The sequence below is a fragment of the Pseudophryne corroboree genome (assembly GCF_028390025.1).
Source record: "Pseudophryne corroboree isolate aPseCor3 chromosome 3 unlocalized genomic scaffold, aPseCor3.hap2 SUPER_3_unloc_22, whole genome shotgun sequence".
NCBI classification, from domain to species: Eukaryota; Metazoa; Chordata; class Amphibia; order Anura; family Myobatrachidae; genus Pseudophryne; species Pseudophryne corroboree.
The window spans coordinates 436,311-577,283 of NW_026967511.1; the positions used below are offsets into that span (position 1 = coordinate 436,311).

General features: G+C 51.0%; 1 protein-coding gene across 1 annotated transcript; it reads right to left on the reverse strand.

Moving 5' to 3' along the window:
- Nucleotides 1-16,406: 16,406 nt before the first annotated feature.
- On the reverse strand, nt 16,407-100,808 carry LOC134983728 (oocyte zinc finger protein XlCOF6-like). The gene is made up of 5 exons (XM_063949375.1): nt 100,696-100,808; nt 42,005-42,083; nt 41,785-41,886; nt 41,185-41,628; nt 16,407-19,839 (listed from the first exon to the last, which is right to left on the reverse strand). Exons 2-5 carry the CDS (start codon nt 42,036-42,038, stop codon nt 17,873-17,875), a joined length of 2,547 nt encoding a protein of 848 aa, XP_063805445.1. The 5' UTR covers nt 42,039-42,083; nt 100,696-100,808; the 3' UTR covers nt 16,407-17,872.
- Between the last annotated feature and the right edge of the window lie 40,165 nt (nt 100,809-140,973).

A 140,973-nucleotide genomic window follows, 5' to 3' on the forward strand; every position in this document is an offset into this window, starting at 1 on the left:
TATATATATATTTTTTAAAGCACATGGTGTGGACGCAATTTTATAATGACTTCCTGCAGGAATTTGGTGTTGGCCCAACAACACACGGGCACTGGAGGGGGCAGGGGTGTTAAGTTTGTGCTTCACTGCAAAAAAAAACCTAACAGAACTTAATGTGTACCAGGGTGCGGTGCACTTGGTCTTATACACACAAGTCGTGAGGACTTTTGTTTCACTGTATTACTGTCTGTCTGTGTGCATGATAACTGGAAAAGCAAACGCAAAATCAAGAAAGCAGCTTGTCAGCAATAACTGTGATAATGTGTTACGTGATGGAACTTCCATTTGCACAATGTGTCTTGCAAATTCTGGTCCAAATAAGGACCTCTGCCATTATGCTCCTTGGGCGATGATGGCAGGTGTGATGGCTGACTTGGCATCAGAACTGTTCGCTGCATGGAAAGACCGTGAGTCGGCAAAGTCTGATCCAAGGTCAATGCCGTCTGAGCAGCCAGAGTGGGCTCAGGATATTTTGAGACCTTTGCAGGGTTTACAAAAGTCCATGAATAGTTCTAATCCTGAGAGTAGTCATCATTTGTCTCATGAGCTGACTGACAGCTACAGTAAAACGGCCACACCAATTTCCTTGATTTTATAATCTGACAATTCAATGACAGACCTTGTATCTCAGGTAGAAGAGGAGGAAGGTGAATTGCTCCAGGAGTCATAGATTTCACTGAGACTGAGGATACTCTGTCAAAAGATGAGGTTTTATTTACTAAAAGACAAAGGGTGACTGTGTGTTTTCCTTGTTCAGATTCTCTTAATAAGCAGTTGACGGAAGCATGGCAAAATCCAGATAAACGGTTCAAAGCGATTTCTGTCTAACTACCCTGTCCCACAGTCTATGACAACTAAATGGGATAAGTCGCCACCAGTGGATTCTTCAGTTTCAAAACTTTCAAAGAAGTTAACCCTTCCAGTTCCAGCTGCAACAACGCTTAAAGATTCGTCAGAGCATAAGCTAGAGTCCATGCTAAAGTCCATTTATACAGCAGCATGGGTGTTGCTTAGACCTGATTTAGTTGAAGTTTGGGTTAACAAGGCTGTAGCAGCATGGGCGAAACAGCTCAGGTTAGGCCTACAAGGTCTTACCTCAGACCAGCTTATACTTCGATCACATTTGTGAGTCGGCTTAGTATTTGGCTATGGCATCTATGGATGTTGGACAAGTCAGTTCTCAGATTTCAGCCCCTATTATTGAGGCCCGTTGGGCTCTTTGGTTGCGGTCTTGGCAGGCTGAGTCAAAACAAGGAATAGAGGTGTTGCCTTATACTGGCTATATGTTACTTGGTCCTGAATTGGACAAATATATTTCTCAGGATACTGGAGGAAAATCTGTGTTTCTACCATTGCCCGCACCAGTACCTAAAAGGAAGTACTCTGGACCAGTGTTTAGATCTTTTAGACCTCAGTCCTTTCAAGACCATGCTCAAGGAACAACCATACACAGTAGACGTGGTAGAGGACGTGGTTTTCAACAAACCACTAACAAACCAGTGGCATGACGGGCTTTCAGCACATCTCAGATCTTCAGTTGTGGGAGCACACCTTCAAACATTTCATTTTGCATGTTTTCAGACAATCACAGATGGGTGGATCCACAATTTAGTGTGCAAGGATTACATAATAGAGTCCGATTGTCTGCCATCAATGCGGTTTTTCAAGACAGATCTGCCTGTGTCAGGAGACAAGAAGACCGTTCTGCAGACAGCTATTCAGTCTCTCGTAGATTCAGCAGTTTTGATTCAGTTACCAGTACACCAACAAGGTCAAGGGTTTTATTCCAATCTTTTTGTAGTACCAAAGCCAGACAGCTCGGCCAGACAGATATTGAACCTAAAGGGGCTCAATCAGTACATCACGACAGATTCAAGATGGAATCGCTGCGGTCAGTGATTGCAGGTTTTGAACCACAGGAATCCATGATTTTGCTGGATCTCAAGGATGCGTACTTACACATTCCAATTTGGCCACCGCATCAGGTGTATTTAAGGTTTGCAGTACAGCAAAACCATTATCAATTTCAGGGTCTACCGTTTGGCCTCTCATCAGTGCCTCGGGCATTCACCAAAGTGATGTCTGTGATGATAGCTCATCTCAGATCTCTGGGAGTGATAATAGTTCTGTACTTAGATGGCAATTCAGACCTGATGGGTAGGGTGCATTTTTAGCATCTTTGCGATCAGGTAGTCGCCGCCTACAAGAGGAGGGTGTTGTGTGTGTGCTGGTGTGCGATCGCATGTGTAGCAGAACTACACAAACATAAGTTTGTGCAGTTTCTGCTCAGCCCAGGACTTACTCAGCTGCTGTGATTATCGGGGCCAGAACTGGCGTCAGAAATCCTCCCTCAAAACCCCGGGTCCCTCCTGCGTTTATCCGGACACTCCCTAGAAATGGTCAGTCGCCACCCACAAATACCCTCTTCCCGTCACTCTCCTTGCGATCGCCGGTGCATTCAGAAATTTTGCACCATCCCGTCGCTGCCCGGTGATCACCGTTGCTGCGGTCCGTCGCGCCCGCGCATTTGCAGTTCAGACCTGATCGTAGCCTGTGAGAAAATGCACAGCAGCAATCAGGTCTGAATAGGCCCCTTAGACGACCTACTCATCAAGGTTTCGTCTCAACAAATACTCCTTCAAAATGCCTCACTGACGTACAATGTACTAGTTCAGCATGGTTGGATTGTCAACTTCAAAAGATCAAACCTTGGGGCAGATTTATTAACCTGGAGAAGGCATAAGGAAGTGATAAATCAGTGATAAGTGCAAGGTGAGAAACGCACCAGCCAATCAGCTCCAATATGTAAATTAGCAGTTAGGAGGTGATTGGCTGGTGCGTGTATCACCTTGCATTTATCACTAGTTTATCACTTCCTTATACCATCTCCAGGTTAATACATCTGCCCCCTTGTCCCGTCTCAACAAATTCAATTTCTGGGAATGATTCTGTATACAGCAGATCAACTAATTCACCTTCCTGAGGTGAAAGCACAAAGTATTCTTCACCTGGTACAGTTAGTGCTCAAAGCACGGACAGTCTCGGTGCACTTGTGCATTCAACTGTTAGGAAAGATGGTGGCGTCTTTCAAAGCACTCCAGTTCGGAAGATTTCACTCACGTCCTTTTCAGCTAGATCGTCTCGCACAGTGGTCATGGTCTCATCTACAGATTCATCACATGGTGCGTTTGTCTCCAAGGGCCAGAGTTTTGCTGCTTTGGTGGCTCCAAATAGGAAGTCCCACAGCGGGAAAAAGGTTCAGAGTCTGGAATTGGATAATTCTGATGACGGACGCAAGTTTCAGAGGTTGGGGAGCAGTGGTCCTACATTGTCAGTTTCAGGGTCTATGGTCAGACCGAGAAAGATTACTGTCAATAAATGTCCTGGAACTCAGAGCAATTTTCAATGCTTTGCAACAGGGAGTTCACATGCTCCAGTCTCAGACTGTCCAGGTTCAATCAGACAACACGACGGCAGTTGCATACATCGACAAACAAGGAGGAACTCGAAGTCGCATGGCCTGAATTGGGCCGAGCATCACCAAGTGATATTATCAGCAGTTTTCATTCCAGGCGTGGACAACTGGGAAGCAGATTATCTCAGTTGTCAGTTTTTTCATCCAGGAGAATGGGCTTTACATCCAGAAGTGTTCCAGATGTTAGTCCAGCGGTGGGGTAACCCACAGGTGGATTTAATGGCATCTTGCCAAAATCACCAGACACCCAAGCATGTGTCCAGAACAAGAGATCCAAGGGCAGTGTCTGTGTATGCTCTCACGATAGCGTGGCCGTAGAGCCCTATATATCTATTTCCGCCATTTCCACTGATTCCTCGGTTGCTAAAGTGCATCAAAAGAGAGTCCACAACTGTCATACTAGTGGCGCCTCATTGGCCTCGGAGAGCTTGGTTCTCAGATCTCTGCGGTCTACTCGAAGATGATCTGTGGCCGCTTCCGCTACGTTCAGACCTTCTGCAAGAGGGACTATTTCTTTATCCCGATTTAGCGTGGCTGCATTTACGGGGTGGCTGTTGAAACCACTCTCTTAAGACGCGAGGGCATTCCAGAGTCTGTTATACAACTATGTTACGTGCTAGGAAGCCAGTTACAGCAGCCCATTATCACAGGATTGGGCGAGCTTATATTGGTTGGTGTGAATCTCTGAAGTTTCTGATGTCTTCTTTCAAGTTATCCCATCTTTTACTATTTTTACAGACGAGGTTAGATGGAGGACGTTTAGCGATACTAAAGGTGCAGGTCTCTGCCTTGTCACTTTTCTTTCAACAGCGTTTGGCTCTTCTGCCAACAGTGCAAACTTTCCTGCAAGGTGTCCTTAGAGTTTAACCTCCGTTTATACCACCTACAGCTCCATGGGACTTGACTCTAGTTTTAGATTTTTTGCAGTCCTCAATTTTTGAACCCTTACAACAAGTGGATTTTAGGTTTCTGACTTGGAAAACTGTTTTTCTCCTAGCCTTAGCTTTGGCTTACTTTCTTGCAGACCATGGCTTGCTTTTATGCTAATCTAACACCTGCATCAATTTCAGCACATTCCACGTGTTCCGTGGGAACGTTTTGAGCAGTAGGTCATGGGGCTTCCATGACGCAACTTTGCTGTGCAGCTACATGGTCATCCGCGCTTTTACGAGTTTGATTCTTTCGCGGCATCAGCATCTAGCTATAGCCGTCTAGTGTTACAGGTGCCACACAGCTCTCCCGTCCCAAGGGGGGGAACTGGTACGTCCCAAGAGTACTCCAGTGACCCCTAGTGGATGAAAAAGAAAATTGGATTTTGGTACTTACCAGATAAATTCTTTTCTTTGAATTCATAGGAGGCACTTGACGCCCACCCAGAGCAGTTTTACCTGTGTTATGATAAGTTCAGTTTATCTTATGGAAACACATTATCATCTGCTTGTTTGAATGTTAAGGTGATTATTATCGGTTGTTTCAATTTTCTAGTTGTTATGTTATAATGTTATATGTAATTCTCCATTGTTCATCCTCTCTTTTTTGCTCCTGTTCGGTTCAGCAAAAAACACTGACGCATCTTGGGAGAATGGAGGAGGGTTACTAATTTAAATATTTAAATGTGGCTTTCCCTGCTAACACCCCGTCCATACCCTAGGAGTACTCCAGTGACCACTATGGATTCAAAGAAAATGATTTATCTGGTAAGTCAAAATAAAACATAAAATTAAATCCTGGGGCTGCTTAAAAGGTGCAGCTCCTGCCAACACCAAAAATAGGATTTTAAATACCCACCGGTAAATCCTTTTCTTGAAGTCCATAAGGGATATTGGGGACAGATTAGTACGATGGGGTATAGATGGGTCCAAAGGAGCCAGTGCACTTTAAATTTCTTCAACTGGGTGTGCTGGCTCCTCCGCTCTATGCAGCCTCCTACAGGTCAGTTATAGGTAAAACAGTGCCCGAAGGAGAATAACATACTTGAGAGAAGGAACACAACAATAAGTGTAGTGCGATTTACACACCAGCACACCAAACCTAACCAGTCCAGCAACAGCTGGCAACATTAACAGCAACAGCTGAACAGGTAACACCTAACAGAGAACCTGCAGAAAGTCACCGCACAGAGGCGGGCGCCCAATATCCCTTATGGACTACGAGAAAAGGATTTACCGGTAGGTATTTAAAATCCTATTTTCTCTAGCATCCATAAGGGATATTGGGGACAGATTAGTACGATGTGGATGTCCCAAAGCTTCCAGAACGGGCGGAGACATCTGCAGCACCACCTGCCCAAACTGGGTATCCTCTTTGGCCAGGGTATCAAACTTGTAGAACTTCACAGGGGTATTCTTCCCCGACCAGGTAGCAGCTCGGCATAATTGGAGGGCCGAGACTCCACGGGCAGCCACCCAGGAAGTCCCCACCAATCTCGTAGAGTGGGCCTTCAGATACTGTGAAACAGGTAGGGCTGCCAACACCTAGGCCTGTTGGATAGTAAGACGAATCCAACGAGCAATAGACTGCTTTGAAGCAGGGCAACCCTTCTTCTGTGCATCATACAGCACGAACAAGGAATCTGTCTTCCTGATCCGAGCCGTCCTCATGACATAGATTTTCAAGGATCGCACTGCATCAAATGCCTCCGAAGGGGCAAAAGTGCCAGATCTGAACGGAATCACAATAGGTTGATTCAAGTGAAACGTGGAGACCACCTTCGGCAGGAACTGCTGTTTAGTCCTGAGTTCCGCCCTGTTCTCGTAAAAGAACAAGTAGGGACTTTTACACGATAAGGACCCCAATTCTGAGACATGCCTAGCAGAAGCCAGGGCCAGTAACATCACTGTCTTCCACGTGAGGTACTTGTCTTCTACCGTCATCAGAGGTTCAAACCAGGAGGACTGTAGAAAGCATAACACCACATCCAAATCCCAAGGTGCCATAGACGGCACAAACAGAGGTTGTATGTGAAGCACCCCTTGCAAGAAGCTCTGAACTTCTGGCAGGAGAGCCAACTTCTTCTGGACGAAGACGGAAAGAGCTGAAATCGGAACCTTAATGGATCCAAGACGTATGCCTTTATCCATTCCAGTCTGCAGGAAATGAAGGAATCTTCCCAAGTGGAATTCTGCAGATACATATCTCTGCCAGTTATGATGATAGTGTTTTGACACAGGTTTTCTGGCTTGTACTATAGTGGCAATGAGCTTTTTGGAAAGCCCTTTGTGAGCTTCCATGCCATCAAACGAAGCCGCCGTAAGTCTAGGCATACAAACGGTCCTTGCTGAAGATCCCTTCTTAGTGGCAGAGGTCAAGGATCCTCTACGGGCATGTCCAGAAGAGCCGCGTACCATGCTTTTCGGGGCCAATCCAGGGCAAGCAAGATTGCCTGCACCCCTTTGATGCTTGATCCTCTTAAGCACCCTGGGGATCAACGGAATCAGAGGAAATAGGTAAAACAGCTGGTAAGACCAAGGCGACGTCAGCGCATCCACTGCGCTCACCTGAGGGTCTCTGGTTTGCGAGCAATAGCAGTGAAGCTTCTTGTTGAGGCGAGAGGCCATCATGTCGATCTGTGGGCAGCCCCACCTGTCGATGTGTTGAAACACCTGAGGGTGTAGTCCCCACTCCCCAGGGTGGAGATCGTGGTGACACAGGAAATCCGCTACCCAGTTGTCCACTCCCGGAATGAAGATTGCAAACAGTGCTATTACATTTCTTTCTGCCCAGAGGAGTATCCTTGACACTTCTCTCATGAGGCTCTGCTTTTTGTGCCTCCTTGTCGATTGATGTATGCCACGGCCATGGTCTTGTCCAACTGAACCTGGATCGCCCGATCCCGGAGAAGAGGGGAGGCCTGAATCAAAGCAGTGTAGATGGACGGAAGTTCCAGGATGTTGATCGGAAGGAGGACCTCTTGAGCAGACCACCTGCCCTGGAACTGCGCCCCCTGGGTGACAGCTCCCCATCCTCTTAGGTTCGCATCCGTCGTGAGGAGGATTCAATCTTGAATCCCAAAGCATCGACCTTCCAGTAGTTTGGAAGATTGTAAACACCACAGGAGTGAAATCCTGGCCTGGGGTGATAGCCAAATTATCTGGTGCATCTGAAGATGGGTACCGGACCACTTGTTCAGTATGTCCAATTGGAACAGTCTGGCATGAAACCTTTCCGAACTGTATCACCCAGTACAAGGCCACCATCTTTCCCAATAATTTTTTGCAAAGATGAATGGATACTAAAGCAGGTCGGAGCACCATGCGAACTATTTCTTGAAGTGTTCTCACTTTTTCCTATGGGAGGAACACTTTCTGTGCTACCATATCCAGTAGCATCCCAGAAACCGGAGCCACTGAGATGGCTCCAGGTGGGACTTCTGCAGATTGAGGACCCACCCGTGGTGAGACAGAAGTTGGATAGTGAGATCTATATGGAGCAATAGAAGCTCCCTGGAACTCGCTTTTATCAGGAGATCATCCAGGTATAGAATTACATTTACCCCCTGGACCCTGAGCTGAAACAGAATTTTCACCATCACCTTCGTGAACACCCAAGGAGCTGTAGACCGGCCAAATGTAACACCTGAAACTGGTAGTGATTGTTCAGTAGGGCGAACCGCAGATAGGCCTGATGAGGAAGCCAAATTGGGATATGGACATAAGTGTCCTTGATATCCAGGGACACTAGGAATTCCTGTTGTTCCAGGCCTGCGAACACCACTCTCAAAGATTCCATCTTGAATTTGAAAACCTTCAGGTAAGGATTTAAGGACTTTAGGTTCAGAATGGGTCTCACAGACCCGTCTGGTTTTGGTACCACGAACAGACTGGAATAGTAACCCTGTCCTCGTTGTTGTAGGGGTACTGGAACAATGACCTGGGACTGGATCAACTTGTTTATGGCCAGTAGTAGCGTACCACACAGTTTACAAAGCTGGTAAGCCTGATTTTAAAAGGAGATAAGGTTCCTCACCCAAGCATCTTGGCAGGAACCATCCCAGATGTGGCTGTAGTGATGTAACTGAGCTCCCGCCGCAAGATCGCCTCAGGGTGGGTGGGCACTGTCATGTTGAAGTCTTTGTGGAAGCAGAGCTGGTGCTCTGGTCCTGAGATCCAGCAATGGCTGGTTTCTTAGGTTTACCTCTGGAGCCTCTAGCTGCGTTGGAGGCCCCACTGGCCCTGGATCGAAATCTGGAGGACCAAAAGGACTGGGTAGGTACGTCTAGCAGGCGGAGCCCCCGAAGGGAGAAATGTGGATTTCCCAATAGTAGCTTTGGAAATCCATGCGTCCAGTTCACCTTCAAAGAGCCATTTACCTGTGAAGGGAAGAGATTCCACATTACGTTTGGAGTCAGCATCTGCAATCCACTGATGCAACCATATGGCTCTGCGCTCAGACACAGCCATAGCCGTGGTCCTAGCATTAATATTGCCAATCTCTTTAAGGGAATCACAGAGGACTCTTGCCATGTCTGGAATGTTTTAGGAAAGTTACAGTAGTAACTAAGGCCATATCACCCGAAAGACCTTCCTGAATTTGAGTAGCCCAGGAATTAATTGCATGTGTCATCCAGCAACCTGCAATGATCGGTCTTGGAGCTACACCTGCAGCAGTGTAGATAGATTTCAGAGTGGTCTAAATTTTTTTATCTGCCGGGTGCTTTACCGTAAAGGAGCCCATTGCAGGAAGTACCGCCTTTTTAGAAAGGCGGGAGACTGAGACGTCTACTGCTGGAGATTCTTCCCAGAATTTCCTGCCTTTAGAGGGAAAGGGGAATGTATGCAAAAACCGTTTGGACACCTGATATTTTTTATCTGGATTTTTCCAGGCTATTTTAAATATATCATCCAATTCCTTGGAGTCAGGAAATGTGACTGATTAGTAGCATCCTCCAGGGAGGAGCTTTAACACATCCCGAATAGCCAATATGAGGGATTCAATACCCTGTGTAGGGGTGGAGTCCAAACTTATGGGGTACACATTCTCCCCATCATCATCAGTATCTGACAGTAGCGCAGGTAGAGCACGTTTTTGTGCACCTGTAATGGACAGGGGGGATGTTTAGCAGCTACATTTGCCACTGCTTGATGGAGTTCCTGAGTCTTATTGGCATTTGCAGTGAGTTGAGATGACATATCAGACATCATAGTTTTGATAGCCCCCAGCCAGAAGGGCTCTGGACTCTCCCCCACATTGTTATCAGCATTTTGTGATGACTGACTATACTGCTCACATGATATTGAGCCAGATGAACTAGGGGAGAACCTGGCATTACATGCACTGCATAACTTGTTTTACCATTGTGAAAAGAAAAACAGGTACAATACACATACAACACAGCCAGAAATACATGCAAGAGGAGACACAGGAGAGAGGACACCAGCGAACCCAATGCTGCACAGCCCCAGTGAGGCTGTCTTATGAAAATTCCACCTCTACACAGTGTACCAGTAATCCCACGTGTGACCGCTATGGATGAGCTGTGTGACGCTGCTGCTGCAGAGGATGGAGCCAAAATGTCGCTGACCCCTCTTATGTAGCTTTGCCCCCCGCCCAAATTGGCGCCGGAGCTACTGTATAATATTTATACTTGCCATTTCTTCCTATGTGTTTGTAGCCTCACATAAATGCTTGGTACAAGAATAGTTAGCCAGTCTCACGCAAGGGCTACAGTGGGTCCCCCGCAGGAGGGACCTGTATGCCAAACCCATGCTTCTGCCGCACAGCGAACCGGGGGACCCCTAGCAGGTTCCCCGGTGTGTACTCAACACGGATGATCACCTTCAAGCAGCATTACAGGTGTACGGCATGCTGTGGATGTGACAGCCAAGGCGCCATGCCCCGCTGAACAAACAGCCCCTCAGGACGGTGGGCCTGCAGTGGGGAAGCATCTCTGCACCTCAAGAGGCTGGTGACCGTCCACCCCCCCAACTACCATGGCACGGGTATGCTGTTGCCCAAACAGCATACCAAAAGAAATGTTTAAAATAAACTGAGTGAAAACTCTGAGCTGTAGGAGGGGCATAGAGGGGAGGAGCCAGCACACCCAGTGGAAGAAATGTAAAGTGCACTGGCTCCTTTGGACCCATCTATACCCTATCATACTAATCTGTCCCCAATATCGCTTATGGATGCTAGAAAAATTAATCGGAGGATGCCTGACCATGGAGGCGAAGTATAGTGGGGAAGGACTGGGGCATCTTGGAATACCAAAAGCTTAACTGTTTGGTGCCCGGTCCTTTCACCATCACCTCATGGTATTCCCTGTGGACTCCCTATGGATCCCGAGGAAAATAAGAATTTACTTACCGATAATTCTATTTCTCGTAGTCCGTAGTGGATGCTGGGAACTCCGTAAGGACCATGGGGAATAGCGGCTCCGCAGGAGACAGGGCACATCTAAAGAAAGCTTTAGGATCACCTGGTGTGCACTGGCTCCTCCCCCTATGACCCTCCTCCAAGCCTCAGTTAGGATACTGTGCCCGGACGAGCGTACACAATAAGGAAGGATTTTGAATCCCGGGTAAGACTCATACCAGCCACACCAATCACACTGTACAACTTGTGATCTGAACCCAGTTAACAGCATGATAATAGAGAAGCCTCTATAAAAGATGGCTCACTACAACAATAACCCGAATTTTTTTGGTAACAATAATTATGTACCAGTATTGCAGACAATCCGCACTTGGGATGGGCGCCCAGCATCCACTACGGACTACGAGAAATAGAATTATCGGTAAGTAAATTCTTATTTTCTCTGACGTCCTAGTGGATGCTGGGAACTCCGTAAGGACCATGGGGATTATACCAAAGCTCCCAAACGGGCGGGAGAGTGCGGATGACTCTGCAGCACCGAATGAGAGAACTCCAGGTCCTCCTCAGCCAGAGTATCAAATTTGTAGAATTTTACAAACGTATTTGCTCCTGACCAAGTAACTGCTCGGCAAAGTTGTAAAGCCGAGACCCCTCGGGCAGCTGCCCAAGATGAGCCCACCTTCCTTGTGGAGTGGGCATTTTAAGATTTTTGGCTGTGGCAGGCCTGCCACAGAAATGTGCAAGCTGAATTGTACTACAAATCCAACGAGCAATCGTCTGCTTAGAAGCAGGAGCACCCAGTTTGTTGGGTGCATACAGGATAAACAGCGAGTCAGATTTTCTGACTCCAGCCGTCCTGGAAACATATATTTACAGGGCCCTGACCATGTCAAGCAACTTGGAATCCTCCAAGTCCTTAGTAGCCGCAGGTACCACAATAGGTTGCTTCATGTGAAATGCAGAAACCACCTTAGGTAGAAATTGAGAACAAGTCCTCAATTCTGCCCTGTCAGAATGAAATATTAAATAAGGGCTTTTATATGATAAAGCCGCCAATTCTGACACACGCCTGGCTGAAGCCAGGGCTAACAGCATCGTCACCTTCCATGTGAGATATTTTAAGTCCACAGTGGTGAGTGGTTCAAACCAATGTGACTTTAGGAAACTCAACACAACATTGAGATCCCAAGGTGCCACTGGAGGCACAAAGGGAGGCTGTATATGCAGTACCCCTTTTACAAATGTCTGAACTTCAGGCACTGAAGCCAGTTCCTTTTGGAAGAAAATCGACAGGGCCGAAAATTGAACCTTAATGGACCCTAATTTTAGGCCCATAGACAGTCCTGTTTGCAGGAAATGGAGGAAACGACCCAGTTGAAATTCCTCTGTAGGGGCCTTCCTGGCCTCCCACCACGCAACATATTTTCGCCAAATGCGGTGATAATGTTTTGCGGTTACGTCCTTCCTGGCCTTGACCAGGGTAGGGATGACTTCATCTGGAATGCCTTTTTCCTTCAGGATCCGGCGTTCAACCACCAAGCCGTCAAACGCAGCCGCGGTAAGTCTTGGAACAAACAAGGCCCCTGCTGGAGCAGGTCCTTTCTTAGAGGTAGAGGCCACGGTTCGTCCGTGAGCATCTCTTGAAGTTCCGGATACCAAGTTCTTCTTGGCCAATCCGGAGCCACGAGTATCGTTCTTACTCCCCTTTGCCGTATAATTCTCAGTACTTTTGGTATGAGAGGCAGAGGAGGGAACACATACACTGACTGGAACACCCACGGTGTTACCAGAGCATCCACAGCTATTGCCTGAGGGTCTCTTGACCTGGCGCAATACCTGTCCAGTTTTTTGTTGAGGCGGGACGCCATCATATCCACCTTTGGTTTTTCCCAACGGTTCACAATCATGTGGAAGACTTCTGGATGAAGTCCCCACTCTCCCGGGTGTAGATCGTGTCTGCTGAGGAAGTCTGCTTCCCAGTTGTCCACTCCCGGAATGAACACTGCTGACAGTGCTATCACATGATCTTCCGCCCAGCGAAGAATCCTTGCAGCTTCTGCCATTGCCCCCCTGCTTCCCGTGCCGCCCTGTCTGTTTACGTGGGCGACTGACGTGATGTTGTCCGATTGGATCAATACCGCCTGACCCTGAAGCAGGGGTTTCGCTTGACTTAGGGCATTGTAAATGGCCCTTAGTTCCAGAATGTTTATATGAAGAGATGTCTCCAGGCTTGACCATAAGCCCTGGAAATTCCTTCCCTGTGTGACTGCTCCCCAGCCTCGCAGGCTGGCATCCGTGGCCACCAGGACCCAGTCCCGAATGCCGAATCTGCGGCCCTCTAGAAGATGAGCACTCTGCAACCACCACAGGAGGGATACCCTTGTCCCCGGTGACAGGGTTATCCGCTGAAGCATCTGAAGATGCGACCCTGACCATTTGTCCAGTAGGTTCCACTGGAAAGTCTTGCGTGGAATCTGCCGAATGGGATTGCTTCGTAGGAAGCCACCATTTTTACCCAGAACCCTTGTGCATTGATGCACTGAGACTTGGTTCGGTTTTAGGAGGTTCCTGACTAGCTCGGATAACTCCCTGGCTTTCTCCTCCGGGAGAAACACCTTCTTTCTGGACTGTGTCCAGGATCATCCCTAGGAACAGAAGACAAGTCGTCGGAACCAGCTGCGATTTTGGAATATTGAGAATCCAATCGTGCTGCCGCAACACTACCTGAGATAGTGCTACACCGACTTCCAAGTGTTCCCTGGATCTTACCCTTATCAGGGAATCGTCCAAGTAAGGGATAACTAAAATGTCCTTCCTTCGAAGGGATATCATTTCGGCCATTACCTTGGTAAAGACCCGGGGTGCCGTGGACCATCCCTACGGCAGCGTCCGAACTGATAGTGACAGTTCTGTACCATAACCTGAAATACCCTTGGTGAGAAGGGTAAATTTTGACATGAAGGTAAGCATCCTTGATGTCCCGAGACATCATGTAGTCCCCTTCTTCCAGGTTTGCAATCACTGCTCTGAGTGACTCAATTTTGAATTTGAACCTCTGTATGCAAGTGTTCAAAGATTTTAGATTTTAAAATCGGTCTCACCGAGCCGTCTGGCTTCGGTACCACAATAGTGTGGAATAATACCCCGTTCCCTGTTGCAGGAGGGGTATCTTGATTATCACCTGCTGGGAATACAGCTTGTGAATGGTTTCCAAAACTGCCTCCCTGTCAGCGGGAGACGTCGGTAAAACAGACCTTTGGAAACGGCGAGGGGGATACGTCTCGAATTCCAATTTGTACCCCTGAAATATTACCTGAAGGATCCAGGGGTCTACTTGCGAGTGAGCCCACTGCGCACTGAAATTCATTGAGAACGGGACCCCACCGTGCCTGAACTTGTAAAGCCCTAGCGTCATACTGAGGGCTTGGCAGAGGCGGAAAAGAGTTTCTGTTCCTTGGAACTGGCTGATCTCTGCAGCCATTTTCCTCTCCCTCTGTCACGAGCAGAAAAGAGGAACCCTTTTGTCCGCTTGCCAACCAGGACTGCGCCTGATAATACGGCGTCTTATTTTGAGAGGCGACCTGGGGTACATCCCCTTTTTTGTTAAGGCAATACTTCCAAATGCCGTTTGGAATCCGCATCACCTGACCACTTTACTGGTATAATTGGACAACGCACTTATACTTGATGCCAGTCGGCAAATATTCCGCTGTGCATCATGCATATATAGAAATGCATCTTTTAATTGCTCTATAGGCAATAATATACTGTCCTTATCTAGGATATCAAATTTCCAGTCAGGGAATCCGACCACACCAACCCAGCACTGCACATCCAGGCTGAGGCGATTGCTGGTCGCAGTATAACACCAGTATGTGTGTAAATACATTTTAGGATACCCTCCTGCTTTCTATCAGCAGGATCCCTAAGGGCGGCCATCTCCAGAGAGGGTAGAGCCCTTGTTCTTACAAGCGTGTGAGCGCCTTATCCCCCCTAGGGGGTGTTTCCCAACGCACCCTAACCTCTGGCGGGAAAAGGTATACTGCCAATAACTTTTTAGAAATTATCAATTGTTATCGGGGGGAAACCCACGCATCATCACACACCTCATTTTATTTCTCAGATTCAGGAAAACTACAGGAAGTTTTTCCTCACCAAACATAATACCCCTTTTTTTTTTTGGTGGTATTTATATTATCAGAAGAGTGTAAACTTTTTCCATTGCCTCAATCATGCAATGTGTGGCCCTATTGGAAATCACGGTTGTCTCTTCACCGTCGACACAGGAGTCAGTATCCATGTCGGCGTCTGTATCTGAGGTAACGGGCGCTTTAGAGCCCCTGTATGAGACGTCTGGACATGCACAAGCTGAGTAGCCGGCTGTCTCATGTCAACCACTATCTTTTATACAAAGCTGACACTGTCACGCAATTTCAACAGTACATCCACTCAGGTGTCGACCCCCCAGGGGGTGACAACACTATTACAGACACTCTACTCCGTCTCCTCATCATTTTTCTCCTCATACATGTCGACACAAACGTACCGACACACAGCACACACACAGGGAATGCTCTGATAGAGGACAGGACCCCACTAGCCCTTTGGGGAGACAGAGGGAGAGTTTGCCAGCACACACCAGAGCGCTATATATATACAGGGATAACCTTATATAAGTGTTTTTCCCTTTATAGCTGCTGTATTGTTTATACTGCGCCTAATTTGTGCCCCCCTCTCTTTTTTAACCCCTTTCTGTAGTGTAGTGACTGCAGGGGAGAGCCAGGGAGCTTCCCTCCAACTGAGCTGTGAGGGAAAATGGCGCCAGTGTGCTGAGGAGATAGGCTCCGCCCCTTTCTCGGCGTCCTCATCATCCGTTTTCTTGTATGTTTTGGCAGGGGTTAAATGCATCCATATAGCCCAGGAGTTATATGTGATGCATTTATTTTAGCCATAAAAGGTTTTCTATCGATTTATTGCGTCTCAGGGCGCTGCCCCCCCAGCGCCCTGCACCCTCAGTGACCGGAGTGTGAAGTGTGCTGAGAGCAATGGCGCACAGCTGCGGTGCTGTGCGCCTACCTTTATCTGAAGACAGGAAAGTCTTCTGCCGCCGATTTTTCCGGACCTCTTCGCTCTTCTGGCTCTGTAAGGGGGCCGGCGGCGCGGCTCCGGTGACCCATCCAGGCTGAACCTGTGATCGTCCCTCTGGAGCTAATGTCCAGTAGCCTAAGAAGCCCAATCCACTCTGCACGCAGGTGAGTTCGCTTCTTCTCCCCTTAGTCCCTCGATGCAGTGAGCCTGTTGCCAGCAGGTCTCACTGAAAATAATAAACCTAAACTAAAACTTTCACAAAGAGCTCAGGAGAGCCCCTAGTGTGCACCCTTCTCGTCGGGCACAGAAAATCTAACTGAGGCTTGGAGGAGGGTCATAGGGGGAGGAGCCAGTGCACACCAGGTGATCCTAAAGCTTTCTTTAGATGTGCCCTGTCTCCTGCGGAGCCGCTATTCCCCATGGTCCTTACGGAGTTCCCAGCATCCACTAGGACGTCAGAGAAATAAAAGCTATAAAGTAATAATTAGTTGCAACCTAAATCTTTTATTATGAAAATATGCAAGGGAGTATTCAAACCATATAGATGTAATACAACAAACCACTGCAGATGAAACTTGAGTAGTCAAATGGTGATCAATATATGGACAGGATCTTGTATCCCACAATGCTCATTATCAAGATCAGTATCTGCCATGAAAACACGTTCCTATGGCCGCCATATTGTCATGCAGCAATACAGATAGTCCAAACTGGCATTAGACATTTACACAAGACTCGAGGTGCATAGTAAACAGCAGAATAAAGACCTAAGCATTTGGGTTGTATTATACTCGAACTAAATGGCCATTAAAGAAATATGTAACAGGTTAATCCAGAGGTTTTCAAATGCGGCCCTCAAGGCACCCAACAGTCCAGGTTTTAGGTATATCCATGGTTCAGCACAGATAGTTAAATCAAATTGACTGATGTGCTAATTAAGTCATCTGTAGCCAAGTATGGAGAAACTTAAATCCTGGACCACCGGGGTTCCTTGAGGACCACATTTGAGAACCTCTGGATTAGTCATCAGCCTGCTTATGAAAAGGGGAAGTCTCTTGGTCTGTGCGAGGCAGCAAGTTCCATGGTGAGGGCTGCAAAGCTAAAAGTATGACCCCCAAATGAATTACAGGAGATTTTGGCACTGCTGCTAACAGTCCTTCATCTGCAGATGGAAGTAAACAAGCAGGGCAGTAAGAAATCAGAAGCTACTTCTTGTACAATGGACCATGTCATGTAGGGCTGGGAGAGTCAGTAAGCAGATTATGAAGCATTTACCCTCTTACAGGTAGCTGGTGAAGGCAGTAGAGAATGGGTGCTATGTGCCAGGAACAAGGGCGATTGGGTAACAGCCTGGCTGCTGCACTCTGTACAAGGTGCAAACGTTGCAATTCTTTTGATGGGAGGCCCAGGTAGAGGACATTGCTGTAGTCTACATGAGATGATGCAAATGTATGTATGACTGTAGGTAGATCTTCCTAGGGAATCAAGTGCTTGGTTCTGGCTATGGTCCACAGCCATAATCCAGGACAACACAGATTCCACACAGTCAGCATTTTTTAACCCTGAACCCCAAAGCATAAATTCAATTGGTTGGCAAAGCTGTAGTCTTGACCTTTGTTGGGGAGCTTCTATCATTTTTTACTAGGACTGAGTCACAGACAACTGGCATCAACCACACCTGGAGCTCAGCTAGACAATTAGGATTGGTATTAGGTTCTCCACAGCAAAAGCCAGGTTATCTGCATAGCAGTGGTAGACCAGCCCATTGTGATTATTTCACAAAATAGTAGCATGTATATTCCAAAAAGCATTGGAGACAGGATTGACCCTTGAGGAACAATGCATGGCAATGATGACGAGCATACTGCAGAAGATTAAATGGTTCCTTACCTGGGTAATGTCTATTGTGTGCAACAAGAGCAGACTTATTTCTCATACTCAGAACATGGAAATGGCTTCTCACCTGTGACTTTTCTGGTGTCTAACAAGACTTGATTTCTGTACAAAACATTTCCCACACTCAGAACATGGAAATGGTTTCTTACCGGTGTGACTTCTCTCATGTGTAATTAGATTGGATTTACTTAAAAAGCATTTCCCACACTCAGAACATGAAAATGGCTTCTCACCTGTGTGTCTGCTCTGATGTCTAACAAGTTGTGATTTACGTAAAAAACGTTTCCCACACTCAGAACAGGAAAACGGTTTCTCACCTGTGTGACTTTTCTGATGTGTAACAAGATTTGATTTACTTAAAAAACATTTCCCACACTCAGAACAGGAAAATGGCTTCTCACCTGTGTGACTTCCCTGATGTCTAAAAAGATGTGATTTACTTAAAAAACATTTCCCACACTCAGAACATGAAAATGGCCTCTCACCTGCGTGTCTTCTCTGATGCGTAAGAAGATATGCTTTATTAAAAAAACATTTCCCACACTCAGAACATGTAAATGGCCTCTCACCTGTGTGATTTCTCTGATGTGTAACAAGATATGATTTCAGCTTAAAACATTTCCCACACTCTGAACAGGAAAATGGCTTCTCACCTGTGTGAGTTCTCTGATGTCTAACAAATTCTGATTTCTGTGTAAAACATTTCCCACATTCAGAACATGAAAATGGTTTGTCACCTGTGTGATTTCTCTGATGTGTAATAAGATCTGATTTCAGTTTAAAACATTTCCCACACTCCGAGCATGGAAATGGCCTCTCACCTGTGTGACTTCTCTGGTGTGTAACAAGATGGAATTTACGTATAAAACATTTGCCACATTCAGAACAGGAAAATGGTTTCTCACCTGTGTGAGTTTTCTGATGATCAATCAGATTTGATATCTGTGTAAAACATTTCCCACACTCAGAACATGGAAATGGCCTCTCACCCGTATGACTTCTTTGATGTGTAACAAGTTGTAATTTCCGTGCAAAATACTTGCCACACTCAGAACAGGAAAATGGTGATGCACCTGTGTGACTTCTCTCATGTGCATCAAGAGTTGATTTGTATGTAAAACGTTCCCCACACTCTGAACAGGAATATGGTTTCTCACCTGTATGTATTCTCTTATGTATTACAAGATTTGATTTCTCTGTAAAACATTTCCCACACTCAGAACATGGATATGGCCTCTCATCTGTGTGAGTTCTCCGATGTGTAGTAAGATGTGATTTACATAAAAAACATTTCCCACACTCAGAACAGGAAAATGGCTTCTCACCTGTGTGACTTCTCTGATGCACAAGAAGATCTGATTTCTTTAAAAAACATTTCCCACACCAAGAGCATGAAACATGCCCCTCACCTGTATGTATTCGCTCATGCATAACAAGATTTGATTTCTCTATAAAACATTTACCACACTCAGAACATGAAAATGGTTTCTCACCTGTGTGAAGTTTCTTATGTCTAATAAGATGTGATTTATGTCTAAAACATTTCCCACACTCAGAACATGAATATGGTTTGCTAAGTGTGTGACATCTCTGATGTGTAACAAGATTTGATTTCCGTGTAAAACATTTCCCACACTCAGAACATGGAAATGGCTTCTCACCTGTGTGAGTTAGCTGATGTGTAACAAGATGTGATTTCTGGAAAAAACATTTCTCACACTCAGAACACGGAAATGGCCTTTCACCTGCCATACCTGTCTGTGGCTTTGTGTTCTGTGTAAAACATTTGGCATCTGTAGAACAGGGAAACACTGTATCTACTCTCAGAGCTGTAACAGATGCACCAATATCGGAGTGATCAGGAGAACATTTCCCAGGATCAGAGGGACCAGCTGATAGAGCTGTATGTATCATTGGGGTAATGGGGTTATCTCCTGGAGAATCCTGTCTACTGTCATTATCTTTTATGTCACAATCCGGGGATAACATTAGATGTCCTTCTGAGATATTCCTGCTTGTGTGTCCACCTCCTAGAAATAAATTATAGAAATATACATTTTAAATTTAACATTTTAATATTGTAAAGATTAAGATCAAAAATAGCAAACAACTTTAAAACGAATAGACAAGACCCAGGATGTTATAAGGTACAATTATAGTCATTTAAAAAAAAATAAGATTTTACTCACCGGTAAATCTATTTCTCGTAGTCCGTAGTGGATGCTGGGAACTCCGTAAGGACCATGGGGAATAGCGGCTCCGCAGGAGACTGGGCACAAAAGTAAAGCTTTAGGACTACCTGGTGTGCACTGGCTCCTCCCCCTATGACCCTCCTCCAAGCCTCAGTTAGGATACTGTGCCCGGACGAGCGTACACAATAAGGAAGGATTTATGAATCCCGGGTAAGACTCATACCAGCCACACCAATCACACCGTACAACTTGTGATCTGAACCCAGTTAACAGCATGATAACAGAGGAGCCTCTGAATAGATGGCTCACCCAACAATAACCCGATTTAGTTAACAATAACTATGTACAAGTATTGCAGATAAACCGCACTTGGGATGGGCGCCCAGCATCCACTACGGACTACGAGAAATAGATTTACCGGTGAGTAAAATCTTATTTTCTCTGACGTCCTAGTGGATGCTGGGAACTCCGTAAGGACCATGGGGATTATACCAAAGCTCCCAAACGGGCGGGAGAGTGCGGATGACTCTGCAGCACCGAATGAGAGAACTCCAGGTCCTCCTCAGCCAGGGTATCAAATTTGTAGAATTTTGCAAACGTATTTGCTCCTGACCAAGTAGCTGCTCGGCAAAGTTGTAAAGCCGAGACCCCTCGGGCAGCCGCCCAAGATGAGCCCACCTTCCTTGTGGAGTGGGCATTTACAGATTTTGGCTGTGGCAGGCCTGCCACAGAATGTGCAAGCTGAATTGTATTACAAATCCAACGAGCAATAGTCTGCTTAGAAGCAGGAGCACCCAGCTTGTTGGGTGCATACAGGATAAACAGCGAGTCAGATTTTCTGACTCCAGCCGTCCTGGAAATATATATATATTTTCAGGGCCCTGACAACGTCTAGCAACTTGGAGTCCTCCAAGTCCCCAGTAGCCGCAGGCACCACAATAGGTTGGTTCAGGTGAAACGCTGAAACCACCTTAGGGAGAAACTGAGGATGAGTCCTCAATTCCGCCCTGTCCGAATTGAAAATCAGATAAGGGCTTTTCCAGGATAAAGCCGCCAACTCTGACACGCGCCTGGCCGAGGCCAGGGCCAATAGCATGACCACTTTCCATGTGAGATATTTTAACCCCACGGATTTAAGTGGTTCAAACCAATGTGATTTCAGGAACCCCAAAACTACATTGAGATCCCAAGGTGCCACTGGAGGCACAAAAGGAGGCTTTATATGCAGTACCCCTTTTACAAACGTCTGAACTTCAGGGACTGAAGCCAGTTCTTTCTGGAAGAAAATTGACAGGGCCGAAATTTGAACCTTAATGGACCCTAATTTCAGGCCCATAGACACTCCTGTTTGCAGGAAATGTAGGAATCGACCCAGTTGAAATTCCTTCGTCGGGGCCTTACTGGCCTCGCACCACGCAACATATTTTCGCCAAATACGGTGATGATGTTTTGCGGTTACATCCTTCCTGGCTTTGATCAGGGTAGGAATGACTTCATCCGGAATGCCTTTCTCCTTCAGGATCCGGCGTTCAACCGCCATGCTGTCAAACGCAGCCGCGGTAAGTCTTGGAACAGACAGAGTCCTTGCTGGAGCAGGTCCCTTCTTAGAGGTAGAGGCCACGGATCCTGCGTGAGCATCTCTTGAAGTTCCGGGTACCAAGTCCTTCTTGGCCAATCCGGAGCCACGAATATAGTGCTTACTCCTCTCCGTCTTATAATTCTCAGTACCTTGGGTATGAGAGGCAGAGGAGGGAACACATACACTGACTGGTACACCCACGGTGTTACCAGAGCATCTACAGCTATTGCCTGAGGGTCCCTTGACCTGGCGCAATACCTGTCGAGTTTTTTGTTGAGGCGGGACGCCATCATGTCCACCTTTGGTTTTTCCCAACGGTTTATAATCATGTGGAAGACTTCTGGGTGAAGTCCCCACTCTCCCGGGTGGAGGTCGTCCACTCCAGGAATGAATACTGCTGACAGTGCTATCACATGATTTTCCGCCCAGCGAAGAATCCTTGCAGCTTCTGCCATTGCCCTCCTGCTTCTTGTGCCGCCTTGTCTGTTTACGTGGGCGACTGCCGTGATGTTGTCCGACTGGATCAACACCGGCTGACCTTGAAGCAGAGGTCTTGCTAAGCTTAGAGCATTGTAAATAGCCCTTAGCTCCAGGATATTTATGTGAAGTGATGTCTCCAGGCTTGACCATAAGCCCTGGAAATTCCTTCCCTGTGTGACTGCTCCCCAGCCTCGCAGGCTGGCATCCGTGCTCACCAGGACTCAGTCCTGAATGTCGAATCTGCGGCCTTCTAGAAGATGAGCACTCTGCAACCACCACAGGAGAGACACCCTTGTCCTTGGTGACAGGGTTATCCGCTGATGCATCTGAAGATGCGACCCGGACCATTTGTCCAGCAGGTCCCACCGGAAAGTTCTTGCGTGGAATCTGCCGAATGGGATTGCTTCGTAGGAAGCCACCATTTTTCCCAGAACCCTTGTGCATTGATGCACCGAGACTTGGCTCGGTTTTAGGAGGTTCCTGACTAGCTCGGATAACTCCCTGGCTTTCTTCTCCGGGAGAAACACCTTTTTCTGGACTGTGTCCAGGATCATCCCTAGTAACAGGAGACGAGTCGTCGGAATCAGCTGCGATTTTGGAATATTGAGAATCCAACCGTGCTGCCGCAACACTACCTGAGATAGTGCTACACCGACCTCCAACTGTTCCCTGGATCTTACTCTTATCAGGAGATCGTCCAAGTAAGGGATAACTAAAACTCCCTTCCTTCGAAGGAGTATCATCATTTCGGCCATTACCTTGGTAAAGACCCGGGGTGCCGTGGACCATCCAAACGGCAGCGTCTGAAACTGATAGTGACAGTTCTGTACCACAAACCTGAGGTACCCTTGGTGAGAAGGGTAAATTTGGACATGAAGGTAAGCATCCTTGATGTCCAGAGACACCATGTAGTCCCCTTCTTCCAGGTTCGCAATTACTGCTCTGAGTGACTCCATCTTGAATTTGAACCTCTGTATGTAAGTGTTCAAAGATTTTAGATTTAAAATCTGTCTCACCGAGCCATCCGGCTTCGGTACCACAACAGTGTGGAATAATACCCCTTTCCCTGTTGCAGGAGGGGTACCTTGATTATCACCTGCTGGGAATACAGCTTGTGAATGGCTTCCAAAACTGCCTCCCTGTCGGAGGGAGACGTCGGTAAAGCCGACTTTAGGAAACGGCGAGGGGGAGACGTCTCAAATTCCAATTTGTACCCCTGAGATACCACCTGAAGGATCCAGGGTCTACTTGCGAGTGAGCCCACTGCGCGCTGAAAGAGACGGGCCCCCACCGTGCCTGAGTCCGCTTGTAAAGCCCCAGCGTCATGCAGAGGCGGGAGAGGCTTCTGTTCCTGGGAACTGGCTGATTTCTGCAGCCTTTTTCCTCTCCCTCTGTCACGGGGCAGAAATGAGGAACCTTTTGCCCGCTTGCCCTTATGGGAACGAAAGGACTGCGCCTGATAATAAGGCGTCTTCTTATGTTGAGAGGCGACCTGGGGTAAAAACGTGGATTTCCCAGCTGTTGCCGTGGCCACCAGGTCTGAAAGACCGACCCCAAATAACTCCTCCCCTTTATAAGGCAATACTTCCATATGCCATTTGGAATCCGCATCACCTGACCACTGCCTCGTCCATAACCCTCTTCTGGCAGAAATGGACAGCGCACTTACTCTTGATGCCAGTCGGCAAATATCCCGCTGTGCATCACGCATATATAGAAATGCATCTTTTAAATGCTCTACAGGCAATAATATACTGTCCCTATCTAGGGTATCAATATTTTCAGTCAGGGAATCCGACCACGCCAACCCAGCACTGCCCATCCAGGCTGAGGCGATTGCTGGTCGCAGTATAACACCATTATGTGTGTAAATACATTTTAGGATACCCTCCTGCTTTCTATCAGCAGGATCCTTAAGGGAGGCCATCTCAGGAGAGGGTAGAGCCCTTGTTCTTACAAGCGTGTGAGCGCCTTATCCCCCCTAGGGGGTGTTTCCCAACGTACCCTAACCTCTGGCGGGAAAGGATATAATGCCAATAACTTTTTAGAAATGATCAGTTTTTTATCGGGGGAAACCCACGCTTCATCACACACCTCATTTAATTTCTCAGATTCAGGAAAACTACAGGTAGTTTTTCCTCACCGAATATAATACCCCTTTTGGTGGTACTCGTAGTATCAGAAATGTGTAAAACATTTTTCATTGCCTCAATCATGTAACGTGTGGCCCTACTGGAAGTCACATTTGTCTCTTCACCGTCGACAGTGGAGTCAGTATCCGTGTCGGCGTCTGTATCTGCCATCTGAGGTAACGGGCGCTTTAGAGCCCCTGACGGCCTATGAGACGTCTGGACAGGCACAAGCTGAGTAGCCGGCTGTCTCATGTCAACCACTGTCTTTTGTAAAGTGCTGACACTGTCACGTAATTCCTTCCAACAGTTTATCCACTCAGGTGTCGACCCCCTAGGGGGTGACATCACTATTATAGGCAATTTGCTCCGCCTCCACATCATTTTCCTCCTCATACATGTCGACACAAACGTACCGACACACAGCACACACACAGGGATTGCTCTGATAGAGGACAGAGGGAGAGTTTGCCAGCACACACCAGAGCGCTATATATATACAGGGATAACCTTATATAAGTGTTTTTCCCCTTATAGCTGCTGTATTGTTAATACTGCGCCTAATTAGTGCCCCCCTCTCTTTTTTAACCCTTTCTGTAGTGTTGTGACTGCAGGGGAGAGCCAGGGAGCTTCCCTCCAACGGAGCTGTGAGGGAAAATGGCGCCAGTGTGCTGAGGAGATAGGCTCCGCCCCTTCTCGGCGGCCTTTTCTCACGCTTTTCAGTGTAATCTGGCAGGGGTTAAAATTCATCCATATAGCCCTGGGGGCTATATGTGATGTATTTTCGCCAGCCAAGGTGTTTTTATTGCTGCTCAGGGCGCCCCCCCCTAGCGCCCAGCACCCTCAGTGACCGAAGTGTGAAGTGTGCTGAGGAGCAATGGCGCACAGCTGCAGTGCTGTGCGCTACCTTGGTGAAGACAGGATGTCTTCTGCCGCCGATTTTCCGGACCTCTTCTTGCTTCTGGCTCTGTAAGGGGGCCGGCGGCGCGGCTCTGGGACCGGACTCCACGGCTGGTCCTGTGTTCGATCCCTCTGGAGCTAATGGTGTCCAGTAGCCTAAGAAGCCCAATCCACTCTGCACGCAGGTGAGTTCGCTTCTTCTCCCCTTAGTCCCTCGATGCAGTGAGCCTGTTGCCAGCAGGTCTCACTGAAAATAAAAAACCTAAAACTAAACTTTCACTAAGAGCTCAGGAGAGCCCCGTAGTGTGCACCCTTCTCGTTCGTGTTATGATTCCTGTACTCCAGACCGGAGGAGATCTTATGGCAGGGATCTGAGTACAGGAAAATAAGCTGGTTGTGGGAGCTGGATAGCCTAGTAACCCCTGGCGCCCTAACTCCGTTGTCTCGCCCGTGTTATCAGAAATCCCCTGCGAGACTATGGTTGCTTGAGCCCATGGCAGCCGCGTTCGAAGGGCGGATTATGTCTGCCCAACCCCGATGCCCCCGCAGGTCTTAATGGGAGACAAGGGGAAGTCCGAGACAGGGTGATAACAAGGGGCCCTCTGACTAAGCAACCAGGCCAGGGGTTACAAGCTAACTAACTAAATCAAAAGGTATGCGCGGACTAGCTGCCAGGAAAAAGGACAACCAAGGATCCACTGATCCGACACTCCTATCCGGCACCGCCGGACACCAGAGTGGATCTGTGGAAGCGGAATCCTCCGCAAAGCTCCAGAACACAATTAAACAAAATAATAAACAGAAGCGGACAAGCCGCAACACACGGCTGCGCCGCGACTCACGAACACCACCAGATGTTAAAGGTGCTCGGTCAGACTCCAGGAACAGATGGTAACTTCCGAGTACAGGATCTCTGAGGACAGGAACAACCGAAAAGACCGGGACTGGGAACTCTCTGCAGCAGACACAGGCAAACAGGAAGCTATCACCGGCGTCTGTAAGAAGTCCTGAGGGTGCCTTTATTCAGGCACCCTCCAATCAGGATCCAGACAGGACAATCAAATAGAAATGCCGTGCAGCTTGCATGCTGCACGGCCAGCACATAATCAGGGTAATGAGAATAGACCCAGCAACGGGGAACGCGGCTGAACGTGGCGTCCCCGTTGCTAAGGTCAGAGCGGCTCCGTGCGCCCGGCGTCTTAGCGTTGCCAGGGAGCCGGCGGCTGAACGCGCACGGCGTCCCTGGTTGCTAGGCGCCGGGCCGCACGGCCGAGCGGACCCCGGCGCCTAACAGTACCCCCCCCTTGAGGAGGGGTCAAGGAACCCCTAAAGCCAGGTTTCCGAGGAAATTCACGAAAAAATGCCCTTTTGAGCTTTGGGGCATGAAGGTCTTCATCCAGGACCCACGACCTTTCCTCTGGCCCATAACCTCTCCAATGCACCAAAAAATAAAGCCGACCCCGGGACAACTTGGAATCGAGAACCTTCTCAACCAAGAACTCTTGCTGACCCTGTACATTAACTGGTGATCTCCCCTGAGATTTTTTACGAGGAAATCTGCTGGACGAAACATATGGTTTAAGCAATGAGCAATGGAAGGTATTTCCGATCCGTAAAGTTTTTGGTAAACGTAACCGGAAAGCAACTGGATTGACTTTTTTGATAATGAGAAATGGTCCAATATATCTAGGACCCAATCTGGCTGAGGTTTGTCGAAGTTTGATGTTGCGAGTCGACAACCACACCCTGTCTCCTACTTTAAAAGTGCACGGCCGCCGGAGCCTGTCAGAAAATTTTTTTTCCCGGAAAGCTGCTTTTCTGAGAGCCAGGTGCACTTTTTTCCAAATAAGTTTAAGATGAGAGGTCAGGGCCAGAGAGGAGACAGAGGAATGTTGAAAAATGAATTAGCTCTGGGGTGGAAACCAAAAACTGCAAAAAATGGAGACACATTGGTGGAGGAATGACAGGCATTATTATAAGCAAACTCCGCCAATGGAAGAAACTCAGACCAGTCATTTTGGAGTTTGGCCGAGTATAAACGCAAATATTGTTTTAGAGATTGGTTAACTCGCTCAGTCTGTCCATTGGATTGTGGATGATAGCCGGAGGTTAATGATAATTTCATCTTTAATGAAGCACAAAAAGACTTCCAAAATTGCGCAATGAATTGTGGACCCCTGTCAGAAACAATATCAGTGGGTAACCCATGGAGTCTGAAAACATGACGGAGGAACAAGACTGCCAATCCCTGGGCAGATGGCAATCGGGGAAGAGCAATAAAATGGGCCATCTTGCTAAAACGGTCCACTACCACCCATATGACTCGGCATCCGGCTGACAGAGGGAGATCCACCACAAAATCCATGGAGATATGCGACCATGGCCTAAGAGGAACTTTCAAGGGCATAAGTTGACCAATAGGCAAAGAACGGGGAACTTTATGCTGTGCACAGACCTGACACGAAAAAACAAACTCTTTAATGTCTTTGGAAAGACCAGGCCACCATACTGAGCGGGATACTAATTCCAAAGTCTTAGCGATTTCCGGATGCCCTGCAACTTTGCTATCATGAAATTCCGCCAAAACAGTTGCTCTCAAAAACTCAGGAACAAAAAGACGACTAGCAGGAGTATTTCCCGGAGCTTGATGTTGAAGCAGCTTTAATTGGGAAAATACATCCTGTGTGAGACCTGCCTGAATGACTGAAGGCGGAAGTATGGGAGTAACAGGACTGTTGTCTTGAACCGGAAGGAAACTGCGTGACAGGGCATCTGCCTTGGTATTCTTGGAACCTGGTCTGAAGGTGATAATGAATTTGAAACGAGTAAAAAATAAAGCCCAACGAGCCTGTCGGGCATTCAGTCGTTTAGCCGATTCAATGTATTGAAGATTTTTGTGATCAGTCAAAACTGAAATGGTGTGGGTAGCTCCTTCAAGCCAATGTCTCCACTCCTCGAAAGCCCATTTAATAGCCAGCAATTCCCGGTTACCAACATCGTAGTTGGATTCTGCAGATGAGAATTTCCTGGACATAAAGGCACAAGGATGTAACTCAAGGGAATCTGGATCCTTCTGAGAAAGGATAGCCCCTACTCCAACCTCCGAGGCATCCACCTCAATAATGAAAGGTAATTCTGGGTTGGGATGTCTAAGGACAGGGGCTGAGACAAAGGCTTGTTTTAAGGCCTGAAAAGATAACTCCGCTTCACATGACCAATTGGTAGGATCTGCTCCCTTCTTAGTAAGTGCCACAATGGGAGCAACTAGGTCAGAGAAAGAGTGAATAAATCTTCTATAGTAGTTTGCAAACCCTAAAAAGCGCTGAATTGCTTTTAAATTGGTGGGTTGCGCCCAACTAAGGATGGCTTGGAGCTTTTTTGGTTCCATTCGGAATCCCCGAGGGGAAATAATGTACCCTAAAAAGGATACTTCCGTGACATGAAATTCACACTTCTCCAGCTTGGCATATAAGTGATTTTCACGTAATCTCTTTAGCACCTGACGCACCTGGGTAACATGTTGTTCCACGGAGTCAGAATATATCAAAATATCGTCTAAATAGACCACGACGAATCTTCCCAGAAACTCACGGAGCACATCATTAATGAGATCCTGGAAAACTGCCGGAGCGTTAGATAGGCCGAATGGCATGACCAGATACTCATAGTGGCCCGACTGAGTACTAAATGCCGTTTTCCACTCATCCCCTGACCTGATTCTGATGAGGTTATATGCTCCTCTAAGATCAATCTTAGAAAAAATAACAGCCGAACGTAGCTGATCAAAGAGGACAGAGATCAGCGGCAGAGGGTAAGTATTCTTTACTGAGATTTTATTCAAAGCTCTAAAGTCAATGCAGGGTCTGAGTGAACCATCCTTCTTCTCTACGAAGAAGAAACCTGCACTTAAAGGGGATTTAGATGGCCTGATAAACCCTTTCCCAAGGCTTTCTTTCACATACTCATTCATGGCCACAGTTTCAGGACCAGACAATGCATATAACCTTCCTTTAGGCAACGTGGCACCAGGAATTAACTCAATGGCACAATCATAAGGCCTATGGGGAGGCAAAATATCCGCATTGCCCTTGGAAAACACATCAACAAAATCCTGGTATTCCCCAGGAATATGTGCGGAACTGGCGGCAGCTACTCGGATAGGAAGCGTAATACATTCTTTATCACAGATGGTACCCCATTGTAGGATCTCCCCAGACTGCCAATCAATGACGGGATTATGAAAGGCCAGCCAAGGATGACCCAGAACCACAGGAACTGCTGGACAATGGGTAAGGAAAAACTCAATTTTTTCAGAATGCAGAGCTCCCACCGAGAGCAAAACAGGAGGTGTACATAGAGAAATAACCCCATTGGATAAAGGACTCCCATCTAAACCATGCATGGTGATACACCTACCTAAGGTTAGCTGAGGAATACCTAAGGCCTTGGCCCATGTTAAATCCATAAAGTTTCCTGCAGCTCCACTGTCCACAAAAGCAGAGACCGAGGAACAGAGGCTGCCATAGGAAACTTTAGCAGGAACCAACAGTGAATTATTTGAGGAGATGAGCTGCAGACCAAAGTGAACCCCCTCACAATTCACTTGGTCAGGAAGTTTCCCAACTTGTTTGGACAACTACGGGCAAAATGTCCCTTACCTCCGCAGTATAAACACAGACCATAATTTTGCCTCCTGGTTCTTTCTTCCGGAGACAATTTGGAGAGACCAATCTGCATAGGCTCCTCTATGTCTACAGGAATGGAAGGAACCCAGGGAGAGGACCCGACAGATGCCCCTTTTTCAGCCCTCCGCTCTCTGAGCCGACGATCTATTTTAATAGATAGCTCCATGAGGTTATCGAGGGTCTCAGGAGCGGGATACTGGAGGAGACTGTCTTTTATAGATTCCGATAAGCCGAGGTGAAACTGACTGCGCAGGGCTGGGTCATTCCAGCCACAGTCGTTCGACCAACGGCGAAACTCCGTACAATAATTCTCTGCGGGATTCCTACCCTGTCTAAGAGCACGCAACTGACTTTCTGCGGACGCCTCTCTATCAGGGTCGTCATACAATAGCCCTAAAGATTTTAAAAAGGCGTCTACAGACGATAAGGCCGGATCGTCTGTCTTTAAACCAAAAGCCCAGGTCTGAGGATCCCCCTGAAGTAGAGAAATAATAATCCCAACCCGCTGAGCCTCTGTACCTGAGGTAACTGGTCTTAAACGAAAATACAGTTTGCAAGATTCTTTAAAATGAAAAAACTGTTTTCTATCCCCAGAAAAACGGTCAGGCAGATGCATTTTTGGTTCAGGGATGACCCTCGGGGAAGTCCGTAACAGATCTTCCTGTGACCTCACCCGGAGGGACAGATCCTGAACCATCTGAGTAAGTTCCTGAATCTGACTAACAAGAAGCTGGCCAGGGTTTGGCCCAACACCGGTGGGATTCATAAGGCCGACAAAAATCTCCCAACTAAAAAGTGAAAAAATTTACTGTAAGTTAAATCTTTTCTTTTGTAGGCCGGTGATAATGTTATGATTCCTGTACTCCAGACCGGAGGAGATCTTATGGCAGGGATCTGAGTACAGGAAAATAAGCTGGTTGTGGGAGCTGGATAGCCTAGTAACCCCTGGCGCCCTAACTCCGTTGTCTCGCCCGTGTTATCAGAAATCCCCTGCGAGACTATGGTTGCTTGAGCCCATGGCAGCCGCGTTCGAAGGGCGGATTATGTCTGCCCAACCCCGATGCCCCCGCAGGTCTTAATGGGAGACAAGGGGAAGTCCGAGACAGGGTGATAACAAGGGGCCCTCTGACTAAGCAACCAGGCCAGGGGTTACAAGCTAACTAACTAAATCAAAAGGTATGCGCGGACTAGCCGCCAGGAAAAAGGACAACCAAGGATCCACTGATCCGACACTCCTATCCGGCACCGCCGGACACCAGAGTGGATCTGTGGAAGCGGAATCCTCCGCAAAGCTCCAGAACACAATTAAACAAAATAATAAACAGAAGCGGACAAGCCGCAACACACGGCTGCGCCGCGACTCACGAACACCACCAGATGTTAAAGGTGCTCGGTCAGACTCCAGGAACAGATGGTAACTTCCGAGTACAGGATCTCTGAGGACAGGAACAACCGAAAAGACCGGGACTGGGAACTCTCTGCAGCAGACACAGGCAAACAGGAAGCTATCACCGGCGTCTGTAAGAAGTCCTGAGGGTGCCTTTATTCAGGCACCCTCCAATCAGGATCCAGACAGGACAATCAAATAGAAATGCCGTGCAGCTTGCATGCTGCACGGCCAGCACATAATCAGGGTAATGAGAATAGACCCAGCAACGGGGAACGCGGCTGAACGTGGCGTCCCCGTTGCTAAGGTCAGAGCGGCTCCGTGCGCCCGGCGTCTTAGCGTTGCCAGGGAGCCGGCGGCTGAACGCGCACGGCGTCCCTGGTTGCTAGGCGCCGGGCCGCACGGCCGAGCGGACCCCGGCGCCTAACAGTTCGGGCACAAAAATCTAACTGAGGCTTGGAGGAGGGTCATAGGGGGAGGAGCCAGTGCACACCAGGTAGTCCTAAAGCTTTACTTTTGTGCTCAGTCTCCTGCGGAGCCGCTATTCCCCATGGTCCTTACGGAGTTCCCAGCATCCACTAGGACGTCAGAGAAAAAAAGCTAGGATGTTTAGACTGGAGTAGGGAGGCCAATCCCGGTCCGTTTTTTCAATCCCGGGATTCGGGATTGAAAAACAATCAATCCCGGGATGCAGTAGGGATCAGTGAAGAAGGGTGTAGGGAGCAGCGCTGGAGGGTAGGTAGCGGTGTGGGAGGGTGTAGGTAGCGGCGGGGAAGGGAGGGAGGCTGTAGGTAGCAGTGCAGGAAGGTGTAGGTAGCTGGGCGGGAGGGTGTAAGTAGCGGTGCAGAGGTTGTAGGTAGCTGGGCGGGAGGGTGTAGTTAGCGTGCGGAGGTTGTAGGTAGCTGGGTGGGAGGGTGTACAGTAGGTAGCGGGGAGGGTTGGTAGCGGCGCGGGAGGGAGGCTGGGTGTAAGTAATAACACTTACTATTAGGTGGGCGCCAGCCATGGACACACTGAACACGGCGGCATTTCAAATGGAGCGCCGGCCGCCAGCCAACCAGAGCTGGCGGACCAGCAGCCAATCAGGGAAGCGGCCGTAGCAGTCGCTCCTGATTGGCTGCCGCGGCAGCTTCCCTGATTGGCTGCCGGTCCGCCAGCTCTGTTTGGCTGGCGGCCGACGCCACATTTGACGTGTCGCCGCGTTCAGCATTCGTCTATGGCTGCCGCCCGCCTGAGTGTAAGTAGTATTACTTACACACACTCCCTCCCGCACATGCGCAGTGCAATCCCGTGAATCCCCGGATTGGATGCTCCAATCCCGGGATTCAAATCCCGGCATTTTTGGGCCCAAATCCCGGGATCCCGCCGATCCCGATCCCGGGATTACTAGAGGTAACATGGACGCTCATGTGGGATTACTAGAGGTGACATGGACGCTCATGTGGGATTACTAGAGGTGACATGGACACTCATGTGGGATTACTATAGGTGACACGGACGCTCATGTGGGATTACTAGAGGTAACATGGACGCTCATGTGGGATTACTAGAGGTAACATGGACGCTCATGTGGGATTACTATAGGTGACACGGACGCTCATGTGGGATTAGTAGAGGTAACATGGACGCTCATGTGGGATTACTAGAGGTGACATGGACGCTCATGTGGGATTACTAGAGGTGACATGGACGCTCATGTGGGATTACTAGAGGTGACATGGACGCTCATGTGGGATTACTAGAGGTGACATGGACGCTCATGTGGGATTACTAGAGGTGACATGGACGCTCATGTGGGATTACTAGAGGTGACATGGACGCTCATGTGGGATTACTAGAGGTGACATGGACGCTCATGTGGGATTACTAGAGGTGACATGGGCGCTCATGTGGGATTACTAGAGGTGACATGGACGCTCATGTGGGATTACTAGAGGTGACATGGGCGCTCATGTGGGATTACTAGAGGTGACATGGGCGCTCATGTGGGACTAGAGGTAACATGGACGCTCATGTGGGATTACTAGAGGTGACATGGACGCTCATGTGGGATTACTAGAGGTGACATGGACGCTCATGTGGGATTACTAGAGGTGACATGGATGCTCATGTGGGATTACTAGAGGTGACATGGATGCTCATGTGGGATTACTAGAGGTGACATGGATGCTCATGTGGGATTACTAGAGGTGACATGGACGCTCATGTGGGATTACTAGAGGTGACATGGACGCTCATGTGTGATTACTAGAGGTGACGTGGACGCTCATGTGGGATTACTAGAGGTGACATGGACGCTCATGTGGGATTACTAGAGGTGACATGGGCGCTCATGTGGGATTACTAGAGGTAACAAGGACGCTCATGTGGGATTACTAGAGGTAACAAGGACGCTCATGTGGGATTACTAGAGGTGACATGGACGCTCATGTGGGATTACTAGAGGTGACATGGACGCTCATGTGGGATTACTAGAGGTGACGTGGACGCTCATGTGTGATTACTAGAGGTGACGTGGACGCTCATGTGGGATTACTAGAGGTGACATGGACGCTCATGTGGGATTACTAGAGGTGACACGGGCGCTCATGTGGGATTACTAGAGGTGACATGGACGCTCATGTGGGATTACTAGAGGTGACATGGGCGCTCATGTGGGATTACTAGAGGTAACATGGACGCTCATGTGGGATTACTAGAGGTGACACGGACGCTCATGTGAGATTAGTAGAGGTGACACGGACGCTCATGTGGGATTACTAGAGGTGACACGGCCGCTCATGTGGGATTTCTAGAGGTGACATGGACGCTCATGTGGGATTACTAGAGGTGACATGGACGCTCATGTGTGATTACTAGAGGTGACGTGGACGCTCATGTGGGATTACTAGAGGTGACATGGACGCTCATGTGGGATTACTAGAGGTGACATGGGCGCTCATGTGGTATTACTAGAGGTAACATGGACGCTCATGTGGGATTACTAGAGGTAACATGGACACCCATGTGGGAATACTAGAGGTAACATGGACGCTCATGTGGGATTACTAGAGGTGACATGGACGCTCATGTGGGATTACTAGAGGTGACATGGACGCTCATGTGGGATTACTAGAGGTGACATGGACGCTCATGTGTGATTACTAGAGGTGACGTGGGCGCTCATGTGGGATTACTAGAGGTAACATGGACGCTCATGTGGGATTACTAGAGGTGACATGGACGCTCATGTGGGATTACTAGAGGTGACATGAGCTGTGCAATAATAAAAAAAACAATAAAACACCAAAGAACAGAAAGTGCTGTCCTGTGTGCGCACTAATAAATAATATATAACCTTTAAGTACAGGAAAGTAGGTAAGATAAATCAGTGATATATTAAAAGCAAAGGTAAATGTATAAAAGTGAATAAAGTAATAAACATTTGTTTATTTGTTAAAAATCGGCATGTATATTGTATAATGTGACTCCAGTATACCTTAGGGATGTAAGAGAAGATATATTAATATTTTACACCATACAAGGATGGGCTAAATTACACACTAAATTTATTGTGGCAGAGTTTACTCCAGTGGTATGCTCAATAGAGTGTCATACTATAAACACTTTATGGGGGGGGAGGGGATTCAGTTGATCACAAAAACTCTGTGTCCTACTACCTGCAAAAAGTTATTGGTAATAATTCCCCATACATTTTACTAATTTTTGATTGCGCGTGCAAATGTCTATACAGTTATGCGGTGTTAGAAGGAACTCACTTGAAAGGGCTTTTATACCGTTTACTCTTGTCTCACTGACCTATAGTTTCTTACTCTATTGTCTTACTGACCTATAGTTTCCTTGTGTATTGTCTTACTGACCTATAGTTTCCTTCTCTGTGATGGAGAATGAGAATAATTACACCGTCCCATTCACCAGAGAATTTTAGTATCACTTAATTTCTCTCCAGAAGCTATTGACCCTATAAATGGGATATCAGCTAGGCATTTTATTTGACAGAGCATCTTCTGCCCAGGGGCCTAAGCAGACCAATCCCCTTCGAAAAAGGTCCCAACTAGACTATTCTTCTGCCCAGGGGCCTAACCAGACCAATCCCCTTCGAAAAAGGTCCCAAGTAGACTATTCTTCTGCCCAGGGGCCTAACCAGACCAATCCCCTTCGCAAAAGGTCCCAACTAGACTATTCTTCTGCCCAGGGGCCTAACCAGACCAATCCCCTTCGCAAAAGGTCCCAACTAGACTATTCTTCTGCCCAGGGGCCTAACCAGACCAATCCCCTTCGCAAAAGGTCCCAACTAGACTATTCTTCTGCCCAGGGGCCTAACCAGACCAATCCCCTTCGAAAAAAGGTCCTAACTAAACCATGACTTAACCAGACCATTCTGCCCAGAAGCATAACCAGACTTCTCCTGCTCAGTGGCAGGACCAGATTGTTCCTCCACACAGGGGCCTAACCAGACTCTTTCCCCAGGCAAAACCTGTTTCTCTGCCCAGGAGCATAACCATACCATTTCCCCAGACGTAACCAAACCGTTCCTGCCTCCCAGGGGCATAACTGTATCGTTCCTCTGCCCAGGGCCATAACCAGACCATTCCTCTAGTCACTCCACCTAATGCCATAGACCCTTCTAAAACACAAGGTGTTCAAAGAAACCGCTTACAGGAATTCTATCCCTCCTTACATGATCCCCACTCTGTACACAGGGATTGTCTGGATACCTTCTCCAGGACATCCGTACAGAATTCCCATAATCAGTTTCCTCATGAGTTACAAAGCAACGCTTAGTCTTTTCTATTTATGAGGTCTCTATACTAGCAAGGCCAGTACCTACCTTAGAGACCAATTTTGTATTTCTTCATCCTTAAACAGATACAACCTTAAATTTATCCATACTCTGCTTTAGAAACTGGGAACTATGAAGCGGTTCTGGGTCTTATCTACGGCATGGTCCTCTGAATCCAGTTACCTCCATGATGCAGTGACCATGAAAGCGCAGAGCGCCATTTGCGACATCCAGGCCTGATACAAGCAGCAGACTGGCGATCTCTGGTAGTGAGCTCAGTTCTCAACTTGCATCATATCACCGAGACCCATCACAATGGTAAGCTACAGAACCTAGAGGCAGGAGACGCTGCATTGTATATTACGTCTGGGGTCGATTACCGGGAGGGGAGCGGCAGCTGTCAGTGACTTCTTCATCTGCACCGCCGGCATTTATACCTCCAAAGCCGCAGTGTATCCATGCCGTGCGCACACAGAATTCAGACATAGATCAGAGAGGAGGCGGTGGCCGTGTAACTGTTTATAGTATCAGCCAGGAACACGCGGATAGAATAGACCAGCAGACAGTACAGAGGTACCGGGGGACTCAGACGCCCTCACAACTCTCAGCGCAGAGGGTGACCGGCTTTTCCCTGTTACCAGCTGAGCACTATTACATCCTACTGCTCTCTATAGCCCACTGGAAGGCTCATTCCTGTTATTGTATATGTGGTACAGAATGTATAATAACCTTGTGTTAGTCTGTGATTATGCTGCTTGGGAACTGATAATTGCTTAGGAAAAACGTCTGGATTATCCACATTGAGCAGATTCCGTGGACTAAGCGATTTATAGTAAGAGGACTGAGTTCTCGGCTTTAGTCCCAGCGCTTGGAGGGTTATATTATTATCATCAGAGCAAGTGTGTGATACTGCAATACGGTATGTTTATTCAGGATGGGTACGGGATCCGGACAGTCATAATACAGACAGCTGCATCCCGATGGTCAGAATCCTGACACTTTGCAGCAGGTAAACTAACCCTGCCCTTTCCCCTCCCTACCCACAGCCAAACCCTTATCCTTCCGTCCAGCAGCCTAACCCTACCCTTTCCACTAACCCTCCCTACCCACAGCCTAACCCTTATCCTCCCGTCCAGCAGCCTAACCCTACCCTTTCCACTAACCCTCCCTACCAGCAATCCTAACCCTTATCCTCTCGTCCAGCAGCCTAACCCTACCCTTTCCACTAACCCTCCCTACCCACAGCCTAACCCTAATCCTCCCGTCCAGCAGCCTAACCCTAACCCTCCCTACCCACAGCCTAACCCTAATCCTTCTGTCCAGCAGCCTAACCCTTCCTACCCGCAACCTGACCCTAATCCTCCCGTCCAGCAGCCTAACCCTAACCTTTCCATTAACCCTCGCTACCCGCAGCCTAAACCTTATCCTTCCATCCAGCAGCCTAACCCTAATCCACCGGTCCAGCAGCCTAACCCTACCCCTTCCACCCCCTACCCATAGGCTAACCCTTATCCTTCCATCCAGCAGCCTAACCATACCCTTTCCACTAAGCCTCCCTACCCATAGCCTAACCCTAATCCTCCCGTCCAGCAGCCTAACCCTACCCTTCCCCTCCCTACCCACAGCCTAACCCTAATCCTCCCGTCCAGCAGCCTAACCCTACCCTTCCCCTCCCTACCCACAGCCTAACCCTTATCCTTCCATCCAGCAGCCTAGCCCTACCAACAGCCTAACCCTACCCCTTCCACTAACCCTTCCAACCCTCTGCCTAACCCTAATCATCTTGTCCAGCAGCCTAACCCTTACCCTTTCCATCCCTTCCCACAGCCTAACCCTAATCCTCCCATCCAGCCACATAACCCTGCCCCTTCCACTAACCCTCCCTACCCGCAATCCTAACCCTTATCCTCCCATCCAGCAGCATAACCTGGCATACTTATGTTCAGGTTTCTAATTGTCGGTATTCGGGATTCCAGTGGCGGTGATCTGACCGCCGGTATCTTGAACCTCAGGATGCCAACTGCATCCCATTTATTCTATTTCCGTTACCATCCCCCGCTTCACCTTAGAATAAGTTATTAAGTCAAATCCCGTACTAGAAACATGGTAATGGGGGAAACAGTGATATTAGTGTAAGTTTATATCAGCGTTATAACTCTTATTATTGGGACAGTGCTACCCCCTGCCGCTGAATAAAGTAGGAGATGAATGCCGGTATTCTATGTATAAGACAATGAGGAGGCACCGGTACCACGCCTAGGGGATAAAAAGGGCGTGGAGGATCATGCATTGGAAACATAAATACATAGACTGTGACGGCACTTGTCCCATCTAGCCTGCCATACACACATGCTTACACACTAAGGATTGTTACCCTACCAGTATAGCTTTTAGATTGTGGGAGGAAACCCATGCAAGTACGGGGAGAATATGCAAACTCCACACAGTTAGGGCCATGGTGGGAACTGAACCCATGATCTCAGTACTGTGAGGCAGTAATGCTAACCGTCACACCATCCGTGCTGCCCTAGCTGGAGATAGCAATATACTGGCCGTACATTTCTTTGATTATCCAGGTCTTGGAGAACAGGGAGAAGATTCCCAGGACTTTTATCTGCATCAGATGCTGGATCCAACTGACTAAAAGCAGAGTATATCTTTTGATAATGTGTGAGTGTGTGTATATGTATATATATATTTATATATTGAAATAAATAAACATGCGTGTAGATGGTGACACAAACTATTGGATGATCATTGTGAAGATCTGAGGAGATGTTGATACAATGTGAATTTGTTGAGATATTGTTTCTTTTTCAGGTGGACCCATGAGACGTGTACATGACTTAGCAAAAGGGAGCCATTGTTTTTGGCTGAGAACATGGTCATAGCCTAGATGGGGTGGTGGCATTAGTTGGTGATCCCTTGTAGACAGTGAGTAGTATCCATCTACAGTGGAAGGCGCATGGACACCAAGAATCTCAGCGGAAGAACAGTGGCCAAAAGTTGATCATGATAAATCGGGGCCGCAGGCATTTAGGGTGCCCAGCAACTACCAATGGGTTCCAAACGCATCAGAGGCTGCTCCAACAGTACAAATGCCGGATCCAGCCCCAGATCTGGTGTCACACTTGAAGTTAAAGTCAATTAAATTGTAATAACAAAAAAGGCGGAAAGAAGAAAATTATTTTATTTTTACAATATAACTTTGTCTACTTATATATTGTGCTGCCCTGACATTTATATCACTCTGCCACTTTCCAAATTAACATTTTCATGTTCATTGCTAAACCACACCTGACAAACAGGAAGTGATGTCATAATTATCTTACTAATTCATCTGGGTATAAGTAAGGATTCCTCTCACACCAATACACCCTTGATGAAGTCTATCTGACGAAACGCGTTGGTCCTTCCCAGACTGCACCTCTCTATATAAAGATAAGCATCTTCCTTTATTTTAAATACAAAGTATTTGTTTTTCTCTCTTTTTTATTTTTTTAATCACTTTCTTTTTATCTTTCTGCCTTTTTTGCTATTACAATTTAATTGACTTTTAATTAACTTTAAGTGTCACCTTTTATTGATTGTTTGTGCAGGATTATCCATTCTAAGGGGTAAATTTACTAAGGTGGGAGATTTTTAGAACCGGTGATGTTGCCCATGGCAACCAATCAGATTCTTCTTACCATTTTTCTAGCTGCTTCTAGCAGATAATAGATATAATCTGATTGGTTGCTATGGGCAACATCACCGGTTCTAAAAATCTCCCACCTTAGTAAATTTACCCCTAAGTGTGATTCATTTATTCTGTGCTATTTTAGCAATTTTATGTAATATACTTTTATTTGCTACCTCTGTCTAAATAAATTCATGTTATACTTTTTATCTGTCAGAATTTGATAGAAATCGAGACACCTAAGGTTGCTTTAATACCCTAACCTTTGTTTCATATATATATATATATGTCCTGGATCCTGCGTGTTTTCTGCTCACTGGGCTAAACAGTTCACTAGTACCATGAGTTCCCTGAGCTGCTAACGAGCTGCCCCTGTGCTGATTAACCTTCTGTGTGAATACTGAATTCAGCAAGTCTCTCCATGCTGTGCCTACACAGCAATCATTGAGGATTGTCCATGTTGTCATTATACTACATGCTTTTCTGACTCCAGTGTCACAAGATACAGTCTCAGCTGACTCTGCGGCCATTACTGCCTTCATGTGGTCCCAAAATGCTGGTTTCCCACCAAGGCCAGCACTGGGAGCAGCCATGACAGTCCAGGTCAGCTGACAAGCCTGGATCCAATCCAGAGCCACTCTGCCGTCAGCTGAATGCCATGGCCAATCACCATCCAGCCAGGGGTATAAAGCCAGTCTCCCAGCACTGGCCAGTGCTTTGTTGTTCATACAGTCTGCAATCCTGCTCCTAGTTATTCTGGACTCCAGTGCCAACTCCATCCATAGCACCGCCTGGCTCCAACAACTACCATTAGTAGATGCACCGCTGTCGTCAACGGTCCATCCCGGTGTTCCCAGGTAGCTGTCCTGCTTTACATCTCTGCTTATCGGTCAATCCCAGTGTTCGGCTGTGTTTCTCTGCTCATCGGTCAATCCCGCTGTTCTGCCCTGCTCTTCGGTCAATCCTGGTGTTCGGCTGTGCCTCACTGCTCATCGGTCAATCCCAGTGTCCTGCCCTGCTTGTCAATCCCGGGGTTCGGCTGTGCCTCTCTACTCATCGGTCAATCCCAGTGTGCTGCCCTGCTCATTGGTCAATCCAGGTGTACACTCTCAGTAATAAAACCATTAATAGCCACTTGTGGGCGCTATGTTCCTCTCCACTACCTATTTTGTTATTTGATGAGATCATTGATTAAAAAGCTGCTATACGAAATGAGGAGCGTCAAATAGTTGCAATTCCTATTTTTGGGAGAAACTGTGTATCAACATTTTTCTACACGTTTTGTGTTACACCATTACGTGTGCGCCCCTGCTAATAAAAAATGATATCTATCTATATATATATATCCCTAATAATAAACATCTGCTTACTACTATTAATAACATTATAGTGATGTGTGTAATAACTCTCTTCATGTGATGTTTTTCATGGATAACCTTGTGTTATATATATACTCAACTGAGAAAAGGGCTATTGGTGGAGGAGGGTGTAGAATAAGAGATTGCTGTAGTGACTGCGCAATGAGAATATGTGACTTCTGTAATAAGTGTTTATTACTCACCTGTGCTGATATCTGTAGGGATCTCCTCCTCCTTACACTGCTGATCACCCCTCACATCCGTCTCTTCTTCTCCTTCTATATTTTCTGCCTTTATATCAGCTACATACGTCTCTTCTTCTCCAGATATATCTTCTGCCTTTATATCAGTCACATACGTCTCTTCTTCTCCTTCTATATCTTCTGGCTTTATATCAGTCACATACGTCTCTTCTTCTTCCTCTATATCTTCTGGCTTTATATCAGTCACATACGTCTCTTCTTCTCCCTCTATATCTTCTGCCTTTATATCAGTCACATACGTCTCTTCTTCTCCCTCTATATCTTCTGCCTTTATATCAGTCACATACGTCTCTTCTTCTCCCTCTATATCTTCTGCCTTTATATCAGTCACATACGTCTCTTCTTCTCCCGCTATATCTTCTGTTTTAATATCAGACAGACGTTCTACCTAAAGAAAACAAACCCAATATAATGACATTTGCATAGTATTAGATTAAACTGAGGTGAAACAGTATAATATCAGTGTATAAGACGCACAGCTTCTCTACAGATCATATAGAGACAGTCACTTTGGTATATTGAGGAGACTCTAAATCCCACCTACCTGATCCTCCTGTAGGATCCTATGATTCTCCTCTGTACAGTCCTGGGAATACAGAGGACGGGGACATCTCTCTGGGGTATCTTTGTTACTGGGCCCATCTGTAGGAGACACACAGTGACTGAGTACAGTGTATATATGTGATTATCAGATGATATGTGTATATAGGGGCCCCCATACCTGCTCTCCCCTGTACAATACATGACAGTCTCCTCTTACCCAGTGATGTGAGGGGCCGGTGATTCTCCATCATCACGTCCTTGTAGAGACCCCTGTGTTCCTCTATATACTCCTCCTCCTGCATGGAGACATAGACAGTGACATCCTGACACCTTATAGGAACCTGACACACACAGTGATACAGTCATCACCCAGACACATCCCCTGGTGTTACTGTATAATGCCCCATTCCCAGCAGCCACCTCTCCAGTCATCACCCAGACACGTCCCCTGGTGTTACTGTATAATGCCCCATTCCCAGCAGTCACCTCTCCAGTCATCACCCAGACACATCCCCCGGTGTTACTGTATAATGTCCCATTCCGGGCAGTCACCTCTCCAGTCATCACCCAGACACATTCCCTGGTGTTACTGCATAACGCCCCATTCCCAGCAGTCACCTCTCCAGTCACCACCCAGACACATCCCCTAGTGTTACTGTATAATGCCCCATTCCCAGCAGTCACCTCTCCAGTCATCACCCAGACACTTCCCCTGGTGTTACTGTGTAATGTCCCATTCCCGGCAGTCACCTCTCCAGTCATCACCCAGACACATCCCCCGGTGTTACTGTATAATGTCCCATTCCCAGCAGTCAAATCACCAGTCATCACCCAGACACATCCCCCGGTGTTACTGTATAATGTCCCATTCCGGGCAGTCACCTCTCCAGTCATCACCCAGACACATTCCCTGGTGTTACTGCATAACGCCCCATTCCCAGCAGTCACCTCTCCAGTCACCACCCAGACACATCCCCTAGTGTTACTGTATAATGCCCCATTCCGAGCAGTCACCTCTCCAGTCATCACCCAGACACTTCCCCTGGTGTTACTGTGTAATGTCCCATTCCCGGCAGTCACCTCTCCAGTCATCACCCAGACACATCCCCCGGTGTTACTATATAATGTCCCATTCCCAGCAGTCACCTCTCCAGTCATCACCCAGACACATCCCCTGGTGTTACTGTATAATGTTCCATTCCCAGCAGTCACCTCTCCAGACATCACCCAGACACATCCCCTGGTGTTACTGTATAATGTCCCATTCCCAGCAGTCACCTCTCCAGTCATCACCCAGACACGTCCCCTGGTGTTACTGTACAATGTCTCATTCCCAGCAGTCACCTCTCCAATCACCACCCAGACACATCCCCTGGTGTTACTGTATAATGTCCCATTCCCAGCAGTCACCTCTCCAGTCATCACCCAGGCACATCCCCGGGTGTTACTGTATAATGCCCCATTCCCAGCAGTCACCTCTCCAGTCATCACCCAGACACATCCCCTGGTGTTACTGTATAATGTCCCATTACCAGGCGTCACCTCTCCAGTCATCACCCAGACACATCCCCCAGTGTTACTGTATAATGACCCATTCCCAGCAGTCACCTATCCAGTCATCACACAGACACATACCCTGGTGTTACTGTATAATGTCCCATTCCCAGCAGTCAACTCTCCAGTCGTCACCTAGACACATCCCCCGGTGTTACTGTATAATGTCCCATTCCCAGCAGTCACCTCTCCAGTCATCACCCAGACACATACCCCGGTGTTACTGTATAATGTCCCATTCCCAGCAGTCACCTCTCCAATCATCACCCAGACACATCCCCTGGTGTTACTGTATAATGTCCCATTCCCAGCAGTCACCTCTCCAGTCATCACCCAGACACTTCCCCTGGTGTTACTGTATAATGCCCCATTCCCGGCAGTCACCTCTCAAGTCATCACCCAGACACTTCCAATGGTGTTACTGTATAATGTCCCATTCCCAGCAGTCACCTCTCCAGTCATCATCCAGACACGTCCCCTGGTGTTACTGTATAATGCCCCATTCGCAGCAGTCACCTCTCCAGTCATCACCCAGACACATCCCCTGGTGTTACTGTATAATGTCCCATTCCCAGCAGTCACCTCTGCAGTCACCACCCAGACACATCCCCTGGTGTTACTGTATAATGTCCCATTCCCAGCAGTCACCTCTCCAGTCATCACCCAGACACATCCCCGGTGTTACTGTATAATGTCCCATACCCAGCAGTCACCTCTCTAGTCATCACCCAGACACTTCCAATGGTGTTACTGTATAACGTCCCATTCGCAGCAGTCACCACCCAGACACGTGCCCTGGTGTTACTGTATAATGTCCCATTCCCAGCAGTCACCTCTCCAGTCATCACCCAGACACGTCCCCAGATGTTACTGTATAATGCCCCATTCCCAGCAGTCACCTCTCCAATCATCACCCAGACACATCCCCTGGTGTTACTGTATAATATCCCATTCCCAGTAGTCACCTCTCCAGTCATCACCCAGACACGTCCCCAGATGTTACTGTATAATGCCCCATTCCCAGCAGTCACCTCTCCAATCATCACCCAGACACGTCCCCTGGTGTTACTGTGTAATGTCCCATTCCCAAAAGTCACCTCTCCAATCATCACCCAGACACATCCCCTGGTGTTACTGTATAATGTCCCATACCCAGCAGTCACCTCTCCAGTCATCACCCAGACACATTCCCTGGTGTTACTGTATAATGTCCCATTCCGGGCAGTCACCTCTCCAGTCATCACCCAGACACGTCCCCTGGTGTTACTGTATAAATGCCCCATTCCCAGCAGACACCTCTCCAGTCATCACCCAGACACGTCCCCTGGTGTTACTGTATAATGTCCCATTACCAGCAGTCACCTATCCAGTCATCACCCAGACACATTCCCCCAGTGTTACTGTATAATGTCCCATTCCCAGCAGTCACCTCTCCAGACATCACCCAGACACATCCCCTGGTGTTACTGTGTAATGTCCCATTCCCGGCAGTCACCTCTCCAGTCATCACCCAGACACATCTCCTGGTGTTACTGTATAATGCCCCATTCCCAGCAGACACCTCTCCAGTCATCACCCAGACACGTCCCCTGGTGTTACTGTATAAATGCCCCATTCCCAGCAGTCACCTCTCCAGTCATCACCCAGACACGTGCCCTGGTGATACTGTATAATGTCCCATTACCAGCAGTCACCTATCCAGTCATCACCCAGACACATTCCCCCGGTGTTACTGTATAATGTCCCATTCCCAGCAGTCACCTCTCCAGACATCACCCAGACACATCCCCTGGTGTTACTGTGTAATGTCCCATTCCCGGCAGTCACCTCTCCAGTCATCACCCAGACACGTACCCCGGTGTTACTGTATAATGCCCCATTCCCAGCAGTCACCTCTCCAGTCATCACCCAGACACATCCCCTGGTGTTACTGTATAATGTCCCATTCCCAGCAGTCACCTCTCCAGACATCACCCAGACACATCCCCTGGTGTTACTGTATAATGTCCCATTCCCAGCAGTCACCTCTCCAGTCATCACCCAGACACGTCCCCTGGTGTTACTGTACAATGTCTCATTCCCAGCAGTCACCTCTCCAATCACCACCCAGACACATCCCCTGGTGTTACTGTATAATGTCCCATTCCCAGCAGTCACCTCTCCAGTCATCACCCAGGCACATCCCCGGGTGTTACTGTATAATGCCCCATTCCCAGCAGTCACCTCTCCAGTCATCACCCAGACACATCCCCTGGTGTTACTGTATAATGTCCCATTACCAGGCGTCACCTCTCCAGTCATCACCCAGACACATCCCCCAGTGTTACTGTATAATGACCCATTCCCAGCAGTCACCTATCCAGTCATCACACAGACACATCCCCTGGTGTTACTGTATAATGTCCCATTCCCAGCAGTCAACTCTCCAGTCGTCACCTAGACACATCCCCCGGTGTTACTGTATAATGTCCCATTCCCAGCAGTCACCTCTCCAGTCATCACCCAGACACATACCCCGGTGTTACTGTATAATATCCCATTCCCAGTAGTCACCTCTCCAGTCATCACCCAGACACGTCCCCAGATGTTACTGTATAATGCCCCATTCCCAGCAGTCACCTCTCCAATCATCACCCAGACACATCCCCTGGTGTTACTGTATAATGTCCCATTCCCAGCAGTCACCTCTCCAGTCATCACCCAGACACTTCCCCTGGTGTTACTGTATAATGCCCCATTCCCGGCAGTCACCTCTCAAGTCATCACCCAGACACTTCCAATGGTGTTACTGTATAATGTCCCATTCCCAGCAGTCACCTCTCCAGTCATCATCCAGACACGTCCCCTGGTGTTACTGTATAATGCCCCATTCCCAGCAGTCACCACTCCAGTCATCACCCAGACACATCCCCTGGTGTTACTGTATAATGTCCCATTCCCAGCAGTCACCTCTGCAGTCACCACCCAGACACATCCCCTGGTGTTACTGTATAATGTCCCATTCCCAGCAGTCACCTCTCCAGTCATCACCCAGACACATCCCCGGTGTTACTGTATAATGTCCCATTCCCAGCAGTCACCTCTCCAGTCATCACCCAGACACATCCCCGGTGTTACTGTATAATGTCCCATACCCAGCAGTCACCTCTCTAGTCATCACCCAGACACTTCCAATGGTGTTACTGTATAATGTCCCATTCGCAGCAGTCACCACCCAGACACGTGCCCTGGTGTTACTGTATAATGTCCCATTCCCAGCAGTCACCTCTCCAGTCATCACCCAGACACATCCCCTGGTGTTACTGTATAATATCCCATTCCCAGTAGTCACCTCTCCAGTCATCACCCAGACACGTCCCCAGATGTTACTGTATAATGCCCCATTCCCAGCAGTCACCTCTCCAATCATCACCCAGACACGTCCCCTGGTGTTACTGTGTAATGTCCCATTCCCAAAAGTCACCTCTCCAATCATCACCCAGACACATCCCCTGGTGTTACTGTATAATGTCCCATACCCAGCAGTCACCTCTCCAGTCATCACCCAGACACATTCCCTGGTGTTACTGTATAATGTCCCATTCCGGGCAGTCACCTCTCCAGTCATCACCCAGACACTTTCCTGGTGTTACTGTATAATGCCCCATTCCCAGCAGTCACCTCTCCAGTCATCACCCAGACACATCTCCTGGTGTTACTGTATAATGCCCCATTCCCAGCAGACACCTCTCCAGTCATCACCCAGACACGTCCCCTGGTGTTACTGTATAAATGCCCCATTCCCAGCAGTCAACTCTCCAGTCATCACCCAGACACGTGCCCTGGTGATACTGTATAATGTCCCATTACCAGCAGTCACCTATCCAGTCATCACCCAGACACATTCCCCCGGTGTTACTGTATAATGTCCCATTCCCAGCATTCACCTCTCCAGTCATCACCCAGACACATCCCCCTGGAGTTACTGTATAATGTCCCATTCCCAGCAGTCACCTCTCCAGTCATCACCCAGACACATCCCCTGGTGTTACTGTGTAATGTCCCATTCCCAGCAGTCACCTCTCCAGTCATCACCCAGACACATCCCCTGGTGTTACTGTATAATGTCCCATTCCCAGCAGTCGCCTCTCCAGTCATCACCCAGACACATTACCTGGTGTTACTGTATAATGCCCCATTCCCGGCAGTCACCTCTCCAGTCATCACCCAGACACGTACCCCGGTGTTACTGTATAATGTCCCATTCCCAGCAGTCACCTCTCCAGTCATCACCCAGACACATCCCCTGGTGTTACCGTATAATGTCCCATTCCCAGCAGTCACCTCTCCAGTCATCACCCAGACACATCCCCTGGTGTTACTGTATAATGTCCCATTCCCAGCAGTCACCTCTCCAGTCATCACCCAGACACATCCCCTGGTGTTACTGTATAATGCCCCATTCCCAGCAGTCACCTCTCCAGTTATCACCCAGACACATCCCCTGGTGTTACTGTATAATGTCCCATTCCCAGCAGTCACCTCTCCAGTCATCACCCAGACACATCCCCTGGTGTTACCGTATAATGTCCCATTCCCAGCAGTCACCTCTCCAGTCATCACCCAGAAACGTGCCCTGGTGATACTGTATAATGTCCCATTACCAGCAGTCACCACCCAGACACATTCCCCCGGTGTTACTGTATAATGTCCCATTCCCAGCAGTCGCCTCTCCAGTCATCACCCAGACACATTACCGGGTGTTACTGTATAATGCCCCATTCCCAGCAGTCACCTCTCCAGTCATCACCCAGACACATTACCTGGTGTTACTGTATAATGTCCCATTCCGGGCAGTCACCTCTCCAGTCATCACCCAGACACATTCCCTGGTGTTACTGTATAATGCACCATTCCCAGCAGTCACCTCTCCAGTCATCACCCAGACAAATCTCCCGGTGTTACTGTATAATGCCCCATTCCCAAAAGTCACCTCTCCAGTCAACACCCAGACACATCCCCCGGTGTTACTGTATAATGTCCCATACCCAGCAGTCACCTTTCTAGTCATCACCCAGACACTTCCAATGGTGTTACTGTATAATGTCCCATTCGCAGCAGTCACCACCCAGACACGTGCCCTGGTGTTACTGTATAATGTCCCATTCCCAGCAGTCACCTCTCCAGTCATCACCCAGACACATCACTAGATGTTACTGTATAATGCCCCATTTCCAGCAGTCACCTCTCCAATCATCACCCAGACACGTCCCCTGGTGTTACTGTGTAATGTCCCATTCCCAAAAGTCACCTCTCCGATCATCACCCAGACACATCCCCTGGTGTTACTGTATAATGTCCCATTCCCAGCAGTCACCTCTCCAGTCATCACCCAGACACTTCCCCTGGTGTTACTGAATAATGCCCCATTCCCGGCAGTCACCTCTCAAGTCATCACCCAGACACATCCCCCGGTGTTACCGTATAATGTCCCATTCCCAGCAGTCACCTCTCCAGTCATCACCCAGACACGTGCCCTGGTGTTACTGTATAATACCCCATTCCCAGCAGTTACCTCTCCAGTCATCACCCAGACACTTCCAATGATGTTACTGTATAATGTCCCATTCCCGGCAGTCACCAACCAGACACATCCCCCGGTGTTACCGTATAATGTCCCATTCCCAGCAGTCGCCTCTCCAGTCATCACCCAGACACGTCCCCTGGTGTTACTGTATAATGTCCCATTCCCAGCAGTCACCTATCCAATCATCACCCAGACACGTCCCCCGGTGTTACTGTATAATGTCCCATTCCCAGCAGCCACCTCTCTAGTCATCACCCAGACACTTCCAATGGTGTTACTGTATAATGTCCCATTCCCGGCAGTCACCACCCAGACACATCCCCCGGTGTTACCGTATAATGTCCCATTCCCAGCAGTCGCCTCTCCAGTCATCACCCAGACACGTCCCCTGGTGTTACTGTATAATGTCCCATTCCCAGCAGTCACCTATCCAATCATCACCCAGACACGTCCCCCGGTGTTACTGTATAATGTCCCATTCCCAGCAGTCACCTCTCCAGTCATCACCCTGACACGTCCCCCAGTGTTATTATATAATGTCCCATTCCCAGCAGTCACCTCTCCAGTCATCACCCAGACACGTCCCCCAGTGTTACTGTATAATGTACTATTCCCAGCAGTCTCCTCTCCAGTCATCACCCAGACACGTCCCCCGGTGTTACTGTATAATGCCCCATTCCCAGCAGTCACCTCTCCAGTCATCACCCAGACACGTCCCCCAGTGTTACTGCATAATGCCCCATTCCCAGCAGTCACCACTCCAGTCATCACCCAGACACATCCCCTGGTGTTACTGTATAATGCCCCATTCCCAGCAGTCACCTCTCCAGTCATCACCCAGACACGTCCCCTGGTGTTACTGTATAATGTCCCATTCCCAGCAGTCACCTCTCCAGTCATCACCCAGACACGTCCCCCCGTGTTACTCTATAATGCCTTATCCCCAGCAGTCATCACCCAGACACGTCCCCCGGTGTTACTGTATAATGTCCCATTCCCAGCAGACACCTCTCCAGTCATCACCCAGACATATCCCCTGGTGTTACTGTATAATGTCCCATTCCCAGCAGTCACCTCTCCAGTCATCACCCGGACACGTCCCACAGTGTTACTGTATAATGCCCCATTACTATCAGTCACCTCTCCAGTCATCACCCAGACACATTACCGGGTGTTACTGTATAATACCCTATTCCCAGCAGTCACCTATCCAATCATCACCCAGACACGCACCCCGGTGTTCCTGCATAATGCCCCACTCCCAGCAGTCACCTCTCCAGTCATCACCCGGACACATCCCCTGGTGTTACTGTATAATGTCCCATTCCCAGCAGACACCTCTCCAGTCATCACCCGGACACATCCCCTGGTGTTACTGTATAATGCCCCATTCCCAGCAGTCACCTCTCCAGTCCTCACCCAGACACATCCCCTGGTGTTACTGTATAATGCCCCATTCCCGGCAGTCACCTCTGCAGTCATCACCAAGGCATGTCCCCCGGTGTTAGTGCATAATGCGCCATTCCCAGCAGTCACCTCTCCAGTCATCACCCGGACACGTCCCACGGTGTTACGATATAATGTCCCATTTCCAGAAGTCACCTCTCCATTCATCACCCAGACACGTTCCCCGATGTTACTGTATAATGTCCCATTCCCAGCAGTCACCTCTCCAGTCATCACCCAGACACGTCCCCCGATGTTAAAGTATAATGCCCCATTCCCAGCAGTCGCCTCTTCAGTCATCATCCGCACACGTCCCTTGGTGTTACTGTATAATACCCCATTCCCAGCTGTCACCTCTTCAGTCATCACACAGACGCCTCCCCCGATGTTACTGTATAATGTCCCATTCCCAGCAGTCACCTCTCCAGTCATGACTCGGACACGTCCCCCGGTGTTACTGTATAATGTCCTATTCCCGGCAGTCACCTCTCCAGTCATCACCCAGACACGTCACCCGGTCTTACTATATAATGTCCTATTCCCAGCAGTCACCTCTCCAGTCATCACCCAGACACATACGCCTATGTTACTGTATAATGTCCCATTCCCAGCAGTCACCTCTCCAGTCATCACCCAGACACGTCCCACGGTGTTACTGTATAATGTCCCATTCCCGGCAGTCACCTCTCCAGTCATCACCCAGACACATCCCCTGGTGTTACTGTATAATGCCCCATTCCCAGCAGTCCCCTCTCCAGTCATCACCCAGACATGTCCCCTGGTGTTACTGTATAATGTCCCATTCCCAGCAGTCCCCTCTCCAGTCATCACCCAGACACGTCCCCTGGTGTTACTGTATAATGTCCCATTCCCAGCAGTCACCTATCCAATCATCACCCAGACACGTCCCCCGGTGTTACTGTATAATGTCCCATTCCCAGCAGTCACCTCTCCAGTCATCACCCAGACACATCCCCTGGTGTTACTGTATAATGTCCCATTCCCAGCAGTCACCTCTCCAGTCATCACCCAGACACATCCCCTGGTGTTACTGTATAATGTCCCATTCCCAGCAGTCACCTCTCCAGTCATCACACAGACCCCCCCCCCCTGGTGTTACTGTATAATGCCCCATTCCCAGCAGTCACCTCTCCAGTCATCACACAGACCCCCCCCCCCCTGGTGTTACTGTATAATGCCCCATTCCCAGCAGTCACCTCTCCAGTCAATACCCAGACACGTCCCCTGGTGTTACTGTATAATGTCCCATACCCAGCAGTCACCTCTCTAGTCATCACCCAGACACTTCCAATGGTGTTACTGTATAATGTCCCATTCGCAGCAGTCACCACCAAGACACGTGCCCTGGTGTTACTGTATAATGTCCTATTCCCAGCAGTCACCTCTCCAGTCATCACCCAGACACATCCCCAGATGTTACTGTATAATGCCCCATTCCAACAGTCACCTCTCCAATCATCACCCAGACACGTCCCCTGGTGTTACTGTGTAATGTCCCATTCCCAAAAGTCACCTCTCCAATCATCACCCAGACACATCCCCTGGTGTTACTGTATAATGTCCCATACCCAGCAGTCACCTCTCCAGTCATCACCCAGACACATTCCCTGGTGTTACTGTATAATGTCCCATTCCGGGCAGTCACCTCTCCAGTCATCACCCAGACACTTTCCTGGTGTTACTGTATAATGCACCATTCCCAGCAGTCACCTCTCCAGTCATCACCCAGACACTTTCCTGGTGTTACTGTATAATGCACCATTCCCAGCAGTCACCTCTCCAGTCATCACCCAGACACATCTCCTGGTGTTACTGTATAATTCCCCATTCCCAGCAGTCACCTGTTCAGTCATCACCCAGACACGTCCCCCGGCGTTACTGTATAATGTCCCATTCCCAGCAGTCACCTCTCCAGTCATCACCCAGACACGTCCCCCGGTGTTACTGTATAATGTCCCATTCCCAGCAGTCACCTCTCCAGTCATCACCCAGACACGTGCCCTGGTGATACTGTATAATGTCCCATTCCCAGCAGTCACCTCTCCAGTCATCACACAGACACATCCCCTGGTGTTACTGTATAATGCCCCATTCCCAGCAGTCACCTCTCCAGTCATCACCCAGACACATCCCCTGGTGTTACAGTATAATGCCCCATTCCCAGCAGTCACCTCTCCAGTCATCACCCAGACACATTCCCTGGTGTTACTGTATAATGCCCCATTCCCAGCAGTCACCTCTCCAGTCATCACCCAGACACATCCCCCGGTGTTACTGTATAATGTCCCATTCCCAGCAGTCACCTCTCCAGTCATCACCCAGACACATCACCAGATGTTACTGTATAATGCCCCATTTCCAGCAGTCACCTCTCCAATCATCACCCAGACACGTCCCCTGGTGTTACTGTGTAATGTCCCATTCCCAAAAGTCACCTCTCCGATCATCACCCAGACACATCCCCTGGTGTTACTGTATAATGCCCCATTCCCGGCAGTCACCTCTCCAGTCATCACCCAGACACATCCCCCGGTGTTACTGTATAATGCCCCATTCCCGGCAGTCACCTCTCCAGTCATAACCCAGACACATCCCGTGGTGTTACTGTATAATGCCCCATTCCCGGCAGTCACCTCTCAAGTCATCACCCAGACACGTCCTCTGGTGTTACCGTATAATGTCCCATTCCCAGCAGTTACCTCTCTAGTCATCACCCAGACACATCCCCCGGTGTTACCGTATAATGTCCCATTCCCAGTAGTCACCTCTCCAGTCATCACCCAGACACTTCCCCTGGTGTTACTGTATAATGCCCCATTCCCGGCAGTCACCTCTCAAGTCATCACCCAGACACGTCCTCTGGTGTTACCGTATAATGTCCCATTCCCAGCAGTTACCTCTCTAGTCATCACCCAGACACATCCCCTGGTGTTACTGTATAATGTTCCATTCCCAGCAGTCACCTCTCCAGTCATCACCCAGACACATCCCCTGGTGTTACTGTATAATGTCCCATTCCCAGCAGTCACCTCTCCAGTCATCACCCAGACACGTGCCCTGGTGTTACTGTGTAATGCCCCATTACTATCAGTCACCTCTCCAGTCATCACCCAGACACATTCCCTGGTGTTACTGTATAATGCCCCATTCCCAACAGTCACCTCTCCAGTCATCACCCAGACACGCACCCCGGTGTTACTGCATAATGCCCCATTTCCAGCAGACACCTCTCCAGTCATCACCAGACACGTCCCCCAGTGTTACTGTATAATGTACTATTCCCAGCAGTCTCCTCTCCAGTCATCACCCAGACACGTCCCCCGGTGTTACTGTATAATGTCCCATTCCCAGCAGTCACCTCTCCAGTCATCACCCAGACACATCCCCTGGTGTTACTGTATAATGTCCCACTCCCAGCAGTCACCTCTTCAGTCATCACCCAGACACGTCCCCTGGTGTTACTGTATAATGCCCCATTCCCAGCAGTCACCTCTCCAGTCATCACCCAGACATGTCCCCCGGTGTTACTGTATAATGCCCCATTCCCAGCAGTCACCACTCCAGTCATCACCCAGACACATCCCCTGGTGTTACTGTATAATGCCCCATTCCCAGCAGTCACCTCTCCAGTCATCACCCAGACACGTCCCCTGGTGTTACTGTATAATGTCCTATTCCCAGCAGTCACCTCTCCAGTCATCACCCAGACACATCCCCCCGCTGTTACTGTATAATGTCCCATTCCCAGCAGTCACCTCTCCAGACATCACCCAGACACGTCCCCTGGTGTTACTGTATAATGTCCTATTCCCAGCAGTCACCTCTCCAGTCATCACCCAGACACATCCCCCCGCTGTTACTGTATAATGCCCCATTCCCAGCAGTCACCTCTCCAGTCATCACCCAGACACGTACCCTGGTGTTACTGTATAATGCCCCATTCCCAGCAGTCGCCTTTCAGTCATCACCTGGACACGTCCCCCGGTGTTACTGTATAATGTCCCATTCCCAGCAGACACCTCTCCAGTCATCACACAGACATATCCCCTGGTGTTACTGTATAATGTCCCATTCCCAGCAGTCACCTCTCCAGTCATCACCCAGACACATCCCCTGGTGTTACTGTATACTGTCCCATTCCCAGCAGTCACCTCTCCAGTCATCACCCAGACACATCCCCCTGTTACTGTATAATGCCCCATTCCCAGCAGTCACCTCTCCAGTCATCACCCAGACACATCCCCTGGTGTTACTGTATAATGCCCCATTCCCAGCAGTCACCTCTCCAGTCATCACCCGGACACGTCCCACAGTGTTACTGTATAATGCCCCATTCCCAGCAGTCACCACTCCAGTCATCACCCAGACACATCCCCTGGTGTTACTGTATAATGCCCCATTCCCAGCAGTCACCTCTCCAGTCATCACCCAGACACGTCCCCCGGTGTTACTGTATAATGTCCCATTCCCAGCAGACACCTCTCCAGTCATCACCCAGACATATCCCCTGGTGTTACTGTATAATGTCCCATTCCCAGCAGTCATCACCCAGACACGTCCCCCGGTGTTACTGTATAATGTCCCATTCCCAGCAGACACCTCTCCAGTCATCACCCAGACACTTCCCCCAGTGTTACTGTATAATGTACCATTCCCAGCAGTCATCACCCAGACACGTCCCCCGGTGTTACTGTATAATATACCATTCCCAGAAGTCACCTCTCCAGTCATCACCCAGACACGCACCCCGGTGTTCCTGCATAATGCCCCATTCCCAGCAGACACCTCTCCAGTCATCACCCGGACACATCCCCTGGTGTTACTGTATAATGCCCCATTCCCGGCAGTCACCTCTGCAGTCATCACCAAGGCATGTCCCCCGGTGTTAGTGCATAATGCGCCATTCCCAGCAGTCACCTCTCCAGTCATCACCCGGACACGTCCCACGGTGTTACGATATAATGTCCCATTTCCAGAAGTCACCTCTCCAGTCATCACCCAGACACGTTCCCCGATGTTACTGTATAATGTCCCATTCCCAGCAGTCACCTCTCCAGTCATCACCCAGACACGTCCCCCGATGTTACTGTATAATGTCCCATTCCCAGCAGTCGCCTCTTCAGTCATCATCCGCACACGTCCCTTGGTGTTACTGTATAATACCCCATTCCCAGCAGTCACCTCTTCAGTCATCACACAGACGCCTCCCCCGATGTTACTGTATAATGTCCCATTCCCAGCAGTCACCTCTCCAGTCATGACTCGGACACGTCCCCCGGTGTTACTGTATAATGTCCTATTCCCGGCAGTCACCTCTCCAGTCATCACCCAGACACGTCACCCGGTCTTACTATATAATGTCCTATTCCCAGCAGTCACCTCTCCAGTCATCACCCAGACACATTCCCCAATGTTACTGTATAATGTCCCATTCCCAGCAGTCACCTCTCCAGTCATCACCCAGACACGTCCCCCGGTGTTACTGTATAATGTCCCATTCCCAGCAGTCACCTCTCCAGTCGTCACCCGGACACATCCTCCGGTGTTACTGTATAATGTCCCATTCCCGGCAGTCATCACCCAGACACGTCCCCTGGTGTTACTGTATAATGCCCCATTCCCAGCAGTCCCCTCTCCAGTCATCACCCAGACACGTCCCCTGGTGTTACTGTATAATGTCCCATTCCCAGCAGTCCCCTCTCCAGTCATCACCCAGACACGTCCCCTGGTGTTACTGTATAATGTCCCATTCCCAGCAGTCACCTCTCCAGTCATCACCCAGACACATCCCCTGGTGTTACTGCATAATGTCCCATTCCCAGCAGTCACCTCTCCAGTCATCACCCAGACACATCCCCTGGTGTTACTGTATAATGTCCCATTCCCAGCAGTCACCTCTCCAGTCATCACACAGACACCCCCCCCTGGTGTTACTGTATAATGCCCCATTCCCAGCAGTCACCTCTCCAGTCATCACACAGACACCCCCCCTGGTGTTACTGTATAATGCCCCATTCCCAGCAGTAATCTCTCCAGTCATCACCCAGACACGTCCCCTGGTGTTACTGTATAATGCCCCATTCCCAGCAGTAACCTCTCCAGTCATCACCCAGACACGTCCCCTGGTGATACTGTATAATGTCCCATTCCCAGCAGTCACCTCTCCAGTCATCACCCAGACACATCCCCCGGTGTTACTGTATAATGTCCCATTCCCAGCAGTCACCTCTCCAGTCATCACCCAGACACATCCCCCGGTGTTACTGTATAATGTCCCATTCCCAGCAGTCACCTCTCCAGTCATCACCCAGACACATCCCCCGGTGTTACTGTATAATGTCCCATTCCCAGCAGTCACCTCTCCAGTCATCACCCAGACACATCCCCTGGTGTTACTGTATAATGTCCCATTCCCAGCAGTCACCTCTCCAGTCATCACCAAGACACGTCCCCCGGTGTTACTGTATAATGTACCATTCCCAGCAGTCACCTCTCCAGTCATCACCCAGACACATCCCTGGTGTTACTGTATAATGTCCCATTCCCAGCAGTCACCTCTCCAGTCATCACCCAGACACATCCCCTGGTGTTACTGTATAATGCCCCATTACCAGCAGTCACCTCTCCGGTCATCACCCAGACACATCCCCCGGTGTTACTGTATAATGTCCCATTCCCAGCAATCACCTCTCCGATCATCACCCAGACACGTCCCCTGGAGTAACTGTATAATGTCCTATTCCCAGCAGTCACCTCTCCCGCCATCACCCAGACACATCCCCCGGTGTTACTGTATAATGTCCCATTCACAGCAGTCACCTCTCCATTCATCACCCAGACACATCCCCTGGTGTTACTGTATAATGCCCCATTCCCAGCAGTCACCTCTCCAGTCATCACCCAGACACATCCCCCGGTGTTACTGTATAATGTCCCATTCCCAGCAGTCACCTCTCCAGTCATCACCCAGACACGTCCCCTGGTGTTACTATATAATGTCCCATTCCTGGCAGTCACCTCTCCAGTCTTCACCCGGACACATAACCCGGTGTTACTGTATAATGTCCCATTCCCAGCAGTCACCTCTCCAGTCATCACCCAGACACATCCCCTGGTGTTACTGTATAATGCCCCATTCCCAGCATTCACCTCTCCAGTCATCACCCAGACATATCCCCTGATGTTACTGTATAATGTCACATTCCCAGCAGTCACCTCTCCAGTCATCACGCAGGCACATACCCCGGTGTTACTGTATAATGCCCCATTCCCAGCAGTCACCTCTCCAGTCATCACCCAGACACGTCCCCTGGTGTTACTGTATAATGTCCCATTCCCAGCAGTCACCTCTCCAGTCATCACCCAGACACGTCTCCCGCTGTTACTGTATAATGTCCCATTCCCAGCAGTCACCTCTCCAGTCATCACCCAGACACGTCCCCTAGTGTTACTGTATAATGTCCCATTCCCAGCAGTCACCTCTCCAGTCATCACAAAGACACATCCCCTGTTGTTACTGTATAATGTCCCATTCCCAGCAGTCATCTCTCCAGTCATCACCCAGACACATCCCCCGGTGTTACTGTGTAATGCCCCATTCCCAGCAGTCACCTCTCCAGTCATCAGCCAGACACATCCCCCGGTGTTACTGTATAATGCCCCATTCCCAGCAGTCACCTCTCCAGTCATCACCCAGACACATCCCCCTGTGTTACTGTATAATGCCCCATTCCCAGCATTCACCTCTCCAGTCATCAGCCAGACACATCCCCTGGTGTTACTGTATAATGCCCCATTCCCAGCAGTCACCTCTCCAGTCATCACCCAGACACATCCCCTGGTGTTACTGTATAATGTCCCATTCCCAGCAGTCACCTCTCCAGTCATCACCCAGACACATCCCCCTGTGTTACTGTATAATGCCCCATTCCCAGCATTCACCTCTCCAGTCATCAGCCAGACACATCCCCTGGTGTTACTGTATAATGCCCCATTCCCAGCAGTCACCTGTCTAGTCATCACCCAGACACATCCCCTGGTGTTACTGTATAATGTCCAATTCCCAGCAGTCACCTTTCCAGTCATCACCCAGACACATCCCCTGGTGTTACTGTATAATGCCCCATTCCCAGCAGTCACCTCTCCAGTCATCACCCAGACACATCCCCTGGTGTTACTGTATAATGTCCATTCCCAGCAGTCACCTCTCCAGTCATCACCCAGACACATCCCCCGGTGTTACTGTATAATGTCCCATTCCCAGCAGTCACCTCTCCAGTCATCACCCAGACACATCCCCCGGTGTTACTGTATAATGTCCATTCCCAGCAGTCACCTCTCCAGTCATCACACAGACACATCCTCCGGTGGTACTGTATAATGTCCCATTCCCAGCAGTCACCTCTCCAGTCATCACCCAGACACATCCCCCGGTGTTACTGTATAATGCCCCATTCCCAGTAGTCACCACTCCAGTCATCACCCAGACACGTCCCCTGGTGTTACTGTATAATGTCCATTCCCAGCAGTCACCTCTCCAGTCATCACCCAGACACATCCCCCGGTGTTACTGTATAATGTCCCATTCCCAGCAGTCACCTCTCCAGTCATCACCCAGACACATCCCCCGGTGTTACTGTATAATGTCCCATTCCCAGCAGTCACCTCTCCAGTCATCACCCAGACACATCCCCCGGTGTTACTGTATAATGTCCATTCCCAGCAGTCACCTCTCCAGTCATCACACAGACACATCCTCCGGTGGTACTGTATAATGTCCCATTCCCAGCAGTCACCTCTCCAGTCATCACCCAGACACGTCCCCCGGTGTTACTGTATAATGCACCATTCCCAGCAGTCACCTCTCCAGTCATCACCCAGACACATCCCCTGGTGTTACTGTACAATGTCCCATTCCCAGCAGTCACCTCTCCAGTCATCACCCAGACACATCCCCTGGTGTTACTGTACAATGTCCCATTCCCAGCAGTCACCTCTCCAGTCATCACCCAGACACGTCCCCCGGTGTTACTGTATAATGCCCCATTCCCAGCAGTCACCTCTCCAGTCATCACCCAGACACGTCCCCTGGTGTTACTGTATAATGTCCCATTCCCGGCAGTCATCACCCAGACACGTCCCCTGGTGTTACTGTATAATGCCCCATTCCCAGCAGTCCCCTCTCCAGTCATCACCCAGACACGTCCCCTGGTGTTACTGTATAATGTCCCATTCCCAGCAGTCCCCTCTCCAGTCATCACCCAGACACGTCCCCTGGTGTTACTGTATAATGTCCCATTCCCAGCAGTCACCTCTCCAGTCATCACCCAGACACGTCCCCTGGTGTTACTGTATAATGTCCCATTCCCAGCAGTCACCTCTCCAGTCATCACCCAGACACATCCCCTGGTGTTACTGTATAATGTCCCATTCCCAGCAGTCACCTCTCCAGTCATCACACAGACACCCCCCCCTGGTGTTACTGTATAATGCCCCATTCCCAGCAGTCACCTCTCCAGTCATCACACAGACACCCCCCCCTGGTGTTACTGTATAATGCCCCATTCCCAGCAGTCACCTCTCCAGTCATCACTCAGACACGTCCCCTGGTGTTACTGTATAATGCCCCATTCCCAGCAGTAATCTCTCCAGTCATCACCCAGACACGTCCCCTGGTGTTACTGTATAATGCCCCATTCCCAGCAGTAACCTCTCCAGTCATCACCCAGACACGTCCCCTGGTGATACTGTATAATGTCCCATTCCCAGCAGTCACCTCTCCAGTCATCACTCAGACACGTCCCCTGGTGTTACTGTATAATGCCCCATTCCCAGCAGTAATCTCTCCAGTCATCACCCAGACACGTCCCCTGGTGTTACTGTATAATGCCCCATTCCCAGCAGTAACCTCTCCAGTCATCACCCAGACACATCCCCCGGTGTTACTGTATAATGTCCCATTCCCAGCAGTCACCTCTCCAGTCATCACCCAGAAACATCCCCTGGTGTTACTGTATAATGTCCCATTCCCAGCAGTCACCTCTCCAGTCATCACACAGACACCCCCCCCTGGTGTTACTGTATAATGCCCCATTCCCAGCAGTCACCTCTCCAGTCATCACACAGACACCCCCCCCTGGTGTTACTGTATAATGCCCCATTCCCAGCAGTCACCTCTCCAGTCATCACTCAGACACGTCCCCTGGTGTTACTGTATAATGCCCCATTCCCAGCAGTAATCTCTCCAGTCATCACCCAGACACGTCCCCTGGTGTTACTGTATAATGCCCCATTCCCAGCAGTAACCTCTCCAGTCATCACCCAGACACGTCCCCTGGTGATACTGTATAATGTCCCATTCCCAGCAGTCACCTCTCCAGTCATCACTCAGACACGTCCCCTGGTGTTACTGTATAATGCCCCATTCCCAGCAGTAATCTCTCCAGTCATCACCCAGACACGTCCCCTGGTGTTACTGTATAATGCCCCATTCCCAGCAGTAACCTCTCCAGTCATCACCCAGACACATCCCCCGGTGTTACTGTATAATGTCCCATTCCCAGCAGTCACCTCTCCAGTCATCACCCAGACACATCCCCTGGTGTTACTGTATAATGTCCCATTCCCAGCAGTCACCTCTCCAGTCATCACACAGACACCCCCCCCCTGGTGTTACTGTATAATGCCCCATTCCCAGCAGTCACCTCTCCAGTCATCACACAGACACCCCCCCCTGGTGTTACTGTATAATGCCCCATTCCCAGCAGTCACCTCTCCAGTCATCACTCAGACACGTCCCCTGGTGTTACTGTATAATGCCCCATTCCCAGCAGTAATCTCTCCAGTCATCACCCAGACACGTCCCCTGGTGTTACTGTATAATGCCCCATTCCCAGCAGTAACCTCTCCAGTCATCACCCAGACACGTCCCCTGGTGATACTGTATAATGTCCCATTCCCAGCAGTCACCTCTCCAGTCATCACCCAGACACATCCCCCGGTGTTACTGTATAATGTCCCATTCCCAGCAGTCACCTCTCCAGTCATCACCCAGACACATCCCCCGGTGTTACTGTATAATGTCCCATTCCCAGCAGTCACCTCTCCAGTCATCACCCAGACACATCCCCCGGTGTTACTGTATAATGTCCCATTCCCAGCAGTCACCTCTCCAGTCATCACCCAGACACATCCCCTGGTGTTACTGTATAATGTCCCATTCCCAGCAGTCACCTCTCCAGTCATCACCAAGACACGTCCCCCGGTGTTACTGTATAATGTACCATTCCCAGCAGTCACCTCTCCAGTCATCACCCAGACACATCCCCTGGTGTTACTGTATAATGTCCCATTCCCAGCAGTCACCTCTCCAGTCATCACCCAGACACATCCCCTGGTGTTACTGTATAATGCCCCATTACCAGCAGTCACCTCTCCGGTCATCACCCAGACACATCCCCCGGTGTTACTGTATAATGTCCCATTCCCAGCAGTCACCTCTCCGGTCATCACCCAGACACGTCCCCTGGTGTTACTGTATAATGTCCTATTCCCAGCAGTCACCTCTCCAGCCATCACCCAGACACATCCCCCGGTGTTACTGTATAATGTCCCATTCACAGCAGTCACCTCTCCATTCATCACACAGACACATCCCCTGGTGTTACTGTATAATGCCCCATTCCCAGCAGTCACCTCTCCAGTCATCACCCAGACACATCCCCCGGTGTTACTGTATAATGTCCCATTCCCAGCAGTCACCTCTCCAGTCATCACCCAGACACGTCCCCTGGTGTTACTATATAATGTCCCATTCCTGGCAGTCACCTCTTCAGTTTTCACCCGGACACATAACCCGGTGTTACTGTATAATGTCCCATTCCCAGCAGTCACCTCTCCAGTCATCACCCAGACACATCCCCTGGTGTTACTGTATAATGCCCCATTACCAGCATTCACCTCTCCAGTCATCACCCAGACATATCCCCTGGTGTTACTGTATAATGTCACATTCCCAGCAGTCACCTCTCCAGTCATCACGCAGGCACATACCCCGGTGTTATTGTATAATGCCCCATTCCCAGCAGTCACCTCTCCAGTCATCACCCAGACACGTCCCCTGGTGTTACTGTATAATGTCCCATTCCCAGCAGTCACCTCTCCAGTCATCACCCAGACACGTCTCCCGCTGTTACTGTATAATGTCCCATTCCCAGCAGTCACCTCTCCAGTCATCACCCAGACACGTCCCCTAGTGTTACTGTATAATGTCCCATTCCCAGCAGTCACCTCTCCAGTCATCACGAAGACACATCCCCTGTTGTTACTGTATAATGTCCCATTCCCAGCAGTCATCTCTCCAGTCATCACCCAGACACATCCCCCGGTGTTACTGTGTAATGCCCCATTCCCAGCAGTCACCTCTCCAGTCATCAGCCAGACACATCCCCTGGTGTTACTGTATAATGTCCCATTCCCAGCAGTAACCTCTCCAGTCATCACCCAGACACGTCCCCTGGTGTTACTGTATAATGTCCCATTCCCAGCAGTCACCTCTCCAGTCATCACCCAGACACGTCCCCTGGTGTTACTGTATAATGTCCCATTCCCAGCAGTCACCTCTCCAGTCATCACCCAGACACATCCCCCGGTGTTACTGTATAATGCCCCATTCCCAGCAGTCACCTCTCCAGTCATCACCCAGACACATCCCCCTGTGTTACTGTATAATGCCCCATTCCCAGCATTCACCTCTCCAGTCATCAGCCAGACACATCCCCTGGTGTTACTGTATAATGCCCCATTCCAAGCAGTCACCTCTCCAGTCATCACCCAGACACATCCCCTGGTGTTACTGTATAATGTCCCATTCCCAGCAGTCACCTCTCCAGTCATCACCCAGACACATCCCCCTGTGTTACTGTATAATGCCCCATTCCCAGCATTCACCTCTCCAGTCATCAGCCAGACACATCCCCTGGTGTTACTGTATAATGCCCCATTCCCAGCAGTCACCTCTCCAGTCATCAGCCAGACACATCCCCTGGTGTTACTGTATAATGCCCCATTCCCAGCAGTCACCTGTCCAGTCATCACCCAGACACATCCCCTGGTGTTACTGTATAATGTCCCATTCCCAGCAGTCACCTCTCCAGTCATCACCCAGACACATCCCCTGGTGTTACTGTATAATGCCCCATTCCCAGCAGTCACCTCTCCAGTCATCACCCAGACACATCCCCTGGTGTTACTGTATAATGTCCATTCCCAGCAGTCACCTCTCCAGTCATCACCCAGACACATCCCCCGGTGTTACTGTATAATGTCCCATTCCCAGCAGTCACCTCTCCAGTCATCACCCAGACACATCCCCCGGTGTTACTGTATAATGCCCCATTCCCAGCAGTCACCACTCCAGTCATCACCCAGACACGTCCCCTGGTGTTACTGTATAATGTCCATTCCCAGCAGTCACCTCTCCAGTCATCACCCAGACACATCCCCCGGTGTTACTGTATAATGTCCCATTCCCAGCAGTCACCTCTCCAGTCATCACCCAGACACATCCCCCGGTGTTACTGTATAATGTCCCATTCCCAGCAGTCACCTCTCCAGTCATCACCCAGACACATCCCCCGGTGTTACTGTATAATGTCCATTCCCAGCAGTCACCTCTCCAGTCATCACACAGACACATCCTCCGGTGGTACTGTATAATGTCCCATTCCCAGCAGTCACCTCTCCAGTCATCACCCAGACACATCCCCCGGTGTTACTGTATAATGCCCCATTCCCAGCAGTCACCACTCCAGTCATCACCCAGACACGTCCCCTGGTGTTACTGTATAATGTCCATTCCCAGCAGTCACCTCTCCAGTCATCACCCAGACACATTCCCTGGTGTTACTGCATAACGCCCCATTCCCAGCAGTCACCTCTCCAGTCACCACCCAGACACATCCCCTAGTGTTACTGTATAATGCCCCATTCCGAGCAGTCACCTCTCCAGTCATCACCCAGACACTTCCCCTGGTGTTACTGTGTAATGTCCCATTCCCGGCAGTCACCTCTCCAGTCATCACCCAGACACATCCCCCGGTGTTACTATATAATGTCCCATTCCCAGCAGTCACCTCTCCAGTCATCACCCAGACACATCCCCTGGTGTTACTGTATAATGTCCCATTCCCAGCAGTCACCTCTCCAGACATCACCCAGACACATCCCCTGGTGTTACTGTATAATGTCCCATTCCCAGCAGTCACCTCTCCAGTCATCACCCAGACACGTCCCCTGGTGTTACTGTACAATGTCTCATTCCCAGCAGTCACCTCTCCAATCACCACCCAGACACATCCCCTGGTGTTACTGTATAATGTCCCATTCCCAGCAGTCACCTCTCCAGTCATCACCCAGGCACATCCCCGGGTGTTACTGTATAATGCCCCATTCCCAGCAGTCACCTCTCCAGTCATCACCCAGACACATCCCCTGGTGTTACTGTATAATGTCCCATTACCAGGCGTCACCTCTCCAGTCATCACCCAGACACATCCCCCAGTGTTACTGTATAATGTCCCATTCCCAGCAGTCACCTCTCCAGTCATCACCCAGACACTTCCCCTGGTGTTACTGTATAATGCCCCATTCCCGGCAGTCACCTCTCAAGTCATCACCCAGACACTTCCAATGGTGTTACTGTATAATGTCCCATTCCCAGCAGTCACCTCTCCAGTCATCATCCAGACACGTCCCCTGGTGTTACTGTATAATGCCCCATTCCCAGCAGTCACCTCTCCAGTCATCACCCAGACACATCCCCTGGTGTTACTGTATAATGTCCCATTCCCAGCAGTCACCTCTGCAGTCACCACCCAGACACATCCCCTGGTGTTACTGTATAATGTCCCATTCCCAGCAGTCACCTCTCCAGTCATCACCTAGACACATCCCCGGTGTTACTGTATAATGTCCCATACCCAGCAGTCACCTCTCTAGTCATCACCCAGACACTTCCAATGGTGTTACTGTATAATGTCCCATTCGCAGCAGTCACCACCCAGACACGTGCCCTGGTGTTACTGTATAATGTCCCATTCCCAGCAGTCACCTCTCCAGTCATCACCCAGACACATCCCCTGGTGTTACTGTATAATATCCCATTCCCAGTAGTCACCTCTCCAGTCATCACCCAGACACGTCCCCAGATGTTACTGTATAATGCCCCATTCCCAGCAGTCACCTCTCCAATCATCACCCAGACACGTCCCCTGGTGTTACTGTGTAATGTCCCATTCCCAAAAGTCACCTCTCCAATCATCACCCAGACACATCCCCTGGTGTTACTGTATAATGTCCCATACCCAGCAGTCACCTCTCCAGTCATCACCCAGACACATTCCCTGGTGTTACTGTATAATGTCCCATTCCGGGCAGTCACCTCTCCAGTCATCACCCAGACACGTCCCCTGGTGTTACTGTATAAATGCCCCATTCCCAGCAGACACCTCTCCAGTCATCACCCAGACACGTCCCCTGGTGTTACTGTATAATGTCCCATTACCAGCAGTCACCTATCCAGTCATCACCCAGACACATTCCCCCGGTGTTACTGTATAATGTCCCATTCCCAGCAGTCACCTCTCCAGACATCACCCAGACACATCCCCTGGTGTTACTGTGTAATGTCCCATTCCCGGCAGTCACCTCTCCAGTCATCACCCAGACACATCTCCTGGTGTTACTGTATAATGCCCCATTCCCAGCAGACACCTCTCCAGTCATCACCCAGACACGTCCCCTGGTGTTACTGTATAAATGCCCCATTCCCAGCAGTCACCTCTCCAGTCATCACCCAGACACATCCCCTGGTGTTACTGTATAATATCCCATTCCCAGTAGTCACCTCTCCAGTCATCACCCAGACACGTCCCCAGATGTTACTGTATAATGCCCCATTCCCAGCAGTCACCTCTCCAGTCATCACCCAGACAAATCTCCCGGTGTTACTGTATAATGCCCCATTCCCAAAAGTCACCTCTCCAGTCAACACCCAGACACATCCCCCGGTGTTACTGTATAATGTCCCATACCCAGCAGTCACCTTTCTATTCATCACCCAGACACTTCCAATGGTGTTACTGTATAATGTCCCATTCGCAGCAGTCACCACCCAGACACGTGCCCTGGTGTTACTGTATAATGCACCATTCCCAGCAGTCACCTCTCCAGTCATCACCCAGACAAATCTCCCGGTGTTACTGTATAATGCCCCATTCCCAAAAGTCACCTCTCCAGTCAACACCCAGACACATCCCCCGGTGTTACTGTATAATGTCCCATACCCAGCAGTCACCTTTCTAGTCATCACCCAGACACTTCCAATGGTGTTACTGTATAATGTCCCATTCGCAGCAGTCACCACCCAGACACGTGCCCTGGTGTTACTGTATAATGTCCCATTCCCAGCAGTCACCTCTCCAGTCATCACCCAGACACATCACCAGATGTTACTGTATAATGCCCCATTTCCAGCAGTCACCTCTCCAATCATCACCCAGACACGTCCCCTGGTGTTACTGTGTAATGTCCCATTCCCAAAAGTCACCTCTCCGATCATCACCCAGACACATCCCCTGGTGTTACTGTATAATGTCCCATTCCCAGCAGTCACCTCTCCAGTCATCACCCAGACACTTCCCCTGGTGTTACTGAATAATGCCCCATTCCCGGCAGTCACCTCTCAAGTCATCACCCAGACACATCCCCCGGTGTTACCGTATAATGTCCCATTCCCAGCAGTCACCTCTCCAGTCATCACCCAGACACGTGCCCTGGTGTTACTGTATAATACCCCATTCCCAGCAGTTACCTCTCCAGTCATCACCCAGACACTTCCAATGGTGTTACTGTATAATGTCCCATTCCCGGCAGTCACCAACCAGACACATCCCCCGGTGTTACCGTATAATGTCCCATTCCCAGCAGTTGCCTCTCCAGTCATCACCCAGACACGTCCCCTGGTGTTACTGTATAATGTCCCATTCCCAGCAGTCACCTATCCAATCATCACCCAGACACGTCCCCCGGTGTTACTGTATAATGTCCCATTCCCAGCAGCCACCTCTCTAGTCATCACCCAGACACTTCCAATGGTGTTACTGTATAATGTCCCATTCCCGGCAGTCACCACCCAGACACATCCCCCGGTGTTACCGTATAATGTCCCATTCCCAGCAGTCGCCTCTCCAGTCATCACCCAGACACGTCCCCTGGTGTTACTGTATAATGTCCCATTCCCAGCAGTCACCTATCCAATCATCACCCAGACACGTCCCCCGGTGTTACTGTATAATGTCCCATTCCCAGCAGTCACCTCTCCAGTCATCACCCTGACACGTCCCCCAGTGTTATTATATAATGTCCCATTCCCAGCAGTCACCTCTCCAGTCATCACCAGACACGTCCCCCAGTGTTACTGTATAATGTACTATTCCCAGCAGTCTCCTCTCCAGTCATCACCCAGACACGTCCCCCGGTGTTACTGTATAATGCCCCATTCCCAGCAGTCACCTCTCCAGTCATCACCCAGACACGTCCCCCAGTGTTACTGCATAATGCCCCATTCCCAGCAGTCACCACTCCAGTCATCACCCAGACACATCCCCTGGTGTTACTGTATAATGCCCCATTCCCAGCAGTCACCTCTCCAGTCATCACCCAGACACGTCCCCTGGTGTTACTGTATAATGTCCCATTCCCAGCAGTCACCTCTCCAGTCATCACCCAGACACGTCCCCCCGTGTTACTCTATAATGCCTTATCCCCAGCAGTCATCACCCAGACACGTCCCCCGGTGTTACTGTATAATGTCCCATTCCCAGCAGACACCTCTCCAGTCATCACCCAGACATATCCCCTGGTGTTACTGTATAATGTCCCATTCCCAGCAGTCACCTCTCCAGTCATCACCCGGACACGTCCCACAGTGTTACTGTATAATGCCCCATTACTATCAGTCACCTCTCCAGTCATCACCCAGACACATTACCGGGTGTTACTGTATAATGCCCTATTCCCAGCAGTCACCTATCCAATCATCACCCAGACACGCACCCCGGTGTTCCTGCATAATGCCCCACTCCCAGCAGACACCTCTCCAGTCATCACCCAGACACTTCCCCCAGTGTTACTGTATAATGTACCATTCCCAGCAGTCATCACCCAGACACGTCCCCCGGTGTTACTGTATAATATACCATTCCCAGAAGTCACCTCTCCAGTCATCACCCAGACACGCACCCTGGTGTTCCTGCATAATGCCCCATTCCCAGCAGTCACCTCTCCAGTCATCACCCGGACACATCCCCTGGTGTTACTGTATAATGTCCCATTCCCAGCAGACACCTCTCCAGTCATCACCCGGACACATCCCCTGGTGTTACTGTATAATGCCCCATTCCCAGCAGTCACCTCTCCAGTCCTCACCCAGACACATCCCCTGGTGTTACTGTATAATGCCCCATTCCCGGCAGTCACCTCTGCAGTCATCACCAAGGCATGTCCCCCGGTGTTAGTGCATAATGCGCCATTCCCAGCAGTCACCTCTCCAGTCATCACCCGGACACGTCCCACGGTGTTACGATATAATGTCCCATTTCCAGAAGTCACCTCTCCAGTCATCACCCAGACACGTTCCCCGATGTTACTGTATAATGTCCCATTCCCAGCAGTCACCTCTCCAGTCATCACCCAGACACGTCCCCCGATGTTAAAGTATAATGCCCCATTCCCAGCAGTCGCCTCTTCAGTCATCATCCGCACACGTCCCTTGGTGTTACTGTATAATACCCCATTCCCAGCTGTCACCTCTTCAGTCATCACACAGACGCCTCCCCCGATGTTACTGTATAATGTCCCATTCCCAGCAGTCACCTCTCCAGTCATCACCCAGACACGTCACCCGGTCTTACTATATAATGTCCTATTCCCAGCAGTCACCTCTCCAGTCATCACCCAGACACATACCCCAATGTTACTGTATAATGTCCCATTCCCAGCAGTCACCTCTCCAGTCATCACCCAGACACGTCACCCGGTCTTACTATATAATGTCCTATTCCCAGCAGTCACCTCTCCAGTCATCACCCAGACACATACCCCAATGTTACTGTATAATGTCCCATTCCCAGCAGTCACCTCTCCAGTCATCACCCAGACACGTCCCACGGTGTTACTGTATAATGTCCCATTCCCGGCAGTCACCTCTCCAGTCATCACCCAGACACATCCCCTGGTGTTACTGTATAATGCCCCATTCCCAGCAGTCCCCTCTCCAGTCATCACCCAGACACGTCCCCTGGTGTTACTGTATAATGTCCCATTCCCAGCAGTCACCTATCCAATCATCACCCAGACACGTCCCCCGGTGTTACTGTATAATGTCCCATTCCCAGCAGTCACCTCTCCAGTCATCACCCAGACACATCCCCTGGTGTTACTGTATAATGTCCCATTCCCAGCAGTCACCTCTCCAGTCATCACCCAGACACATCCCCTGGTGTTACTGTATAATGTCCCATTCCCAGCAGTCACCTCTCCAGTCATCACACAGACCCCCCCCTGGTGTTACTGTATAATGCCCCATTCCCAGCAGTCACCTCTCCAGTCATCACACAGACCCCCCCCCCCCCCCCCCCCGGTGTTACTGTATAATGCCCCATTCCCAGCAGTCACCTCTCCAGTCAATACCCAGACACGTCCCCTGGTGTTACTGTATAATGTCCCATACCCAGCAGTCACCTCTCTAGTCATCACCCAGACACTTCCAATGGTGTTACTGTATAATGTCCCATTCGCAGCAGTCACCACCAAGACACGTGCCTTGGTGTTACTGTATAATGTCCTATTCCCAGCAGTCACCTCTCCAGTCATCACCCAGACACATCCCCAGATGTTACTGTATAATGCCCCATTCCAACAGTCACCTCTCCAATCATCACCCAGACACGTCCCCTGGTGTTACTGTGTAATGTCCCATTCCCAAAAGTCACCTCTCCAATCATCACCCAGACACATCCCCTGGTGTTACTGTATAATGTCCCATACCCAGCAGTCACCTCTCCAGTCATCACCAAGACACATTCCCTGGTGTTACTGTATAATGTCCCATTCCGGGCAGTCACCTCTCCAGTCATCACCCAGACACTTTCCTGGTGTTACTGTATAATGCACCATTCCCAGCAGTCACCTCTCCAGTCATCACCCAGACACATCCCCAGATGTTACTGTATAATGCCCCATTCCAACAGTCACCTCTCCAATCATCACCCAGACACGTCCCCTGGTGTTACTGTGTAATGTCCCATTCCCAAAAGTCACCTCTCCAATCATCACCCAGACACATCCCCTGGTGTTACTGTATAATGTCCCATACCCAGCAGTCACCTCTCCAGTCATCACCCAGACACATTCCCTGGTGTTACTGTATAATGTCCCATTCCGGGCAGTCACCTCTCCAGTCATCACCCAGACACTTTCCTGGTGTTACTGTATAATGCACCATTCCCAGCAGTCACCTCTCCAGTCATCACCCAGACACTTTCCTGGTGTTACTGTATAATGCACCATTCCCAGCAGTCACCTCTCCAGTCATCACCCAGACACATCCCCAGATGTTACTGTATAATGCCCCATTCCAACAGTCACCTCTCCAATCATCACCCAGACACGTCCCCTGGTGTTACTGTGTAATGTCCCATTCCCAAAAGTCACCTCTCCAATCATCACCCAGACACATCCCTTGGTGTTACTGTATAATGTCCCATACCCAGCAGTCACCTCTCCAGTCATCACCCAGACACATTCCCTGGTGTTACTGTATAATGTCCCATTCCGGGCAGTCACCTCTCCAGTCATCACCCAGACACTTTCCTGGTGTTACTGTATAATGCACCATTCCCAGCAGTCACCTCTCCAGTCATCACCCAGACACTTTCCTGGTGTTACTGTATAATGCACCATTCCCAGCAGTCACCTCTCCAGTCATCACCCAGACACATCTCCTGGTGTTACTGTATAATTCCCCATTCCCAGCAGTCACCTCTTCAGTCATCACCCAGACACGTCCCCCGGTGTTACTGTATAATGTCCCATTCCCAGCAGTCACCTCTCCAGTCATCACCCAGACACGTCCCCCGGTGTTACTGAATAATGTCCCATTCCCAGCAGTCACCTCTCCAGTCATCACCCAGACACGTGCCCTGGTGATACTGTATAATGTCCCATTCCCAGCAGTCACCTCTCCAGTCATCACACAGACACATCCCCTGGTGTTACTGTATAATGCCCCATTCCCAGCAGTCACCTCTCCAGTCATCACCCAGACACATCCCCTGGTGTTACAGTATAATGCCCCATTCCCAGCAGTCACCTCTCCAGTCATCACCCAGACACATTCCCTGGTGTTACTGTATAATGCCCCATTCCCAGCAGTCACCTCTCCAGTCATCACCCAGACACATCCCCCGGTGTTACTGTATAATGTCCCATTCCCAGCAGTCACCTCTCCAGTCATCACCCAGACACATCACCAGATGTTACTGTATAATGCCCCATTTCCAGCAGTCACCTCTCCAATCATCACCCAGACACGTCCCCTGGTGTTACTGTGTAATGTCCCATTCCCAAAAGTCACCTCTCCGATCATCACCCAGACACATCCCCTGGTGTTACTGTATAATGCCCCATTCCCGGCAGTCACCTCTCCAGTCATCACCCAGACACATCCCCCGGTGTTACTGTATAATGCCCCATTCCCGGCAGTCACCTCTCCAGTCATAACCCAGACACATCCCGTGGTGTTACTGTATAATGCCCCATTCCCGGCAGTCACCTCTCAAGTCATCACCCAGACACGTCCTCTGGTGTTACCGTATAATGTCCCATTCCCAGCAGTTACCTCTCTAGTCATCACCCAGACACATCCCCCGGTGTTACCGTATAATGTCCCATTCCCAGCAGTCACCTCTCCAGTCATCACCCAGACACTTCCCCTGGTGTTACTGTATAATGCCCCATTCCCGGCAGTCACCTCTCAAGTCATCACCCAGACACGTCCTCTGGTGTTACCGTATAATGTCCCATTCCCAGCAGTTACCTCTCTAGTCATCACCCAGACACATCCCCTGGTGTTACTGTATAATGTTCCATTCCCAGCAGTCACCTCTCCAGTCATCACCCAGACACATCCCCTGGTGTTACTGTATAATGTCCCATTCCCAGCAGTCACCTCTCCAGTCATCACCCAGACACGTGCCCTGGTGTTACTGTGTAATGTCCCATTCCCAGCAGTCACCTCTCTAGTCATCACCCAGACACTTCCAATGGTGTTACTGTATAATGTCCCATTCCCGGCAGTCACCACCCAGACACATCCCCCGATGTTACTGTATAATGTCCCATTCCCAGCAGTCGCCTCTCCAGTCATCACCCAGACACGTCCCCTGGTGTTACTGTATAATGCCCCATTCCCAGCAGTCACCTCTCCAGTCATCACCCAGACACGTCCCCGGTGTTACTGTATAATATCCCATTCCCAGCAGTCACCTATCCAGTCATCACCCAGACACATCCCCTGGTGTTACTGTATAATGTCCCATTCCCAGCAGTCACCTCTCCAGTCATCACCCTGACACGTCCCCCAGTGTTATTATATAATGTCCCATTCCCAGCAGTCACCTCTCCAGTCATCACCCAGACACGTCCCCTGGTGTTACTGTATAATGCCCCATTACTATCAGTCACCTCTCCAGTCATCACCCAGACACATTCCCTGGTGTTACTGTATAATGCCCCATTCCCAACAGTCACCTCTCCAGTCATCACCCAGACACGCACCCCGGTGTTACTGCATAATGCCCCATTTCCAGCAGACACCTCTCCAGTCATCACCAGACACGTCCCCCAGTGTTACTGTATAATGTACTATTCCCAGCAGTCTCCTCTCCAGTCATCACCCAGACACGTCCCCCGGTGTTACTGTATAATGTCCCATTCCCAGCAGTCACCTCTCCAGTCATCACCCAGACACATCCCCTGGTGTTACTGTATAATGTCCCACTCCCAGCAGTCACCTCTTCAGTCATCACCCAGACACATCCCCTGGTGTTACTGTATAATGCCCCATTCCCAGCAGTCACCACTCCAGTCATCACCCAGACACATCCCCTGGTGTTACTGTATAATGCCCCATTCCCAGCAGTCACCTCTCCAGTCATCACCCAGACACGTCCCCTGGTGTTACTGTATAATGTCCTATTCCCAGCAGTCACCTCTCCAGTCATCACCCAGACACATCCCCTGGTGTTACTGTATAATGCCCCATTCCCAGCAGTCACCTCTCCAGTCATCACCCAGACACGTGCCCTGGTGTTACTGTGTAATGTCCCATTCCCAGCAGTCACCTCTCTAGTCATCACCCAGACACTTCCAATGGTGTTACTGTATAATGTCCCATTCCCGGCAGTCACCACCCAGACACATCCCCCGATGTTACTGTATAATGTCCCATTCCCAGCAGTCGCCTCTCCAGTCATCACCCAGACACGTCCCCTGGTGTTACTGTATAATGCCCCATTCCCAGCAGTCACCTCTCCAGTCATCACCCAGACACGTCCCCGGTGTTACTGTATAATGTCCCATTCCCAGCAGTCACCTATCCAGTCATCACCCAGACACATCCCCTGGTGTTACTGTATAATGTCCCATTCCCAGCAGTCACCTCTCCAGTCATCACCCTGACACGTCCCCCAGTGTTATTATATAATGTCCCATTCCCAGCAGTCACCTCTCCAGTCATCACCCAGACACGTCCCCTGGTGTTACTGTATAATGCCCCATTACTATCAGTCACCTCTCCAGTCATCACCCAGACACATTCCCTGGTGTTACTGTATAATGCCCCATTCCCAACAGTCACCTCTCCAGTCATCACCCAGACACGCACCCCGGTGTTACTGCATAATGCCCCATTTCCAGCAGACACCTCTCCAGTCATCACCAGACACGTCCCCCAGTGTTACTGTATAATGTACTATTCCCAGCAGTCTCCTCTCCAGTCATCACCCAGACACGTCCCCCGGTGTTACTGTATAATGTCCCATTCCCAGCAGTCACCTCTCCAGTCATCACCCAGACACATCCCCTGGTGTTACTGTATAATGTCCCACTCCCAGCAGTCACCTCTTCAGTCATCACCCAGACACATCCCCTGGTGTTACTGTATAATGCCCCATTCCCAGCAGTCACCACTCCAGTCATCACCCAGACACATCCCCTGGTGTTACTGTATAATGCCCCATTCCCAGCAGTCACCTCTCCAGTCATCACCCAGACACGTCCCCTGGTGTTACTGTATAATGTCCTATTCCCAGCAGTCACCTCTCCAGTCATCACCCAGACACATCCCCCCGCTGTTACTGTATAATGTCCCATTCCCAGCAGTCACCTCTCCAGACATCACCCAGACACGTCCCCTGGTGTTACTGTATAATGTCCTATTCCCAGCAGTCACCTCTCCAGTCATCACCCAGACACATCCCCCCGCTGTTACTGTATAATGCCCCATTCCCAGCAGTCACCTCTCCAGTCATCACCCAGACACGTACCCTGGTGTTACTGTATAATGCCCCATTCCCAGCAGTCGCCTTTCAGTCATCACCTGGACACGTCCCCCGGTGTTACTGTATAATGTCCCATTCCCAGCAGACACCTCTCCAGTCATCACCCAGACATATCCCCTGGTGTTACTGTATAATGTCCCATTCCCAGCAGTCACCTCTCCAGTCATCACCCAGACACATCCCCTGGTGTTACTGTATACTGTCCCATTCCCAGCAGTCACCTCTCCAGTCATCACCCAGACACATCCCCCTGTTACTGTATAATGCCCCATTCCCAGCAGTCACCTCTCCAGTCATCACCCAGACACATCCCCTGGTGTTACTGTATAATGCCCCATTCCCAGCAGTCACCTCTCCAGTCATCACCCGGACACGTCCCACAGTGTTACTGTATAATGCCCCATTCCCAGCAGTCACCACTCCAGTCATCACCCAGACACATCCCCTGGTGTTACTGTATAATGCCCCATTCCCAGCAGTCACCTCTCCAGTCATCACCCAGACACGTCCCCCGGTGTTACTGTATAATGTCCCATTCCCAGCAGACACCTCTCCAGTCATCACCCAGACATATCCCCTGGTGTTACTGTATAATGTCCCATTCCCAGCAGTCATCACCCAGACACGTCCCCCGGTGTTACTGTATAATGTCCCATTCCCAGCAGACACCTCTCCAGTCATCACCCAGACACTTCCCCCAGTGTTACTGTATAATGTACCATTCCCAGCAGTCATCACCCAGACACGTCCCCCGGTGTTACTGTATAATATACCATTCCCAGAAGTCACCTCTCCAGTCATCACCCAGACACGCACCCCGGTGTTCCTGCATAATGCCCCATTCCCAGCAGACACCTCTCCAGTCATCACCCGGACACATCCCCTGGTGTTACTATATAATGCCCCATTCCCGGCAGTCACCTCTGCAGTCATCACCAAGGCATGTCCCCCGGTGTTAGTGCATAATGCGCCATTCCCAGCAGTCACCTCTCCAGTCATCACCCGGACACGTCCCACGGTGTTACGATATAATGTCCCATTTCCAGAAGTCACCTCTCCAGTCATCACCCAGACACGTTCCCCGATGTTACTGTATAATGTCCCATTCCCAGCAGTCACCTCTCCAGTCATCACCCAGACACGTCCCCCGATGTTACTGTATAATGTCCCATTCCCAGCAGTCGCCTCTTCAGTCATCATCCGCACACGTCCCTTGGTGTTACTGTATAATACCCCATTCCCAGCAGTCACCTCTTCAGTCATCACACAGACGCCTCCCCCGATGTTACTGTATAATGTCCCATTCCCAGCAGTCACCTCTCCAGTCATGACTCGGACACGTCCCCCGGTGTTACTGTATAATGTCCTATTCCCGGCAGTCACCTCTCCAGTCATCACCCAGACACGTCACCCGGTCTTACTATATAATGTCCTATTCCCAGCAGTCACCTCTCCAGTCATCACCCAGACACATTCCCCAATGTTACTGTATAATGTCCCATTCCCAGCAGTCACCTCTCCAGTCATCACCCAGACACGTCCCCCGGTGTTACTGTATAATGTCCCATTCCCAGCAGTCACCTCTCCAGTCGTCACCCGGACACATCCTCCGGTGTTACTGTATAATGTCCCATTCCCGGCAGTCATCACCCAGACACGTCCCCTGGTGTTACTGTATAATGCCCCATTCCCAGCAGTCCCCTCTCCAGTCATCACCCAGACACGTCCCCTGGTGTTACTGTATAATGTCCCATTCCCAGCAGTCCCCTCTCCAGTCATCACCCAGACACGTCCCCTGGTGTTACTGTATAATGTCCCATTCCCAGCAGTCACCTCTCCAGTCATCACACAGACACCCCCCCCTGGTGTTACTGTATAATGCCCCATTCCCAGCAGTCACCTCTCCAGTCATCACACAGACACCCCCCCTGGTGTTACTGTATAATGCCCCATTCCCAGCAGTAATCTCTCCAGTCATCACCCAGACACGTCCCCTGGTGTTACTGTATAATGCCCCATTCCCAGCAGTAACCTCTCCAGTCATCACCCAGACACGTCCCCTGGTGATACTGTATAATGTCCCATTCCCAGCAGTCACCTCTCCAGTCATCACCCAGATACATCCCCCGGTGTTACTGTATAATGTCCCATTCCCAGCAGTCACCTCTCCAGTCATCACCCAGACACATCCCCCGGTGTTACTGTATAATGTCCCATTCCCAGCAGTCACCTCTCCAGTCATCACCCAGACACATCCCCCGGTGTTACTGTATAATGTCCCATTCCCAGCAGTCACCTCTCCAGTCATCACCCAGACACATCCCCTGGTGTTACTGTATAATGTCCCATTCCCAGCAGTCACCTCTCCAGTCATCACCAAGACACGTCCCCCGGTGTTACTGTATAATGTACCATTCCCAGCAGTCACCTCTCCAGTCATCACCCAGACACATCCCCTGGTGTTACTGTATAATGTCCCATTCCCAGCAGTCACCTCTCCAGTCATCACCCAGACACATCCCCTGGTGTTACTGTATAATGCCCCATTACCAGCAGTCACCTCTCCGGTCATCACCCAGACACATCCCCCGGTGTTACTGTATAATGTCCCATTCCCAGCAGTCACCTCTCCGGTCATCACCCAGACACGTCCCCTGGAGTTACTGTATAATGTCCTATTCCCAGCAGTCACCTCTCCAGCCATCACCCAGACACATCCCCCGGTGTTACTGTATAATGTCCCATTCACAGCAGTCACCTCTCCATTCATCACCCAGACACATCCCCTGGTGTTACTGTATAATGCCCCATTCCCAGCAGTCACCTCTCCAGTCATCACCCAGACACATCCCCCGGTGTTACTGTATAATGTCCCATTCCCAGCAGTCACCTCTCCAGTCATCACCCAGACACGTCCCCTGGTGTTACTATATAATGTCCCATTCCTGGCAGTCACCTCTCCAGTCTTCACCCGGACACATAACCCGGTGTTACTGTATAATGTCCCATTCCCAGCAGTCACCTCTCCAGTCATCACCCAGACACATCCCCTGGTGTTACTGTATAATGCCCCATTCCCAGCATTTACCTCTCCAGTCATCACCCAGACATATCCCCTGATGTTACTGTATAATGTCACATTCCCAGCAGTCACCTCTCCAGTCATCACGCAGGCACATACCCCGGTGTTACTGTATAATGCCCCATTCCCAGCAGTCATCTCTCCAGTCATCACCCAGACACGTCTCCCGCTGTTACTGTATAATGTCCCATTCCCAGCAGTCACCTCTCCAGTCATCACCCAGACACGTCCCCTAGTGTTACTGTATAATGTCCCATTCCCAGCAGTCACCTCTCCAGTCATCACCCAGACACGTCCCCTGTTGTTACTGTATAATGTCCCATTCCCAGCAGTCATCTCTCCAGTCATCACCCAGACACATCCCCCGGTGTTACTGTGTAATGCCCCATTCCCAGCAGTCACCTCTCCAGTCATCAGCCAGACACATCCCCCGGTGTTACTGTATAATGCCCCATTCCCAGCAGTCACCTCTCCAGTCATCACCCAGACACATCCCCCTGTGTTACTGTATAATGCCCCATTCCCAGCATTCACCTCTCCAGTCATCAGCCAGACACATCCCCTGGTGTTACTGTATAATGCCCCATTCCCAGCAGTCACCTCTCCAGTCATCACCCAGACACATCCCCTGGTGTTACTGTATAATGTCCCATTCCCAGCAGTCACCTCTCCAGTCATCACCCAGACACATCCCCCTGTGTTACTGTATAATGCCCCATTCCCAGCATTCACCTCTCCAGTCATCAGCCAGACACATCCCCTGGTGTTACTGTATAATGCCCCATTCTCAGCAGTCACCTCTCCAGTCATCAGCCAGACACATCCCCTGGTGTTACTGTATAATGCCCCATTCCCAGCAGTCACCTGTCCAGTCATCACCCAGACACATCCCCTGGTGTTACTGTATAATGTCCCATTCCCAGCAGTCACCTCTCCAGTCATCACCCAGACACATCCCCTGGTGTTACTGTATAATGCCCCATTCCCAGCAGTCACCTCTCCAGTCATCACCCAGACACATCCCCTGGTGTTACTGTATAATGTCCATTCCCAGCAGTCACCTCTCCAGTCATCACCCAGACACATCCCCCGGTGTTACTGTATAATGTCCCATTCCCAGCAGTCACCTCTCCAGTCATCACCCAGACACATCCCCCGGTGTTACTGTATAATGTCCATTCCCAGCAGTCACCTCTCCAGTCATCACACAGACACATCCTCCGGTGGTACTGTATAATGTCCCATTCCCAGCAGTCACCTCTCCAGTCATCACCCAGACACATCCCCCGGTGTTACTGTATAATGCCCCATTCCCAGCAGTCACCACTCCAGTCATCACCCAGACACGTCCCCTGGTGTTACTGTATAATGTCCATTCCCAGCAGTCACCTCTCCAGTCATCACCCAGACACATCCCCCGGTGTTACTGTATAATGTCCCATTCCCAGCAGTCACCTCTCCAGTCATCACCCAGACACGTCCCCTGGTGTTACTATATAATGTCCCATTCCTGGCAGTCACCTCTTCAGTCTTCACCCGGACACATAACCCGGTGTTACTGTATAATGTCCCATTCCCAGCAGTCACCTCTCCAGTCATCACCCAGACACATCCCCTGGTGTTACTGTATAATGCCCCATTCCCAGCAGTCACCTCTCCAGTCATCACCCAGACACATCCCCTGGTGTTACTGTATAATGTCCATTCCCAGCAGTCACCTCTCCAGTCATCACCCAGACACATCCCCCGGTGTTACTGTATAATGTCCCATTCCCAGCAGTCACCTCTCCAGTCATCACCCAGACACATCCCCCGGTGTTACTGTATAATGTCCATTCCCAGCAGTCACCTCTCCAGTCATCACACAGACACATCCTCCGGTGGTACTGTATAATGTCCCATTCCCAGCAGTCACCTCTCCAGTCATCACCCAGACACATCCCCCGGTGTTACTGTATAATGCCCCATTCCCAGCAGTCACCACTCCAGTCATCACCCAGACACGTCCCCTGGTGTTACTGTATAATGTCCATTCCCAGCAGTCACCTCTCCAGTCATCACCCAGACACATCCCCCGGTGTTACTGTATAATGTCCCATTCCCAGCAGTCACCTCTCCAGTCATCACCCAGACACGTCCCCTGGTGTTACTATATAATGTCCCATTCCTGGCAGTCACCTCTTCAGTCTTCACCCGGACACATAACCCGGTGTTACTGTATAATGTCCCATTCCCAGCAGTCACCTCTCCAGTCATCACCCAGACACATCCCCTGGTGTTACTGTATAATGCCCCATTCCCAGCATTCACCTCTCCAGTCATCACCCAGACATATCCCCTGGTGTTACTGTATAATGTCCCATTCCCAGCAGTCACCTCTCCAGTCATCACCCAGACACATCCCCCGGTGTTACTGTATAATGTCCCATTCCCAGCAGTCACCTCTCCAGTCATCACCCAGACACATCCCCCGGTGTTACTGTATAATGTCCATTCCCAGCAGTCACCTCTCCAGTCATCACACAGACACATCCTCCGGTGGTACTGTATAATGTCCCATTCCCAGCAGTCACCTCTCCAGTCATCACCCAGACACGTCCCCTGGTGTTACTATATAATGTCCCATTCCTGGCAGTCACCTCTTCAGTCTTCACCCGGACACATAACCCGGTGTTACTGTATAATGTCCCATTCCCAGCAGTCACCTCTCCAGTCATCACCCAGACACATCCCCTGGTGTTACTGTATAATGCCCCATTCCCAGCATTCACCTCTCCAGTCATCACCCAGACATATCCCCTGGTGTTACTGTATAATGTCCCATTCCCAGCAGTCACCTCTCCAGTCATCACCCAGACACGTCCCCCGGTGTTACTGTATAATGTCCCATTCCCAGCAGTCACCTCTCCAGTCATCACCCAGACACGTCCCCTGTTGTTACTGTATAATGTCCCATTCCCAGCAGTCATCTCTCCAGTCATCACCCAGACACATCCCCCGGTGTTACTGTGTAATGCCCCATTCCCAGCAGTCACCTCTCCAGTCATCAGCCAGACACATCCCCCGGTGTTACTGTATAATGCCCCATTCCCAGCAGTCACCTCTCCAGTCATCACCCAGACACATCCCCCTGTGTTACTGTATAATGCCCCATTCCCAGCATTCACCTCTCCAGTCATCAGCCAGACACATCCCCTGGTGTTACTGTATAATGCCCCATTCCCAGCAGTCACCTCTCCAGTCATCACCCAGACACATCCCCTGGTGTTACTGTATAATGTCCCATTCCCAGCAGTCACCTCTCCAGTCATCACCCAGACACATCCCCCTGTGTTACTGTATAATGCCCCATTCCCAGCATTCACCTCTCCAGTCATCAGCCAGACACATCCCCTGGTGTTACTGTATAATGCCCCATTCTCAGCAGTCACCTCTCCAGTCATCAGCCAGACACATCCCCTGGTGTTACTGTATAATGCCCCATTCCCAGCAGTCACCTGTCCAGTCATCACCCAGACACATCCCCTGGTGTTACTGTATAATGTCCCATTCCCAGCAGTCACCTCTCCAGTCATCACCCAGACACATCCCCTGGTGTTACTGTATAATGCCCCATTCCCAGCAGTCACCTCTCCAGTCATCACCCAGACACATCCCCTGGTGTTACTGTATAATGTCCATTCCCAGCAGTCACCTCTCCAGTCATCACCCAGACACATCCCCCGGTGTTACTGTATAATGTCCCATTCCCAGCAGTCACCTCTCCAGTCATCACCCAGACACATCCCCCGGTGTTACTGTATAATGTCCATTCCCAGCAGTCACCTCTCCAGTCATCACACAGACACATCCTCCGGTGGTACTGTATAATGTCCCATTCCCAGCAGTCACCTCTCCAGTCATCACCCAGACACATCCCCCGGTGTTACTGTATAATGCCCCATTCCCAGCAGTCACCACTCCAGTCATCACCCAGACACGTCCCCTGGTGTTACTGTATAATGTCCATTCCCAGCAGTCACCTCTCCAGTCATCACCCAGACACATCCCCCGGTGTTACTGTATAATGTCCCATTCCCAGCAGTCACCTCTCCAGTCATCACCCAGACACGTCCCCTGGTGTTACTATATAATGTCCCATTCCTGGCAGTCACCTCTTCAGTCTTCACCCGGACACATAACCCGGTGTTACTGTATAATGTCCCATTCCCAGCAGTCACCTCTCCAGTCATCACCCAGACACATCCCCTGGTGTTACTGTATAATGCCCCATTCCCAGCAGTCACCTCTCCAGTCATCACCCAGACACATCCCCTGGTGTTACTGTATAATGTCCATTCCCAGCAGTCACCTCTCCAGTCATCACCCAGACACATCCCCCGGTGTTACTGTATAATGTCCCATTCCCAGCAGTCACCTCTCCAGTCATCACCCAGACACATCCCCCGGTGTTACTGTATAATGTCCATTCCCAGCAGTCACCTCTCCAGTCATCACACAGACACATCCTCCGGTGGTACTGTATAATGTCCCATTCCCAGCAGTCACCTCTCCAGTCATCACCCAGACACATCCCCCGGTGTTACTGTATAATGCCCCATTCCCAGCAGTCACCACTCCAGTCATCACCCAGACACGTCCCCTGGTGTTACTGTATAATGTCCATTCCCAGCAGTCACCTCTCCAGTCATCACCCAGACACATCCCCCGGTGTTACTGTATAATGTCCCATTCCCAGCAGTCACCTCTCCAGTCATCACCCAGACACGTCCCCTGGTGTTACTATATAATGTCCCATTCCTGGCAGTCACCTCTTCAGTCTTCACCCGGACACATAACCCGGTGTTACTGTATAATGTCCCATTCCCAGCAGTCACCTCTCCAGTCATCACCCAGACACATCCCCTGGTGTTACTGTATAATGCCCCATTCCCAGCATTCACCTCTCCAGTCATCACCCAGACATATCCCCTGGTGTTACTGTATAATGTCCCATTCCCAGCAGTCACCTCTCCAGTCATCACCCAGACACATCCCCCGGTGTTACTGTATAATGTCCCATTCCCAGCAGTCACCTCTCCAGTCATCACCCAGACACATCCCCCGGTGTTACTGTATAATGTCCATTCCCAGCAGTCACCTCTCCAGTCATCACACAGACACATCCTCCGGTGGTACTGTATAATGTCCCATTCCCAGCAGTCACCTCTCCAGTCATCACCCAGACACGTCCCCTGGTGTTACTATATAATGTCCCATTCCTGGCAGTCACCTCTTCAGTCTTCACCCGGACACATAACCCGGTGTTACTGTATAATGTCCCATTCCCAGCAGTCACCTCTCCAGTCATCACCCAGACACATCCCCTGGTGTTACTGTATAATGCCCCATTCCCAGCATTCACCTCTCCAGTCATCACCCAGACATATCCCCTGGTGTTACTGTATAATGTCCCATTCCCAGCAGTCACCTCTCCAGTCATCACCCAGACACATCCCCCGGTGTTACTGTATAATGTCCCATTCCCAGCAGTCACCTCTCCAGTCATCACCCAGACACATCCCCCGGTGTTACTGTATAATGTCCATTCCCAGCAGTCACCTCTCCAGTCATCACACAGACACATCCTCCGGTGGTACTGTATAATGTCCCATTCCCAGCAGTCACCTCTCCAGTCATCAGCCAGACACGTCCCCCGGTGTTACTGTATAATGCACCATTCCCAGCAGTCACCTCTCCAGTCATCACCCAGACACATCCCCTGGTGTTACTGTACAATGTCCCATTCCCAGCAGTCACCTCTCCAGTCATCACCCAGACACATCCCCTGGTGTTACTGTACAATGTCCCATTCCCAGCAGTCACCTCTCCAGTCATCACCCAGACACGTCCCCCAGTGTTACTGTATAATGTCCCATTCCCAGCAGTCACCTCTCCAGTCATCACCCAGACACATCCCCCGGTGTTACTGTATAATGTCCCATTCCCAGCAGTCACCTCTCCAGTCGTCACCCGGACACATCCTCCGGTGTTACTGTATAATGTCCCATTCCCGGCAGTCATCACCCAGACACGTCCCCTGGTGTTACTGTATAATGCCCCATTCCCAGCAGTCCCCTCTCCAGTCATCACCCAGACACGTCCCCTGGTGTTACTGTATAATGTCCCATTCCCAGCAGTCCCCTCTCCAGTCATCACCCAGACACGTCCCCTGGTGTTACTGTATAATGTCCCATTCCCAGCAGTCACCTCTCCAGTCATCACCCAGACACATCCCCTGGTGTTACTGTATAATGTCCCATTCCCAGCAGTCACCTCTCCAGTCATCACCCAGACACATCCCCTGGTGTTACTGTATAATGTCCCATTCCCAGCAGTCACCTCTCCAGTCATCACACAGACACCCCCCCCTGGTGTTACTGTATAATGCCCCATTCCCAGCAGTCACCTCTCCAGTCATCACACAGACACCCCCCCCTGGTGTTACTGTATAATGCCCCATTCCCAGCAGTCACCTCTCCAGTCATCACTCAGACACGTCCCCTGGTGTTACTGTATAATGCCCCATTCCCAGCAGTAATCTCTCCAGTCATCACCCAGACACGTCCCCTGGTGTTACTGTATAATGCCCCATTCCCAGCAGTAACCTCTCCAGTCATCACCCAGACACGTCCCCTGGTGATACTGTATAATGTCCCATTCCCAGCAGTCACCTCTCCAGTCATCACCCAGACACATCCCCCGGTGTTACTGTATAATGTCCCATTCCCAGCAGTCACCTCTCCAGTCATCACCCAGACACATCCCCCGGTGTTACTGTATAATGTCCCATTCCCAGCAGTCACCTCTCCAGTCATCACCCAGACACATCCCCCGGTGTTACTGTATAATGTCCCATTCCCAGCAGTCACCTCTCCAGTCATCACCCAGACACGTCCCCTGGTGTTACTGTATAATGTCCCATTCCCAGCAGTCACCTCTCCAGTCATCACCAAGACACGTCCCCCGGTGTTACTGTATAATGTACCATTCCCAGCAGTCACCTCTCCAGTCATCACCCAGACACATCCCCTGGTGTTACTGTATAATGTCCCATTCCCAGCAGTCACCTCTCCGGTCATCACCCAGACACATCCCCTGGTGTTACTGTATAATGCCCCATTACCAGCAGTCACCTCTCCGGTCATCACCCAGACACATCCCCCGGTGTTACTGTATAATGTCCCATTCCCAGCAGTCACCTCTCCGGTCATCACCCAGACACGTCCCCTGGTGTTACTGTATAATGTCCTATTCCCAGCAGTCACCTCTCCAGCCATCACCCAGACACATCCCCCGGTGTTACTGTATAATGTCCCATTCACAGCAGTCACCTCTCCATTCATCACACAGACACATCCCCTGGTGTTACTGTATAATGCCCCATTCCCAGCAGTCACCTCTCCAGTCATCACCCAGACACATCCCCCGGTGTTACTGTATAATGTCCCATTCCCAGCAGTCACCTCTCCAGTCATCACCCAGACACGTCCCCTGGTGTTACTATATAATGTCCCATTCCTGGCAGTCACCTCTTCAGTCTTCACCTGGACACATAACCCGGTGTTACTGTATAATGTCCCATTCCCAGCAGTCACCTCTCCAGTCATCACCCAGACACGTCCCCTAGTGTTACTGTATAATGTCCCATTCCCAGCAGTCACCTCTCCAGTCATCACGAAGACACATCCCCTGTTGTTACTGTATAATGTCCCATTCCCAGCAGTCATCTCTCCAGTCATCACCCAGACACATCCCCCGGTGTTACTGTGTAATGCCCCATTCCCAGCAGTCACCTCTCCAGTCATCAGCCAGACACATCCCCTGGTGTTACTGTATAATGTCCCATTCCCAGCAGTAACCTCTCCAGTCATCACCCAGACACGTCCCCTGGTGTTACTGTATAATGTCCCATTCCCAGCAGTCACCTCTCCAGTCATCACCCAGACACGTCCCCTGGTGTTACTGTATAATGTCCCATTCCCAGCAGTCACCTCTCCAGTCATCACCCAGACACATCCCCCGGTGTTACTGTATAATGCCCCATTCCCAGCAGTCACCTCTCCAGTCATCACCCAGACACATCCCCCTGTGTTACTGTATAATGCCCCATTCCCAGCATTCACCTCTCCAGTCATCAGCCAGACACATCCCCTGGTGTTACTGTATAATGCCCCATTCCCAGCAGTCACCACTCCAGTCATCACCCAGACACATCCCCTGGTGTTACTGTATAATGTCCCATTCCCAGCAGTCACCTCTCCAGTCATCACCCAGACACATCCCCCTGTGTTACTGTATAATGCCCCATTCCCAGCATTCACCTCTCCAGTCATCAGCCAGACACATCCCCTGGTGTTACTGTATAATGCCCCATTCCCAGCAGTCACCTCTCCAGTCATCAGCCAGACACATCCCCTGGTGTTACTGTATAATGCCCCATTCCCAGCAGTCACCTGTCCAGTCATCACCCAGACACATCCCCTGGTGTTACTGTATAATGTCCCATTCCCAGCAGTCACCTCTCCAGTCATCACCCAGACACATCCCCTGGTGTTACTGTATAATGCCCCATTCCCAGCAGTCACCTCTCCAGTCATCACCCAGACACATCCCCTGGTGTTACTGTATAATGTCCATTCCCAGCAGTCACCTCTCCAGTCATCACCCAGACACATCCCCCGGTGTTACTGTATAATGTCCCATTCCCAGCAGTCACCTCTCCAGTCATCACCCAGACACATCCCCCGGTGTTACTGTATAATGCCCCATTCCCAGCAGTCACCACTCCAGTCATCACCCAGACACGTCCCCTGGTGTTACTGTATAATGTCCATTCCCAGCACTCACCTCTCCAGTCATCACCCAGACACATCCCCCGGTGTTACTGTATAATGTCCCATTCCCAGCAGTCACCTCTCCAGTCATCACCCAGACACATCCCCCGGTGTTACTGTATAATGTCCCATTCCCAGCAGTCACCTCTCCAGTCATCACCCAGACACATCCCCCGGTGTTACTGTATAATGTCCATTCCCAGCAGTCACCTCTCCAGTCATCACACAGACACATCCTCCGGTGGTACTGTATAATGTCCCATTCCCAGCAGTCACCTCTCCAGTCATCACCCAGACACATCCCCCGGTGTTACTGTATAATGCCCCATTCCCAGCAGTCACCACTCCAGTCATCACCCAGACACGTCCCCTGGTGTTACTGTATAATGTCCATTCCCAGCAGTCACCTCTCCAGTCATCACCCAGACACATCCCCCGGTGTTACTGTATAATGTCCCATTCCCAGCAGTCACCTCTCCAGTCATCACCCAGACACATCCCCCGGTGTTACTGTATAATGTCCCATTCCCAGCAGTCACCTCTCCAGTCATCACCCAGACACATCCCCCGGTGTTACTGTATAATGTCCATTCCCAGCAGTCACCTCTCCAGTCATCACACAGACACATCCTCCGGTGGTACTGTATAATGTCCCATTCCCAGCAGTCACCTCTCCAGTCATCACCCAGACACGTCCCCCGGTGTTACTGTATAATGCCCCATTCCCAGCAGTCACCTCTCCAGTCATCACCCAGACACACAGGGGGATGTGTCTGGGTGATGACTGGAGAGGTGACTGCTGGGAATGGGACATTATACAGTAACACCAGGGGATGTGTCTGGGTGATGACTGGAGAGGTGACTGCTGGGAATGGGACATTGTACAGTAACACCAGGGGATGTGTCTGGGTGATGACTGGAGAGGTGACTGCTGGGAATGGGACATTGTACAGTAACACCAGGGGATATGTCTGGGTGATGACTGGAGAGGTGACTGCTGGGAATGGAACATTATACAGTAACACCGGGGGACGTGTCTGGGTGATGACTGGAGAGGTGACTGCTGGGAATGGGACATTGTACAGTAACACCAGGGGATGTGTCTGGGTGATGACTGGAGAGGTGACTGCTGGGAATGGGACATTGTACAGTAACACCAGGGGATGTGTCTGGGTGATGACTGGAGAGGTGACTGCTGGGAATGGGGCATTATACAGTAACACCAGGGGACGTGTCTGGGTGATGACTGGAGAGGTGACTGCTGGGAATGGTGCATTATACAGTAACACCGGGGGACGTGTCTGGGTGATGACTGGAGAGGTGACTGCTGGGAATGGGACATTGTACAGTAACACCAGGGGATGTGTCTGGGTGATGACTGGAGAGGTGACTGCTGGGAATGGGACATTGTACAGTAACACCAGGGGATGTGTCTGGGTGATGACTGGAGAGGTGACTGCTGGGAATGGGGCATTATACAGTAACACCAGGGGACGTGTCTGGGTGATGACTGGAGAGGTGACTGCTGGGAATGGTGCATTATACAGTAACACCGGGGGACGTGTCTGGGTGATGACTGGAGAGGTGACTGCTGGGAATGGTGCATTATACAGTAACACCGGGGGACGTGTCTGGGTGATGACTGGAGAGGTGACTGCTGGGAATGGGACATTATACAGTACCACCGGAGGATGTGTCTGTGTGATGACTGGAGAGGTGACTGCTGGGAATGGACATTATACAGTAACACCAGGGGACGTGTCTGGGTGATGACTGGAGAGGTGACTGCTGGGAATGGGACATTATACAGTAACACCGGGGGATGTGTCTGGGTGATGACTGGAGAGGTGACTGCTGGGAATGGGACATTATACAGTAACACCGGGGGATGTGTCTGGGTGATGACTGGAGAGGTGACTGCTGGGAATGGACATTATACAGTAACACCAGGGGACGTGTCTGGGTGATGACTGGAGTGGTGACTGCTGGGAATGGGGCATTATACAGTAACACCGGGGGATGTGTCTGGGTGATGACTGGAGAGGTGACTGCTGGGAATGGGACATTATACAGTACCACCGGAGGATGTGTCTGTGTGATGACTGGAGAGGTGACTGCTGGGAATGGACATTATACAGTAACACCGGGGGATGTGTCTGGGTGATGACTGGAGAGGTGACTGCTGGGAATGGGACATTATACAGTAACACCGGGGGATGTGTCTGGGTGATGACTGGAGGTGACTGCTGGGAATGGGACATTATACAGTAACACCGGGGGATGTGTCTGGGTGATGACTGGAGAGGTGACTGCTGGGAATGGACATTATACAGTAACACTAGGGGACGTGTCTGGGTGATGACTGGAGTGGTGACTGCTGGGAATGGGGCATTATACAGTAACACCGGGGGATGTGTCTGGGTGATGACTGGAGAGGTGACTGCTGGGAATGGGACATTATACAGTAACACCGGGGGATGTGTCTGGGTGATGACTGGAGAGGTGACTGCTGGGAATGGACATTATACAGTAACACCAGGGGATGTGTCTGGGTGATGACTGGAGAGGTGACTGCTGGGAATGGGGCATTATACAGTAACACCAGGGGATGTGTCTGGGTGATGACTGGAGAGGTGACTGCTGGGAATGGGACATTATACAGTAACACCAGGGGATGTGTCTGGGTGATGACTGGACAGGTGACTGCTGGGAATGGGGCATTATACAGTAACACCAGGGGATGTGTCTGGCTGATGACTGGAGAGGTGACTGCTGGGAATGGGGCATTATACAGTAACACAAGGGGATGTGTCTGGCTGATGACTGGAGAGGTGAATGCTGGGAATGGGGCATTATACAGTAACACAGGGGGATGTGTCTGGGTGATGACTGGAGAGGTGACTGCTGGGAATGGGACATTATACAGTAACACCAGGGGATGTGTCTGGGTGATGACTGGAGAGGTGACTGCTGGGAATGGGGCATTATACAGTAACACCAGGGGATGTGTCTGGGTGATGACTGGAGAGGTGACTGCTGGGAATGGAACATTATACAGTAACACCGGGGGACGTGTCTGGGTGATGACTGGAGAGGTGACTGCTGGGAATGGGACATTGTACAGTAACACCAGGGGATGTGTCTGGGTGATGACTGGAGAGGTGACTGCTGGGAATGGGACATTGTACAGTAACACCAGGGGATGTGTCTGGGTGATGACTGGAGAGGTGACTGCTGGGAATGGAACATTATACAGTAACACCGGGGGACGTGTCTGGGTGATGACTGGAGAGGTGACTGCTGGGAATGGGACATTGTACAGTAACACCAGGGGATGTGTCTGGGTGATGACTGGAGAGGTGACTGCTGGGAATGGGACATTGTACAGTAACACCAGGGGATGTGTCTGGGTGATGACTGGAGAGGTGACTGCTGGGAATGGAACATTATACAGTAACACCGGGGGACGTGTCTGGGTGATGACTGGAGAGGTGACTGCTGGGAATGGGACATTGTACAGTAACACCAGGAGATGTGTCTGGGTGATGACTGGAGAGGTGACTGCTGGGAATGGGACATTGTACAGTAACACCAGGGGATGTCATCACCCAGACACATCCCCCGGTGTTACTGTATAATGTCCATTCCCAGCAGTCACCTCTCCAGTCATCACACAGACACATCCTCCGGTGGTACTGTATAATGTCCCATTCCCAGCAGTCACCTCTCCAGTCATCACCCAGACACGTCCCCCGGTGTTACTGTATAATGCACCATTCCCAGCAGTCACCTCTCCAGTCATCACCCAGACACGTCCCCCGGTGTTACTGTATAATGCACCATTCCCAGCAGTCACCTCTCCAGTCATCACCCAGACACGTCCCCTGGTGTTACTGTATAATGCCCCATTCCCAGCAGTCACCTCTCCAGTCATCACCCAGACACATCCCCTGGTGTTACTGTACAATGTCCCATTCCCAGCAGTCACCTCTCCAGTCATCACCCAGACACATCCCCTGGTGTTACTGTACAATGTCCCATTCCCAGCAGTCACCTCTCCAGTCATCACCCAGACACGTCCCCCGGTGTTACTGTATAATGCACCATTCCCAGCAGTCACCTCTCCAGTCATCACCCAGACACGTCCCCTGGTGTTAATGTATAATGCCCCATTCCCAGCAGTCACCTCTCCAGTCATCACCCAGACACATCCCCTGGTGTTACTGTACAATGTCCCATTCCCAGCAGTCACCTCTCCAGTCATCACCCAGACACATCCCCTGGTGTTACTGTACAATGTCCCATTCCCAGCAGTCACCTCTCCAGTCATCACCCAGACACGTCCCCCGGTGTTACTGTATAATGTTCCATTCCCAGCAGTCACCTCTCCAGTCATCACCCAGACACATCCCCTGGTGTTACTGTATAATGCCCCATTCCCAGCAGTCACCTGTCCAGTCATCACCCAGACACATCCCCTGGTGTTACTGTATAATGTCCCATTCCCAGCAGTCACCTCTCCAGTCATCACCCAGACACATCCCCTGGTGTTACTGTATAATGCCCCATTCCCAGCAGTCACCTCTCCAGTCATCACCCAGACACATCCCCTGGTGTTACTGTATAATGTCCATTCCCAGCAGTCACCTCTCCAGTCATCACCCAGACACATCCCCCGGTGTTACTGTATAATGTCCCATTCCCAGCAGTCACCTCTCCAGTCATCACCCAGACACATCCCCCGGTGTTACTGTATAATGCCCCATTCCCAGCAGTCACCACTCCAGTCATCACCCAGACACGTCCCCTAGTGTTACTGTATAATGTCCATTCCCAGCAGTCACCTCTCCAGTCATCACCCAGACACATCCCCCGGTGTTACTGTATAATGTCCCATTCCCAGCAGTCACCTCTCCAGTCATCACCCAGACACATCCCCCGGTGTTACTGTATAATGTCCCATTCCCAGCAGTCACCTCTCCAGTCATCACCCAGACACATCCCCCGGTGTTACTGTATAATGTCCATTCCCAGCAGTCACCTCTCCAGTCATCACACAGACACATCCTCCGGTGGTACTGTATAATGTCCCATTCCCAGCAGTCACCTCTCCAGTCATCACCCAGACACATCCCCCGGTGTTACTGTATAATGCCCCATTCCCAGCAGTCACCACTCCAGTCATCACCCAGACACGTCCCCTGGTGTTACTGTATAATGTCCATTCCCAGCAGTCACCTCTCCAGTCATCACCCAGACACATCCCCCGGTGTTACTGTATAATGTCCCATTCCCAGCAGTCACCTCTCCAGTCATCACCCAGACACGTCCCCCGGTGTTACTGTATAATGTTCCATTCCCAGCAGTCACCTCTCCAGTCATCACCCAGACATATCCCCTGGTGTTACTGTACAATGTCCCATTCCCAGCAGTCACCTCTCCAGTCATCACCCAGACACATCCCCTGGTGTTACTGTACAATGTCCCATTCCCAGCAGTCACCTCTCCAGTCATCACCCAGACACATCCCCTGGTGTTACTGTATAATGTCCCATTCCCAGCAGTCACCTCTCCAGTCATCACCCAGACACATCCCCCTGTGTTACTGTATAATGCCCCATTCCCAGCATTCACCTCTCCAGTCATCAGCCAGACACATCCCCTTGTGTTACTGTATAATGCCCCATTCCCAGCAGTCACCTCTCCAGTCATCAGCCAGACACATCCCCTGGTGTTACTGTATAATGCCCCATTCCCAGCAGTCACCTGTCCAGTCATCACCCAGACACATCCCCTGGTGTTACTGTATAATGTCCCATTCCCAGCAGTCACCTCTCCAGTCATCACCCAGACACATCCCCTGGTGTTACTGTATAATGCCCCATTCCCAGCAGTCACCTCTCCAGTCATCACCCAGACACATCCCCTGGTGTTACTGTATAATGTCCATTCCCAGCAGTCACCTCTCCAGTCATCACCCAGACACATCCCCCGGTGTTACTGTATAATGTCCCATTCCCAGCAGTCACCTCTCCAGTCATCACCCAGACACATCCCCCGGTGTTACTGTATAATGCCCCATTCCCAGCAGTCACCACTCCAGTCATCACCCAGACACGTCTCCTAGTGTTACTGTATAATGTCCATTCCCAGCAGTCACCTCTCCAGTCATCACCCAGACACATCCCCCGGTGTTACTGTATAATGTCCCATTCCCAGCAGTCACCTCTCCAGTCATCACCCAGACACATCCCTCGGTGTTACTGTACAATGTCCCATTCCCAGCAGTCACCTCTCCAGTCATCACCCAGACACATCCCCCGGTGTTACTGTATAATGTCCATTCCCAGCAGTCACCTCTCCAGTCATCACACAGACACATCCTCCGGTGGTACTGTATAATGTCCCATTCCCAGCAGTCACCTCTCCAGTCATCACCCAGACACATCCCCCGGTGTTACTGTATAATGCCCCATTCCCAGCAGTCACCACTCCAGTCATCACCGAGACACGTCCCCTGGTGTTACTGTATAATGTCCATTCCCAGCAGTCACCTCTCCAGTCATCACCCAGACACATCCCCCGGTGTTACTGTATAATGTCCCATTCCCAGCAGTCACCTCTCCAGTCATCACCCAGACACATCCCCCGGTGTTACTGTATAATGTCCCATTCCCAGCAGTCACCTCTCCAGTCATCACCCAGACACGTCCCCCGGTGTTACTGTATAATGCACCATTCCCAGCAGTCACCTCTCCAGTCATCACCCAGACACGTCCCCCGGTGTTACTGTATAATGCACCATTCCCAGCAGTCACCTCTCCAGTCATCACCCAGACACGTCCCCTGGTGTTACTGTATAATGCCCCATTCCCAGCAGTCACCTCTCCAGTCATCACCCAGACACATCCCCTGGTGTTACTGTACAATGTCCCATTCCCAGCAGTCACCTCTCCAGTCATCACCCAGACACATCCCCTGGTGTTACTGTACAATGTCCCATTCCCAGCAGTCACCTCTCCAGTCATCACCCAGACACGTCCCCCGGTGTTACTGTATAATGCACCATTCCCAGCAGTCACCTCTCCAGTCATCACCCAGACACGTCCCCTGGTGTTACTGTATAATGCCCCATTCCCAGCAGTCACCTCTCCAGTCATCACCCAGACACATCCCCTGGTGTTACTGTACAATGTCCCATTCCCAGCAGTCACCTCTCCAGTCATCACCCAGACACATCCCCTGGTGTTACTGTACAATGTCCCATTCCCAGCAGTCACCTCTCCAGTCATCACCCAGACACGTCCCCCGGTGTTACTGTATAATGTTCCATTCCCAGCAGTCACCTCTCCAGTCATCACCCAGACATATCCCCTGGTGTTACTGTACAATGTCCCATTCCCAGCAGTCACCTCTCCAGTCATCACCCAGACACATCCCCTGGTGTTACTGTACAATGTCCCATTCCCAGCAGTCACCTCTCCAGTCATCACCCAGACACGTCCCCCGGTGTTACTGTATAATGTCCCATTCCCAGCAGTCACCCTTCCAGTCATCACCCAGACACATCCCCCGGTGTTACTGTATAATGTCCCATTCCCAGCAGTCACCTCTCCAGTCATCACCCAGACACATCCCCTGGTGTTACTGTATAATGCCCCATTCCCAGCAGTCACCTCTCCAGTCATCACCCAGACACGTCTCCTGGTGTTACTGTATAATGTCCCATTCCCAGCAGTCACCTCTCCAGTCATCACCCAGACACATCCCCTGGTGTTACTGTATAATGTCCCATTCCCAGCAGTCACCTCTCCAGTGATCACCCAGACACGTCCCCCTATGTGTATATACCGCCCCCCTGTGTGTATACCACCCTTCATGTGTGTATACCGCCCCCTATGTGTGTATATACTAGAGATGAGCGGATTCGGTTTTACTCGGATCTCAAAACGGCATCTTATTGGCTCACGGATGTCACGTGTTTTGGATAGCCAATCATATGCCGTTTTGAGAACCGAGTAAAACCGAATCCGCTCATCTCTAGTATATACTAACCCCAATGTGTGTATACCGCCCCCCTATGTGTGTATACCGCACCCCCTATGTGTGTATACCGCACCCCCTATGTGTGTATACCGCCCCCCCTATGTGTGTATACCGCCCCACCCCATGTGTGTATACCGTCCCCTATGTGTATATACCGCCCCCTATGTGTATATATCTCCCCCCTATGTGTGTATACCGCCCCCCTATGTGTATATACCGCCCCCCTATGTGTGTATACCGCTACCTATGTGTGTATACCGACCCCTATGTGTGTATACCGACCCCTATGTGTATATACCTCCCCCCTGTGTGTGTATACCACCAACCCTATGTGTGTATACCGCACCCCCTATGTGTGTATACCGCACCCCCTATGTGTGTATACCGCACCCCCTATGTGTGTATACCGCACCCCCTATGTGTGTATACCGCACCCCCTATGTGTGTATACCGCCCCACCCCATGTGTGTATACCGCTCCACCCCATTTGTATACTGCGCCACCCCATGTGTGTATACCGTCCCCAATGTGTATATACTGCCCCCTATGTGTATATACCGCCCCCCTATGTGTATATACCGCCCCTCTATGTGTATATACCGACACCCATGTGTATATACCGACACCCTATGTGTGTATACCGACCCCTATGTGTGTATACCGACCCCAATGTGTATATACCTCCCCCATATGTGTGTATATCGCCCCCTATGTGTGTATACCGCCCCACTATGTGTGTATACCGCACCCCCTATGTGTGTATACCGCACCCCCTATGTGTGTATACCGCACCCCCTATGTGGGTATACCGCCCCACCCCATGTGTGTATACCACGCCACCCCATGTGTGTATACCGCCCCACCCCATGTGTGTATATACTTCCCCCCTATGTGTATATTCCACCCCCCTATGTGTATATACCGCCCCTCTATGTGTATATACCGACCCCCATGTGTATATACTGCCCCCATGTGTATATACCGCCACCCTATGTGTGTATACCGCTACCTATGTGTGTATACCGACCCCTATGTGTATACTGTCCCCCTATGTGTGTATACCTGCCCATATGTGTGTATACCACCCCTCCATGTGTATATACTGCCCCGTATGTGTGTATAGCGCCCCTTATGTGTGTATAGCGCCCCTTATGTGTGTATACTGCCCCCTATGTGTATATACTGCCCCCTGTGTGTGTATAGCCCCCCTATGTGTGTATACCGTCCCCTATGTGTATACCGCCTCCTATGTGTGTTTAAAAAAACCCTATGTGTGTATACTGCCTCCTATGTGTGTATACCACCTCCTATGTGTGTATACCGCCCTATGTGTATACCGCCTCCTATGTGTATACCGCCTCCTATGTGTGTATACCGCCCCCTCTGTGTGTATAGCGCCTCCTATGTGTGTATAGCGCCTCCTATGTGTGTATACCTCCCCCTATGTGTATATACTGCCCCCTATGTGTGTATAGCGCCCCCTATGTGTGTGTATAGCGCCCCCTATGTGTGTATAGCGCCCCCTATGTGTGTATAGCGCCCCCTATGTGTGTATACCTCCTCCTATGTGTGTATACCGACCCCCTATGTGTATATACCGCTCCCTATGTGTAACAACCTTGTATTAGCAGTGACATCAGTGTGTGCAGTGCTGTGTGTGTATACCGCCCCCTATGTGTGTATACCGCCCCCTATGTGTGTATACCGCCCCCTATGTGTAACAACCTTTTATCAGCAGTGACATCAGTGTGTGCAGTGCTGTGTGTGTATACCGCCCCCTATGTGTGTATACCTCCCCCTATGTGTGTATACCTCCCCCTTTGTGTGTATACCTCCCCCCTATGTGTGTATACCTCCCGCCTATGTGTGTATACCTCCCCCCTATGTGTGTATACCGCCCCCTATGTGTATACCGCCCCTATGTGTGTGTATACCTCCCCCTGTGTGTATACCGCCCCCTATGTGTGTATACCGCCCCCTGTGTGTGTGTATACCACCCCCCTATGTGTGTATACCTCCTCCTATGTGTGTATACCTCCCCCCTATGTGTGTATACCGCCCCCTATGTGTGTATAGCGCCCCCTATGTGTGTATACTGCCCCCTATGTGTATATACTGCCCCCTATGTGTGTATAGCCCCCCTATGTGTGTATAACACCCCCCTATGTGTATATACCTCCCCCTATGTGTATACCGTCCCCTATGTGTATACCGCCTCCTATGTGTGTTTAAAACCCCCCTATGTGTGTATACCGCCTCCTATGTGTGTATACCACCTCCTATGTGTGTATACCGCCCCCTATGTGTATACCGCCTCCTATGTGTATACCGCCTCCTATGTGTGTATACCGCCCCCTATGTGTGTATACCGCCCCCTATGTGTGTATCCCTATGTGTGTATACCGCCCCCTATGTGTGTATACCGCCCCCTATGTGTGTATACCGCCTCCTATGTGTGTATACCGCCTCCTATGTGTGTATACTGCCCACTATGTGTATACCGCCCCCCTATGTGTGTATACCCCCCTGTGTGTATACCGCCTCCTATGTGTGTATACCGCCCCCTATGTGTGTATACCGCCCCCTATGTGTGTATACCGCCTCCTATGTGTGTATACCGCCTCCTATGTGTGTATACTGCCCACTATGTGTGTATACCGCCCCCTATGTGTGTATACTGCCCCCCTATGTGTGTATAGCGCCCTGTGTCAGTATACCTCCCACTATGTGTGTATACCGCCCCCTATGTGTGTATAGCGCCCCCTATGTGTGTATAGCGCCCCCTATGTATGTATACCTCCCCCTATGTGTATAGCGCCTCCTATGTGTGTATCGCGCCCACTATGTGTATATACCTCCCCCTATGTGTGTATACCACCCCCCTATGTGTATATACCGCCCCCCTATGTGTATATACCGCGCCCTATGTGTATATACCGCCCCCTATGTGTATATACTGCCCCCTATGTGTGTATAGCGCCCCCTATGTGTGTATACCACCACCTGTGTGTATACCGCCCCCTATGTGTAACAACCTTTTATCAGCAGTGACATCAGTGTGTACAGTGCTGTGTGTGTATACCGCCCCCTATGTGTGTATACCTCCCCCTATGTGTGTATACCTCCTATGTGTGTATACCTCCCCCCTATGTGTGTATAGCGCCCCCTATGTGAGTATACCGCCCCCTATGTGTGTGTATACCCCCCCCCTGTGTGTATACCGCCCCCTATGTGTGTATACCGCCCCTGTGTGTGTGTGTATACCGCCCCCTATGTGTGTATACCTCCCCCTATGTGTGTATACCTCCCCCTATGTGTGTATACCTCCTCCTATGTGTGTATACCTCCCCCCTATGTGTGTATAGCGCCCCCTATGTGTGTATACCGCCCCCTATGTGTGTGTATACCCCCCCTGTGTGTATACCGCCCCCTATGTGTGTATACCACCCCCTGTGTGTGTATACCGCCCCCCTATGTGTGTATACCTCCTCCTATGTGTGTATACCGCCCCCTATGTGTGTATACCGCCCCCTATGTGTGTGTATAGCGCCCCCTATGTGTGTATACTGCCCCCTATGTATGTATACCTCCTCCTATGTGTGTATACCTCCCCCCTATGTGTGTGTATAGCGCCCCCTATGTGTGTATACCTCCTCCTATGTCTATATACTGCCCCCTATGTGTGTATACCCCCCTCCTATGTGTATATACTGCCCCCTATGTGTGTATACCGCCCCCTATGTGTGTATATACTCCCCCTATGTGTGTATAGCACCCCCTATGTGTATATAGCGCCTCCTATGTGTGTATATCTCCCCCTATGTGTATATAGCGCCTCCTATGTGTGTATATCTCCCCCTATGTGTATATAGCGCCTCCTATGTGTGTATATCTCCCCCTATGTGTGTATATCGCCCCCTATGTGTATATACCTCCTCCTATGTGTATATAGCGCCCCCTATGTGTGTATATCGCCCCCTATGTGTATATACCTCCCCCTATGTGTGTATAGCGCCCCCTATGTGTATATAGCGCCCCCTATGTGTATATACCTCCTCCTATGTGTATATAGCGCCCCCTATGTGTATATACCGCCCCTATGTGTATATACTGCCCCCTATGTGTGTATATCGCCCCCTATGTGTATATACCTCCTCCTATGTGTATATACTGCCCCCTATGTGTGTATATCGCCCCCTATGTGTATATACCTCCCCCTATGTGTGTATAGCGCCCCCTATGTGTATATAGCGCCCCCTATGTGTATATACCTCCTCCTATGTGTATATAGCGCCCCCTATGTGTATATACCTCCTCCTATGTGTGTATAGCGCCCCCTATGTGTATATATCACCCCCCTATGTGTGTATACCTCCTATGTGTGTATAGCTCCTCCTATGTGTGTATATCTCCTCCTATGTGTGTATACCGCCCCCTATGTGTGTATACCTCCCCCTATGTGTGTATACCTCCTCTTATGTGTGTATACCTCCCCCCTATGTGTGTATAGCCCCCCCTATGTGTGTATAGCGCCCCCTATGTGAGTATACCGCCCCCTATGTGTGTGTATACCCCCCCCTGTGTGTATACCGCCCCCTATGTGTGTATACCGCCCCTGTGTGTGTGTATACCGCCCCCTATGTGTGTATACCTCCCCCTATGTGTGTATACCTCCTCCTATGTGTGTATACCTCCCCCCTATGTGTGTATAGCGCCCCCTATGTGTGTATACCGCCCCCTATGTGTGTATACCCCCCCTGTGTGTATACCGCCCCCTATGTGTGTATACCACCCCCTGTGTGTGTGTATACCGCCCCCCTATGTGTGTATACCTCCTCCTGTGTGTATACCGCCCCCTATGTGTGTATACCGCCCCCTATGTGTGTGTATAGCGCCCCCTATGTGTGTATACTGCCCCCTATGTATGTATACCTCCTCCTATGTGTGTATACCTCCCCCCTATGTGTGTGTATAGCGCCCCCTATGTGTGTATACCTCCTCCTATGTGTATATAGCGCCCCCTATGTGTATATACCGCCCCTATGTGTATATACTGCCCCCTATGTGTGTATATCGCCCCCTATGTGTATATACCTCCTCCTATGTGTATATACTGCCCCCTATGTGTGTATATCGCCCCCTATGTGTATATACCTCCCCCTATGTGTGTATAGCGCCCCCTATGTGTATATAGCGCCCCTATGTGTATATACCTCCTCCTATGTGTATATAGCGCCCCCTATGTGTATATACCTCCTCCTATGTGTGTATAGCGCCCCCTATGTGTATATATCGCCCCCCTATGTGTGTATACCTCCTATGTGTGTATAGCTCCTCCTATGTGTGTATATCTCCTCCTATGTGTGTATATCTCCTCCTATGTGTGTATACCGCCCCCTATGTGTGTATACCTCCCCCTATGTGTGTATATCTCCCCCTATGTGTATATACCTCCTCCTATGTGTATATACCTCCTCCTATGTGTGTATACCGCCTCCTATGTGTAACACCCTGTATGAGCAGTGACATCAGTGTGTGCAGTGATGTGTGTGTATGACACGGGTAATATACTCTCCATGCACCACACACTGCAGCACATACACCCTGCCCGGCAGGAGAGGGGGCGGCGGCCATTACCTGGAGGAGACCGGGGGCGGAGCTCTGTGTACAGGAAGGGGCGGGGCGCTGTTTCCGGGTCACCGTCTCACGTAGCGCATGGGATTATGGGAAGGGACGTCACTCAGCAACCAGGAGCCCCGCGCACTCCCCCTCCCATACACCAATGCATCCAATCGCTCATCATTAAGCCCCGCCCACTCTTCCGCCATAGGCAGCAGACAACCATCACTCATTATTTAGTCCGCCCATTCTGCTGTTCATTGGCAGAAGCTGCCGTCACTCAGACCCGATCACTGTTCATACCAATAGCCGCAGCCCCGCCCACTCAATTATCCCGTCACTCAGCTAGTCCCGCCTCTGTCTCCCGCCAATAGTCACCGACCCGTCACTCATGCACACACTCTCCTACCTACAGGCAGCAGCCCCGCCCTCTCTTTCTCCCATAGGCCGCAGCACAGGCCCCGCCCTCCTCTGCCTCCTTATCCCCCCGGTCACTGTATACGTCATTATCTGCCGCTCACACAGACTAAGCCAACATGGCGGCGCCCATAGGGAGTCAGCAACATGGCGCCTGCCCCCTCCTGATGCTGTCCTGTGTGTGTATGATGTGTACAGATCCCCTGTCTGTGTGGAGTGTGTATGTGCTCCCCAGGTGGGGACCTTGTCAGTGTGATTCCCTCCAGAGGCATTGTGGGTATTGGAGCCCGGTGTGCACGTTACTATGGCAGGGATGGTATCCGGTATTTTAATCAACCCTGTCTAAGTCGACACTGACTGAAGGTCGACGCATGACTAGGTCAACAGATATGAAACGGCAACATGGTCATTAGGTTGACATGGGCAATGTCGATACACAAAAGGTCAACACTGGGGGGGTTTCAAAACCTTTTCATTCCTCTATCCAAGTGGGCAGGTCCCAGATGTAAATTCAGGCCAAGAAACTCTCTGACACTCCCCCAAAAATGTGTTGCCCTTTTGTGTGTCGACCGTGCCCAAGCCAACCTAAAGACCATGTCGACCTTCCACACCTGTCGATCTAGTCATGTGTCAACCTTCATTCAGTGTCGACCTAGTAACTATCGACCTAGACAGCGTCAACCCAATGATCCAAGCCCTACAGGGACGGGTGCATGTGATAGAGCCATTGCTGAGTAATATGTAATAAGGTCTGAGGGTTCCAGGGGGGTTTCTAGGGACAGTGGCACAGTAGAAGAGCACGGAGACAACCCACACAGGAGAAGAGCGCGGAGAGAGCCCACACAGGATAAGAGCGCGGAGAGAGCCCACACAGGAGAAGAGCGCGGAGAGAGCCCACACAGGAGAAGAGCGCGGAGAGAGCCCACACAGGAGAAGAGCGCTGAGAGAGCCCACACAGGAGAAGAGCGCGGAGAGAGCCCACACAGGAGATGAGCGCGGAGAGAGCCCACACAGGAGAAGAGCGCGGAGAGAGCCCACACAGGAGAAGAGCGCGGAGAGAGCCCACACAGGAGAAGAGCGCGGAGAGACACCACACAGGAGAAGAGCGCTGAGAGAGCCCACACAGGAGAAGAGCGCGGAGAGAGCCCACACAGGAGAAGAGCGCGGAGAGAGCCCACACAGGAGAAGAGCGCGGAGAGACACCACACAGGAGAAGAGCGCGGAGAGAGCCCACACAGGAGAAGAGCGCGGAGAGAGCCCACACAGGAGAAGAGCGCGGAGAGAGCCCACACAGGAGAAGAGCGCGGAGAGACACCACACAGGAGAAGAGCGCTGAGAGAGCCCACACAGGAGAAGAGCGCGGAGAGAGCCCACACAGGAGAAGAGCGCGGAGAGAGCCCACACAGGATAAGAGCGCGGAGAGAGCCCACACAGGAGAAGAGCGCGGAGAGAGCCCACACAGGAGAAGAGCGCGGAGAGAGCCCACACAGGAGAAGAGCGCTGAGAGAGCCCACACAGGAGAAGAGCGCGGAGAGAGCCCACACAGGAGATGAGCGCGGAGAGAGCCCACACAGGAGAAGAGCGCGGAGAGAGCCCACACAGGAGAAGAGCGCGGAGAGAGCCCACACAGGAGAAGAGCGCGGAGAGACACCACACAGGAGAAGAGCGTGGAGAGAGCCCACACAGGAGAAGAGCGCGGAGAGAGCCCACACAGGAGAAGAGCGCGGAGAGAGCCCACACAGGAGAAGAGCGCGGAGAGACACCACACAGGAGAAAAGCGTGGAGAGAGCCCACACAGGAGAAGAGCGTGGAGAGAGCCCACACAGGAGAAGAGCGTGGAGGGAGCCCACACAGGAGAAGAGCGCGGAGAGAGCCCACACAGGAGAAGAGCGCGGAGAGAGCCCACACAGGAGAAGAGCGCAGAGAGAGCCCACACAGGAGAAGAGCGCGGAGAGACACCACACAGGAGAAGAGCGCGGAGACACCACACAGGAGAAGAGCGCAGAGGTGCCCACACAGGAGAAGAGCACGGAGAGACACCACACAGGAGAAGAGCGCGGAGAGAGCCCACACAGGAGAAGAGCACGGAGAGACACCACACAGGAGAAGAGCGCGGAGAGAGCCCACACAGGAGAAGAGCGCGGAGAGAGCCCGCACAGGAGAAGAGCGCAGAGGGAGCCCACACAGGAGAAGAGCGCAGAGAGAGCCCACACAGGAGAAGAGCGCGGAGTGAGCCCGCACAGGAGAAGAGCGTGGAGAGAGCCCGCACAGGAGAAGAGCGCGGAGGAGCCCGCACAGGAGAAGAGCGTGGAGGAGCCCGCACAGGAGAAGAGCGCGGAGAGAGCCCACACAGGAGAAGAGCGTGGAGAGAGCCCACACAGGAGAAGAGCGCGGAGAGAGCCCGCACAGGAGAAGAGCGCGGAGAGAGCCCGCACAGGAGAAGAGCGCGGAGGGAGCCCACACAGGAGAAGAGCGCGGAGAGACACCACACAGGAGAAGAGCGTGGAGAGAGCCCACACAGGAGAAGAGCGCGGAGAGAGCCCACACAGGAGAAGAGCGCGGAGAGAGCCCACACAGGAGAAGAGCACGGAGAGAGCCCGCACAGGAGAAGAGCGCAGAGAGAGCCCACACAGGAGAAGAGCGCAGAGAGACACCACACAGGAGAAGAGCGCGGAGAGAGCCCGCACAGGAGAAGAGAGCGGAGAGAGCCCACACAGGAGAAGAGCGCAGAGAGACACCACACAGGAGAAGAGCGTGGAGGGAGCCCACACAGGAGAAGAGCGCGGAGAGAGCCCACACAGGAGAAGAGCGCGGAGAGAGCCCACACAGGAGAAGAGCGCGGAGAGAGCCCACACAGGAGAAGAGCGCGGAGAGACACCACACAGGAGAAGAGCGCGGAGACACCACACAGGAGAAGAGCGCAGAGGTGCCCACACAGGAGAAGAGCACGGAGAGACACCACACAGGAGAAGAGCGCGGAGAGAGCCCACACAGGAGAAGAGCACGGAGAGACACCACACAGGAGAAGAGCGCGGAGAGAGCCCACACAGGAGAAGAGCGCGGAGAGAGCCCGCACAGGAGAAGAGCGCAGAGGGAGCCCACACAGGAGAAGAGCGCAGAGAGAGCCCACACAGGAGAAGAGCGCGGAGAGAGCCCGCACAGGAGAAGAGCGTGGAGAGAGCCCGCACAGGAGAAGAGCGCGGAGGAGCCCGCACAGGAGAAGAGCGTGGAGGAGCCCGCACAGGAGAAGAGCGCGGAGAGAGCCCACACAGGAGAAGAGCGCGGAGAGAGCCCACACAGGAGAAGAGCGCGGAGAGAGCCCGCACAGGAGAAGAGCGCGGAGAGAGCCCGCACAGGAGAAGAGCGCGGAGGGAGCCCACACAGGAGAAGAGCGCGGAGAGACACCACACAGGAGAAGAGCGTGGAGAGAGCCCACACAGGAGAAGAGCGCGGAGAGAGCCCACACAGGAGAAGAGCGCGGAGAGAGCCCACACAGGAGAAGAGCACGGAGAGAGCCCGCACAGGAGAAGAGCGCAGAGAGAGCCCACACAGGAGAAGAGCGCAGAGAGACACCACACAGGAGAAGAGCGCGGAGAGAGCCCGCACAGGAGAAGAGAGCGGAGAGAGCCCACACAGGAGAAGAGCGCAGAGAGACACCACACAGGAGAAGAGCGCGGAGAGAGCCCGCACAGGAGAAGAGAGCGGAGAGAGCCCACACAGGAGAAGAGCGCAGAGAGACACCACACAGGAGAAGAGCGCGGAGGAGCCCACACAGGAGAAGAGCGTGGAGGGAGCCCACACAGGAGAAGAGCGTGGAGAGACACCACACAGGAGAAGAGCGCAGAGAGAGCCCACACAGGAGAAGAGCGCGGAGAGAGCCCACACAGGAGAAGAGCGCGGAGAGAGCCCACACAGGAGAAGAGCACGGACAGAGCCCGCACAGGAAAAGAGCGCGGAGGGAGCCCACACAGGAGAAGAGCGCGGAGAGACACCACACAGGAGAAGAGCACGGAGAGCCCACACAGGAGAAGAGCGCGGAGAGACACCACACAGGAGAAGAGCGTGGAGAGAGCCCACACAGGAGAAGAGCGCGGAGAGAGCCCACACAGGAGAAGAGCGCGGAGAGAGCCCGCACAGGAAAAGAGAGCGGAGAGAGCCCATACAGGAGAAGAGCGCGGAGAGAGCCCACACAGGAGAAGAGCGCAGAGAGACACCACACAGGAGAAGAGCGCGGAGGAGCCCACACAGGAGAAGAGCGCGGAGGAGCCCACACAGGAGAAGAGCGTGGAGAGAGCCCACACAGGAGAAGAGCGTGGAGAGAGCCCACACAGGAGAAGAGCGCGGAGAGAGCCCACACAGGAGAAGAGCGCGGAGAGAGCCCGCACAGGAGAAGAGAGCGGAGAGAGCCCATACAGGAGAAGAGCGCGGAGAGAGCCCACACAGGAGAAGAGCGCAGAGAGACACCACACAGGAGAAGAGCGCGGAGGAGCCCACACAGGAGAAGAGCGTGGAGAGAGCCCACACAGGAGAAGAGCGCGGAGAGAGCCCACACAGGAGAAGAGCGCGGAGAGAGCCCACACAGGAGAAGAGCGCGGAGAGAGCCCACACAGGAGAAGAGCGCGGAGAGACACCACACAGGAGAAGAGCGTGGAGAGAGCCCACACAGGAGAAGAGCGCGGAGAGAGCCCACACAGGAGAAGAGCGCGGAGAGAGCCCACACAGGAGAAGAGCGCGGAGAGACACCACACAGGAGAAAAGCGTGGAGAGAGCCCACACAGGAGAAGAGCACGGAGAGAGCCCACACAGGAGAAGAGCGTGGAGGGAGCCCACACAGGAGAAGAGCGCGGAGAGAGCCCATACAGGAGAAGAGCGCGGAGAGAGCCCACACAGGAGAAGAGCGCGGAGAGAGCCCACACAGGAGAAGAGCGCGGAGAGACACCACACAGGAGAAGAGCGCGGAGCGCGGAGACACCAAACAGGAGAAGAGCGCAGAGGTGCCCACACAGGAGAAGAGCACGGAGAGAGCCCACACAGGAGAAGAGCGCGGAGAGACACCACACAGGAGAAGAGCGCGGAGAGAGCCCACACAGGAGAAGAGCACGGAGAGACACCACACAGGAGAAGAGCGCAGAGAGAGCCCACACAGGAGAAGAGCGCGGAGAGAGCCCGCACAGGAGAAGAGCGCAGAGGGAGCCCACACAGGAGAAGAGCGCAGAGGGAGCCCACACAGGAGAAGAGCGCAGAGAGAGCCCACACAGGAGAAGAGCGCGGAGAGAGCCCGCACAGGAGAAGAGCGTGGAGAGAGCCCGCACAGGAGAAGAGCGCGGAGGAGCCCGCACAGGAGAAGAGCGCGAAGGAGCCCGCACAGGAGAAGAGCGCGGAGAGAGCCCACACAGGAGAAGAGCGCGGAGAGAGCCCGCACAGGAGAAGAGCGCGGAGAGAGCCCGCACAGGAGAAGAGCGCGGAGAGAGCCCGCACAGGAGAAGAGCGCGGAGGGAGCCCACACAGGAGAAGAGCGCGGAGAGACACCACACAGGAGAAGAGCACGGAGAGAGCCCACACAGGAGAAGAGCGCGGAGAGACACCACACAGGAGAAGAGCGTGGAGAGAGCCCACACAGGAGAAGAGCGCGGAGAGAGCCCACACAGGAGAAGAGCGTGGAGGGAGCCCACACAGGAGAAGAGCGCGGAGAGAGCCCGCACAGGAGAAGAGCGCGGAGAGAGCCCACACAGGAGAAGAGCGCAGAGAGACACCACACAGGAGAAGAGCGCGGAGAGAGCCCGCACAGGAGAAGAGAGCGGAGAGAGCCCACACAGGAGAAGAGCGCAGAGAGACACCACACAGGAGAAGAGCGCGGAGGAGCCCACACAGGAGAAGAGCGTGGAGGGAGCCCACACAGGAGAAGAGCGTGGAGAGACACCACACAGGAGAAGAGTGCAGAGAGAGCCCACACAGGAGAAGAGCGCGAAGAGAGCCCACACAGGAGAAGAGCGCGGAGAGAGCCCACACAGGAGAAGAGCACGGAGAGAGCCCGCACAGGAAAAGAGCGCGGAGGGAGCCCACACAGGAGAAGAGCGCGGAGAGACACCACACAGGAGAAGAGCGCGGAGAGCCCACACAGGAGAAGAGCGCGGAGAGACACCACACAGGAGAAGAGCGTGGAGAGAGCCCACACAGGAGAAGAGCGCGGAGAGAGCCCACACAGGAGAAGAGCGCGGAGAGAGCCCGCACAGGAGAAGAGAGCGGAGAGAGCCCATACAGGAGAAGAGCGCGGAGAGAGCCCACACAGGAGAAGAGCGCAGAGAGACACCACACAGGAGAAGAGCGCGGAGGAGCCCACACAGGAGAAGAGCGTGGAGAGAGCCCACACAGGAGAAGAGCGTGGAGAGAGCCCACACAGGAGAAGAGCGCGGAGAGAGCCCACACAGGAGAAGAGCGCGGAGAGAGCCCGCACAGGAGAAGAGAGCAGAGAGAGCCCATACAGGAGAAGAGCGCGGAGAGAGCCCACACAGGAGAAGAGCGCAGAGAGACACCACACAGGAGAAGAGCGCGGAGGAGCCCACACAGGAGAAGAGCGTGGAGAGAGCCCACACAGGAGAAGAGCGTGGAGAGAGCCCACACAGGAGAAGAGCGCGGAGAGAGCCCACACAGGAGAAGAGCGCGGAGACAGCCCACACAGGAGAAGAGCACGGAGAGAGCCCGCACAGGAGAAGAGCGCGGAGGGAGCCCACACAGGAGAAGAGCGCAGAGAGAGCCCACACAGGAGAAGAGCGCGGAGAGAGCCCGCACAGGAGAAGAGCGTGGAGAGAGCCCGCACAGGAGAAGAGCGCGGAGGAGCCCGCACAGGAGAAGAGCGCGGAGGAGCCCGCACAGGAGAAGAGCGCGGAGAGAGCCCACACAGGAGAAGAGCGCGGAGGAGCCCACACAGGAGAAGAGCGCGGAGGAGCCCACACAGGAGAAGATCGTGGAGAGAGCCCACACAGGAGAAGAGCGTGGAGAGAGCCCACACAGGAGAAGAGCGCGGAGAGAGCCCACACAGGAGAAGAGCGCGGAGAGAGCCCGCACAGGAGAAGAGAGCGGAGAGAGCCCACACAGGAGAAGAGCGCGGAGAGAGCCCACACAGGAGAAGAGCGCGGAGAGACACCACACAGGAGAAGAGCGCGGAGGAGCCCACACAGGAGAAGAGCGTGGAGAGAGCCCACACAGGAGAAGAGCGCGGAGAGAGCCCACACAGGAGAAGAGCGCGGAGAGAGCCCACACAGGAGAAGAGCGCGGAGAGACACCACACAGGAGAAGAGCGTGGAGAGAGCCCACACAGGAGAACAGCGCGGAGAGAGCCCACACAGGAGAAGAGCGCGGAGAGAGCCCACACAGGAGAAGAGCGCGGAGAGACACCACACAGGAGAAAAGCGTGGAGAGAGCCCACACAGGAGAAGAGCACGGAGAGAGCCCACACAGGAGAAGAGCGTGGAGGGAGCCCAGACAGGAGAAGAGCGCGGAGAGAGCCCATACAGGAGAAGAGCGCGGAGAGAGCCCACACAGGAGAAGAGCGCGGAGAGAGCCCACACAGGAGAAGAGCGCGGAGAGACACCACACAGGAGAAGAGCGCGGAGCGCGGAGACACCACACAGGAGAAGAGCGCAGAGGTGCCCACACAGGAGAAGAGCACGGAGAGAGCCCACACAGGAGAAGAGCGCGGAGAGACACCACACAGGAGAAGAGCGCGGAGAGAGCCCACACAGGAGAAGAGCGCGGAGAGAGCCCACACAGGAGAAGAGCACGGAGAGACACCACACAGGAGAAGAGCGCGGAGAGAGCCCACACAGGAGAAGAGCGCGGAGAGAGCCCGCACAGGAGAAGAGCGCAGAGGGAGCCCACACAGGAGAAGAGCGCAGAGGGAGCCCACACAGGAGAAGAGCGCAGAGAGAGCCCACACAGGAGAAGAGCGCGGAGAGAGCCCGCACAGGAGAAGAGCGTGGAGAGAGCCCGCACAGGAGAAGAGCGCGGAGGAGCCCGCACAGGAGAAGAGCGCGGAGGAGCCCGCACAGGAGAAGAGCGCGGAGAGAGCCCGCACAGGAGAAGAGCGCGGAGAGAGCCCGCACAGGAGAAGAGCGCGGAGGGAGCCCACACAGGAGAAGAGCGCGGAGAGACACCACACAGGAGAAGAGCACGGAGAGAGCCCACACAGGAGAAGAGCGCGGAGAGACACCACACAGGAGAAGAGCGTGGAGAGAGCCCACACAGGAGAAGAGCGCGGAGAGAGCCCACACAGGAGAAGAGCGTGGAGGGAGCCCACACAGGAGAAGAGCGCGGAGAGAGCCCGCACAGGAGAAGAGCGCGGAGAGAGCCCACACAGGAGAAGAGCGCAGAGAGACACCACACAGGAGAAGAGCGCGGAGAGAGCCCGCACAGGAGAAGAGAGCGGAGAGAGCCCACACAGGAGAAGAGCGCAGAGAGACACCACACAGGAGAAGAGCGCGGAGGAGCCCACACAGGAGAAGAGCGTGGAGGGAGCCCACACAGGAGAAGAGCGTGGAGAGACACCACACAGGAGAAGAGTGCAGAGAGAGCCCACACAGGAGAAGAGCGCGAAGAGAGCCCACACAGGAGAAGAGCGCGGAGAGAGCCCACACAGGAGAAGAGCACGGAGAGAGCCCGCACAGGAAAAGAGCGCGGAGGGAGCCCACACAGGAGAAGAGCGCGGAGAGACACCACACAGGAGAAGAGCGCGGAGAGCCCACACAGGAGAAGAGCGCGGAGAGACACCACACAGGAGAAGAGCGTGGAGAGAGCCCACACAGGAGAAGAGCGCGGAGAGAGCCCACACAGGAGAAGAGCGCGGAGAGAGCCCGCACAGGAGAAGAGAGCGGAGAGAGCCCATACAGGAGAAGAGCGCGGAGAGAGCCCACACAGGAGAAGAGCGCAGAGAGACACCACACAGGAGAAGAGCGCGGAGGAGCCCACACAGGAGAAGAGCGTGGAGAGAGCCCACACAGGAGAAGAGCGTGGAGAGAGCCCACACAGGAGAAGAGCGCGGAGAGAGCCCACACAGGAGAAGAGCGCGGAGAGAGCCCGCACAGGAGAAGAGAGCAGAGAGAGCCCATACAGGAGAAGAGCGCGGAGAGAGCCCACACAGGAGAAGAGCGCAGAGAGACACCACACAGGAGAAGAGCGCGGAGGAGCCCACACAGGAGAAGAGCGTGGAGAGAGCCCACACAGGAGAAGAGCGTGGAGAGAGCCCACACAGGAGAAGAGCGCGGAGAGAGCCCACACAGGAGAAGAGCGCGGAGACAGCCCACACAGGAGAAGAGCACGGAGAGAGCCCGCACAGGAGAAGAGCGCGGAGGAAGCCCACACAGGAGAAGAGCGCAGAGAGAGCCCACACAGGAGAAGAGCGCGGAGAGAGCCCGCACAGGAGAAGAGCGTGGAGAGAGCCCGCACAGGAGAAGAGCGCGGAGGAGCCCGCACAGGAGAAGAGCGCGGAGGAGCCCGCACAGGAGAAGAGCGCGGAGAGAGCCCACACAGGAGAAGAGCGCGGAGGAGCCCACACAGGAGAAGAGCGCGGAGGAGCCCACACAGGAGAAGATCGTGGAGAGAGCCCACACAGGAGAAGAGCGTGGAGAGAGCCCACACAGGAGAAGAGCGCGGAGAGAGCCCACACAGGAGAAGAGCGCGGAGAGAGCCCGCACAGGAGAAGAGAGCGGAGAGAGCCCACACAGGAGAAGAGCGCGGAGAGAGCCCACACAGGAGAAGAGCGCGGAGAGACACCACACAGGAGAAGAGCGCGGAGGAGCCCACACAGGAGAAGAGCGTGGAGAGAGCCCACACAGGAGAAGAGCGCGGAGAGAGCCCACACAGGAGAAGAGCGCGGAGAGAGCCCACACAGGAGAAGAGCGCGGAGAGAGCCCACACAGGAGAAGAGCGCGGAGAGACACCACACAGGAGAAGAGCGTGGAGAGAGCCCACACAGGAGAAGAGCGCGGAGAGAGCCCACACAGGAGAAGAGCGCGGAGAGAGCCCACACAGGAGAAGAGCGCGGAGAGACACCACACAGGAGAAAAGCGTGGAGAGAGCCCACACAGGAGAAGAGCACGGAGAGAGCCCACACAGGAGAAGAGCGTGGAGGGAGCCCACACAGGAGAAGAGCGCGGAGAGAGCCCATACAGGAGAAGAGCGCGGAGAGAGCCCACACAGGAGAAGAGCGCGGAGAGAGCCCACACAGGAGAAGAGCGCGGAGAGACACCACACAGGAGAAGAGCGCGGAGCGCGGAGACACCACACAGGAGAAGAGCGCAGAGGTGCCCACACAGGAGAAGAGCACGGAGAGAGCCCACACAGGAGAAGAGCGCGGAGAGACACCACACAGGAGAAGAGCGCGGAGAGAGCCCACACAGGAGAAGAGCACGGAGAGACACCACACAGGAGAAGAGCGCGGAGAGAGCCCACACAGGAGAAGAGCGCGGAGAGAGCCCGCACAGGAGAAGAGCGCAGAGGGAGCCCACACAGGAGAAGAGCGCAGAGGGAGCCCACACAGGAGAAGAGCGCAGAGAGAGCCCACACAGGAGAAGAGCGCGGAGAGAGCCCGCACAGGAGAAGAGCGTGGAGAGAGCCCGCACAGGAGAAGAGCGCGGAGGAGCCCGCACAGGAGAAGAGCGCGGAGGAGCCCGCACAGGAGAAGAGCGCGGAGAGAGCCCACACAGGAGAAGAGCGCGGAGAGAGCCCGCACAGGAGAAGATCGCGGAGAGAGCCCGCACAGGAGAAGAGCGCGGAGAGAGCCCGCACAGGAGAAGAGCGCGGAGGGAGCCCACACAGGAGAAGAGCGCGGAGAGACACCACACAGGAGAAGAGCACGGAGAGAGCCCACACAGGAGAAGAGCGCGGAGAGACACCACACAGGAGAAGAGCGTGGAGAGAGCCCACACAGGAGAAGAGCGCGGAGAGAGCCCACACAGGAGAAGAGCGTGGAGGGAGCCCACACAGGAGAAGAGCGCGGAGAGAGCCCGCACAGGAGAAGAGCGCGGAGAGAGCCCACACAGGAGAAGAGCGCAGAGAGACACCACACAGGAGAAGAGCGCGGAGAGAGCCCGCACAGGAGAAGAGAGCGGAGAGAGCCCACACAGGAGAAGAGCGCAGAGAGACACCACACAGGAGAAGAGCGCGGAGGAGCCCACACAGGAGAAGAGCGTGGAGGGAGCCCACACAGGAGAAGAGCGTGGAGAGACACCACACAGGAGAAGAGCGCAGAGAGAGCCCACACAGGAGAAGAGCGCGGAGAGAGCCCACACAGGAGAAGAGCGCGGAGAGAGCCCACACAGGAGAAGAGCACGGAGAGAGCCCGCACAGGAAAAGAGCGCGGAGGGAGCCCACACAGGAGAAGAGCGCGGAGAGACACCACACAGGAGAAGAGCGCGGAGAGCCCACACAGGAGAAGAGCGCGGAGAGACACCACACAGGAGAAGAGCGTGGAGAGAGCCCACACAGGAGAAGAGCGCGGAGAGACACCACACAGGAGAAGAGCGTGGAGAGAGCCCACACAGGAGAAGAGCGCGGAGAGAGCCCACACAGGAGAAGAGCGCGGAGAGAGCCCGCACAGGAGAAGAGAGCGGAGAGAGCCCATACAGGAGAAGAGCGCGGAGAGAGCCCACACAGGAGAAGAGCGCAGAGAGACACCACACAGGAGAAGAGCGCGGAGGAGCCCACACAGGAGAAGAGCGTGGAGAGAGCCCACACAGGAGAAGAGCGTGGAGAGAGCCCACACAGGAGAAGAGCGCGGAGAGAGCCCACACAGGAGAAGAGCGCGGAGAGAGCCCGCACAGGAGAAGAGAGCGGAGAGAGCCCATACAGGAGAAGAGCGCGGAGAGAGCCCACACAGGAGAAGAGCGCAGAGAGACACCACACAGGAGAAGAGCGCGGAGGAGCCCACACAGGAGAAGAGCGTGGAGAGAGCCCACACAGGAGAAGAGCGTGGAGAGAGCCCACACAGGAGAAGAGCGCGGAGAGAGCCCACACAGGAGAAGAGCGCGGAGACAGCCCACACAGGAGAAGAGCACGGAGAGAGCCCGCACAGGAGAAGAGCGCGGAGGGAGCCCACACAGGAGAAAAGCGCGGAGAGACACCACACAGGAGAAGAGCGCGGAGAGACACCACACAGGAGAAGAGCGTGGAGAGAGCCCACACAGGAGAAGAGCGCGGAGAGAGCCCACACAGGAGAAGAGCGTGGAGGGAGCCCACACAGGAGAAGAGCGTGGAGAGAGCCCACACAGGAGAAGAGCGCGGAGAGAGCCCACACAGGAGAAGAGCGTGGAGAGAGCCCACACAGGAGAAGAGCGTGGAGAGAGCCCACACAGGAGAAGAGCGCGGAGAGAGCCCACACAGGAGAAGAGCGCAGAGAGACACCACACAGGAGAAGAGCGCGGAGGAGCCCACACAGGAGAAGAGCGTGGAGGGAGCCCACACAGGAGAAGAGCGTGGAGAGACACCACACAGGAGAAGAGCGCAGAGAGAGCCCACACAGGAGAAGAGCGCGGAGAGAGCCCACACAGGAGAAGAGCGCGGAGAGAGCCCACACAGGAGAAGAGCGCAGAGAGACACCACACAGGAGAAGAGCGCGGAGGAGCCCACACAGGAGAAGAGCGTGGAGAGAGCCCACACAGGAGAAGAGCGTGGAGAGAGCCCACACAGGAGAAGAGCGCGGAGAGAGCCCACACAGGAGAAGAGCGCGGAGACAGCCCACACAGGAGAAGAGCACGGAGAGAGCCCGCACAGGAGAAGAGCGCGGAGGGAGCCCACACAGGAGAAAAGCGCGGAGAGACACCACACAGGAGAAGAGCGCGGAGAGACACCACACAGGAGAAGAGCGTGGAGAGAGCCCACACAGGAGAAGAGCGCGGAGAGAGCCCACACAGGAGAAGAGCGTGGAGGGAGCCCACACAGGAGAAGAGCGTGGAGAGAGCCCACACAGGAGAAGAGCGCGGAGAGAGCCCACACAGGAGAAGAGCGTGGAGAGAGCCCACACAGGAGAAGAGCGTGGAGAGAGCCCACACAGGAGAAGAGCGCGGAGAGAGCCCACACTGGAGAAGAGCGCGGAGACAACCCACACAGGAGAAGATCGCGGAGAGAGCCCACACAGGAGAAGAGCGCAGAGAAATTCCACACAGGAGAAGAGCGCAGAGAGAGCCCAAACAAGAGAAGAATGCGGAGAGAGCCCACACAGGAGAAGAGCGCGGAGAGAGCCCACACAGGAGAAGAGCGCGGAGAGAGCCCACACAGGAGAAGAGCGCAGAGAGACCAGGAAGCACTAATGTGCGTGAGGTGGATTATGCTATGATGGTGCTAATGCCCAGTGACAGTGGAGGAGGCGCTGATGTGGGGGGGGGGGAGTGATACTATGATGGTGCTAATGCCCAGTGACAGTGGAGGGGGCGCTGATGTGGGGGGGGGGAGTGATACTATGATGGTGCTAATGCCCAGTGACAGTGGAGGAGGCGCTGATGTGGGGGGGGGGGGAGTGATACTATGATGGTGCTAATGCCCAGTGACAGGGGAGGAGGCACTGATTTGGGGGGGAGGAGTGATACTATGATGGTTCTAATGCCCAGTGACAGTGGAGGAGGTGCTGATGTGGGGGGAGGGGGAGTGATACTATGATGGTGCTAATGCCCAGTGACAGGGGAGGAGGCACTGATGTGGGGGGGGGGAGTGATACTATGATGGTGCTAATGCCCAGTGACAGGGGAGGAGGCACTGATGTGGGGGGAGGGGGATTATGCTATGATGGTGCTAATGCCCAGTGACAGTGGAGGAGGCGCTGATGTGGGGGGGGGGAGTGATACTATGATGGTGCTAATGCCCAGTGACAGTGGAGGAGGCGCTGATGTGGGGGGGGAGTGATACTATGATGGTGCTAATGCCCAGTGACAGTGGAGGAGGCGCTGATGTGGGGGGGAGTGATACTATGATGGTGCTAATGCCCAGTGACAGGGGAGGAGGCGCTGATGTGGGGGGGGTGATACTATGATGGTGCTAATGCCCAGTGACAGTGGAGGAGGCGCTGATGTGGGGGGAGGGGGAGTGATACTATGATGGTGCTAATGCCCAGTGACATGGGAGGAGGCACTGATGTGGGGGGAGGGGGAGTGATACTATGATGGTGCTAATGCCCAGTGACAGTGGAGGAGGCGCTGATGTGGGGGGGGGAGTGATACTATGATGGTGCTAATGCCCAGTGACAGTGGAGGAGGCGCTGATGTGGGGGGAGGGGGATGATACTATGATGGTGCTAATGCCCAATGACAGTGGAGGAGGTGCTGATGTGGGGGAAGGGGGATGATACTATGATGGTGCTAATGCCCAGTGACAGTGGAGGAGGCGCTAATGTGGGGGGGGGGTGATACTATGATGGTGCTAATGCCCAGTGACAGTGGAGGAGGCGCTGATGTGGGGGGGGAGTAATACTATGATGGTGCTAATGCCCAGTGACAGGGGAGGAGGCGCTGATGTGGGGGGAGTGATACTATGATGGTGCTAATGCCCAGTGACAGTGGAGGAGGCGCTGATGTGGGGGGAGGGGGAGTGATACTATGATGGTGCTAATGCCCAGTGACAGTGGAGGAGGCGCTGATGTGGGGGGGAGGAGTGATACTTTGATGGTGCTAATGCCCAGTGACAGTGGAGGAGGCGCTGATGTGGGGGGAGGGGGATGATACTATGATGGTGCTAATGCCCAATGACAGTGGAGGAGGTGCTGATGTGGGGGAAGGGGGATGATACTATGATGGTGCTAATGCCCAGTGACAGTGGAGGAGGCGCTGATGTGGGGGGAGGGGGATGATACTATGATGGTGCTAATGCCCAATGACAGTGGAGGAGGTGCTGATGTGGGGGAAGGGGGATGATACTATGATGGTGCTAATGCCCAGTGACAGTGGAGGAGGCGCTGATGTGGGGGGGGTGATACTATGATGGTGCTAATGCCCAGTGACAGTGGAGGAGGCGCTGATGTGGGGGGGGGAGTAATACTATGATGGTGCTAATGCCCAGTGACAGGGGAGGAGGCGCTGATGTGGGGGGGGGGGTGATACTATGATGGTGCTAATGCCCAGTGACAGTGGAGGAGGCGCTGATGTGGGGGGAGAGGGAGTGATACTATGATGGTGCTAATGCCCAGTGACAGGGGAGGAGGCACTGATGTGGGGGGAGGGGGAGTGATACTATGATGGTGCTAATGCCCAGTGACAGGGGAGGAGGCACAGATGTGGGGGGATGGGGATGATACTATGATGGTGCTAATGCCCAGTGACAGGGGAGGAGGCGCTGATGTGGGGGGAGGGGGATAATACTATGATGGTGCTAATGCCCAGTGACAGGGGAGGAGGCGCTGATGTGGGGGGAGGGGGAGTGATACTATGATGGTGCTAATGCCCAGTGACAGGGGAGGAGGCGCTGATGTGGGGGGGAGGGGGAGTGATACTATGATGGTGCTAATGCCCAGTGACAGGGGAGGAGGCGCTGATGTGGGGGGAGGGGGATGATACTATGATGGTGCTAATGCCCAGTGACAGTGGAGGAGGTGCTGATGTGGGGGAAGGGGGATGATACTATGATGGTGCTAATGCCCAGTGACAGTGGAGGAGGCGCTGATGTGGGGGGGAGTGATACTATGATGGTGCTAATGCCCAGTGACAGTGGAGGAGGCGCTGATGTGGGGGGGGAGTGATACTATGATGGTGCTAATGCCCAGTGACAGGGGAGGAGGCGCTGATGTGGGGGGGGGGGAGTGATACTATGATGGTGCTAATGCCCAGTGACAGTGGAGGCGCTGATGTGGGGGGAGGGGGAGTGATACTATGATGGTGCTAATGCTCAGTGACAGGGGAGGAGGCACTGATGTGGGGGGAGGGGGAGTGATACTATGATGGTGCTAATGCCCAGTGACAGGGGAGGAGGCACTGATGTGGGGGGAGGGGGAGTGATACTATGATGGTGCTAATGCCCAGTGACAGGGGAGGAGGCGCTGATGTGGGGGGAGGGGGATGATACTATGATGGTGCTAATGCCCAGTGACAGGGGAGGAGGCGCTGATGTGGGGGGAGGGGGAGTGATACTATGATGGTGCTAATGCCCAGTGACAGGGGAGGAGGCGCTGATGTGGGGGGAGGGGGAGTGATACTATAATGGTGCTAATGCCCAGTGACAGGGGAGGAGGCGCTGATGTGGGGGGAGGGGGATGATACTATGATGGTACTAATGCCCAGTGACAGTGGAGGAGGTGCTGATGTGGGGGAAGGGGGATGATACTATGATGGTGGTAATGCCCAGTGACAGTGGAGGCGCTGATGTGGGGGGAGGGGGAGTGATACTATGATGGTGCTACTGCCCAGTGACAGGGGAGGAGGCGCTGATGTGGGGGAGGGGGATGATACTATGATGGTGCTAATGCCCAGTGACAGGGGAGGAGGCGCTGATGTGGGGGGAGGGGGATACTATGATGGTGCTAATGCCCAGTGACAGTGGAGGAGGTGCTGATGTGGGGGAAGGGGGATGATACTATGATGGTGCTAATGCCCAGCGACAGTGGAGGCGCTGATGTGGGGGGAGGGGGAGTGATACTATGATGGTGCTAATGCCCAGTGACAGTGGAGGAGGTGCTGATGTGAGGGAAGGGGATGATACTAAGATGGTGCTAATGCACAGTGACAGGGGAGGAGACGATGATGTGGGGGGAGGGGGATGATACTATGATGGTGCTAATGCCCAGTGACAGGGGAAGAGGCTCTGATGTGGGGGGAGGGGGAGTGATACTATGATGGTGGTAATGCCCAGTGACAGGGGAGGAGGCGCTGATGTGGGGGAGGGGGATGATACTATGATGGTGCTAATGCCCAGTGACAGTGGAGGAGGTGCTGATGTGAGGGAAGGGGATGATACTAAGATGGTGCTAATGCACAGTGACAGGGGAGGAGACGATGATGTGGGGGGAGGGGGATGATACTATGATGGTGCTAATGCCCAGTGACAGGGGAAGAGGCTCTGATGTGGGGGGAGGGGGAGTGATACTATGATGGTGCTAATGCCCAGTGACAGGGGAGGAGGCGCTGATGTGGGGGAGGGGGATGATACTATGATGGTGCTAATGCCCAGTGACAGTGGAGGAGGTGCTGATGTGGGGGAAGGGGGATGATACTATGATGGTGCTAATGCCCAGTGCAGGGGACGATGCAACTGATGTGGAGGGAGAGGGAGTGATACTATGATGGTGCTAATGACCAGTGACATGGGAGGAGGCGCTGATGTGTAATGCCCCCGCCCTGTCTCCCCCCTCTCACACCTCACCTGGATACATGCCCCTCACTGCCCACTAGGGATGGCCATCGCTGCGTTACCTGTATAATACCCCAGCCCAGCTCCCCTCTCACACCTCACCTGGGTACATGCCCCTCACTGTCCACTAGGGATGACCATCGCTGGGCTACCTGTGTAGCGCCCCCCGCCCTGTCATCCCCAGATTGTTCTGTTGGTTCCAGTCGGGGTGACATCTGTTTCAGTAGATAGGTCTTCTAAGATTGAGATCATCTCCAAATCTTCGTCTGTGAGGGCTGACGCAAAGTTCCCACCAAAAACAACCACTGACCGCAAAGTTCCCACCATTGGCTACAACGGAGCGCATAGGCGCTACATTGTAACACTGCCGTGTGCTGCCTGACAGACACTACAGGAGCACACAGACAATCAGGAGGGTGCCACGACGTGGCGCTCCCTGATTGGCTGAAGGGACCCTCTTTGACAGGAGTCATGGGGGGTCCTGGCAGTCGGGGAAAGGGGTCCCATGTGTAAACATGGGACCCCTTTCAGTGCGTGGTCGGGTTTGCGTTTAATTTTTTTGCCAAGTACGTGGATTATTCAAAGGCCGGATTCTTCAAAGGATTATGTGAGTATAATTTTTTTCACAGGTACCCCAAGTATTCTACATGGAGAAGAGGACCGAGCCTCGTGGGAACATAGGTAAGTATGTGTGTATGTTGGTGTGCATGTATGTAATAAAGTTGTACTGTCACGGTGTGTGTGTCCTGTTTTTATTGGGGTATTTTTTTAGTAGTAGTATTACAGGTACCAGCGGGCCCGGTTTTCCACCGCATGCTGGTACTTGTGGTTCTCCAAGTACCAGCTTGCGGGGGAGGCTTGCTGGGACTTGTAGTACTGCTACTAAAAACAATATTCACACTTGGCTATCAGCCCCCCATCCGCCGCCCTTGGATGGGGGGACAGCCTCGGGCTTCACCCCTGGCCCTTGGGTGGTTGGAGGGGGGGACCCCTTGATTGAAGGGGTCCCCACTTCTCCAGGGTACCCCGGCCAGGGGTGACTAGTTGGGGTTTTAATGGCACGGCCGCAGGGACCGATATCAAAGTGTCCCCCGGCTGTGGCATTATCTCCCCAGCTAGTGGAGCCGGTGCTGGTTTCAGAAATACGGGGGACCCCTACGCTTTTTGTCCCCCGTATTTTTGGAACCAGGACCAGGCGCAGAGCCCGGTGCTGGTTGATTAAATATGGGGGAACCCTTGTAATTTTTTCCCCCTATATTTTTTCAACCAGGACCGGCTGAAAGAGCCCGAGGCTGGTTATGATTAGGAGGGGGGACCCCACGCAATTTTTTTTTCTGATTTTACACTAAACAGACCCTTTCCCATAGATAACCATGCACAGATCTCAAAGATCCGTGCATGGGCCCTCATTCCGAGTTGATCGGTCGCAAGGCGAATTTAGCAGAGTTACACACGCTAAGCCTACGCCTACTGGGAGTGTATCTTAGCTTCTTAAAATTGCGACCGATGTATTCGCAATATTGCGATTACAAACTACTTTGCAGTTTCTGAGTAACTTCAACCTTACTCTGCCTGTGCGATCAGTTCAGTGCTTGTCGTTCCTGGTTTGACGTCATAAACACACCCAGCGTTCGCCCAGACACTCCCCCGTTTCTCCAGCCACTCCTGCGTTTTTTCCGGAAACTGTAGCGTTTTCATCCACACGCCCATAAAACGCCGTGTTTCCGCCCAGTAACACCCATTTCCTGTCAATCACACTACGATCGCCGGAGCGATGAAAAAGCCGTGAGTAAAAATACTATCTTCTTAGCAAAATAATTTGGCGCAGTCGCAGTGCGAACATTGCGCATGCGTACTAAGCGGATTTTCACTGCGATGCGATGAAAAAGAACGAGCAAACGACTCTGAATGAGGGCCATGGTTATCCAAACTCGACTGGAAAAAGCAGGTCTATTTTTTTGCTGCTTTTTTTAACGAATCGCAAAAAAATACACCCGCACTTGAGCACTCAGAAACTAACACCCAAATAAGAATGAATAGTGAATACCCGTATTGTATGAAATAACAGCCGCGTTTGACTGATGGTCTATTCATTCGTATTTCGGGACGTTGTCATTCAAACCATTACGAATAGACCAGACACTGCCGAGATTGGTGCTTAGTAAATTCCCGGATTGGGACTTAGAAAAAAAAACACAAATCGGCCAAACTCGGATTTTTAGTAAATACTGGCCTAGGTGTCATAATTGACCTCTAGTGTCTATGCAGTTCTATGGGAGAGACGTCATGATGTCTCTCCCATAGGTCAGAGGAGCGGCGCCAGCGGCCAGAGACGGAGGGCAGCAGTGGTCAGACATCAGGAGCGAGGATGGTAAGTATACATTTATTTTTTTAAAGCGACACAAACGGGGGCAATACTACTGGGGCCACAAATGGAGGCAGTACTACTGGGGCCACAAACGGGGGCAATACTACTGGGGCACATTGACCACACCCCTTTATGAAGCCATGGCCATATTTTCACCCGGGGCGCCACAAGGGCTAGAACCGGCCCTGGGCATAACTAAGTACTTATTATTTGTTTAAATATCCTTGTGCTGTCAACTATACAGTTTTCTTAACTAGTGTCATTATTTTTGAAATGTTAAAATAAAAGTTATGTTTTAATAACTAATAAAATTTCATATTAAAAGAGTGCACCAAAAAGAAAGCCTTCTTTGAATGAGCTTCTTTAATAGCTCACTCAATTCAGATTAATTAAAGATTGCGTCTATACCTGATGTTCAGACGTTCATTCAGGGTGTCAGTCGGATTCAGCCTCCCTATGTCTCTCCTGCGGCTCCAAGGGATTTGTTTGTTGGGCTGAATGCTCTGCAAGAGTCTCCATTTGAACCTCTTGAATTGGCAATAGCCAGTAGGAACAGGTCCTTAAATGGCCTACAGCCAAGGTTCTGTTCCTACTGGCTATTGCTTCTGCAAGGCGCTTTGTCCTGTCATCCTCCCTTTCTCATATTCCACCGGGACTGGGCAGTACTATGAACTCGCCCAGGTTATCTACCTAAAGTGGTGTCATCTTTTCACTGTAACCAAGAGATTGTGGTTTCCGGCCTTTGACTCTTCAGATTTGTCTCCTAAAAAATGCTCTTTGGATGTGGTTAGGGCTCTCCGTATATATGTGGAGAGGACTGCCTCTATCGGGAGGTCAGATGCCCTTTTTGTGCTGTTTGGTTTCCACAAACGTGGCTGGCCTTCGAATAAGCAAACCTTGGCCAGATGGATTAGAATGGTGATTGCACAAGCTTATGCGCAGACTGGACTTGCAGCTCCTGCTGCTATTAAAGCCCATTCTACTCGGTCTGTTGGACATTCTTGGGCGGCCCACCGTGGTGTGTCTCCAGAACAATTGTGTAAGACGACTATATAGTCCTCAGTGAACACATTCATTATGTTCTATGCCTTTGATACTTCCGCCTCCCAGGATACTTCCTTTGGACGCCAGGTTCTCATACATGCTAAGGCGCGTGCCCTCCCTTGAGGAACTGCTTTAGTACATCCCTGATGTATAACCTGTGGAATACAGTGTACCCCGCTGCAGAAAAGGAGAGTTATGGTAGACTTACCATGGTTAACTCTCTTTCTGTGACGTACACTGGGTTCCACAGGGCGCCCACCCTGACGCACTTAACTTCTTTGGGTTGTATGGCATTAGCCGCTGGTCCCTTCTCCTGTCGTGAGATTGTGGTTCTATGTGACTAACATCTACCGTCTCTTTACCTGCTCCTTCATTGGACTGGTTAACAAAACTGAGCTCTCAGTGCCTGGAGGCGGGGTTATAGAGGAGGCCCCAGTGTATCTTGGGAGTCAAAGCTTTGCCTGATGGTCCCTCTGGATCCAAGATCCTGCTCTACACCCCGATGTATTCTCTGTGGAACCCAGTGTCGCAGAAAGAGAGTTAACCATGGTACGTCTGCCATAACTCTCCTTATGCGATATGTATTGTATAGCATCAGGTTGATGGGCTCATACAGCCCACCAAGAGCCTCTGCAATCTGAGTGGACCAATATGCAATATGTAGCACTTATCCCCGTGCATCACATTACTATTTCCATATAGTGTATGAGCCTGAGATCAGGGCTGTCCTACCTCTATGACTGTTATCACCCAGTCTTAATTGGCTAAGGCCAACCCCCCCTAGTGATGCACTCTAAACTTATCCCCCCCGGGCCCTAACCCTAACCTGCACCCCAATACTCACCTTCGGGAAGTTGACTGTTGGTGTTCCAGTGCTGGATCCAGGCACTGATTTCATGTGGCCTACACCAGCTGACTGACAGAGCCCAGGCCTAAGAAACAGAACAAGGGAACTCATCGGAAATGTGGGGATTTTGACGCTTTGTGGCGTGACTTGTGGTGGGATCTGAAGTGGGATTTTCTTTGTGTTGCCATGCGACTTCTGAGGCATTCTACTACGACTTATAGCACATTCAAGTGCGATTTCCCATGCGAAAACTGCAAAATCTACACAAATTGCACACCCCAAAATTCGACCACACACACCATCAAAAAACAAGACGCTTGTTATTATATGAGATATTTTGTTCCAGCGGTTAGGGGGGGATTAAGGGTGATCTGAAACCTCTCCCAAAACTGATTCTTAGAAAATTTCCCCCTCTGATACACTGCAGTTTTCTCCATGAAAAGTGCAAATGGCCCTCAGAAAGTCCAGCAAAAGTAATATTACAGTCTCCTCAACCTTTTCCTCAGAGGTATTATTAGGAGGAAAAAAAAAGGAAAACATTTCTAAAAATCATCTGGAAGATGAACTCCTCTCAGAAACTGAGTGGAAATCTGATGGGACCACTTGGACTCTATTTCAGAGGTAGGAACAAGTGAAAGAAAGAGGCTTATTTTGCAATATCAAGTGAACAGAACAAAACTGAGACTCTCAGGGAACGCTGTTCTGGCAAAAAAAAAGTTTAAGTGACGGGTGCGGTTCCAATTGCCTGGAAACTCCCCTCCTCTTGGCCAGTGGTTCAAATTATGAGAACAATAGCAATAGTATATAATACAATTTCTAGAACTTCTGCCACAACCTGAATCAGAGCTGCTGCACATGCCCATTGTTGGCGCATTCCTCTACCAAGTTTGCTGTGCGTGATTCCTCAATCACTGCACTAGTCCAAAGAGCAGCTGCCAGGTAGAAGAGACGGGTGCCTTACCATGAGGTGGGAGAATGTGAGCTTAGAAAGTGCAGTACTGTCTCCTACTGTTTTGTGTACTTATTTATTATGGGATGTTTATAACTTTTTCTTGATTGCTCATTTTATTTATATTATTTAAATATGTTTGATGCAACCTATACTGTAGACCATCTATAGTGTTAAATATTAATACTGTATTCCATACAATATCCAATGTATTAAAAGCCCTGGGTCAGTAATAAGTTCTTATACCGCTCCCCAGGCTCCTGCTCTTGCCCCAGTGTTCCTGCAGAGTTGGAGATTGTGGATTGTGTTAGGAAACCCCAATCTAGAAATCCTGCATCATCCAGACACCTGTTCACAGGTGAAAGGTTCTCCATATAATTACCCAGCATCTGGTCCCTCATTCTTACACCCTCCATCTACTACTACCTCACAGAGTATAGTCTGGGAATCTGAGACTGTTAGGTCTGCGGGGGTCATATTTTGACATGAGGGGGGGAGGGTTGGTGCACATAAAAATATTTTTTTTGGGACTGGGAGAGGTGTGGGTAACGTAAAATGATCAATAAAATGTATAGTGACCAATGGAGACAGGGGCACTAATCAGAGGGGGACCATTAATACGGAGTGAGGGTGGGGACTGGGACAATGGGATCTACTACCGCTATATGGGGCTTGATAGTGCTGGGGATCTTTTTCCATGGAGGGCTATTTTTGATTGGGGGGTGGGAAGTCATTTTATAATGGAAGCCTATGGACACAGGGGACGATGTGAGGTGCAAAACACCCCCTAGGTATATTTTTTTTCAATAAAATATTGAAATATATAATAAACAATTCTTAAGGGTTTGAGGAGGGTGAATGGATACTTGGAAGCCATACTGGTCCCTCAGATATACCTGCTCATGAGTATATCTGAATCCATAATGGTCCCTCAGATATACTTGCTCAGGAGTATATCTGAAGCCATAATGGTCCCTCACATATACTTGCTCAGGAGTATATCTGAAGCCATAATGGTCCCTCAGATATACTTGCTCAGGAGTATATCTGAATCCATAATGGTCCCTCAGATATACTTGCTCAGGAGTATATCTGAAGCCATAATGGTCCCTCAGATATACTTGCTCAGGAGTATATCTGAAGCCATAATGGTCCCTCAGATATACTTGCTCAGGAGTATATCTGAAGCCATAATGGTCCCTCAGATATACTTGCTCAGGAGTATATCTGAAGCCATAATGGTCCCTCAGATATACTTGCTCAGGAGTATATCTGAATCCATAATGGTCCCTCAGATATACTTGCTCAGGAGTATATCTGAATCCATAATGGTCCCTCAGATATACTTGCTTAGGAGTATATCTGAAGCCATAATGGTCCCTCACATATACTTGCTCAGGAGTATATCTGAAGCCATAATGGTCCCTCAGATATACTTGCTCAGGAGTATATCTGAAGCCATAATGGTCCCTCAGATATACTTGCTCAGGAGTATATCTGAAGCCATAATGGTCCCTCAGATATACTTGCTCAGGAGTATATCTGAATCCATAATGGTCCCTCAGATATACTTGCTCAGGAGTATATCTGAAGCCATAATGGTCCCTCAGATATACTTGCTTAGGAGTATATCTGAAGCCATAATGATCCCTCAGATATACTTGCTCAGGAGTATATCTGAAGCCATAATGGTCCCTCAGATATACTTGCTCAGGAGTATATCTGAATCCATAATGGTCCCTCAGATATACTTGCTCAGGAGTATATCTGAAGCCATAATGGTCCCTCAGATATACTTGCTCAGGAGTATATTTGAAGCCATAATGGTCCCTCAGATATACTTGCTCAGGAGTATATCTGAAGCCATAATGGTCCCTCAGATATACCTGCTCTTTTACTCCTGTGGTCAACCCGGCTCTAAAAGCATTAGGGGTAACAATATTTCTGACCGACTCCTCAGATACAGCCCTGAAGGGAACATGATATAATATGGCTGACTCTGTGGCCCACTGTTATATGTACTAGATAAGGATAAGAAGGAAGGAGAGTTAGCTTACTCTCTAGAGACTTCGGTACTTACAGCAATCAGCAGAGCAACATTGGTAAGTGGTCACTAATACTAGAAGGTGGAAGTGGCTTACTGCCGCAGGGCTTTGTGTCCTTGTTCCCCGACAGTAGCGCACAGAGCTGATTTTCAGCAATCCTTTGTGACAGGTGGTTCCCACCACTTTCATGTCTTTCCCGAGCCCCTTTTATATTAATTTGATAGTGAGGAAAAAAATTAATCCTTATATAACAGAGATCAGCAAATTGTACATTTGACAGTGAATATCTTCTACATTTGTTAGTCAACATTTAGTTAGGGAAAACTGCTTTGACTCAACTACAGTATATGTATATATATATATATATATATATATATATATATACATATATGCACTGTGATAGATATATATATATATATATATATACAGGTTGAGTATCCCTTATCCAAAATGCTTGGGACCAGAGGTATTTTGGTTATCGGATTTTTCCGTATTTTGGAATAATTGCATACCATAATGAGATATCATGGCAATGGGACCTAAATCTAAGCACAGAATGCATTTATGTTTTATATGCACCTTATACACACAGCCTGAAGGTAATTTTAGCTAATATTTTTTATAACTTTGTGCATTGAACAAAGTGTGTCTACATTCACACAATTCATTTATGTTTCATATACACCTTATACACACAGTCTGAAGGTCATTTAATACAATATTTTTAATAACTGTGTGTATTAAACAAAGTTTGTGTACATTGAGCCATCAAAAAACAAAAGTTTCACTATCTCACTCTCGCTCAAAAAAGTCCGTATTTCGGAATATTCTGTATTTCGGATATTTGGATATGGGATACTCAACCTGTACTATATACATACATACATACATACTAGCTGTTCAACCTGATCCTCGCACAGGAGTTTCTGATTTTCATGGTTGTAAATATAAATGAATGATAATTTGGTAAATCTGTACAGATGGAAATTTAAGACATTTTAATGGAAGCAAATATTGATCCATGGTTCTTGGCGTTACCCGAGGAGCACCCGTAGCAGATACGGTAAAAAGTGACAGGACCGTATTTTTATTTATTAAATTCTACCAGCTGGAGGTGCAATCCAAATTTTGATCCATTGTCCGTTTGGGTGTTATCATTCATTCAGTGCAAGCCCCCCATTTTCATCCCCTTAGGGGAGGTTTATTAAAATCCTAATTTTGTAGTTTTCCTATTTCCCACCTGAAGAATACCTGTGTTACATTTCATCTTCCTAACATGTCGGGAAGTCAGAGAATTAGTTATGAGACAGTCAGTGAGTGAGTCAGTCAGTGAGTGAGGGCTTTCACATTATATATATATATATATATATATATACACTCACCAATTTTAACTTGGCTATATATAGTCACATTATATATATATATATATATAAAGCTATATATATACTATTTTATATATATATATATATATATATATATATAAAACACACTCAATTATATATACTCACATTTTTTTTACTCAGCTATATATACTTATGGACCTTCCTGGGGGAGAGGAGGAGAATAGACCCTCAGGTTTGTGGCCTGACTCAGGCCCTGGCATCTCTAGGACTAGTACAGCCATGGAGTCCTCAGCCCAAAAAGAAGTGGTGGGTAGCGATGATAACCAGTCGGAGGCTATGGAAACCGGTCTGGCTTGGTCTGTAGAGCTCCAGGAGCCACAGAGAGTTATGGTGGTGAATACAGGAAATTGTGGTCAGCCCTGTGTAATGGTGGACAGTACTGTGGCAAATGACCCTGTGGAGGACCAGAGTCAGCATCTGAAGAATGTCTGCCCCAAACTGCAGGAGGGTGCTCCCCTGTGTAAAGCATCACGGGTTGGACTTGTGGTGGAAACTACTTACCTGACTAGCAGTGCTGCAAGGAAGATGGAAGATGAATGGCTCACTGTGCTGAGGACATTGAGGTCTCCAGCAATGGAAGTGTGGAGGGTGACCAGGTTACTGAACAGAGGAGTATAGAGGAGCTGCAGAATAAAGAAAAACGATGGCGAGCAAAAATAGTTTAAAAGGAAGAAGAGAAACTCTTGCCGCAACTGGGAGAGCGTTACATGAACTGAGGAGCTGGTGCAGCTGGGAGAGTGTTACATGAACTGAGGAGCTGGTGCAGCTGGGATAGAGTTACATGGAATGAGGAGCTGGTGCAGCTGGGAGAGAGTTACATGGAATGAGGAGCTGGTGCAGCTGGGAGAGAGTTACATGGAATGAGGAGCTGGGGCAGCAGGGAGAGAGTTACATGAAATGAGGAGATGGTGCAGCTGGGAGAGAGTTACATGAAATGAGGAGCCGGTGCAGCTGGGAGAGAGTTCCATGAAATGAGGAGCTGGTGCAGCTGGGAGAGAGTTCCATGAAATGAGGAGCTGGTGCAGCTGGGAGAGAGTTACATGAAATGAGGAGCTGGTGCAGCTGGGAGAGAGTTACATGAAATGAGGAGCCGGTGCAGCTGGGAGAGAGTTACATGGAATGAGGAGCTGGTGCAGCTGGGAGAGAGTTACATGAAATGAGGAGCTGGTGCAGCTGGGAGAGAGTTACATGAAATGAGGAGCCGGTGCAGCTGGGAGAGAGTTACATGAAATGAGGAGCTGGTGCAGCTAGGAGAGAGTTACATGGAATGAGGAGCTGGTGCAGCTGGGAGAGAGTTACATGAAATGAGGAGCCGGTGCAGCTGGGAGAGAGTTACATGGAATGAGGAGCTGGTGCAGCTGGGAGAGAGTTACATGAAATGAGGAGCCGGTGCAGCTGGGAGAGAGTTACATGAAATGAGGAGCCGGTGCAGCTGGGAGAGAGTTACATGAAATGAGGAGCTGGTGCAGCTAGGAGAGAGTTACATGGAATGAGGAGCTGGTGCAGCTGGGAGAGAGTTACATGAAATGAGGAGCCGGTGCAGCTGGGAGAGAGTTACATGAAATGAGGAGCTGGTGCAGCTGGGAGAGTTATATGGAATGAGGAGCTGGTGCAGCTGGGAGAGAGTTACATGGAATGAGGAGCTGGTGCAGCTGGGAGAGAGTTACATGAACTGAGGAGCTGGTGCAACTGGGAGAGAGAGAGCCGGTGCAGCTGGGAGAGAGTTACATGGAATGAGGAACCGGTGCAACTGGGAAAGAGTTACATGAAACGAGGAGCTGGTGCAGCTGGGAGAGAGTTACATGAAATGAGGAGCTGGTGCAGCTGGGAGAGCGTTACATGAAATGAGGAGCTGGTGCAGCTGGGAGAGAGTTACATGAAATGAGGAGCTGGTACAGCTGGGAGAGAGTTACAGGAAATGAGGAGCCGGTGCAGCTGGGAGAGAGTTACATGAAATGAGGAGCTGGTGCAGCTGGGAGAGAGTTACATGGAATGAGGAGCTGGTGCAGCTGGGAGAGAGTTACATGAAATGAGGAGCTGGTGCAGCTGGGAGAGAGTTACATGAAATGAGGAGCTGGTACAGCTGGGAGAGAGTTACAGGAAATGAGGAGCCGGTGCAGCTGGGAGAGAGTTACATGAAATGAGGAGCTGGTGCAGCTGGGAGAGAGTTACATGAAATGAGGAGCTGGTACAGCTGGGAGAGAGTTACAGGAAATGAGGAGCCGGTGCAGCTGGGAGAGAGTTACATGAAATGAGGAGCCGGTGCAGCTGGGAGAGAGTTACATGAAATGAGGAGCTGGTGCAGCTGGGAGAGAGTTACATGAAATGAGGAGCTGGTGCAGCTGGGAGAGAGTTACATGAAATGAGGAGCTGGTGCAGCTGGGAGAGAGTTACATGAAATGAGGAGCTGGTACAGCTGGGAGAGAGTTACAGGAAATGAGGAGCCGGTGCAGCTGGGAGAGAGTTACATGAAATGAGGAGCTGGTGCAGCTGGGAGAGAGTTACATGAAATGAGCTGGTACAGCTGGGAGAGAGTTACAGGAAATGAGGAGCCGGTGCAGCTGGGAGAGAGTTACATGAAATGAGGAGCTGGTGCAGCTGGGAGAGAGTTACATGAACTGAGGAGCTGGTGCAACTGGGAGAGAGAGAGCCGGTGCAGCTGGGAGAGAGTTACATGGAATGAGGAACCGGTGCAACTGGGAAAGAGTTACATGAAATGAGGAGCTGGTGCAGCTGGGAGAGAGTTACATGAAATGAGGTGCTGGTGCAGCTGGGAGAGCGTTACATGAAATGAGGAGCTGGTGCAGCTGGGAGAGAGTTACATGAAATGAGGAGCTGGTGCAGCTGGGAGAGAGTTACATGAAATGAGGAGCTGGTACAGCTGGGAGAGAGTTACAGGAAATGAGGAGCCGGTGCAGCTGGGAGAGAGTTACATGAAATGAGGAGCCGGTGCAGCTGGGAGAGAGTTACATGAAATGAGGAGCTGGTGCAGCTGGGAGAGAGTTACATGAAATGAGGAGCCGGTGCAGCTGGTATAATGAGCTGGAGAAAATCACAGGAACTATTCAGCAGCTGCAGCAAGTAAAGAGTGATAAAGTTATCCCAAATGTTGCTTCCATGGACCTGTCTGAGGCTGGCCGGGATGCTGATGCAGAGGAGATCCAAGCTGGGGGCTCTCCAGGAGAAGGTAGATTTGCTGGCGGGTGACAGAGTGCCAGATGTGGCAGCTTCCAGGTTCTCAGTGGGAGTTGTGGATCCGGTGGTGGCTGTGGCCTCTCAGGGTTTGATCTCGGGTTGGCTGTTGACCATTGATGATCAGGAATCATCAATGGTCGATACCTGTTGTTAACTAGTGTTACCATGAAAGTCAGAGAGCCAGATAGTACCTTGCCATTGATGGTAGCTGTGGGCCAGATTTATTGTCCTGTCATTTACAGACTTCTGCTGCTCCACTGAGCTCCTAAGCTGTCAGCCAGCAGCCCTGCACCACCCCGGCTCTTACAAATAGCGAGCTGTACCAGCTGGGAATGAGATGGACCATCCTTCTCCCTGACTTGACAGGCTCAGCTGTCAGTCATGCAGCCCCACAACGCCCACTCTCTCCATGCTCATAGAAACGTGCCTTTCTGGGAGTGTGTCTCCTCGTCTTGTCACGTCCTGGTTGTCAGTGAGACAGTGGTTGAGTGGTGTAATCATGATGTGAGCGTGTGTGCTGAGTAGTGACTACTGTTAGCAGCAAGCCTCACCGCTCAGCTGCATTGTGATGGGGGCTGGGGGGAGAAGGGTGTTGCAGCACCAGCGAGTCTAGAAAAGGAGCAGTTGGATGGGACTCTGGCTGCTGCAGACCACATTAAGTAAAAGGAAAATAAAGTAATTAAACACCACACACACAACCAGTGGTGAGAAGCTCAAACAGGAGTGGTAGGAAGGGGAAGGAACTAGTAGGCACAGAAGGGAGTAGTGAGGGTAAGGGCTCTCAAGGAGTTGGATCCCACCAGTACCAAATTTGGTGAAGAGAGGCTTTTACAGAGGTAATAGGTGAGCTATACCCGTTAGCTCACCCTTCTTTGTTCCTGGAGAGAGAGAGAGAGAGAGAGAGAGAGAGTGTGTGTGTGTGTGTGTGTGTGTGTGTGTGTGTGTGTGTGTGTGTGTGGTGAACATTTGGACTCTCCAGTTCTTGGGGAGTCTGTGTATTCTGCTGGCCCACTGACTGGTGGTTCTGTGGTAATCTCAGCCCACATACCTCCAGATCCTGTTCCTCCAGATAAACATGGAATGGTCATTTAGGTGGTCCTGGGCCCTGTGGAGGAGGTGGAACAAGTAGAGGAAAGTTGTTTCCTTCTTGTAGGTGCAATGGTGGACATTGTGGATGGTGAAAGGGAGGAAGATTTTGTGAGCAAAGAGGGAGTTTTCCTATCTGGGTTAAGTTGGAAGCATTTTGTGTCCTCAGATTAGGAATCTAGGGTGCAAGTAAAGAGAAAGTGAATGGGGTCCTTCCTCTATAACTCAGAACAATGTGTATTCAGCCTATATGATGTGCCATTAATGTGGCTTCCATCTGGTCTGACCAAGATCGATTTATGGGCTTTGAATTATTTAGCATGATTAAGGCTGATGTTTCAGTTTTGCAGTAGACTAGAATAAGTCAGTTGGCCACGCTCCACACAGCAAAACATGAGTAGAAGCATGGGCCTTCTGATTGGTTTCTTGTGGCTGAGCCTTAAGGTGGGTTGATGGTTATTTTTACTCATATGGTAACTGTGCACATGGTTATAGAATAGCAGGTAGGTAAGTGTATGATTTCAGATGTCAACCTCAGGGGACAGGACTTAAGGTTAATAAATATCAATCAGCCTGCAATAGGAAATGTTTAAAAATTGATCATTGATATGCTAGACATGCATTATCTGATTTAATATGCTGGTGTTTGGGCCGTATCCATAGCATAATGGTCCAGTTTTATTATATTTATGTGATCATTTCTATATACTATTTCTGTATATTTTGTTGCAATTTCGATAAAATAACATCCAGTCATCCAGTTAACTGTTGTGACCGGCCAATGTAGAGGTTGAAGAGTGGTACCAGGAGGAACTCACGGCATGTCCCGTGCACCCCTGGAGCATTCTCGCCCCCCTCCAGGTCTTAAACTGCGTTCTGAAGAGAAAGCAGTTTAGGACCTTGCACATGCACGTACTGGCTTCATAGCGATTTTAGTACATCTGTGTCAGGATCTGAATTGGGCCCAGAGCTGTGATCTGAGAGAGGGAAAGGAGTGTTGGTGAATTCAGAAACTGAGCAGTCTGGTGAATACTGTCTTGGTTGTTACTTGTGGAACCGGACGAGGTCTAGCAGCTAGTTGTCTGGATTCCCGAGGATGGAATAGTGCGGTTTGATATACGACCTACTTATACAAGCGTGACAGGTTTGACTAAAGTCTACAGATGGGCACAGGTGTTTGGACAACTACAGGGACCTAGAACACTGGGGATACCAGTGCAATGATAGTTGAGTGAAACTTGTGGTAGTAATGGATAGCTGGAAGCTGGGTTTGAACCACCAGTTCAGGATAGCTGGATGGCTGGGATTGAACCAGCAGTACAGGTTAGCTGGAATTGAACCAGCAATAGAGGATAGCTGTATAGGATACTCAGTGATACAGCCTTGCAGATATACTGGAGATTGTGTTGACCAGTGGTGCAGGTTTGCAGATATCTTGGAGATGAGATAACCAGCCATGCAGGTTTGCCGATATCCTGGACATAGGAGCCAGGAAGTGCTGAAGTTGGTAATGCACTGTCTCTTTAAGCAGGAGATCTCTACAGGCTTGAGGACAACAAAGCACTGACAGCTTCCCAGTGCTTGGAGCTGGAATATATACCACTTGCTCTCTTGTAATAGGCTGAAGGGATCACATGTCAGGGAAACACTACTTAGTTGGAGAGTTCTCTGCAGAGTCAGCTGATCAGGAAGTAACATGCGGTACTCGGCTAGGCTTCAGAGTGGACTGAGGAGCTGAAGCCTAATTATCATGAAATGAATGCTGTGACTGACAGTGCGGGACGCCGGATGGACCAGTGAATGGCAGACAGCGCATTGGACTGTGCCGCAGGTAGGTCAAAGTGTGACTGGGAAGCGCTGTAAACCTCTGTTTTGTGACAAATACTAGATCAAGGCAGTGGCCCTTCTGATGAATAGAGGAGTCAGTCCAATGGGAGGGACCAAGAGAGGAGGTTAGAGATAGTAGTTTGGAGGCATGAGCAGTAGATTTTGGACTATCAATAGCAATATTGAAATCATCCATGATGATGGTGATGTCAGAGGATAGGAAGTGAGGGAGACAGGCAGAAAGATCTTCCAGAAATTGTTTGGGTTGCCCAGGTGGACAATAGATAGCTGAGAGAAAGGAGTGCAAATCCTGAAGGAATGTACTTCAAATGATGTGAATGTTAGTGATGGAACCTGTAGTAGAAATGTGTATGTGAAAGATTGGGAAAGTAACAATCCAACCCCACCTCCTTTACTGTTACCAGGCCTTCGGGTGTGTTTTACGTGTAGACCACCATGTGACAGTGCTGCAGGGAAGGCAGTGTCTGATTGTGTGAGCCATGTTTCTGTTGTAGCCATCCAGGTTGAATTTGATAATTATGAAATTATCATTTATGGATGTTAATTTGTTACAAGCAGAGGAGGCATTCCACAAGGCACATTTTATTTGGAGGGTATTGGGAGACGTGGTGTTTATGAGGTTGGCTGTATTTCTATATTACTGTGAATCAGGTGAATGAGATTAGGACAAGTGGTTGGGTTCCAGATTTGGTAAAATGTTAATAGAAGCAGAAGAGAGAAATACAGTTGTAGGAGATTTATGATTTTTTTTATGGTGACCGGTTGTGAATGTTATTGTGAAAGTAGAAAGATCAGTTAAAATCTCATGAGTGTTAATAAGAGGGGAGTAGACAATAGAGGCATCAATGTGTACAGAGGGGTGAGTTGCAGGGAAAATGAATGAAGGATGTTATTGTTGTAGAGAAACAACTATGGAGTGCAATGAAGAAAATCAATTTGTGGTACATGGTTTGTTTGAGATAAAAGTAGTTCTTTAAGCTTAGAGTGTGAAGAAGTTGCAATATTTAAATTCCTGGGGAGGAAAACAAATCTAAAACCAAATTACGGAATTAGATATCCAGGGTTAAAATAGTAACATACTACATATCAGCAACAGCCATGTAAGCAGTAGATCTTGTGACATGTAAGTGGGTGACACGATTATCCCAATAAGCCCCCGTGTACCGACTATCACCATATTATAGTGACTGTGGCTGAGATACATACTAGATTATAGAACTGTCCTTTCTATATACTGGGATTTGGGGATTTAGACTTTGAACCTTTTTTGGAAGTGAGAGTGGAGCCGGTTTCTGTGTTCTTTACACCTGGGAGAGGATTGCGCACCTCTTATATCCGATTGCTGCACTAACACGAACGTGACGCGGGCAGGACCCCACAGGGGACTGTGCTGACTTGTATATCTGTGTGCGACTTCCGCTGTGCTACGTATATAGGGGAATCCAATTAGCCTGATTCACCCCTTCACCCGGCCTGCCGAATTCACCTAAAAGTGCCCAATACCTGTCGGGCAGCGAGCACTTTTTTTTCAGCGAGATCCCCGCCTCCATAAAGTGCAGCGGAGTCACAGAGCAAATCCATCCTGCAGCTAATATGATTCCCCTAGAGACTCAGTCGCACACAGATATACAAGTGTCACATTACTCAGCAGAGTCTCCTGGTGCGTCTCTACTCTGCATAAAAGCCACCTGATACCAGCAGAGTTGTACGAGACCTGTCAGCTCACTCACACCAGGCTTCTCCCACTTTGTGGTATATTGAGGCTGGCTGTATGAGGACACATCTGTAATAGCCTCTAATGCTTATTGTCTTTCCATGATTACATATAGCGTATAGCTTGGGTGTCACACACAGTGCAGATACAGTATTCAGTCTTACACATATATGTCAAATGTCTGAAATTAGAAATGACAATTCTGTACCGCAAATCTCAGGTACGCCTGATGAGGAGGATAAATGGAGACATGAAGGTATGCATCCTTTATGTCCAGGGAAACCATAAAATACCCCCTTCCAGGCTGGCGATGACCGCTCTTAGCGATTCCATCTTGAATTTGAACCTTTGCAGGTATAGGTTCAGGGATTTTAAATTTAAAATGGGTCTGACCGAGCCGTCCGGCTTCGGGACTACAAATAGGGTTGAGTAATAACCTTTTCCCTGTTGGAGAAGTGGAACCTTGACCACCACCTGTTGAAGGCACAATTTGTGAATTCCATTTAGGACTACCTCCCTTTCCAGGAGGGAAGATGGTAGAGCCGATTCGAAAAACTGGCGAGGAGGCACCTCTTCGAATTCCATGCTTGTAACCCTGGGAAACAATTTCTATTGCCCAGGGATCCACCTGTGAGTGAACCCAGATGTGGCTGAAAAGACGAAGACGTGCCCTCACTGGGGCGGACTCCCGTAGTGGAGCCCCAGCGTCATGCGGTGGATTTTGAAGAGGCCAAGGAGGACTTCTGTTCCTGGGAACTAGCTGTGGTCTGCAGCTTTTTCCCTCTGCCCTTACCTCTGGCAAGAAAGGACGCACCTCGTACTCTCTTGTTTCTCGGTGCCCGAAAAGACTGCATCTGATTATGTTTTGCTTTCCTAGGCTGTGAAGGAATAAAAGTCAAGACATTTGATTTACCCGCCGTAGCCATGGAGACCAGGTCCGAGAGACCTTCCCCAAAAAATTCCTCACCCTTGTACGGTAAAACCTCCATGTGCCGCTTTGAGTCTGCATCACCTGTCCATTGTCGGGTCCATAGGACACGCCTAGCAGAGATCGACATAGCGTTGACCCTAGAACCCAGTAGGCCAATGTCCCTTTGAGCATCTCTCATATATAAGACAGCATCTTTAATATGTCTTAAGGTCAACAGAACTGTATCATTATCCAGGGTATCAATTCCCATCGATAAGCGATCAGTCCACGCTGCTACAGCGCTACAAACCCAAGCCGACGCTATCGCCGGCCTGAGTAAGGTACCAGAATGTGTGTAAATAGACTTTAAAGTAGCCTCCAATTTGCGCTCAGCAGGATCCCCGAGGGTAGCCATGTCCTGAGATGGCAACGCTATCTTTTTGGATAAGTGCGTCAACGCTCTGTCTACGCGTGGGGAGGATTCCCACCGTATCCTATCCTTAGCTGGGAAAGGATGCGCCATAAGAATCCTTTTGGGAATCTGCAGTTTCTTGTCTGGAGACTCCCAAGCCTTTTCAAATAACTCGTTCAGCTCGACAGAAGGGGGAAAGGTTACGTCAGGCTTCTTTCCCTTATACATATGTAACCTCGTGTCTGGGACAGGGGGTTCCTCCGTGATATGCAAAACATCCTTCACGGCAATAATCATATAATGAATACTTTTAGCCAACTTTGGCTGTAACTATGCATCATCGTAGTCGACACTAGAATCAGAATCTGTGTCGGTATCTATGTCAACTAGTTGTGACAGTGGGCGCTTCTGAGACCCTGAAGATCCTTGTGACATAGGGGTAGGCTGGGGTTGATACCCTGCATGCACCTTTGCCTCAGTTTTATCCAACCTTTTATGTAATAAATTTACATTAGTGCTTAAAACATTCCACATATCCGCCCAGTCAGGTGTCGGCGTTGCCGACGGAGACACCACACTCATTTGCTCCACCTCCTTCCTAGGAGAGCCTTCCACCTCAGACATGCCGACACACGCGTACCGACACACCACACACACAGGGAATCCTCTTATCTGAAGACAGTTCCCCCACAAGGCCCTTAGGAGAGACAGAGAGAGAGTATGCCAGCACACACCCAGCGCTATAAAAACCCAGGAAAAAAACACCTAATAAAATGTTTACCCTGATAACGCTGCATACATATAAGAAAAACGCCAATTATGTGCCCCCCTCCCTCCTTTAAACCTTCTGATCCGTGGATAAGCAGGGGAGAGTCCAGGGAGCGTCCTCTCAGCGCTGTGCTGTGGAGAATATGGCGCTGGTGAGTGTTGAGGGAGAAGCCCCGCCCCCTTGGCTGCGAGCTTCTGTCCCGCCCGAAATTTTAAACAAACTTGCGGGTGCTCTTCTTAGATACAGTGCCCATCTGTATATAAGTTATTTTTGCCAGATAAGGTCCCTATTGCTGCCCAGGGCGCCCCCCCCCCCCCCCCCTGCGCCCTGCACCCTTACAGTGACCGCTCAGTGTGAGGTGTATGGGAGCAATGGTGCACAGCTGCAGTGCTGTGCGTTACCTCAGTGAAGAAACAAAGTCTTCTGCCGCCTGTGATGTCTTCTTACTTCTCATACTCACCCCAGGCTTCAATCTTCCGGCTCTGTGAGGAGGATGTCGGCGGCGCGGCTCCGGGACGGACGGCGAGGGTGAAACAAACGTACCGATCCCTCTGGAGCTAATGGTGTCCAGTAGCCTAAGAAACAGAGGCTACTAAAAAGTAGGTATGTTTCTCTCTCCTCAGTCCCTCGCTGCAGGGAGTCTGTTGCCAGCAGGCTCCCTGAACATAAAAAAAATAAGAATTTACTTACCGATAATTCTATTTCTCGTAGTCCGTAGTGGATGCTGGGGACTCAGTCAGGACCATGGGGATTAGCGGCTCCGCAGGAGACAGGGCACAAAAGTAAAAGCTTTAGGACTAGGTGGTGTGCACTGGCTCCTCCCCCTATGACCCTCCTCCAAGCCTCAGTTAGGATACTGTGCCCGGACGAGCGTACACAATAAGGAAGGATTTTGAATCCCGGGTAAGACTCATACCAGCCACACCAATCACACTGTACAACCTGTGATCTGAACCCAGTTAACAGCATGATAACAGAGGAGCCTCTGAAAAGATGACTCACAACAATAATAACCCGATTTTTGTAACAATAACTATGTACAAGTATTGCAGACAATCCGCACCTGGGATGGGCGCCCAGCATCCACTACGGACTACGAGAAATAGAATTATCGGTAAGTAAATTCTTATTTTCTCTGACGTCCTAAGTGGATGCTGGGGACTCCGTCAGGACCATGGGGATTATACCAAAGCTCCCAAACAGGCGGGAGAGTGCGGATGACTCTGCATCACCGAATGAGAGAACTCCAGGTCCTCCTCAGCCAGGGTATCAAATTTGTAGAATTTTGCAAACGTGTTTGCCCCTGACCAAGTAGCAGCTCGGCAAAGTTGTAAAGCCGAGACCCCTCGGGCAGCCGCCCAAGATGAGCCCACCTTCCTTGTGGAATGGGCATTTACAGATTTTGGCTGTGGCAGGCCTGCCACAGAATGTGCAAGCTGAATTGTACTACAAATCCAACGAGCAATCGTCTGCTTAGAAGCAGGAGCACCCAGCTTGTTGGGTGCATACAGGATAAACAGCGAGTCAGTTTTCCTGACTCCAGCCGTCCTGGAAACATATATTTTCAGGGCCCTGACAACGTCTAGCAACTTGGAGTCCTCCAAGTCCCTAGTAGCCGCAGGCACCACAATAGGTTGGTTCAGGTGAAACGCTGACACCACCTTAGGAAGAAACTGGGGACAAGTCCGCAGTTCTGCCCTGTCCGAATGGAAAATCAGATATGGGCTTTTGTGAGACAAAGCCGCCAATTCTGACACTCGCCTGGCCGAGGCCAGGGCCAACAGCATGGTCACTTTCCATGTGAGATATTTTAAATCCACAGATTTGAGCGGTTCAAACCAATGTGATTTGAGGAATCCCAGAACTACGTTGAGATCCCACGGTGCCACTGGAGGCACAAAAGGGGGTTGTATATGCAGTACTCCCTTGACAAACGTCTGGACTTCAGGAACTGAAGCCAATTCTTTCTGGAAGAAAATCGACAGGGCCGAAATTTGAACCTTAATGGACCCCAATTTGAGGCCCATAGACACTCCTGTTTGCAGGAAATGCAGGAATCGACCGAGTTGAAATTCCTCCGTGGGGGCCCTCCTGGCCTCACACCACGCAACATATTTTCGCCAAATGCGGTGATAATGTTGTGCGGTCACCTCCTTCCTGGCTTTGACCAGGGTAGGGATGACCTCTTCCGGAATGCCTTTTTCCTTTAGGATCCGACGTTCAACCGCCATGCCGTCAAACGCAGCCGCGGTAAGTCTTGGAACAGACAGGGTCCTTGCTGAAGCAAGTCCCTTCTTAGCGGCAGAGGCCATGGGTCCTCTGTGAGCATCTCTTGAAGTTCCGGGTACCAAGTCCTTCTTGGCCAATCCGGAGCCATGAGTATAGTTCTTACTCCTCTCCGTCTTATAATTCTCAGTACCTTGGGTATGAGAGGCAGAGGAGGGAACACATACACTGACTGGTACACCCACGGTGTTACCAGAGCGTCCACAGCTATTGCCTGAGGGTCCCTTGACCTGGCGCAATACCTGTCCAGTTTTTTGTTGAGGTGGGACGCCATCATGTCCACCTTTGGTTTTTCCCAACGGTTCACAATCATGTGGAAGACTTCCGTATGAAGTCCCCACTCTCCCGGGTGGAGGTCGTGCCTGCTGAGGAAGTCTGCTTCCCAGTTGTCCACTCCCGGAATGAACACTGCTGACAGTGCTATCACATGATTTTCCGCCCAGCGAAGAATCCTTGCAGCTTCTGCCATTGCCTCCTGCTTCTTGTGCCGCCCTGTCTGTTTACGTGGGCGACTGCCGTGATGTTGTCCGACTGGATCAGCACCGGTTGACCTTGAAGCAGAGGTCTTGCTAGGCTTAGAGCATTGTAAATTGCCCTTAGCTCCAGTATATTTATGTGAAGTGAAGTCTCCAGACTTGACCACACTCCCTGGAAATTTCTTCCCTGTGTGACTGCTCCCCAGCCCCTCAGGCTGGCATCCGTGGTCACCAGGACCCAGTACTGAATGCCGAATCTGCGGCCCTCTAATAGATGAGCACTCTGCAGCCACCACAGAAGAGACACCCTTGTCCTTGGAGACAGGGTTATCCGCTGATGCATCTGAAGATGCGATCCGGACCATTTGTCCAGCAGATCCCACTGAAAAGTTCTTGCGTGAAATCTGCCGAATGGAATCGCTTCGTAGGAAGCCACCATTTTTCCCAGGACCCTTGTGCAATGATGCACTGACACTTTTCCTGGTTTTAGGAGGTTCCTGACTAGCTCGGATAACTCCCTGGCTTTCTCCTCCGGGAGAAACACCTTTTTCTGGACTGTGTCCAGAATCATCCCTAGGAACAGCAGACGTGTCGTCGGGATCAGCTGCGATTTTGGAATATTTAGAATCCAGCCGTGCTGTTGTAGCAGTACCCGAGATAGTGCTACTCCGACCTCCAACTGTTCCCTGGACTTTGCCCTTATCAGGAGATCGTCCAAGTAAGGGATAATTAAGACGCCTTTTCTTCGAAGAAGAATCATCATTTCGGCCATTACCTTGGTAAAGACCCGGGGTGCCGTGGACAATCCAAACGGCAGCGTCTGAAACTGATAGTGACAGTTCTGTACCAGGAACCTGAGGTACCCTTGGTGAGAAGGGCAAATTGGGACATGGAGGTAAGCATCCTTGATGTCCAGGGACACCATATAGTCCCCCTCTTCCAGGTTCGCTATCACTGCTCTGAGTGACTCCATCTTGAATTTGAACCTTTGTATGTAAGTGTTCAAAGATTTCAGATTTAGAATAGGTCTCACCGAGCCGTCTGGCTTCGGTACCACAAATAGTGTGGAATAATACCCCTTCCCTTGTTGAAGGAGGGGTACTTTGATTATCACCTGCTGGGAATACAGCTTGTGAATTGCTTCCAATACTGCCTCCCTGTCGGAGGGAGACGTTGGTAAAGCAGACTTCAGGAACCTGCGAGGGGGA

Excerpts from the sequence above, each read along its gene's own strand:
- LOC134983728 (XM_063949375.1), bottom strand. The coding sequence starts at position 42,038 with ATGATGGAGAATCACCGGCCCCTCACATCACTGG. Across the intron at positions 41,887-42,004 it reads CCGGCCCCTCACATCACTGG|ATGGGCCCAGTAACAAAGAT; the intron begins GTAAGAGGAGAC and ends TGTCTCCTACAG. Across the intron at positions 19,840-41,184 it reads CCCTACAGATATCAGCACAG|GAGGTGGACACACAAGCAGG; the intron begins GTGAGTAATAAA and ends ATTTATTTCTAG.